Source organism: Ursus arctos, unplaced genomic scaffold (assembly GCF_023065955.2).
Source record: "Ursus arctos isolate Adak ecotype North America unplaced genomic scaffold, UrsArc2.0 scaffold_5, whole genome shotgun sequence".
Taxonomy (NCBI): Eukaryota; Metazoa; Chordata; class Mammalia; order Carnivora; family Ursidae; genus Ursus; species Ursus arctos.
This window is the reverse complement of record NW_026623067.1, coordinates 78,792,376-78,914,271: the sequence shown is the minus strand read 5'-3', so window position 1 is coordinate 78,914,271 and position 121,896 is coordinate 78,792,376. Positions and strand designations below refer to the sequence as shown.

At 35.9% G+C, this 121,896-nt stretch overlaps 1 protein-coding gene across 2 annotated transcripts; it reads left to right on the top strand.

The window, feature by feature from the left end:
* Positions 1-287: 287 nt before the first annotated feature.
* Positions 288-73,047, top strand: CHD1 (chromodomain helicase DNA binding protein 1). Of its 2 annotated transcripts, XM_026498564.4 has the most exons (37): positions 288-393; positions 2,470-2,665; positions 24,978-25,179; positions 26,153-26,260; positions 27,065-27,129; positions 29,077-29,226; positions 29,365-29,636; positions 30,953-31,178; positions 31,771-31,871; positions 32,094-32,272; positions 33,136-33,263; positions 33,716-33,932; positions 34,605-34,694; positions 35,720-35,910; positions 36,667-36,855; positions 38,182-38,344; positions 39,188-39,340; positions 42,023-42,094; positions 42,538-42,687; positions 45,714-45,862; positions 46,674-46,770; positions 46,874-46,969; positions 49,117-49,293; positions 51,821-51,981; positions 53,299-53,340; positions 54,476-54,606; positions 55,526-55,664; positions 55,891-56,041; positions 57,201-57,323; positions 58,149-58,277; positions 58,736-58,999; positions 59,345-59,485; positions 64,276-64,454; positions 66,642-66,738; positions 67,685-67,736; positions 68,240-68,450; positions 70,193-73,047. In XM_026498564.4, the coding sequence occupies exons 2-37, from the start codon at positions 2,613-2,615 to the stop codon at positions 70,536-70,538; spliced, it is 5,394 nt and encodes a 1,797-aa protein (XP_026354349.2). In that variant the 5' UTR covers positions 288-393; positions 2,470-2,612; the 3' UTR covers positions 70,539-73,047. The 2 variants fall into 2 exon arrangements, with proteins under 2 accessions (XP_026354349.2, XP_026354350.2); XM_026498565.4 differs by lacking the exon at positions 58,736-58,999.
* Positions 73,048-121,896: the final 48,849 nt, after the last annotated feature.

The following is a 121,896-nucleotide window of genomic DNA, read 5'->3' as shown; positions in this document are numbered from 1 at the left end:
AGGCGGCTACGACGGAGACGGTTGCGCTCGCTCTCTCGGCGTCATGGCGGCTGCCGGGAGCCGATAAGCGGCGGGAGCGGGAGCGCGCGCGTGGCCGCGGCGACGACGACGGCTCGTTAGTTCTCGCTTCTGCTACCTTCGCCGTTGGTGCTTCAATAATGAATTGATTGTTGGATCCGCTCCGCAGGGGATCGCGCATTGGTGCCGCGGCCCGGGGCTTCCCCTTCCCCTCCGCGTCCTTCCCCTTCCCCCTCCTTCTCACGGACTCCTGCTTACCCCGAGACGCCCGGAGCCCGAGGACTCACTCGGCGGCAGAGACCGCGGGCCCGGCCGCGGGGGAGGCCGCCGATCCGAGTCGGCTCCCTCCGCCCCGCGAAGCCTGCACGCCCGCCGGTAAGAAAGGGGGCGGCGGGCGGGTCAGGATGTGGCGGGGAGGACGAGAGCCGGCCAGGCGGAGGGCGGGGGCGGCGCGGTGCCCGGGCGGCGGCCCAGCGGCCGAGCGCCGGGCGAAGGCCGGGGCGGCTCTGTGAGGGCCGGCAGTGGCTGACGGGCTCGGTGCACAGGGGGCGTGTGAGTGGCGAGCGCAGGCCGGCGCCGAGGAGCGCATCCTTGCGCCGGACGGGCGGGCAGCTGGGCGGTCGAGCCCCGGCCTCCTCGGCTTGGAGCTGGCCGGCCCGCGAGGGGAGAGCGGCGAGGCTCGAGCGGCGAGCACTTGCCGGGTGCTTTGGTCCCGCCGCGACCCGGACTCCCAGCACGTGGGGAGCGGCGGGGAGGGGGAGGGGGAGGGGGCGGCGGCCCGGGCGAGCCCGGGAGGGCGCGGGGCGGGTCTGCGGGAAGTTTGAGGCGGGAAGAGAGACCCTGGGACCGGGATGAAGGCCCAGAGAGGGACGGGGTTGGAGGGGGGTGGTTTGCGTCCGCTTGGGAGGCTGATTGGAGCGAAGCTGCAAAGTACGGATGAGGGAGGAGGAAGGTTTCCAACCTCCTTTCGAGTACCGCTTCGAAAACTTAGCAGGAGAGAAACAACTGTTAAAAGACGGGCGCAGAGAAGGAAGATTCAAAGAGGTTTAGCGACTTAGGGAAGAGTCATTGTTAGGACGCGTGAAAGGAGAGAGCTGCGTTTGCCTGGAGCTTCAGAAGTTAAGGTTGTGAGAAGGATCTCAGAAAGAGGACTTACTCGGAGAAGGAAGATGAGGGGGAAAAGGAAGTTACGGTGCACGGAGAAAGCCATTTTGAGGGGCGAAAGGAGTGAAAAGGAAAGAACGAAAAGAGTTGTGAACTTTCTCGACGAAGAGAGACTTTAGGTAACAGAGGCGGTTTGTTAGAGTTCCTAGAGTCTTAAAGACATAATCGTTTAACAGTAAAGCTCTTTGACTAATGGGAATTAATATTTAACGTTAAGAATAAATGTTGCGTGGAATAGTTACTTTTTGGATGACCATTTCTTGCGGGGCGGCTACTGGACTGTAGTCTCTGGAGAATTAAAATCCTGATCAAGATGCAGAGTTAACTATGATTGGGTTGGCAACAGCGTATTTTCCCCCTCTTTTTTGTGGAGTGGAAATAATCGTAGGAGTAAATTCTCTTTGCTGAGATCGGCGGACAGCTCTGCTCTCAGTCGCCTGTCTCGGTACTTTCTGGCTGGGGAAGGATCTGACGTCTCCTTCCCCCGCTTCTTCCTCTCCCTCCCCTGCCAGAGATCTCCTTTGTTTATTCGTGGATGGCTTGTAGGTGACTCTCCAGTGTTGGGCTGAAATCTTGAAAGGTGGAAATGCTGTGTCTTGGCTCATGATTTCTACCCCAAGCCCATTTCTTAATTAATCCTAGTATATATTCTATTGCCCTTTTTTTTTTTAATGGAACCTTGCAAGTCCAAACTGGATAAATACTATTTAAATTTTATCACTCCACTCTCGGTTTACCTGTGAAAGAACACATTTGTTTTGATCTATACATTTTTCGCTGAAATTATACAATACACTTTTATTCTGTTCTCATGTGAGCATTTTCAAAACTTTCCTTCACTCAGGTATGTGAAGTTCTTGGTAATAGGAATTAGTGCTTGATTAAAGGTAATGTTTTTCCCCCTTCATTTGTTTGACCAAGTATCTAATAAGACTTCATTTTCTGTTCTTGGGATGTATATATGTTACATACTACCACTTTGCTTTAGTTATCTATTTATCTATGATGTGTATATATGTGTATTGATGCACCGTTGCCGTCAGTCTAAAAGTTTTATCACTCCACAAATATTTTAATTTCTTCTGTCAAAAATAAACAGTGGTGCTACATTCTATTAGGTAGTCAGGAACGTAGTTAATAGAAGCCTAAGTATTTTCAGTGAAAGACCCTTACCCCTTCCTTCGCATCTCTAATTTAATTGCCCTAGGTAGATTTGTAAAAGTTCTAAATAGACTTATTCTTTCCTCTATAGGAAATTTTCTTACTTTCTCAATATATTTTTTTTAGGTGAATCAAAAAGGGCCCAGAAAGCCTGTGAATGTTGGAGAAAATTCATCTGTGAATTTTTGATGTTTAAGGAGTTCGTATTTGTATTCATCGTTTAAACTGGGAAGATTTATATTTTATTTTAAAACTTCTTGATATTTACAATGAATGGACACAGTGATGAAGAAAGTGTTAGAAACAGTAGTGGAGAATCAAGGTAAGCATTTTATTATCAAATATTTATTATGAAGAGAACATAAAACTTGCATGACTCTTTAGTTTTCCTAGTAGGGGGCAGAGTTTTCAGATGAGATTCTTCCTCTTAGTTATCCAAACAGTAAAAAGTTTCTGATACATGAAGTTTTATTGATAATACAGTTTTTCTCTTGTTCCACTAAGATACACAAAAGTGAATTTAAATATAGAAAGTTTAGGTGACTTAAATCTCTTTGGAGGTTTATATTGTTTGGGTCAGTTATTGAAACTAGAGCAAGTAAAAAGAGACCTTTAAATTGCTTTGACAGTTAGTGCACTCTCCAAATAAAGGCAATAAGAAGTTCTTTACTCACCTTTTTGCTGACATTTTTGTCTTCTGTACCTTTCTTGTCCAGTAAAGTAGCCACTAGCGACACGTGACTATTTAAACTATTTAAAATTACAAAATATTCAAAATGCAATTACTCAGTCACACTTGATGCATTTCAAGTGCTGAAAGCCACATGTGATTAATGGCTACCATGATGTGTGGTGCAGATAGAAAACATTTCTATCACTACAGAGTTCTTTTGGACAATGCTGATCTGGACATTTGTTAAAATATTGCTGCAACCCTTTTTTCCCCCCGATTTTCTTTTTAAATTTGAGTTTTAATTATATATGAATGAGTTACTTGGGCCATGTCTTTCCAAAGAAAATAGAGTTAATGGGAATAAGCCAAATTAAGTTATTTTAATGTGTAAGAAACCTCTTCATATACAAAGATTCTTTAAATTCTTCTGTAGCCCGCAAATTTCGAGTTACCTGCACTTTGATGGAATCCATGTAGTTATATACATTTATCAGTAGAGATCAGGATTGTGAGCATCAGAGTCAGACTGCCTGATTACTTTTCCCAGTTCCACTTTTTATTAGTTGTGTAAATTAGGGCAAATTACTTCACCTCTGAGGTTTTGACTTTTTACTTTTATAGAATAGCAATTATAGTATTTATCTTCTTTAAAGTTGAAAATAGGTGTTATGTGTAAAGTGCTTAAAATAGTTCCTGATAAAATGAGTGCTCAATATTTGCTTATTATAGTTAGCATCATGTCTTCTGTACCATAGGATACTATATAACTGGAACATTAATTACAGTGGTAGAGAAATGTGATGAGCAAGAAACAGGAAAGTTTTGGCAGTTGGGAGGGATTCAGAAAAAATGTTGGATAGAAAAGGAAGCAGTGTAGTTAGTAAGTGATTTGAAACTTGGTCTATTCTGGTCATGCTCGGTATACTTTAGTTTATCAGCTTTCACAGGCAGACTGGATAACAAGAACATCATAGAGAGAAAGGAGCAATTATGGAAGGCAGCATTATTTACTTGAACAGGTATTGGTCTAAACATTACAAAACCTGAGTTGACACTCTGCATTAACTAGTTCTCTGAATGATCTTCTCAACTTTAAAAAAAGAATTGAACTAAATGATTTTGACATTTCATCCCACCACTTAATTTACAAAGTATAATAAGGTTTCAGACAATCGACTTCAAGAATCACCAGGGTTGAGAGGCTAGATTAGAAGAGTTTTGAATCTCATGTTTGATTCAAGTCTCTACGGGTATATTGACTGTATTAAGTGATTAGAAGAGTCACATTGTCCACATTCGTTTATTTGTTAGTGAGCAATGAAATGGTTAATAGGTAGAACTATCTAGAGGTAACACAGGAACTAAACTACTCACAAAATAGGAAATAAGACTCTTGAGAGTAAATCGTCTAGTTGAGTATTCAGAGAGGTCATGTGCTGTTACATTCTGAGCCCTCACGTGTTCCAACAATGTTTTATATATTTTGCTGCCATATCTAAAGGGGAGTAGTAAGATAGATTTGGTAGTATAAGTGAAAAAAGTTAAACCCTGTGAAATCAAATTTACTTAAAGAAGTCTTTTACAATGCATACTTATTTAAAATAATTGCAAGTCATATTCTCTAATTATTCCGAGTTATTATTTCTACTATACAGGTTTTACGTGCTTCTGAGAAGTGTGATTGTCAAGTTATCTTGTTCTTGCAACTGCCTTGGTGTTTATCAGAAGGAGGGAGACCTGCTTCTCATCTGCTTTCATTTTCTTCCTTACTCCTGTTATGCTGTGCTTTTCCTTTGCTGTACTGTCATTATTACCAACCCTCAGCCACCATTCTCCCCAGTGCCCCTCCCCCCAAAAAAGAGCTTTCATATCAAGGCAGTACAGAGAAGGGAGATTTGTGCTTAGGGACATGAACTTATAGGTAGGGAGGATTTTCTTGCCAAAAAAACACAAAAAAACAAAAACCAAACCATTTCTAGTAACTATGAATATTAATGTAGAGTGAAGAGAGGAGAAATATGCCCTGCTTTTAAAATTGATATGTGTTGTAAATAGTTTTTAAAGTAGAACTTGATTTTTATTGGGTAGAATTTTTAAATGGATTTTTGCTTTAGATTTTCTTTTTTCCTTTGTGGAAATTCCATTATGAAATGAAATAAAATTAAGCAAGAAGTCATTTGACATTTTTGTTGGTATAATTAGCTTTCTACTGAAAAATGTTTTTTGATTCTTTCCATGTGGAAGGCTGTCTATGACCATTGACTGAAAGGAGGAAGAATGTACAGGAAGATGTCTCTTTAGCTATGCTATAACTGACAATTTTGAAACTTATTTACTAAGAAATGTGGGTCAGGATGCACCTGCACATCAGTTCAAACTCAGCACAAAGTTTATTATATAACTGAAGTTAAGCTTTCTAAAGATGCTTTTGGAAGATTTCAAAGTACTGGTTCCCGGCTGTGTGGATTTGAGAAAAAACAAACAAAAAAATCAAGTTTTCCAAATCCTGGTTAGACTTTTTATTGTAAAGCTTTCTTAAATGATGATTTAATCAAGGAATAGGTTTGTGGATGAAGACCGGAAATACATAGTTACATTTTGCAAATTTTTGAATGATTGGCATACGCTTAATGCTCAGAACAATTTCTGTCCTTGCCTGCAGATTAAATTTTTAATAATCTAAAATTATACATGTAAATTTGATAATTTATTTGAATCACTTTAAGTAGTTCTGTATATGATGCTCTTGAAAAACTTTTACAGAGTGAGGGAAATTGTTGGTGACTTGCTACAATGGTCTTAACCATTGATAGTTAATCTGTGGCTGGTAATTGAGCTTTATTAAGCTGATTCTTAGAATTCTTTTGTTTCATTATGGCTTCTCATAGCGTTAACAATGCTTGATTTAACATATTTATATGTGTTTTAAATATATATGTGTATAAATTTTATATTAGAAGAACTCTGTCACACAAATTTCCTTGGCTTACAGAAAATATTTTTGTTAATGTTTTTTATACTTCAAGAATCTTTGGATCTGAACTTTTAAAGTGTTTCATGTAAGCAGTGAGTAGGAAATATGATCAGTGGAAATGTTCTAAATGAAAATCTCCTTTTATAAATTCAGCATCTTTAAAAGGCTTTGACAAGCCCCCTAGTGTGAAGGACCTGTTAAATTTAAGGAACACCAAGTCAAAGTTAATTTGAACACAGGCCACGTTTCTTTACCATGTATTTATTTGTTAGTGTCTTGTTGAAAACTACTGTGGCACACCATTTTTGGAAATGTTGCATTTATGTACACACATACCAGAAAGCTTTGTTGTCACCAAAATCAGTTTTTTGCACTAAGTTTGAATAATTTTTAAAGGCAATACCAGTTAAAATGGTGTTTTCTAAGCTTACTTTGCAGTTATCTCAGAATTTTAAAAAAGTTAATTCATTCTTAAATTTCAAATGTTTGTGCTGAAAAACATTTTAAGAAAGGCAGGAAAACCTGAAACCATAAAGCCAGAATGGCTAGAAATCATTGAGTTAAGGAAACTGGTTTTTAAAATTTTCCCATGATGTCATTATTTGCAGGGAAGTTTGGCTCTTTCACACCATTTTCCGTTAATCACTGTTTTTCAGCTGTATATGTACTTTCTTCATTTATTCCTATTAGTTTTTTTCTTTCCTCAAATATCCTGTACACTGTTCTGGATGATCTGAGATTAAGTACCATTTCTTAACATTTTGAAAATTGAATAAGCTGTTAAGCAGGAGCTTTAGTAATGGGTTACTCTCTCTTCAAATACAATTTACTAAATTAACATTTTCATAGTATTTCCTAGGATTGTGATTAATCTGCATTACTGTAAAGTGTTTAGAGTTTCAACTGCTAAGGATAAGAGAACTATATGATTTGACTTTTAAATACATTACTTTATCTACATAGGCATGAGATAATGTGGAAGCAAATGTTAATATGTAATTGCCCCTGTTTTATACTGCTTAAGTAGTTGCTTATTTAAAATCTTGGTGACTGTTTACATTTGGTACAGTTCTATATTTAAAAATAAGAGTAATTCTTTGTGGGGAAGAGATAAAGAATAAATAGAAAAAACTTTATCTTTTTTACAGAAAATTTAAAAAATGTATAAATAGCAAAGTTAAAGCTCCAGTTGTACTCCTTGGACCAGTAGCGCTGGCATCACCTGGGAGCTTGTTGGAAATGTACCACCTTGGGCCCCACCCCAGTCCACCTGAATGAGAATCTTCATTTTAACAAGATTCTCAAGTGATTTGTGTTCATGTTAAATTGATGTGTGCTGTGTGTGTGGTGTGTGTGTGTGTGTGTGTGTGTGTAGGTAGATACACACACACAGACGTAGCTGTTTGCCTGGAGTCATTCAGCACCTTGCCACTTTTTTTTTTTTGTTATTGATGTTGTTATTTTTTTCCCTGGGAACACCCAAAGAATGGTGTCATGGCCCATGCCAGCAAGAAGTTGAGTACATTTCATTTCTCTTGGAATGATAATAATGTGGCATGCAGTGATTATTGAGGTCTTACTCTGACTGAACCAGGCATGGTACACATAGTGCACAGAGTATTACATGAATTTATCACAGTTCATCCTCATAAAACTCCAGTGATGTATGCAGTATTATGATTCCTGCTCTCCAGAAGGGGAAACCAGATTTATAGCCATTTTTAAAAATCTTTTTTAAAAAACTACTAACTAAATTCCACACTTTACTTGGATTTCATTGGTTTTTCCGTTAATGCCACTTCTGTTCCAGGATTCAATCCAGGGTACCATGTTGCGTTTAGTTGTCAACTCTCTGAAGTATCCTCTGGTCTGTGAGAGTTTCTTTCTTTCCTTGATTTCCTTAAGGCTTAAGGTGCTGGCCAGGTATTCTATAAAATATCCCCCAGTGAGGATTTATCTGATGTTTGTATTAGGATAAACTGGGGTTATCAGTTTTTGGAAAGAATATCACAGAGATGAAGTGCTCTTCTAGTCACATAGATGAAAAGGGTAATATCCACATATTACTGATGATATTAACCTTCATTACTTAGCCAACATAATATTTGCCAGGGTTCTCCACTTTAAGTTACTTCTTTTTTCTTCTCATACTGTATTCTTTGGAAGCAAGTCACTATGTCTAGCCCTCTCTCAGATGGTTAGGGGGAAGGTTGGAATTAAGTTCTATCGCCTGGTGGGAGAGAGTATCTACATATTTTAAGTGGAATTCTTCTGTAAAGAAGTCTTTTCTCCCCCCTTTATTCAGTCATTGATTTACGTAAGCCTGGACTTATGTATATGAATTTTATACTTTGGGTTATAATCCAGTAAGTTATTTATTTTGTCATTCACATTGTTCTAGCCTTGCCTATCGGGTGCTGTCTTTCAAGTTGGCATCTGTATCCTTTTTACATACTCCTCTTTTTGCCCTAGAACCAGCCATTTCTCCAAAGAACCCTGGATCCTTTTATTGGAGAAAAGGATATTAGAAACCAAGGTTTGGGTGCTGGGTATGCTTGTTGTTACCCAGGTATCACTGCTTCCAAGTCTTCTCAGTGGAAAAAGCAGACAGCGCTAGGTAATATATAGATATATACTAAACCATGTATATCTACATATCTCTAGTTCTGGAATTTCTCAGTATGCATATTAAGGTGGACGTGAGTTTGTATTGATGTCTAATTCTGTACTGCAGGATTCATCCTAACCTTCCTTTCTTGCTCCTTTATAACTTTAATTTCCTTCGGAGAGAAAGGCTCCTGCCATCCACCATCCCATCGTGTACTTCAAGGTCAGATACAGGTAAAGCAGTTTTAGAATTTTTAGGCCATACTCCCAGAAGAAACAAATTAATCAACTAGAATACAGTGTTTATGTACAGTATACACTGCCTTACAGCTTCTAGTCAAAACACTGTTTTCTAAAGTTACTAAAGTTAGCTTCTTTCTCCCACCCTCTTCAGTGTAGTTCTCATAAATTTGTAATAAAGTTAGATTCATTTGGCACAGTTTGCGTTCCATTCTGTGTTCTTCAGTCACATGGGTTGATCTTTTGAAGTTGCATATATTACATACTCTGTGAGGTACAGTTTCATGTGTTTGGACAAACGCACAGAATCATTTATCCTCTACTCCATTACTGTGCAGAATGATTCCTTCACTCTAAAAGTTCCCCTCTTTTTCCCAGATCTGCTGAATCAGAATTTTCATTTTAACAAGATTCCCAGCAGATTTATATGCATATTAAATTCATATGCATATAGGAGAAGCTGTTCACCTGGAATCATTCAGTATCTTGCCATGTTAATGAAGAAAGATTATTATGATTTAGGGGTGATAATGCAGTAGCTAGGTTTTAACACACAATCAGGTATGTAAGTATACTGAGAATTCACGGAACTATATAGGTAAACAAATGAGGTGAAAGAAAATGGAATTGGGCAAAGTACTGGAGTAATGTAATGGGCTATATGGAAAGTTTTTATGGAGCTCTTTAATTTTTGTAACCTTAATGGTAAGAAATGATGTAGTTTGGAAAGAAAGGAAGAACAAATAGTATATATTCAGAAGTGGGATGGAGAGGAAGGTTTTTACGGAAGTCATAGTCACCCAATAAAGAAGTCCAAGTTCCCTAATAGAGAATGTGTTGGACATGCTGGCTTTGCAGTTCTTTAGTCTGACGTTTATTCAGTGTTATGCTAAAGTTATTGTATGGTTTAGTCCTAAGTGAAGGAAGGAGAAAAAGGGAAGGATAGCTGAATAAATGCAACATGTGTTAAGAGAATAATACTTATGTAAAAGTACCACTGGTTTAAAGAGGTACTCTAGAAATTTATTGTACCAGAATCAGGTTCTTAGGTGTGAATGACTGAAAAAATTGCTGTTTATAGTTAAGGGTATCTTATCTGTCACTGTGATATGAGGTGACTGCTTAGTCAAAAGTCAACTTTAAGTAAATGTTAAACTACATTTGAGAGTTCTTTGGTGTGGATAGATTGAGATCTAAGTTATCATTGAGAATAAAGTACAGAGACATGGTAAATTCTGGGTAAACAGTACTGGCTTCTGGCATCCAGTGTCTACAGTTTCTCTCAGAGATGAGACATAAGGCACAAAAATAGTGGGGAGCTCTTAATGAAAACCATTCAAGTTAGCTATTTCACATCTCCCATTGCTGCTTTCAGAAGTACAGTTCTCTGTCCCCAGATACTTAATTTAGATGATTGAGCAACTACTTTGTGGTAGATTACATGAGATAATAAAACCGGAGATTATCCTATGAGGCTTATAGTGAAGAAAGAAACCAAATTTAAATATTTGTAGTATCTAGTGGTTATAATAAATACAAAAAGGTAATAGCATGCAGTAGTTCAAAGGTGGGAGTCTGAGAAGTTTGATCATAAGGCAAATGATTAGTTTCTATATCAAGCCCAGTGTCAGAATGAAGTTTGTTGCTTTTTAAAAGAGATGTGTAAAATGTAAGATGTGATCTTAGATTTTCTGCATGTTAAATGTGCTGATAATGTGGCTTTTATGATCATGAGGTATTTTGACAGGCTTAGGCAAAAAGCAGAGTAACTTTTATACTCAGGAAAATGATGTTAGATGGCAGTAAATACTGTGTTGAAGAGCTATTATGTGAAGGAATGGGGCCATTGGACAAGAGTAGAGTTACGGTCTAAATTCCCTGAAAGGAGACTATTCTTTTTGTGCTTGAAGTAGATATTAGTATGATTATTGCCATTTGATGCAGCTACTACAGTATTCCTATTTCCAATTGAGTGAATCTTGCATTAATAAAAGGAGGAAGTTTGATCTGAAAGGAAATTTTATAAGAATTACAGTTGTATATGAGTATGAAAAATGTAAATGATCTCTTTATTCCAGTTTTAGCCTGTATTTTATACCAGAAGATTGACTTAGTGTTCAGTAGCTTATCTCAGTCATAATTATTCTACATTGATGATCCCCCCCCACTTTTTTTTAATCGAATGTCTCACAGTAGATGGAGGTGGTGGTTATGTGCCCCACACTCCCATGGGTATCTGCAGATAGATGAAATAGCAAATTACAAATAACTTTGTTAGAAAGTAAAGCGTATAGTGCTGCGAACTTAGTTGTTTTGCGACAGTAGTCATTAAAATAATAAAAAGTGTACACGTATTCCAAAAATCTTTTTTAAAACAAATCAAATGGATATCTCTTTAACTTGAACTTTTAAATATAGACATTTATTTTATTATTAGTATTAACTTTAAAGTTGTGGATGATGATTTCAAGCATATGTGTAAGTAGTGACAGTAGTAAAATGAACCCGCATGTATACATCATCTAGTTTCACATTTTATCTCATGGCCAATCTAGTTTAATCTCTAAATCCTCCTACTCAGTTATTTTGAAGATTGTTTTGAAATACAATTTTTTTTTTTAAGATTTTTTTTTGTCAGAGTGAGCGAGCATAAGCAGGGGGAGCGGCAGGCAGAGCAGGCATAGGGAGAAGCAGGCTCCCTGCTGAGCAAGAAGCCTGATGCAGGACTCAGTTCCAGGACACTGGAATCATGACCTGGGTCAAAGGCGGATGCTTTATCAACCGAACCACCCAGGAGTCCCTGAAACACAGCTTCTACTAGGCTAGACTTCTGCATGATAGGTAATACTAATAGGGAAAACAAATGTTGTCACTTAAGCTTTGTCTGCTTGTTATAATTACAAATTACAGAATTAGAGGAGCACCACCCAGACAGTTAAACGTCTGACTCTCGATTTCCGCTCTGGTCGTGATCTCAGGGTTGTGAGATTGAGCCCAGTGTTGGGCTTCTCGTTGGGTGCAGAGCCTGCTTAAGATTTTCTCTCTCCCTCTCCCCCCATATTTCTCTTTCTCTCTCTCTCCTTTCCTCCCTCCCTCTCTCCTTCTTTCGCCCCCGCATCTAAAAAAACCAACAAAATTACAGAATTAGAGATTTGTATTGTTATTACTATTACATCAAATTATATATATATTTTATGAAACTAATGTTTAGTGACTTGCAAATGTATATATAGTAGCCTTTATTTCTCATCTGAGTCCCTGAATGTTTACTAGAGAAACTTTTGAGTTTACTGTCTACCTCATATTCAACATGACTAAACCCAAACAATCATCTTTGAAATTAGTCATGCTTAATGTGACCCTTCCTAGCATCTATTTCTAGCAGTTTTTTTCTCATTTATTCAGCCGGAGGTTTTAAGGTGGTAGAAGCATACTGTACTTTGAGTTTATAATAGCATTTTGACTTGGATTGGTAATTAAGAATGCTAAGAGGAACTGTGTGTTGCTATTTGGTGCCTCACATAGCAGTGGCATTAGTTGGTTTTCAGAATGGTACAGATGGATAGATACATCCCAGATTTTCTCATACCTTTGATATTTATTTGATGGCTTATAATAAAGATAAGGTGGATAACAGATTTTAAAATATTTTTTAGAGATTTCATTTATTTGAGAGAGAGAGTGGGGGGGAGCAGCAAGCAGAGGGAGAAGCAGGCTCCTTGGTGAGCAAGGAGCCCACCGTGGGGCTACATCCCAACCTTGGGATCATTACCTGAGCCAAAGGCAGAGGCTTAACCAACCAATCCACCAAGGTGCCCCAACAGATTTTAATGCAATGTAATTTTATAGAATTTAAAAGTAGTCTGATCTTAGTTATCATCTAGCTGAATTCTTCTCATTTTTTAAATGACTATTCTAGGGTAATACATTTTAAAAAGTTGCAGTATGTTAAAGGATTAGGATCAGTTCTTTTTTTACTGAAAGAGAATAGTGTAAACTAGAATAGAAAATACAGTGTGCCTTTAGTAGAGTACTAGTTCATCAAACTTTTATGGCTATGTGTGCATGTGTGTGCATGTGTATATTGCATAGTCCAAAAAGTTTGAAAGCCATTGACTTTGGCCACTAGTTCGTTTTTTTAGTTTTAAGTATTTCCTCAGTTCCTACAAATTTCCATATTGTTTCTCTAGTTCTGTTGAAGTAAATAATGGTCTATAAAAGCAACTGAAATGAAGTCCCTGACTTACTGAATTCTAGAATGTAGTTAGAAGAGAGATACATGGGAGCACCTGGGTGGCTCAGTTGGTTAAGCATCTGCCTTCGGCTCAGGTCATGATCCCAGGGTCCTGGAATCGAGCCCCACATCTGGCTCCCTGCTCAGCAGGGAATCTGCTTCTCCCTCTCCTTCTGCCTGCCACTCCCCCTGCTTGTACTCTCTCTCTCTCTGTCAAATAAAAATCTTTAAAAAAAAGGAGATACATGTATACAAAAAATTATAATATTGTGAAGGCATTACTAATAACATATGAGCAAAATATTGTGAACATGTGGGTTGAAACAGTGATGTGCCTGGAGAAATTGGAGAAGGTTACATAAAGAATATGATAATTTAGAGTAATGTTAGAGTGGAAAGTTTTATCTGTTGGCTTCAGAGAGGAATCATTCTCCAGAGTGAAAAGTATGGGGAATACTACTAATACTGCGCTCTAAAATCACTCCCTCCATAAAGCCTTGCCCCGATTCCATTTTCCTCATCTCTAGTTCTTTATTCAGGAATCAGTCCATCTTTATATTTTTGATTCTCCTAAGTTTTACTTTTTCCCATAGTATTTTGTTTCTTCTAGAAATTCTTGCTCAATATTTGTTGAAGAGATAAGCCAATGAATTCATATTATCCATGTATAGAGCTTATTCTTTCAAAAATGTTTATTGCATAAACATTATAGTATATTAAGAGAACCAGTTAAGGTGTTCTATATATTGGAAACAGGGGTTCAAATAGTTACTTCTTTTTTACTCTCAGATAAGTGAGCTCTACCCCTTGAGGTTATTAAGGTACTGTGGCTAGTGGGACAGCTTTGCTATCCTTAATCTTAATACCTGGCTTCTCTTGCTCTACTAGCTGCCATTTTCAGCCAGCAGGAAGAAGATGGGGAGGGGTAGGATTTAAAGCAAGCCACTTTATTAAGGCTGTGATGTAAAAAAATCCCATATCACTTCTAGCTATATCCCTTTGGCTGGAACCTGTTTACATGGCCACATCTAGCTGAAAGCTGGACATACACCAGTGAAAACTGGACGACAGTTGTGTACTACTAAAGGGCAGATAAAATGGATACTGGGTGAGTGGGGAGGAGCAAGTAGACGATATAAATATATGGTACAAATAGAAAGAAGTGTTATTTTGAAATAAGTCAACTCCTATCATACTGAGTAATTAGTGGCTTTCATTTTTCTGAATTTTTTTCATTTCTTTATATGTATTCATAATTCGTACACTTTTGTTATCATAGTATTGGTATTTGGTTTTGTCACTTACCCTTCTCTGAGCCTCAGTTTGTTTATTATATGAAATTGAAAGGGTCAAATGAGAACCCAGGATCTGGCACATAGCACCAATTAGTAATCATCATGTCTTCCCTTTTTTTATTGAGCAATTTGTATTGAAAGTCTTAGGTTTAACTCACAGGCATTTTATATATTTGCATTTGTATTTCCATTTATGACATTCCAGAGAACAGCTAAAGTAGTCCTTGAAGTAATGATTCTGATCCTGAACTCAGGAAAAAGACATTTTTTAAAAAAATTTCTAATAGCTGTCAGTATTGAATTCCTACAGTATGTCAGACTGTATGCTTTACATCTCTTAATCTTCACAGTAGTCCTTAAGTATGTTTATTGTTCCCATGTGGCAAAAACTTGAGGTTTGTCTAATGGGTGTACATATATAAATGTAATTACAATGAGAAGAAGGAGCTAGAAAGCTAGGAAAAAATAAGTTAGGGTTGATTGATTGAACTTCAGAGCACTCATCAGGTTAGCTCTGAATTTTCTCCTTGTGTGTCTTTCAAAAATTCTTTCAAAATTCCCCCAAAGAAGTCCTTTTGAATTGTATTGACTCTTAAACAGTAATCAGGAGAGGGGACATGGCATGAAGTGAGAATTTAGTGCAATATATTTGTTCCTTAGAATAGTAAATACATTTTTTTTGTGTATTACTGTGTTTGTCAGGCATACAACCTTCTACTAATTTTTCTGTGGAAAATCAGTTTACCTTTTATCAGTGTATCCTATAGCTTTCCTCCCCACCTCCTGAATTGAATCCATCTAAATACTACTACCAGTTTAAAATTTTTTGAAAATGATAAAGTAGGGAAATGGTATATACCAGAAAGAAAATCTTGATGTCTTAGGGACAAAAGAAGAAAATAAATGAATATATTATTTAATGGAATTAAAGTGAGAAATCATTGATGTAAACCTTTGATACAGGCAGTCTCATTTATATATACTGTTTGAATGCACAGTCTTTTTTCTTCTTTACTGCACTTCTTGGTACTTCCACACACACTCCAATAACTCTTTCTTTCTTTCTTCTTTTTTTTTTCTCCCCATTCCAATAACACTTTTTTGGCTTTTTCAGTCTATTCCTGTTCCTTTATCAGGGCCAGTTTCTTCTTTTGCTGATCTGATGGTAAGGAAAGCAGCTGCTCATTGTTACCATTTTCTTAGAAGATCATTCACTATTTTATTCACTCTTCCTTTATGTGCCGTTGCAGACATAGTTTCCAGTTTCTGTGATAAAAACAAAAAATACTTGAACATTTTTTTTCTTGTAATATAGAAGAATCTTTGTTTATTCACTTGAGAATATGTTCTTCTCATCTACCCATTGTAGGTCTTGGTGTTTTCTTTAGTCTGAAGGATTGATTTGAGTGGAGAGTTGAGTGCAGAACAGGGAGGTATTGCTATTCTCTCATATGCGAGGCTGAGCTAACATAGACTCTCCCAAAGTAAAGTACTTCCTACCCACAAACACATGAAAATCTGAAATAAATAATGGGAAAATGGGCAAAAAGTAGGTGCATTGCTGAACTTCAAAGAAAACCTTCATGTGCCAGGAACGAAAGGGACCTCGAAGGCAGTAGTCAGGAGCAGTAAGCTCTGAGCAAACATGGCAGTACAGGGGAGATTTGGAGGGATACAGGGTCTCTGAACAGGAGACTGAGGTTGGAATTGAAATTAAGTATTTGACTAGGGAATTAAGTCTCCTTAAAGTTTGAGACCCTGTAAGGTTTGCCTCCTTTGGAAAGAATCTAGAAGAACTTCCTATATGTGCCTTCAAGGACACTTTTTGTTGTTGTTGTAAAGATAAATTAGAATATAGTGATGAAGATATTTGGAATCTATGAAGAGCTATTAAATTTTATCTAGAGTAAAATGAGAGAAAGGGCCATAAGAGCCAAGCAGATAACATAAATGAATGAAGCTGTCTGGATATAAGATATTTGTTTGGGGGAGGTGACTAGTGAAGATCATGTAGAGGTTTGGTGATTATATACATCATTTTAAGGAACCAGTGCTTCTTGGATATAGACAATTGTGACCATGTGGGGAATGGATCCAGTGTTTAGTGTTCTAGATATTCTGATTCTTCAAAATTATTTTCCCCATAACAATATTAAATTAGGTGACTTTAGAGAAAGAAAAAAACCAAAAGAAGAAGAGTAGAGGCAGAGAAACCAGGAGGAAAGAACAAAGAAATTGTGAAAGACTTAGGCTTATGATATTTTTGAATAAAAAGCAGAGAGGTGGTAGTATTAGCTGTTTATTAATTCACATGTTTTTAGAGTCTGTCAGAGTTCTAGAGAGTAGAGATAGATTTAAGTAATAACAGTCCTATGATACAACTGGCTTATGTTAAGCATGTACTAAGTGCCAGACATCCTGTGAGGTATCTTATGTAATCTGTGTAGATCTAGAAAAACTCCATTGGAGAAACGAAGGATAAATAGAGGAGGAGTACTAGTGAAGAGTACAGAAAAGTTGAAAAAATAGTACCAAGAAATTCTTTGTGTATCTTTTGCCCAGATTCACTAATTTTTAACTTATTGCTTTTATACATGTATATCTATATACATGATACATATGTAATACGTATTTATTTTTCCTGAATTTTTTAAGAGCATATTGCAAAAGTCATGCCCCTTTAGGCATTGATACTTCAGTATATATTTTCTAAGAACAAAGGTACTCTGTTATAGAAGCCATGTATAGTTATTAAATTCAGGAAAATTTACATTGATATAATACTTTAATCTTTAGTCATTATTCCAGTTTGGTCAATAGTCCTAATCATTTTTCAGTACAGGATCCAGTATAAGATCACGTACTCCATTTGGCTGTCATGTTTCTTTAATCTCCTTTAATCTGGAACTTGTTTTTCATGACATTAGCATTTTGAAGATGATATAGGCTAGTTATTTTACAGAATATATTTCTCAGTTTGGGCTTGTGTTATGTTCACTTATGATTAGATCTAGGTTATGCATCACCTACCATATGCATCCCTGACTGGAGTACTGTGTAAGTGGTGATACGTCTTTCTCAAAGGTCTATCTGGAGGCTCATGTTGTCTGCCTGTCCCTATTGATGATGTTAGTTTTGATCATCAGGACAAGGTGATATCTGGTTTTTCAACTAGTTTCACATTTATTTGTTACACTAAAAGGCAATTTCTGAGATGTTACCTTGACACTGTGCACATATCTACTCATCAGACTCTCTCCTTAGATTTAGCATATCTTGATGATTGCAAAATGGTAATTTTCTAACACTACTCTCCTGGTCACATTAATCAGTTGGCATTCAGAGCCCTCCCTTGTCTTCTTGCCTGTCTACCTACCTACCTACTTATCATCAGCACGGACTCAAGGATTCCTGTTTTATTTACTGGGTAATAACCTTTTGATTGGTCTGTTTTGATGCTCAAATCAGATTTGGCCAATGAAAGCTTCTTTAGGTTGGCTCCTGTGTCCTGTTTTGATTTTTTTCCTGTTCCTACCCCCATTTTTTCCTTTCCTTCCTTCCTTCCTTTTCAAGTATTTTGCTTTTTGGCATAGCAAGATGGTTTAGGTAAATCTTTTGTTTCCCTGTCCCTAGAATCTGCCTTTTTTTTTTTTTTTTTTTTTTTTTTAAGATTTTATTTATTTGAGGGAGAGTGAGAGAGGAGGAGCAGAAGGAGAGGGAGAGAAGCATTGCTCTCCACTAAGCAGGGAGCCTGACGTGGAGCTCCATCCTAGGACTCTGGGATCATTCCCTGAGCCAAAGGCAGACGCCCAACCGACTGAGGCACCCCTAGAATCTGCCATTTCTCAAAGGACTCTCAGTTCATATAAGTGGAGAATAGTACTTAGCTGTCAGGATCTGGGTGCTACGTGATTATCAATTTAACACTTCAAAGCGGATATTTTTACATTGGTTGATAAATAACAAATAAAAAAGATACGCTGCCATAAATATAAAAAGCTATGCAAAGGGCCATCTTTTTGTATCACTATGGTATCACAGGAATGGAAGCAAAGCATGTTCATCATTGAGGTACAAGTCGAAACTGAGATGTATCTACAAAATGGAGTATGTGCAGTTGCATAAAGGAAAGGAGAACATACCTACTGCTGTGGAATGGTCTCCAGAATACTATATACATATACATATACATATATATATATATATATATATATATATATATATATATATATACACACACACACACACACATACATATATATATATAATATATCATTTATTTAATAGTGTAAATATGTTAATGATTATTTATGAAAGAGGAGATATAAACATATATTCTTACTCATAATTTGCTTATATTGAAAAAAAGGAAGATAGATTTAAAACTTTAAAAAAGAACTGTAGGGGAGAGAGGACATAGTGTAGAGGAGACAAGGATGGGTAGTGGATTTTGACTGTAACTTCTGTAAACTCAAGTTGGACCCAAGTAAGTAGTAAAGCAGCATTAAATCGAGATGAATAAAAAGTGGTCTCTAAAATGAAAGAAAAAGCAAATGACTGTAAGTAAACCAAATTGGTGGCTATGTAGAAATAAATTATTTCAGTGGACTTCAAAGCAATAATTTGATTCTAGGAGTGAGTATTCCTGAAGGACAAAAAGAACTGTAAAGAAATCTTGACATTTAGTAATGATATTGTTAATAATATAGGTATTATTTTGGAACAGTTATATATAATCTTAAGATAGGCAGAAATTTTGTTAATGTCATTTGGAACCAAAAAACTCTACCGAAGTGATAGAAATATAAAACCAAAGAAGTAAAAACCCTGCAAATTTAAATTGGAAATGCTAGTATAAATTCTTAATGCATTGTCTCTAAAAGTATTTATTCTAGGTTATTCCATTAAAAACAAATTTTTTTTTTTTTAAGATTTTATTTTTTTGTCAGAGAGCTTGTGCGTGTGCACAAGCAGGGGGAGCAGCAGGCAGAGGGAGAAGCAGGCTCCTTGCTCAGCAAGGAGCCTGATGTAGAACTCCATCCCAGGACACTGGGATCATGACCTGAGCTGAAGGCAGATGCTTAACTGACTGAGCCCCCCAGGCACCCTTAAAAACAAAATTTAAAACAGTGACCAATCCCATAGTTACAGGCTCACTTACTACTCAGATTGCAGTTTAAGTTCTGATCTAAACAGAAGCAGGGCTTTTGATGAAATGCCTGAGTTATATTCTGAAACAAGAAATATATGAGATGATCCTCGTTCTTCTTGTCAGACCAGAAAGTGAGGAAGCTGTCAAAGACTACTTGAGTTCTTGTCAAAAGTACTCTAGAACTAATAAAGGGTTTCCTGTTGGCTAAAGATGGGACAATTTGAACATCAACAATGATACAGTGGATTAAAATTCATCAAATAATTCAAATCCATGAGTTCATGAGACATAAAAATTATTAGTCGACTTTGAAAGGATGCTAGCAGTTTAACTTTTCAAAACTGACAAATAAGGAAAAGAAATGAAAGTGGCTTTCATGTATGAACTGTACCTTAAGGTTAACAAATATGAAAATTTGTCATTATGAAAGTATTCTACCTATTAATGAAGAAGTTATATAATGGGTAAACGAAGAAAGATATATCACCATTTTACTGCCTCTAAATAAATAGGTGGTAAAGCCATCATGATCAATGGCTGCTGAAAACATTAGATACAGAGCTTATAGGGAACTGTGTAATGAATAGATAAGGCTGAAAATGCCACAGCTGAAACTCAAAAAAGAGACGACCAAACTTGTTTCTTCTGATAGAAGTCCACAGCAACTCAAAAAATATTCTTGCTAAGAAGAGCTAAATTTTAATCGGAATCTCTTGATCTAAGAGTTTACAAGAACTACAACGGCCAGAAAAATATGTTAATACCACAGGGTTGCAGTAAGCGAAATCTGAAAAAGCAGGAAAAACTAACTAATTTCTTCCACAAAATAAATTGCAAGAGAAAACAGAGGAAGAGGGAACCGTCAAATTAATAAAGGAGACTTAAAGAGTCAGAGAAAAACAAAACAAATACCATATGATTTCACTCACATGTGGAATTTAAGAAAACAAATGAGAAAGGAAAAAAGGCAAACCAAGAAACAGACTTTTAACGTAGAGAACAAACTGATGGTTACCAGAAGTGGGGTGTGTGGGGGATGGGTTAAATAGGTGATAGGGATTAAGGAGTGCGCCTCTTGTGATGAGTACCTGGTGATGTTTGGACGTGTTGAATCACTATATTGTACACCTGAAACTAATATTACACTGTATGTTAAATAACTGGAATTTAAATAAAAACTTAAAAAAAAAGAGACTTAAAAAAAAGTGCTTCAAGTGCAGTATGTGAACCTTATTTGGATTTCTATTCAGTCAGTCGAAGAAACGAAATCATGTGACTAAAGAGATAAACTAAACTAGATATTTAATATTATTTAATGTGTAATTTCATAATAAAATTCAGAAGTAAGTGGTATTTTAAAGATGCTGGTATTGTGGACATTTAAAAATAGTGTTGGTTTCTTTTTATTTGTAATACTTAAGTATTTGTGGATAAAATTTCAAAATGCCTGAAATTGTGTGTGTTTGGGAAGCTGGATTATTTGAAACAAGATTGGTAAGAGTTGATAATTGTGAAGCTGGTTTTTAGATATATGGTAATTCATTATATTGCTCTCTTGTTTATATTTGAAGTTAAATGTAAAAACAAGGCTGAAAAGAGACTTTAATTTGAATTGCTGTTTTATATTTTAAATGTTGTATTCCTATTTAATTTACCTTCAGAAAACAATTTAATTTTATCAAAGTGCCTATAAACTTATGGTGAGTTTTGTTTTGTAAATTGAGAAAGGTGAGGAAAAGAATACAGTGTTTCTATTAATCTACCACTTTATTGTTAATGTGTTAGTGGGATTTAATATAATTATTAAGGGTACCTCTTAAGTAAACTCTTAAGTGGCTTATGTTGTATAGAAGATAATTGGTATTGGTTGTTACATAAATAAATAAAATGTTAGTGGGAGTTCAGCAATGTTTTTTGTAAGCAAATTATATTTGTGAATTTTATACAAGAATTGAGCCCATATATATCTTCGATTTGTTTATGCGTACATCCATCCACGCATCAAACATATTGAGCTCTTCATTTGGTGTTCAACATAAAAAGGACAGCAAGTAAAAATCCCAGCACTCTAGAAACATACAGTAGAATATGAAAGGTAGGATATCACAAACACTAAAGAAAACAATACTGCAGTGTTCATTACATAGTGTACTACTCACAGCCACATACCACAGTAGTGGTATGTACATAATGTTTTGGAAGTGCCGAGGAAGGATACCTTATTTAAGGTTGAATTGAGAATAATGGAGTCAGGAGAGAGTGTTGGAGAAATGCCTCTGAGATGAGGCTCAAGTAGGGATTAAATAGCGTGGGGGGGGTGAGGGGGGAGTACTTGAGCAAAAGCAGGAAGTGGAAAGAGAAACTGGCTCTCAGAATTACAAGTAGTTTTTGCCATTGCTAGAACTAAGGATTTAAGTGGGAAACTGGCTGGAAATAGGCTGGCAAACACAAATTCCTGAAAGCCCTTATAGGTGTTTTACACTTTGTTATAGAAACACTGAAGACTTATAAAAGAAAGTTAGGCCATGCCCAGGTTTTTATTCTGGAAGGAGCAGTTACAGCAGTGGGATGAAATAATTACTTTAATAAGGAGAGGTTTTTCAACATTTTAGCTTAAAATTTTATGTCTGAAATAGATTTTCCCCCCTGAACCTGTGTCTATTTTTCTTAAATTTTTTAAGATTTTCTTTTTTAAAAAATTATGTAAAACTTTTACATGTTTTGAACCTGAGGACTCGTTTCAAGCCTTGTTCCCTCTAATCTTCCCTCTGTCCCTCTCTCTGTAGATAACCATTTTTAACAATTGTTGGTTTATGCTGCCATTCGTTATTGCTATTTTAAAAATATAGGCTAGTATGTATATTTTTTCCCTTATACAAAGGAAGCACAAACATTGTTTTGTATCTTGTTTTTTTGTTTTTTACTTAACTATATTCTGGAGATTGTTCTATGGCAATACGTAAAATATTTCTTACTTAATCTTTGTATATTCTTAATCCTACTAAGAACAACTAAATAAAATAAATACTTTATACTTCCAGTACATAAGGTAAAGACATTCTGTAATAGGTCTGTGTCATTACAGTAACTTAGATTCAGGCTGTTTGCTTTTATCTCCAGCCGGAACTACTCCAACCTAAAGAATATGAAGGGAAAGCTTCCTTTTGTTTAGAATTTTAATTTATTAACAAAGAATTTTGACTAGCCATTTCATCTGGAATGACTAATCAAGACATAATCAAGAACATAGGCCTATGATAGCTCCCCAAATTCATTCGTCCTTATCTGTTTTTTGAGTTCTACTGAGCACCCTCACTTGTGTAAAGTTCCGTGGTTACGAACTCTGGAAATAATAAATGGTATCCTCAAAAAGCTTACAAGCAATTTTCCTTTTCTATCAATTGCACGCTTTTCTCACCCTAATTACTCTATTAGACTTGGTTATATGCAGTGCTCCCCATACACCTAGATCAGTTATCTAAAAAATAGTGCAGAACAACATTTATTGGTTGACATGACTGTCTCTCCGGATACCAGGTTAGAGGTTTTTTAATGGTAAGGATTTTGTATGCTTTCGGTCTTGCCCAGTGCGGAATACATGATACTGTCAGTAAAGTTTATTGAGTAAATGAAAGTGGGTTAAATGAGAAATAAAATTGTATGTGAGGAAAAATACCTTCTCAATATTCATGCTGAAATCTCTCTGGAGGGACCCCAGTAAAATACGGTAGGTAGGGTTCATTTATTTATTACAAGGCACTGTACTGTTTTTATATCTGCGAACCATGTGACCAATGGTTAAAAATTGTGGCAAAAATGATCGTGGGGTGCCTGGGTGGCTCATTTGGTTAAGCATCTGTCTTGATTTTGGCTCAAGTCATGATCTCAGCGTCAAGAGATTGAGCCCCTAGTTGGGCTCCGTGCTCATGGGGAGTCTGGTTAAAGATTCTCTTTCCATTTTCCTTTGCTCCTCCTCTCACTTGGATGCATGCTCTCTTTCTCTCTGTAAAATAAATAAATCTTAAAAAAAAAGTGATCTTGATATCATAGACTTTAAAAGGCAAATTTTTGCTGTTTCTGTGAAAATTTTATTCTACTCGATTCCCAGACTTTAAAAATATACATATGTTTGCATTTTAAGCATTTTAATTTGTATCTAACTTTTGGAATCAAAAGTCTTCTTTCAAACTTTTATGTCTGTGTTTCCATGTGAATACTAAACTCCTTGCTGTAGAAAAGGAGAAATTTTATAAATACTTTTAATATTGCAGTCTATTTCCTTAGAGTAATACCTCCATCTGGTGGTATTTCTGAAAATTACAGCAGAGGACATGAAGCTTGAGTTTACCTTTGTATACCTAAACTACATTACCTGTTGTTTGTGATACAGCTAGGTGAAATTACATCAAAAGCTGAGTCGTATGTGTGTATAAAGAATTTAATGCCCTAGTTTTCAACAGTTCAGATGTAAACACTATGTGAACAAATGGCCTTGGGAATAATAGTAATTCATACAATCACCTGTTTAGGCCAGACAATTTCTAGGCTACTTTGGATTGAAAATTAGTAATGGGAAAAAAGGTGGTTTCTCAGTGAACTGTTAATTGTTTTCATATGTGATATACAGAGGTTAGGAAAGATTGTGAGAATTTATTATTATTTCAGATTTATTACTGGAACCTTGACAAATTCAGTGATACTTTCAAAGAAGCAATTACTGATTTTATCTTTTAGTAAATTGTATTTTATCATAGCTTAGTTTTATTTTTTATTTTTTAAATTTTTTAAAAAAATTTTATTTATTAGAGTGCGAGCACGAGTTGGGGGGGGAGAGGAGCAGAGGGAGAGGGAGAAGCAGGCTCCCCCCCCCCAGCAGGGAGCCCAATGTGGGGCTCAATCCCCAAGATCCCAGGATCATGACCCAAGCTAAAGGTAGACGCTTATCCGACTGAGCCACCCAGGCACTCCTTTTCATAGCTTAATTTTAATAAATTACTTTCCCCCAGGATGGTAGAACACAGATACAGTTTAAAAACAAGTACAAGCTACAATTTTTTTTCTACCTAAAACTGTGAGAATTTTCAGCACATTAATCCTTTTCTTCACACGATTTCTACTTTAGATTTCCTATAGCTAAATAGCCTTCTAAGGGTAGGGACTATGGCTTCAATTTCTTGTTTTCCCAAGTTTCTAGCTCAGGATTCTGTGTTTGATAGATTTTGCTTATTATCTTGGAGGAAGATTGTGATCTGATTGCTAATGTTTTCGCCAAAACTGTACTAAATCTATCAAGTAAGTCATTTATTATAGATTAACATTAATTCTTTTTTCTGTTTGGCTATGAAGTGTTGAAATACAAAATAAACAAGGCTTAATGGTTTGGGGTTTTCTGCTGACTTTTAAGGAAAATTAAATTCCTAGTAAATTTTGTTTGAAATATGTTTATTTTCAAATTGTAGCCAGTCGGATGATGATTCTGGGTCAGCCTCAGGCTCGGGATCTGGTTCAAGTTCTGGAAGCAGTAGTGATGGAAGCAGTAGCCAGTCAGGTAGCAGTGACTCTGAATCTGGATCTGAATCCGGCAGTCAGTCAGAGTCGGAATCAGACACATCCCGAGAAAACAAAGTCCAAGCAAAACCACCGAAAGTTGATGGAGCTGAGGTAATAAAGTATCCTGAAAGATAGATTTCTTGTACTACTTGGGGAGAATTTATAACATTGGTTTATAGCATTCTTAATCTAGCTTTTAGAAAACATTAATTTTAAACATTAAAATTTACTTTCTTAAACTTGTAGTTAAACGTATGTGGACTTGATTGGCTTGGAAGAGAAGCAGTCAAGCAAGTACAAAATAAACACTTTCTAAGGCAGAAACTAAGTTTCATAAATATTCATTGTCTCATAGATAAAAATTAAAGGCTTTGTGAGGTCTTTCTGTTAGAGTATCTGATCTCTGCTTTCAGTATCTTTAAAGGGGATACTTAATTGCTAATAGCAGAAGAATCTAAAACTTTCTTCCTTGAAGATACTTGGTAGAGTAGGGTAAGGGTCATTCTGTTTGAAAAAAGCTACTACAAGATTTACTAAAACCTATCTATAACTCATAATAGAATACAGTAGTGTTAGAGTACCAGTCATGATAAGATCTTTGAGCCAGAATGTACATCAACACACAGCTTCTGTCATGGAGCAAATCTTACTGTCTAATAAATAAATAAAAATAAAAGTCAGTTGAACTGAAACTATACTTAGTGACATAGTTGATGTGCATTCTGACTCAAGCTGTTCATCTTTACCTCACATCAGTTAAAAAACCAGGCATCCACTTTTCAAGTAGCACTGGTGTCACGTATTGTCACTTTGTTTTTTGACAATAATATTCAACACCAAAGAATATATTGATTAATATTGTTTATGAAACTCAGCACACCGTAAAATTTTTATATGCGACTGAAGCTCAAAATTTTATTTTAATTGCCATAATATTGTATTACACATGATGTGAGTACAGAAAAGAGTCTTAACTTATTATTTGGAGGTAGTGATGATGTTGGTACTGCTGTTTACTAAATTAACTAACCTTTTTTCGGTTTTTTCAAAATTTCATCTTTCACTGGCTATATTTCTATTGCAGTTTTGGAAATCGAGCCCTAGTATTCTGGCCGTTCAGAGATCTGCAATGCTCAAGAAGCAGCAGCAGCAGCAGCAGCAGCAAGCTTCATCTAATAGTGGATCAGAGGAGGTGCGTTTTCATTATGGAATCTGTTATTTAAAAAATGGACATGCCCAATCATTTAACTAGGTGTAGGTATTTATGAAGTTATTAGAAACAGTAAGTGTTTTGAAAGGATGAGGAAATAACTGCGTTTAAGTATGTGTATCAAGAGCCTTGAAATATCGTATGATATTATCCAATAATAATACTTTTAGGGATTAGTCCAAAATAAGCAACAGACACGTGTGTGCGTTTGCTCATCACAGCAAAACTACAGATAAACTAAATGTGAATACTATGAAAACATATGTAGACAAACATGTCTATTAAGTCATTTGTATGGAATATGAATAAGTCACAAGATCTTTTTAAAAGAATACGCTGTAGCTTTAAACGGTATAGTTCTTGTGCATACATAAGTACACCAGCATGTTTGTTTGCGCAGAAACATTCAGAAAGAACTATATCAAAAATTGTCTAATGGGGCAGAAAAATATTAAATAAAAATTTGAACATACCAGCAATTACGATTCCTTTTTGAGGCCATGGTAGGCAACAATAATGGTTTCTAGATGGTAGGTTTTAAGGTGTTATACAAAATGCTGACATTGTGATATTAATCTAATTTCAATGGCTATATTACAAATTTGTAATAAAGATATTATTAATTACTTTCTGTACTAATGCTACAAATATAACAACATGGGAACACAGCTTTACAGTTAGCATTATTAGCAAAGTGAATGTTAAAAGTATGACAAGCAAAAATTTGATACCATGGTGAAATCCTAATCACTAATAACATTAACATTGTTTTTCTTTTTTGTGTAGGATTCCTCCAGCAGTGAAGATTCTGATGACTCATCAAATGAGGTCAAAAGGAAAAAGCATAAAGAGTATGTCATTTTGTTCAACCAGTCACTTTCATATCAGGAAGACCTTATTGATGTTGTGTTTCTTTCTGATGAAAAATTGTCAGAAGTATACTTTTATAAATTCTTGGTTCATGCCATCTTATTAGGTTAATTTAAACTATTAATCTTTAATATTTATCTTTCTGTGAGGACTTGAGGTGTTTGTGCCACTTGTTTATCTTTTATAACCCCTCTCTCCTATGTATTTTAAAACTCCAGAGATCTGCTTGGTCATAATATCAGAAAATCTTAATGACTTGGGAATACTATGTAGAAGTGTAGGCACCAGTGGAATTTTGGTATTTATGTTAATAGTTAGCTTACTGTTCATCTGCACATGAAATTTAGTTTGTCTGTAGAACCATTTAGAAACTCACTATAATTTCCTAAACATCTTGACCCAGAAAGCGTTTAAGAGTACTTCAGATTCTCAGTTCATTTATTTAGATGGTTTGGATTTTTTTTCTCATTTTGTCAAAAATATTATTCTATTGTCTTAGGTCTTATTTTTCTACTTGTCTTGGATATTCTGCAGTTTCAGTTTGGTGTGTCTAGTTTTGGATTTGTTATTTATTCCACTTTATTCACTCAATTTATTTATCTTTAATGTGAAGATTTCCCTTTGTTACTAGTTTCTGAAAATTCAGTCATTTTGTCTCTCTGGACATTTTCTTATCCTGTAAATCTCTCTGGTACTACTATTAATGTGTATCAGTCGTATTGGATTCTATCTATTATATATATCTACTGGATCATCCATCTTCATAGATCTTACCGTATCATGTTTTATATCCCTTTATTTCTATGCTACATCCTCGTTAATTTTCTCAGATGTCTTCTAGTTTATGAAGTACATTTTCAACTACTGTTTCTCATCAGCTGTATAAACTCTTCCCCTGAGTTAGTAATTTGTAAGCTTAGCAGAGGTGCAGCCATAGTAATATTTTTAAAATCTAATGATTTGGGATGATGGGTAAGCTTGGTTAGATACAAAAATCATTAAATTTTGTATTATAAAAATATGAATTGGAGACACTTTCATATATTCTACCTATTGCTGCTTCTAATGTGCAAACTCTAAAAAGATATTAAGATAAAAAAAATTGCTCCTCATTTTTTATCATAAACCGGATTTTAGCATATGTGCTTGCTTATGTAACTCTTGACATAGTTATGATTGACACAAGAGATACAGAGGAGTGGAGTAGAAGCAGTAGTTGTGAGAGAGGATATGGTGTGTATGTGTAAGAATTTAATATGTATCTTCCATTTGAAGTTTATATTACAGCAGAATATTAACATGTGCATCCAGTAATTTTTCTCCACATGTATATTAGAATTAAATAGACTGAGTAAACTAAAAATAGCAATAAAGGTAAGGTAATCATTAACTGTTGGTTAAAATGGACTGATTTTTTTTTATATATATTTTTCTATACTGTATTTTAGGCTTCTTAATGAACATGTACTACTTTAAAAATCAGTTTCAGACTGTGTATTTTTAAAAATCACAGTCTCCAGAAAATTAAAATGAAAGGGGTTAGAATCTTTTTTTTTTTTTTTTTTTGAGAGGGCCGGTATAATTATGTAAGATTTTCAAAATTAAACCCTGTGATTCTTTAAATAGCGTACTATGTTTTCATCCACAGTGATAATCAGAATAACGTTTCCTTATTTGCCATTCATTGAGGTATAACTAAATGATTAACAAGACTCTGGAGTTATAGGAGAATCTGTGAAGACTATTTTCCAGCATTTTTTTACTCTGCTCACATTTTAATGTGTTGGTGTGGGTAAAAGCAACAAATTTTTTTTATAGTAACTGAAATGTAGTTTAGTTTGATTTTTTTTTTTTGTACTTTTATCAGAGATAAAATTTGCTATACAATGTAAGGATAAACAAACATGCTTTATATATTCTATATACAGTGAAGATTGGCAAATGTCTGGGTCAGGATCTCCATCTCAATCTGGTTCAGATTCAGAATCTGAAGAAGAAAGAGATAAAAGCAGTTGTGATGAAACAGAATCTGATTATGAGCCAAAAAACAAAGTTAAAAGCAGAAAACCTCAAAATAGGTAAGTATAGCATGTTCTCAATTTGAAGCTGAAAATTGTTGGTTACAGAAGGTATTCTTTTTGTACATAGTGTCTCTCATCTTGTTTTATGTGCTAGTGTTTCTAAAACACCTCTGTCCCCTGGTCTTCGCTACCTAGATCTAAGGCAAAAAATGGGAAGAAAATTCTTGGACAAAAAAAGAGACAGATTGATTCATCTGAGGAGGAAGATGATGAAGAAGATTATGATAATGATAAAAGAAGTTCTCGTCGCCAAGCAACTGTCAATGTTAGCTATAAAGAAGATGAAGAAATGAAAACAGATTCTGATGATCTACTGGAAGTCTGTGGAGAAGATGTTCCTCAACCTGAGGAAGAGGAATTCGAAACAATAGAACGATTTATGGATTGTCGAATTGGGAGAAAAGGAGGTATTTTCTTAAAAAACATATTTATTGTTTGGTTGCTTCAGTAATATTTACTAGTAAATAAAGTATTTCTTGAAGTTATTTCAGTTTTGAAAGTGAAGAGGTGGCTTTTCATCTGTTGTACTTATTTGTTATAAAATGTACTTTGCTTAGCCTGAGTATTTTCTACCCGCGGAATAATCCACTTCACTTCACTTCATTTATTGCAGATAATTAGAAAAAATTTTAAACTACGTTTTTGAACTTTTCTGTTGTCATGCGTAAATAATGGTTGTTATTTAGGTACTTCCAATTTCACAAATAGTTTGGTTAATTTTAAATGTTTTTTCTTTCATCTCAAATCTGTAGGTTATTTTTAGTTATCTTGATATGCATTTTTTTTCAGTTTTATTGAGATAAGACATACAGTGTTGAGTAAATTTTAAAAATTTACATATATTGCAAAATGTGTACCACAATAAGTTTAGTTTATGTTTATCCATCATCTCATATAAAGAAGAAGAAAAAAAGAAATTTTTTTTCCTTATGATAACTTCTAAAATCTACTCTGAGTAGCTTTCGAATATACCATACAGCAGTATTAACTGTGGTCATTATGTTGTACATTACATCCCCAATACTTATCTTACAACTGGACGTTTGTATGCGTCTACATTATTACCCCCCCACACACATCTGCCAGCTGCCTCGGGTAACTACAGATCTGACCTCTTTTCCTATGAGGTTTTTGTTTGTTTTAGATTCCATATGTCAGTGAGATCATACGGTATTTGTCTTTCTCTGTCTCACTTATCTTACTTAGTGTAATACCCTCAGTGTTCATCCACATTGTTGCAAATAGCAGGATTTCCTTCTATTTGTGGCTCAGTAGTATTCCATTCTATATGTGTACCCTATTTTCTTTATCTGTTGATGGGATACTTAGGTTGTTTCCATGTCTTGGCTATTGTAAATAATGCTGCATGGAACCGTGAGGGTACAGATACCTCCAACATAATGATTTTGGAGTTTTTAAAGATGATATTTCATTATTTTATTTCCAGTTATCAGGCAGCCAGTCATTGGTTATTGTAAATTGCTGTATAATCTTAGGTGTGCCACTGTCCTTGTTTTTTCTAATTTTAAAACTGAGGGGATTAAATTAGATAATCCTTCCATTCTAAAATAAGTTTCTTTTATGTATGTGCAATACAGTTTTCCTTGATTGTTTACTTATTTAAAAGCGCATATATTTTTCTATTCATATTTTTGAATTTTTGAGTTGAAGGAAACAATCTTATAACAGAATTACATGGAATGTATTGTGTTTTCTTTTTCAGCTACTGGTGCTACTACAACCATCTATGCAGTTGAAGCAGATGGTGACCCAAATGCAGGATTTGAAAAAAATAAGGAACCAGGCGAGATCCAATATTTAATTAAATGGAAAGGATGGTCCCATATTCACAATACTTGGGAGACAGAAGAAACCCTTAAGCAGCAGAATGTTAGAGGAATGAAAAAATTGGATAATTATAAGAAAAAAGATCAGGAAACAAAAAGATGGTAAATACGTTTTATATTATACTTAATTTTTTAACAGTTCAGAGATGATTACTAAGCTTTTTGTTAATAAGGAATACATAGTCAAGAGTCCAGTAACCTAAGGGGCGCCTGGGTGGCTCTGTTGGTTAAGTGTCTGCCTTCAGCTCAGGGCTGATCCGAGGGTCCTGGGATTGAGTCCCGCATTAGGCTCCCTGCTCAGCGGGGACCCTGCTTCTCCCTCTCCCACTCCTCCTGTTTGTGCTCGTTCTCTCTGTCAAATAAATAAATAAAATCTTTAAAAAAAAATCGAATAACCTAAAATAACTATTTGTAGACTTTAATTGTATTTGAAGGTAAAACTTTTTTGAAATAGCCATATCTAAACGTCTCCTTAATGATAGTCATGTAGAGTGTGTCTCATATATTATAAATTATACATTTTAAAAATTAAAAATTAATGATGCTTCACTTTATTTCTATTTCAGTTTCTTCATTATTCAGCTGACTCACGTGATAAGTTGCAAATGGGAGATTTTGTGCTACAGATAGTATTTGGGGGAATGGTTATTTAGGGGAGATTTTGAAGTCTATTTCTGGATTAATAATCTTTCAGGTTGAAAAATGCTTCTCCAGAAGATGTGGAGTATTATAACTGTCAGCAAGAACTTACGGATGATCTACACAAACAGTATCAAATAGTGGAGCGAATAATTGGTTAGTAATAAATGATTCTCACTGAACTTTTATCTTTCCATGCTTGATCTGAAAAAATTTAAATTTACTGCTTACACATCAAATACAGTAGTTTAGTCTTACTGTAAATAGGGTATTGTAAGCCAGATAACTAATTTTTCTTGTGTAGTTTTTTACCAAAGATTAGTCCTCAGATAAGATTCAACGTGAAAATAAATGAATGATATCTTATTTATCTCACAGCTCATTCCAATCAGAAGTCAGCAGCTGGTTATCCTGATTACTATTGCAAATGGCAGGGCCTTCCATACTCAGAGTGCAGCTGGGAGGATGGAGCTCTAATTTCCAAAAAGTTTCAAGCATGCATAGATGAGTATTTTAGCAGGAATCAATCAAAAACCACTCCTTTTAAAGATTGCAAAGTGAGTATTGTTTGAAATTTTTAATTACTGAAAATAGTATTTACACATCATAAATATTACAAGCCCAAATAGAGAGTTGGATCCTGATTTCAGATACGCTAACAGAGAGAACTGATTGGTTGAAAGGTCTTAGAGGAAAGGATGTTCTGATGATTGCTATGTGGTCTTAGATGTGGTGCTGTCTTTTAGTTTTGGTGAGTGAAACTGTCAGGAAGATGATAAATTGGTGGTGGTAGTTGTGTGAGGAGCGTCTTGGGGAGACCAAATAGGGGAAATTCCTTGGAAAATAGGTATATAAGCTTTCTTTAAAAGGTAGGGGATATTTTCTTTGAGGGTAGGGAAGAAAAGAGGGATGTCCCTGTAAGAAAAGAAGTAGTACCTAGGACTACTTTATCTAATATAAGATCTTTATACTTAGAGACATTGTTAGCAATAGTTTTGAGGGTCTGTCTGTATACTACTAGAATTTGTTTTCTTAAGACAAGATTGAGTTAAACTTGCAATGGTAATTTCGAAATAAAGTTTAGCCATTGTATGGTTTATTTCTAGGTCAGGGCTGCACCATCAGTTAAATGAATGCATTTAACATAGCCCTTGCTATTCGTGAACTGTGTAAGACCCAAGTATTTCAGCAGGAACTTACTTATTTCTATCATTTAGGGCAAAATATTTCACCCCATGTTGTTGTTACAGTAAGAGAAAACAGTCTTCTTTGAATGAATCCTGAGATATATTTTGAGTCATGGAATTTCTGAGCTTGAAAATTTGAGATAAAATTTCAAAGTTTATGGTAAAAGCTGAGATTTGGATCTTTTAAAATTCTCACATTTAATAGCTCTCATTAACATTTATTTTTACTAAAGGTATTAAAACAAAGGCCGAGATTTGTAGCCCTAAAGAAGCAGCCATCCTATATTGGAGGACATGAGAGTTTAGAATTAAGAGATTATCAACTGAATGGTTTAAATTGGCTTGCTCACTCTTGGTGCAAGTGAGTATATTTTGAATTGTCTGTTTAATTTGAGGGCATACGAATTTTACAAATACAGGATTTGGAAAAGATTTCCACCAATGTCAAGGATAAAGACTGTTTGGTATTTATGTGCAGGCTTTTGAATTTCCTTAGTGTAATAAGTAATACTTATTACATACTAAGAGGAAAATCCAGTGGAGTTTGAGTTTAACCTGTTTAATTGCTGCACATCTTCATACTACTGTTAATCTTTAAGCTTCCTTTGGACTAAAATGGTAAACTTCGTCTACTTCTCTTATACTATGACAGAGGCCTTTACATTTATTATTTATAGCTAATAAAAGTGGTATATTGTTTGTATACCTTTCAGATTAATTTTAACTGTTTAAATTTGTACATGGGTTGTGTAAAAAGGTTTCTTTATAAATTTGAATCTATTGCATACATAATTTTTGTTTTTAATTTTGTAGAGGAAATAGTTGCATACTTGCTGATGAAATGGGCCTTGGAAAAACAATACAGACTATCTCATTTCTGAACTACTTGTTTCATGAACATCAATTATATGGACCTTTTCTGTTAGTAGTACCACTCTCCACTCTTACTTCCTGGCAAAGGGAAATTCAGACATGGGCTTCTCAGATGAATGCTGTGGTTTATTTAGGTGACATTAACAGCAGAAATATGGTAAGTTGTTCCTCCGCAAATTTAGAAATCTAGACATACTTGTCTTTGAGGACACGTATTTTATTTGTCTTTTTAGTGTTCGTTTCTAGTGTAAAACTTGCCACAAAGTAAGTGCTCAAAACATGTTTAATTGTAATAAAAAACAGTTTTCAGTTGAGCATTACTTCATGTAGTAACACATTTTTTTGTAATTTCTAATGGAAAGTTTCAAATACACATGAAAGCAGAAAGAAGAGTATAATAAACCTCTGTGTGCCCATCTCCAACTTCACAGTTTTAATGCTTTGCCAGTTTTTTCATCTGTACCTCTATAGAGTACTTTCCTCCCAAATATTGTGAAGCAGACCCGGACAGCATATTTCATCCATAAATGCTATGTTATTAAATAAATTAATCACTTACGTTTTGTTAAATGAGAACTTCCTTTAGTGGAAAGTGTTTATTAAAAACGTATCTACTGTATTTTTTATAGGTTTTGATATGCTGTGGTATTTATATTTTATTTATAAGTAAGATGAGTGTAGCTTGTTGGACTGTGTTAAGAATTAAAATGATTTTTTATATAAACACAGTTTTTTGTGTATTTTGAAGGGATTTGTTTTTTAGATATTCAAATAAAAGTATACTTTTCTTAATGTTTGTCTTAAAATTATTTTTAAAATTTCTTGATAGATAAGAACTCATGAGTGGATGCATCCCCAGACCAAACGGTTAAAATTTAATATACTTTTAACAACTTATGAAATTTTATTGAAGGATAAGGTGTGTATTACCTATGCTTTTCTGTTGGGTGTATATCCATTTTTCCTTTACCATATATTGTGGATAGGGTGAGATGATAAATCATGGGTCAGCAAACTACATCCTGTGGGTCAAATCTGGTTTATTTTTTATGACTTTTGAACTAAGAATGGTTTTTACGTTTTTAGATGGTGTAAAAACAAAGAATATGTGACAGAGACCATTACACATTTGTCTGCAAAAAGCTGAAATATTTACCATCTGGGTCTTTACAGGGAAAGTTTGCCAACTATTGACTTACATAAAACTAGTTTGGCATAGTGTGTTGATTTGTAAGATCGTTAAAGAGGGGGAAAATACCTAAAAGAATTAAGCTACTCTGGGTGAAGCACTATGCTAAATGCTTTATAGATGTTGTTTATTTAGTTCTTTGTAGTTCATATCTCAAGTAATTCCCATCTATTTTATAAGATACTGCTGTTTCTACTTTATTGGAAAGAAAAATCTGGTCTCAAAAGAGGTTAATGAGCTTGTCTCCTAGGTCATGGCAACAATTAAGTAGAATGAGGCATGTCTCTGTTTTAAGTCAGAGACCCACGTTTATATATTAGAGATCCACAGTTCATAAAAATCATACAGTAAATTATTTCTACACTTGGAATAAGATACTTCCAAATTTATATAATATTTTCTCTAAATTGACATTAATAGAGGCTTCTGCTGGCCATAAGCTAAAAATCTTTTGTGAAAATTTTTAAATGATACATTTTAATGATAGTGTTGTTTTCCTTTTTCCTTTTTTTGAATGTGTAAGCTAGTAAAAACTTTCATTTGCTTTTCTCTGTTTTCCAGTGGGTGAATGAGTCATGGAAGGAACTTTGTTTTGCATGTTGCGTTACTTTATGTGAGGGTTTCAATAAATCTTGAAATAATATATAATTTTTATTTGAAAAAAGAAGTTTGGTTTTAATTTTAATTTGCCTTAGTTTAATAATTTGAATTTAATTTTTCTCTTAAAATACTAACTGTATTCTGTTCATTTTAAGGCATTCCTTGGAGGTCTAAATTGGGCGTTTATAGGTGTAGATGAAGCACATCGATTAAAGAATGATGACTCTCTTCTGTATAAAACTTTAATAGACTTTAAGTCCAATCACCGTCTCCTTATTACTGGAACTCCTCTACAAAACTCCCTCAAAGAGCTCTGGTCTTTGCTACATTTCATTATGCCAGAAAAGTAAGATAAATTGGGATATATAGTTTTAATATTAATTTTATATGTTAAGCTTAGCAGGAAAATAATTAGTGTAGGTAATAAGGTCCGTAAGAAGTTTTATTGCCCTAGAACATTAGACCACAGATTTTTAAGAAGGAAAATAAAAAAAGGAAATGGGATGCAACACTTCATATTTCTAGTATTTTAATTTTTCAGTTTTGTAAATAAACAGGTTTGAGTCATGTGTAATAAATTACAACAGTTGATTTTGCCATTCAAAATAAAATTTGCTTGAAAAACTGAATCAGCATCCTTCTTAGTATTTAATAGTAATAACAACAATAATAAGGTGCTGGTAATCCCTTTTTCTAAATGAGGAAAACTAGACTAAGGGTCAGATGACTTGTTCAAGATGACAAACAGTTTTTTTCAGTAGATTCAGAATTTTAAAATTATATTCTTTGAGAAATATTTTAGTGATAATTCTGTATTTGAAAATACTTCAATTTTTTTATTTGAAATACTTTAATTTTATTTAATGTCTTTAGCTTAAAAAGAATCATAATTTTTATAAAACAACTTATGTTTCACCTTTATAAAGGTATTTATATAAATACATAACAGATTTCTTGGGAAGGATAGTTCTTTGAAGTGACTAGTACTTAGCAAATCTTTTTTCCTGAAAGTCTATATTTTGTTTATATATGACTACTTTAAAAAATCTCATGTGCACTATGACTTTTTTCAGTGGTTCTTCTACTTTCTTAAATTTTTTAGGTTTTCTTCTTGGGAAGATTTTGAAGAAGAACATGGAAAAGGCAGAGAATATGGTTATGCAAGCCTCCACAAGGAGCTTGAGCCGTTTCTGTTACGCAGAGTTAAAAAAGATGTGGAAAAATCTCTTCCTGCCAAGGTTGAGCAGATTTTAAGAATGGAAATGAGTGCTTTACAGAAACAGTATTACAAGTAAGCTGTAAACAGACCACATGTTCTGGACATTTAATTCTAAATAACCCCCTGTAACCTTGTCTCATCGAAGTGTCCCCCCACCCTGCAATAGGTTCTTAGAGCAAAAACAATTCTTGAATTTTAGAATAGGTTTATTCTGTGGGCTCTTGAAGCAAAGAGAGATTGAATGCCATGTTCAAGATCATGGGTAACCTAAGACTGATTCATGATTAATTGCGTTTGTCTGTTTTATGCTCTGTTACCATATAGAGGGCTGTTAAGTGTCAATACTTCTTAAGTGTTAGTGATACTAAGGCATTATTTTGTAGTTATGATAATTACATAATTGACAGAGGTAGAGGCCAGAAAAAGAAACTTTAAAACAAAATTTTAGGCCCCCTGTTGAAGAATATTAATCGTACTTTAGGTAAATTTGTATGTAAGATCTATACAGTACTACTTCAAAGAATCAAAAGGTATTATTTGTCCTAATAGCTATTTAAACATTTAATCGCATAAAATGCACTACTACATGCACTTGGATTCTCAGAAACCTATTTCGTGGAAAAGAAATACATTTATTGCATGAATTTTAGGTTTGTGTTGTGGGAAATTTCAAACGTACACAAAAAGAGGATGACATAATAAATTCCCAACACTCGGCTTTGTTTTCAACTCATACCCAGTCTTATTTTATCTCTAGCCATTCCCACTTCCCTCATTGCCTATCATTGTGAGGCAAATCAGAGATAAAATTGTTTCAAGTCCCTTCAAAGACTTAACCTTATAAAAAGGAAGCAAATAAAAGATGGTAGAAGACGAAGTATATTGTAGTGAGTGGAAACTTTATATAGTTATATAAATAGTTTGGAGTGGTAAAATAACCACCCATAATTTTTCTACAATTTGCATATGTATTTAATTGTAAATTAGAGAAGGCAGTGTGGGTAAACCAGGTATATGCTCATGAGGTTTCTAATAGGTCTGTGTTTTGGTTGCCTAATGTAGTTAAATTTGTAGGAAGGTCAATATAGATGATAGTTGACCCATTTTTGAAGTAACTTTGGAGGAAAAAGGATTAATACATTATACTCACTATGTTACATTAAGCCGTTACTGTATATTGCACAGATAACAGCTTATGTGTTGTGTTCTCATTAATTTTATGAATGAAGCTTATTAGTCTTGTGAATGAGGTTTGGCCCATTGTATATCCAGTTGTGAACTTCATAATGATGCAGTTTTTCTTTAGTGCTTGATTGTTTTTTCATGATTTTAGAATTCATCCTGGTAAGTATTCTGCTAAACCTCATTTTTGTGGTTTTTTTTTTTTTCTTTAAACAGATGGATATTAACTAGGAATTACAAAGCCCTCAGCAAAGGTTCCAAGGGCAGTACCTCAGGCTTTTTGAACATTATGATGGAGCTAAAGAAATGTTGTAACCATTGCTACCTCATTAAACCACCAGATAATAATGAATTCTATAATAAACAGGAGGCCTTACAAGTAAGGATTTTAAAATATTGTTACTTTATGGTAAAATAAAATTGTAGAAATGCTTATTGCAGTTATAACTGAAAATGGCACAAGGCTTTAATGTAGTGGTTGGAATTTCTCTTTGGTTATGGTACAATTAAATAATGAGGTTTTTTTAGTCTTTATAAAAAAGCCTTCAAAATTATAATTTATCCAATTAATTATTTTGATTATTTTTCTAAAAATGGATTTGTATGGACTACCAAGATTTATCCAGCAGAAGTCCCTTAGTATATTCTTAATTGACAAAAATTCACATCAGTGAATGTGCTGGATTTGTGATATGGCAGATGGTAGTCATGAGAAAGACATCTTGACCTCAGATTTTGCCATTCCTGTCACTTCTGGAAGATAAACGAGAAGTATGAAGAAGGCACAAATGCCATCAGCCACAGTAGTGCTTTAGAATGCTAGGTTCAGTGATGTATATAAGTTAAAATATGTTTTCTTACTCTTTTGAAACCTTTAGTTGCTTAGTTGCTGCTTCTTTTCAGTGTATTGTTTTTCAAGGATTTTTGGAGAAGTAGTGTAATAACTAGCAAATAAAGTGAAACTGCTCCCCCATCCCCTTACCTCCAAAACATGACGAAAGCCTAGGTGCTGAGTGGCAAGGAAAATCGTAGCTTGCATAGATCAAAGTGATCCTAGAAAGGTCCTAGAACATTTTGAAAACTGGAGTAAACTGTTTCCCAACATTATGAAAACATAACATTTTGATTTTAAATGAAAGAAGATGAAGTGTTAAGTAGAGTATTTGTTTCATTTGATTGATTCTTCTCACATGTTCTAACAGTTGTAATTAATTGTTTCTAGCACTTAATCCGTAGTAGCGGAAAATTGATTCTTCTTGACAAACTGTTAATTCGCCTAAGAGAACGAGGCAATAGAGTTCTTATTTTTTCTCAAATGGTGCGGATGTTAGATATACTTGCAGAATATTTAAAATACCGTCAATTCCCCTTTCAAGTAAGCATTTCATTTTTTTGTTGTTGACTTAAATTTCATCTGATAGTTGAGCGTGTTCTACAAAATTACCTTTGAAATTATTCTGCAAATTAGGGATTTTTATATAAACTGTACTTTTAAGATAATATATCTGTTTTAAAAATTTCTGTTTGTGGGGTGCCTGGTGGCTCAGTCATTTAAGCTTCCTGACTCTTGATTTTGGCTCAGGTCATTTCATGGTCTTGTGATTGAGCCCCACGTCAGGCTCTGCACTGGGTGTGGAGACTGCTTAAGATTGTCCCTCCTACTCTCCTCTCTCTCTTCCTCTCTGGGAAAAAAAAAGAATTCTATTTGTAATTATTCCTTTTTTTTCTTCTTGACCTTATATTTAGCAGCAAAGCAATTTTTCTTTTCTCTAATTTTTATTTTAATTCTGTACTTCTCTTCTGTGCCCAAATCTAAATGGGCAGTTTTATGTATTAGGCTTTAGTTTGAGGAAGGGAAAGAGAGAGCAGTCCTTGTGAGTGTTATCAGGACTGTTACAGATTCTGAAGAATAATGTTCTCATAGTTATTCTAATACATAGTTTGCTGAGTAAAACTGTAGATGACTCTAAGGAAGGTACTAAAGACCAGAACGGTCTTATATTCCATCTATTCAGTATTTGAGATCCATTCACTGTAATTAAAGCTAATGTGAATGTTTAACGTTAAGAGACAGGTGCTAGTCTCAGTACTTTCTAATAATTTATTTAATCCTTATTTAATCCTTTTATGAACACTGCCTAGAACCTAGCGAACACTCATATAACTAGTAAATGATATATATTTAGTGCAGGAAATACAATAGAAGCAGAATTACAATGATGAATCTCAACAGATATAATCCCTGCTCTGTTGGAGCTTACATCGTAATATGGAAGATAGACATTAATCAGGTAATTACAAATAAAAATAACGTTACAACTCTGGTAATGTCTGCTTTGAAGGACAGATTTTTGGTGATACGAACATGATTGAGAAATATGTAGTCATTCAGGCTAGGGGAAAAGTATGGAAAAATCATCATTGTTTGATTTTCTTAACAGCTTTATTGAAATGTAATTTCCTTCCCATGCAATTCGTCCATTTAAAGTGTACAATTATCTGATTAAAATACACAGAGTTGGGCAGCTATCAACACAATCTTAGAATGTTTTTGTCCCCTCAAAAAGAAACTGTACCCTTTAGCTATCACCACATTTCTCCATCCCATCCTCTTTCCCCATCCCAACCCTATGTTGGTTGTTTTTAGACAAACTATTATATGTACATGGTCAAACAAAACAAATAGTGAAGAAGTGCTTGTTATCAGCAATTCTCTGCCCCTAATCCCTTCTCATTCCCAGATTAATTCCCAGATAAAATTATTTTTACCATTCTTTTGGTTTAGGTCATATTTCAATAAACGATATACCTACTGTTTTTTAAAAAATCTTTACTAATTGTAAGTGTTAATGAAAAAGAAACAAATAGCACTATTTAAATTTTTTTTGATTTTGGACATCAGCTAATGTTTAGTAGGCACTCAGTATATGTCTGACACTGAGCTAAGTGTTTTACTGTGTTCTCTCACTGAATGCTCTGAATTTTGTGAAGGAAGTACTACTATTCATTCCCTGAGAAAGAAACTTAACAAGGTGAAAAGTCAAATCACTTGCCCAGGCACCCATGAATACTGAGGTCAGTCAAATTTGGGTTGTTTGACTAGAACCCATGGTGCCCCAAGTCAGTGACTTCCAAACTTAATCAGGGGCTTTTGCTGGACTCCTTCCTCCCTTCCTCCCTTCCTCCCTTCTTCCCTCCCTCCCTCCCTTCCTTCCTTCCTTTCTCTTTTGTCTCCCTGGCTTGCTTGCTTGCTTGCTTCCTTCCTTCCTTCCTTCCTTCTTTCTTTCTTTCTTTCTTTTTAAGTTTTTAAAAAAGATTTTATTTATTTATTTGAGAGAGAGAGCGCACACCACATGAGCAGGGAGGAGGGGCAGTGGGAGGGTGAGAAGCAGACTCCCCACTGAGCTGGGAGCCCTACATGTGGCTCGATCCCAGTACCCTAAGATCATGACCTGAGCCAAAGGCAGACACTTAACCGACTGAGCCACCAGGTGCCCCTGGACCTCTTTCTCAGAGTTTCTGATTCAGTAGATCTGGGATGGGGCTCAAAAATTTGCATTTCTAAGTTCTCAGATGACACTGATGGCTGTTGGTCCAGTAACCACACTGGACTTAACCATCATTTATAAACCTGTGGTCTATAACCTATTAATAGATCTGGGAATCAATTTAATGAGTTGTACCAACTTTTGAAAAAAGGGAATAGATTTTAACATATGAGAGTATATCGTGGTACATTGTGTCATGTACCTTGCTTTGGGTATACAGCTGTGTACTCATTCATGTGTAAAATGTCTTACAAGGAGACCCAGGCAGAATGATAGTCATTGCCATTACTTACTGTTACTATCTTGGGAAATAGTTTTAATTGTTAAGAGCACAGACTTGAGAGACAGAATGCCTGGGCATTGTCTTCTTACCTAATAGGTACCTTATACTCTTATAGTCTTAGCGAAAGGCATACTGCTTTTTCATACTTAATTTCATTGTTGATTTTAATATCTTTTTAAAATATTTGATTCTGTTATATGCAGTATTTTAATGTGTTTTATTCTAGAGATTAGATGGATCAATAAAAGGGGAGCTGAGAAAACAAGCTCTAGATCATTTTAATGCTGAAGGATCAGAGGTATGAATACTTTTAAAATTGTAATTTATTTTATAAATTTTAGTTGTATCTGCTTTTTTTTTTTAAATCTTGTTACCCAGTTTTGCTTTATAAGTGAGGTTTTGAAATCAATATTCTATGTTAAATCTGAAGAACTTTACCTTCTCTTAGCAATACTGTTTCAGATAGGACAGTTAATTTGATTCAAAATAAATTAGCCCACTTTCATTTAGAATTTTTTAAATTTGGTGTATATTATTCCCATGTATATTTGTATTTAGGAGTCTTGTTGATTGGTTTTGCTAGAGGTTTTTGTATTTTATTAGTATTTTTTTATAACTACCTTTTACTTTTATTGGTAAAATACTTTTAAATTCAAAAAATCAATTGTAAAATTCTCTAATGATTATTCACAATCACAGTTAGAAGAATTTAAAATTGAGCCTATTTATAATTCCTTACAGGATTTCTGCTTTTTGCTTTCCACAAGAGCTGGAGGCTTGGGAATTAATTTAGCCTCTGCTGACACTGTTGTTATATTTGATTCTGATTGGAATCCACAAAATGATCTTCAGGCACAGGCTAGAGCTCATCGAATTGGGCAGAAGAAACAGGTATTTTTTTTTTCTTCTATTTTTCTTTTAGATTCTTTTTTTCATGATCATCAGTGTTTGGAAGTGATTTTGGTTTATCTTCCTGGTCAAATCCTTGGAACACAGTCATGTTGCTCTTTAACAGGTAAAGTACTAAAGAACTCAGATTTACCAAAATCACCTGGAAGGTCTGGCAGACTTGAAGTAACTATGCCAAAATCGGATTATGTGCTCTCTTTTAATCATACATTCTGTTAACAGCTGTAGAGTACCAGTGTTTTTCACTCAAAACATAAACTTTAAAATACCTTTATTATTTTAAGTACTGAAAGAGATTTTGCTTAGTATATCGCTTGCTACCTTTTTGTTAACTTGTATTTTATCCATTTACCTATAAGATTCTTTATGCAAAAAAGCCTTTCTCATTTTATAGTTTTTGTACAGCTATCTGATACCGTTGTAATAGGCCTTGAGAAAAACCATCTGTCATCATTCTGATGCCTTGGTCCTTGTATTTTAATTCATTTACTTCTGTCTAGAATAGTGCTTCTCAAACTTCTGCAAAGCAGGAGATACAAACAAGTAGCACAGAAAGACTTAGCACATTTATATTACCTTTTTAAGATTTCATGTTTTCTACTGAAAAATATGTCCATAATTTTAAATTGAAAGAGTATTTTATCCAAATAATTCTCATAAAAGTCTCCTCAGAAATACATTATGCTTCTTTCTGTAATTTTTTATACTCTGAAACAACATTGCATACCCCTAAGTGAAAGCTTGTATTTACAGTAGTGGTTCTTCACATCATCAGACCTAGTGACCCCTTTTTACAACAGCTGTTTTTAGCACCCCCTTTTCCTGGAATTGGATACATGAATTTGAAAATAATTTGAATGCCCTAATAGCAATTTAGGTAAAACAAAACAAAATAAAACTCTATTTATTTATTTATTTTTTAAATAAAACTCTTTTTAAAAAATACATGTTTTAATAGATAGGACTACACTACGATATAAAGAATTTAGAGTTGAGAAAATAAGAGCAGGACTCATTCTGCATAGGAGGCACAAAGGAAGCAAAGATCGGGGTATATTGGTGTGTAAGAGAATAGAAATTAGTATTAAAATTAGATAATAACACTTACTTGCACATTATAAAGGGAGGCAAACTTGAAGTAGGGATAATAACATGCCAAGATAAATTATAGACCGTCAGGAGATGGTGAGGAAGTAAGATAATCTCACAGGTGAGCTGGGCCTAATGTATATGTGAATAGTCAAAATAGCCCTGTTTTATGAATGAGATGGGGAATAGTGGTTAGTGCACTAAACCGATAACTCCCATACTGAAATCCGCAACACATGGCTGGACTCCTATTCCATTTATACTACTTAAATACTACTTATAGGCCACCACATTTTCTAAATAGGGGATAGAAAATAGAGGATACATTAGAAGAACCAGTTAGATAAAATACTATAGAAAGTTGCGTGGTAGACCTCTGGGAAGAATTATCTGAGGAAGATCATAAAATAATTGTAACACAGATTTCTTACTATTATGTTACAATACTTTTAAGAAATAAATTGATATAAATATTACTGTATTTTAAAATATAATTATTTAATAAATTATCACTTAATACATTTAAAATATATAAATATGAATACATATTTTTATTAATGATTATTGAGATATATTCTCTATTATTTCATTATTGGTGTATTATAGTAAGATTCCTATGCTTCCTGTACCTGGCTGTTTTTTGTTTGTTCTTTAAGGTTTTATTTAAATTTTAGTTAACATACAGTGTATTATTAGTTTCAGGTGAGCATTATAGTGCTTCAAGTCTTCCATACAACACTTGGTACTCATCACAACAGGTGCCCTCCTTAATCTCCATCACCTATTTAACCCCCCCCAACTTCCCCAAGGAAACCATCAGTTCTCTGTTGTTAAGAGTCTGTTTCTTGGTTTGCTTCTCTTTTTCCCCATGATCATTTTAGTTTTTTCAAATTCCACATATGTGTGAAATCATGCCCATACCTGAGGTTTTACTAATATTTGGTTCTAAATCTGACACAAGGTATTTCATATCTCATATTAAATATTTACATGACAACAACTACAAAATGAGTATAGATGAGTAATACAGATGCATTTTATTGGTGACACCAGTACTGCACACATTTGGAAATAACTTAGAGATCTAAATAAAAGGATATCCAGTTATATACTGGTTTATGCAGTAGTTATAATGCTGAAAAAAACTAATGTATTATAACTTCATTAGAACTCTTCTTGTTTACCTTAAAATGGAGTTCAAATTTAAACTCAAAATAATTTTAAAAGTTTTTAAAAATCATTTTTAAGACTTGAAAGACTCAGGATACTTTTTCTTTGTGCCTGAATGTCCAGTTTAACGCAGAATGTCTAGTGTCCCAAGTCCCAGTGCTCTTAAGTACTGGTAAGCCCACCTAATGATTTCAAAGACTATAAAAATGCTCCCATAGATTTTCAAAATATCTCTGTATAGTGGTACTATTTGATATAGAACTGCTGACCTTGAGAAATAGGGCAAAATTTCTACACATCAATTTTTGTCTGTTTTGGAAAGCTTTGTCTTGTGGCAGGATTTCATCATTAACCTGGGGAATGGTTCACAGAATTTTGGATTATGTGGAATATGAAACATTAATCAGAATTAATGGAACTGGTGTAAGTTGTCATATATTTACCACTTTTTCCCACTTTTTTCTCAGCTAAAAGGTAATTTAAAAATTACTGTCGTTGCTTTTAAAAAAGAAAAATAAGCAAATAAAAATCTTCTAACCAAAATGTAAGAAAGACACAACCTCAAAATAATCTTTAAACTGAAGAAATTTAGCTTTTATATATATTGGTATATATTTTTTAATTTTTATTTTGACCAGTGAGAATTTCATGTAGGATGAGCTTCCCTCTATGTGCAGTATTTGGGTGTTTCAGATTAGCAAAATCAATCCCTTTTAATACATTTTATGTTTCATCATGTGTATCTACAGGTGAATATTTATCGTCTAGTTACGAAGGGATCAGTTGAAGAGGATATACTTGAAAGGGCCAAAAAGAAGATGGTTTTAGATCACCTTGTGATTCAGAGAATGGACACAACTGGGAAGACAGTACTACATACAGGTTCTGCCCCCTCAAGGTAGTTACTTTATTTATTTATTTTGAAAGATTTTTTTCATTTGGGAGAGAGAGAACATGACCCATGGGTAGGGGGAGAAGAGCAGAGGGAGAGGGAGAAGCTGACTTCTGCTGAGCAGAGAGCCTGATGACATGGGGTTCTATCCCAGAACCCTGAGATCATGACCTTAGCCAAAGGCAGATGCTTAACCAACTGAGCCACCCAGGCGCCCTGGTAGTTACTTTAATATTAAAAAAAAAAAAAAAGTCATTTAGAATCATTCTACACTCATTTTCCTGAAATGTTATATGCTATAAGCAGATCTTTGAGGTATCATATTTAGTATTGTAATTTTTTAATTTTTTAAAGCACTAGAGTAATTTTTAGTCAAAAGCATACATTCAGGGGCGCCTGGGTGGCGCAGTCGTTAATCGTCTGCCTTTGGCTCAGGGCGTGATCCCAGCGTTCTGGGATCGAGCCCCACATCAGGCTCTTCTGGTAGGAGCCTCCTTCTTCCTCTCCCACTCCCCTTGCTTGTGTTCCCTCTCTCGCTGGCTGTCTCTCTATGTCAAATTAATAAAAATAAAATCTTTAAAAAAAAAAAAAGCATACATTCAGTACTGATTTTACCACTCAAGTTTTATAAATCTTGGGAGAAATTCCTTTAACTGACAAGTTTCAAGTTCTTAACAGTGAACTTATAATACTTCACCTAACTCTGTCATATAACTTATATAAAGTTGACTATATCAATAATGTATAAAAGTGCAATGTAAATATTAAATTGTTAACTGTTAGTATTAAGCATTTTTATTTGTTTTTCTTGACCCAGTTCTACTCCTTTCAATAAAGAAGAATTGTCAGCCATTTTAAAGTTTGGCGCTGAGGAACTTTTTAAGGAACCTGAAGGAGAAGAACAAGAGCCCCAGGTAAAAAAACTTGCCTCAAATGTCTTCTTTAAACTTAAAAGTATAAGGTATATTTACTTCAAAATATATGAAAGTATACTTAAGGATTTCTTTCTAATTACAGGAAATGGATATAGATGAAATCTTGAAGAGGGCTGAAACTCATGAAAATGAACCAGGCCCTTTAACTGTAGGAGATGAATTGCTTTCCCAATTCAAGGTAGATTTTTCTTTCTTTTTAATTTTTCCTTCAAATTATCTAAATTGAGAGGGAGTGATTTTTTTTTTTGTCATTTCATGTTAATCTCTTTAAGCACAATGAGCATGATAATTTCTTAACATTTTTGTCTTAAAATTTGTTACGGTGTATGAAAATTTTTCTCCCTTATTATGACAAACCAGTAGCAACTTGTTTTGAAAAGGACCAAATCATTTGTGAATAGGTACATTTAGTGGAATGAGGAGGGCTGTTATTCTAATTAACATCTAAAGAAGCGCTTGGCAAATAGTACATCCTCAAATATTTGGGTAAATGAATGAACATGATCTCTTAGGACATTTCTATGGCAGAAGACTTTTAGCTAATGTTTGTTGGAGCAGTTTTTGACATTAGATTAAGTTAAGCATTATCACACCTAAGAAAACTCAAGTTAATCAGTCCATGTAAGCAATGAGCTCCTGTTAGTACTTATAAATATCCCTGGTTTGGTGAGGGCTAAAAGGTTGCAAGGAGTCCTAAAGCAACGTAACCTCATAGAGTAATTTGTATGCCAGTTGTTTAGTATAAAGAGGTAGGCTCCTCTATAGCCATTTTCCACGAACTGAGGTTTTAAGGAGAGCAGTTCAGTTTGTGTCATTTGTTCATTCAACAAGTATTTATTGAGCACCTGATGTGTGCCATGCACGGGGACACAGCAGTGAATAAAAACATTTATGATTTTCGTGGATCACTCTGGCTGCAATGTGGATATATACTGTAATGGAGCAAGAATTAAAAGCGGGGAGATTAGTTAGTGGACTGTTTCTTTAATCTTGAGGAGAAGTAAAGGTTTCTGGAACCGATACTTATTCTGGGTATGGTCTGATTAACTCTACATTATTATACTATTTGTTTTTAACTTGACTAATTGGAAGTTTGAAAAAATGTCACTGATAAGCTAAGTAAAGTAAATACAGATTACTTTTATACCACTGAGTTAATACTCCTATCTTGCTGGCTTTAGGGCTTTCATCACATTTAAAAAAATAGACACGGGGCACCTGGATGGCTGTCGGTTAAGCATCCAACTCTTGGTTTCCGTTTAGGTCCTGATCTCATGGGTCCTGGGATCGAGCCCCATGTAAGGCCCTGCACTCAGTAGGGAGTCGGCTTGAAGATTCTCTCCCTCTGCCCGCTCCATGCACGCACGCTTGCACTCTCTCAAATAAATAAATCTTTAAAATAAAAAAAACAAAGATACGAGAGAATGAACACTATTTGCAGTGTCATTTCTTTTTTTTTTGAAGATTTTATTTATTTATTTGACAGAGATAGACACAGCCAGTGAGAGAGGGAACACAAGCAGGGGGAGTGGGAGAGGAAGAAGCAGGCTCATAACGGCGGAGCCTGATGTGGGACTCGATCCCAGAACGCTGGGATCATGCCCTGAGCTGAAGGCAGACGCTTAACCGCTGTGCCACCCAGGCGCCCCTGCAGTGTCATTTCTTAACACAGGATAAGCATAGGTTTTTTTTCATTCAGTTTTTTTAAGTTTTAATGTGCCACTGTTGGCAGTTAGCTTTAACGAATCCTTTCTGTATACCAGAGTCTTCATAGTTCCTTAAATGTATTATCTTATTTAATCTTGATAAACGTTAGTGAGCTCTTTCTATCCCTTTTTTTAAAGATAAAGAAACTAGGAACCTAAGTAAGGTTATCTGTGGACCTAGAGTTCTTTATGTCTTGTTAGTAACTCTTTGTACTACTTTTTATGATCATAAAAATAAGAATATTGGTTTGTTCTACAGCACTTTGTAGTTAATGGACTGGTGTGGTATTTTCTGCAGAAGATGATTAGCATGTTACTATAAGTTATTTTGTTCTCCCAGCTAATTTTGTTGAGCAGCAGGACAAAAGAGGGTTATTCTTAGAAGTCTTTTGGTTTATTCTACTTTGACCTAATAATAAATAATAAAGAACTAATAAAGAACTTAAATAGCTTAGCAGTCATTTTTGGTTTCATCCATAGTCATATTCATTATCCTGAGGATGTTTTAAGTTTTATTGTCTTATTATGGTATGTCACTTCCTCTCCCCTAAAGTACAAAATGTAGTTTAAAGATGAGGTTTTCTTTAATGCTTATTCTGTTAAAATTCTGGAATTTAAGGTTGCCAACTTTTCAAATATGGATGAGGATGACATTGAGTTGGAACCAGAAAGAAATTCAAAGAATTGGGAAGAAATAATTCCAGAAGATCAAAGAAGACGATTAGAAGAGGAAGAAAGACAAAAGGAACTTGAAGAAATTTATATGCTCCCAAGAATGAGAAACTGTGCAAAACAGGTGACCTTTTAAAATTTAAAAGATTATGTCTGTTGTTGTGAGGGTATTCATACCTGGACTCATCTGGTTTTGTTTATAAAGCGTACTGGCCCATAGTTTTCTTTTATAGTGTTTTCATCTGATTTAATAATTCTTGCCTCTTAAAATAAGTTGGAAAGTGTTCACCCCTCCTCTGCTTTTGAGAAGAGTTTGTATAGAATTGGTATTCTTCATTAAATGTTTGGCACTGTTTGTCAGGGAAACCATCTAGGCTTGGAGTTTTCTTTGTTAGAATATTTAAGTCTAATTTCCTTTATAAATATAGAACGATTCAGAATATTCCTTTTTTGAGTGAGTTTGATAGTTTGTTTCTTTCAAGGAATTTGTCCATTTATGTCTAAGTTGTTGAATTTTTATAGGCATAAAGTTACTCATAATATCTCCCCAAAAATCATCCATTTATTTTTCTGTTTCAAATTCATTGATTTCTGCTCTTTATTATCTTTTTGGCTTTGCTTTAACTTCCTCCCCTTTTTTTAGTGTCTTAAGATGTATTCTTAAGACAATTTAATCAAGACCTTTCTTTTATAATACTATCAGCGTTTAATGCTACAAGCTTCCCTCTAAGCACTGCCTTTTTTGAATCTTATAAATTTTGATACCTGTCGTGTTTTCATTTTCATTCATTCAGAGTATTTTCTAATTTGCCTTATGACGTACTCTTTGGCCCGTAGGTATTTTTTGTTGGTTTGTTTTTGTTCTTTTTTGTTGTTATGAAATATGTTTAATTTCCAAATACTTGGGAGATATTCTGATTATCTTTGTTATTGATTTCTAGTTTAATTCGGTCATCATCAGCATGCCTTGTATGATGTGAATTTTTAAAAATCTATTGCTGTTTATTTTATGGCCCAAATGAAGAAAATAGGAGATTTTTAAATAATGGTAAGAGGGCCATGCCAGGCTACATCAGATCCTGCAACAAAAGGAAAGAAACTTCAATACTAGTTTTTTTTTGTTTGAATTAGCTTTTGTTTTTTAGAATATTGCATTGCAAGAATATTTGTCTTGATTACTGAGCTTTTTTGGTGCCTCTTAAATTTTGAGTCTGAGGCAAATAAGGGAATTGCTTAGTCGTTGTTCTGCTATCCTTTCCCCAGGGGTAGAGTGTTTTGTTTTCTTTTTCTTTTCCTACAACTATATTGTGTCTTCTCCCATCACTGTGGTGTGGTGCACTGTGGTGCGGTGTGGTGCCCTCAGTGCATTAAGAAAACTGCTCCCTTTCTCCAGGCCATCATCTGGAACGAAAGTTTTTTTCTGATCTTCTGCCCAGTCTTACTCATGAGCACCTGTTCAGAGTTTTGAGGAGTGTCGCAGAGGGGTGCAGGTTCTGTTCTCCATCCCTTCTGTTTCCAGGGACCCTGTACTCTCATAGTCACCCAAACGAAGCCCTTAGCAAATTTTAGCTAACTTTTTTTTGCCTGCTTATTTGTTATTTGGTGTCTACAACTCATGCTTTTCACAGGTGAGCCAGTGTTCAAGTTCCATATTACAAGCTCTGCTGTATTTCCTTATACTTTAGACTATTAGATTGCCTTGTGATTTTGACATGTGTAAGAGAAGTTAGGATTTTGTAGATGAGATTTGTTGGGGTTGGGACATCCTATCAATAGGCAGAAATGGAGCCAAATAATGTGTTTGGTCTGAAAGTGACCATGTATGTAGTTTCTTGTTAGTGTTTATTTCTGCCAACCCCATAATGATTTCCTTTCATAGTACGCGGGAAAGGCAGCATTATATTACTTCTTGTGAAGGGATGAGAGGAGGTTACAATGAGTAAGAACTGAATACTGTCTTTGACTTTCGTTTCAGCATATTAGGGGTTCAGAAAATGCACTTTGACTTTGGAAAAATTCCAGAGACTTATAGAAAATATGTTTTGATATTTCTGTTAAATAATGGGTGTTATAAATAAATATTGTTGCTTTAATTCTCATTTAAAATAATTTACTGTTGAGGTTGTTTAATTCTATGTTTATGCTGTTTGATTAATTGCTTGTTAATAATTTTTCTCATTTTTACAAAAGGACAATTTTGGGGGCACCTAGGTGGCTCAGTTGGTTAAGTGTCCGACTCTTGGTTTCTGCTTAAGTCATGATCTCAGGGATCGTGAAATCCAGCATCAGGCCCTGTGCTCAGCGGAGAATCTGCTGGAGATTCTCTTTCTCCCTCTCCCTCTGCCTCTCCCCTCCTCACAAACGTGCATTCCTTCTCTAAGTAAATCTTTAAAAAAAGACAATTTTGTGTTTTCCTTCTGATTTATAAGAATGTTTTTAAAAATGTTAGGGCCGTTAATAACTCTGTCATTAACCTGCTATGTTTTTCTATGTTTTGTTTGCTTTTTAATATTATTTATGGAAAGTTTTTTGATAGACATTTGAATTTGTTAATTTTCTCAATCTTTTCTTTTGGAATGTTTTCTTTGCACTTAACAGTTAGAAGCCTTCGTTAGTCTAAGGTTGGATAAATTTTTGTTTTCCAATTCCAGATTAGTTTTAATGGAAGTGAAGGGAGGCGCAGTAGAAGTAGGAGATATTCTGGATCTGATAGTGACTCGATCTCAGAAAGGAAAAGGCCAAAGAAACGTGGAAGACCACGGACTATTCCTCGAGAGAATATCAAAGGATTTAGTGACGCAGAAATTCGGCGGTAAGATGACATAAGACTATTTTTCTTCAACTTGATTTTATTAGAAGGTGAAATTAAAATATACAAATCCCATAATTTTCAAAGATTAAAATAAAAGTTTTAGAGGAGGCAAATATATAATAATTGTGTAGGGATTGGATGGTTCTGCTTTTGGGTCTTCATTATAGCTATGAAAAATAAAGTTTGGTATCTAATCTCTGCATGTTATTTATTGTTAGTCTACTTAGACTGCTAAATTTTTTTGGTTTTATTAATGTGGTTCAGAATAGTGGCCCTTTTGAATAATGAATGTATATTTTAGTACATTAGATTTATTTATTAAAATTTCTCCCTACATTAATGACTCCCAAGATTACTATTTTTATGTAGGAATACGTTAGTTCCATATTTTTGTAGTTTTTTAATACTGAGGAGATTTGCTTTTTGAAAGTAACATTGATAAAGCATTTCTGGTATGTCCAAGTAGGAATTGAGGTAAGATAGCCATGTAGGATAAATCATAGTTTTCTTTCAAAATATGTTTGTTTCTTTATACACATTTATATATAAGGGGAATGGGATAACAGCCTACTTTTGTTTATGTAATATTTTTGCTTATGAAATTTGTAAAAAGGTTTGCTCATTGTTATATTTTGAGAGTTTGTTGTTTTTTTCAAGCCATTGTAACTCTTTTCTTTTAAATCATAGACCTGACCGATAAAGTTCTTCCTCATTCTTTCTGCCAGAAAACTAAATATATTGTTAGATTTTATTAAGGGTACTTTTATGACCACCTGATTTGCTGGACTTTCTGTCTTTAGTTGAAGAACATTTCAGCTTCTGCTTTTCCTGGATATTTTCCCTCATCCATCAACCACTTGGATAGCTTTGTTCTTAAGTAAATTTTTATTTTCCATTGTTGGTATTATACCATACATCTGAAATAAAGCTATTATTCAGTGAACTTTATTGGTACTTGGAATGTGAGGAGGTGTAGTATGATTGATTGATAATTCTGGACACACTTCCTGTGGTAGCCTTGAACTTGTCTTGTGAAAATAATAAAGTAATTTCTCAAATAAAATTTAGCTTCTATTGTTTTATTTATATTGGTTTCTAAACATCATCCTGGGTATTAAAATATGTCTTGTCTTACTTGGTATATCTTAATGTTTTAACATTTTTGTCGTTAGCATGGTTTATTCATTTGTGTTAGTAGTAAGAGTGCCTTGAATTGATTTTTGCACTAACAACTGTTTTCTTATCTATATATTTATAAATCTATTTTTTAATAAAGAGTGAAGCCCACATTTAAACCAAATAATTATTTTCTGTTAGGTTTATCAAGAGTTACAAGAAATTTGGTGGCCCTCTGGAAAGGTAAATAACGTTTGTCATTCTCATGGAATTACAGAATGTATGTTACATGCTGGCAGCTTTATATATATATATACTGCTATTGGGTTTAGCTACTTTGTTAAATTTGCTTTAAAAATCATTTACAGAGTCTGTAGAAAGCAAATTTCAAGTAGATTTTTTAAAAAGTTTTCATATTCTTAATTCTTTCTAGACCCTCAAATTTTATCTACAAATGAAGTTTTCTATAAGATACATATGTCTGTAAAATACTCAGCATTTTTACAGTTGTACTTTTCGAAGGCTTTTATCCCATCTTTTTCTTTTTTTTTTTATCCCATCTTTTTCATCACAAACTCATAAATAGCAGATTTATCCTTTAGAGAAGGTGAGTTGCTAGCTTAGTCTTTTGACTTAAAGACCAGTTCTGTTTTCCCTTACTAGGGAAATTTTCTTAAGTTTCCCTAATTATAGTTCTTTTTATATGAACTATTAAAATTCGGATTATCAGGACAGGTGTGTGTGTGTGTGTGTGTGTGTGTGTGTGTGTGTGTGTGTGTTAAGTTAATGGTTAATCTCAGTAATTGTTGGTGATTTGAATATTCTTTGTCCTTTGTTGCGGCAAGCCCAATGTCTGAATATACAGTGGCAAAGACTCAGATTGGCTCAATTCTATTTTTGCTCTCTGAAACTCTCTTAAAGATATTTTCTGTTTTATTTTGAATATTTAGAGTTACTGTACTGTATTTATCGAAAAAAATCCACATGTAACTGGACCTGTCCAGTTCAAACCTGTGTTCAAGAGTCATCTATATTACAATGCTTAACCACTTTAGAATTTAAGATTTGATCGGGTTATGAAAAGCTTTTATAGAATTATTACAAAATCTTCAAGTTGGAATATACCATTTTTTTCTATAAAATTGGTTAACTTTATTATTCTTGAATATATAAATGAATTATTTTCCCTGCCAAATTTTTTAACATTTTTTAAACTCCTTTTTTTTTTATGTATCTTGTGGCAGCTATGTGAACTAGACTTTGTAGGGTATGTAGAGTGACTTTTGTAGAGCTTGAGGTAGAGTGAAACTTACTCTGTCTTAAATGGCACCACTTTATTCTGCATATTTACCTGATAATTGTATTATTTCATTAACAGATTAGATGCAATTGCTCGGGATGCTGAATTAGTTGATAAGTCAGAGACAGACCTCAGACGACTAGGAGAATTGGTGCATAATGGTTGCATTAAAGCTTTAAAAGATAATTCTTCAGGAACAGAACGAACAGGTAATATTAAAGCAAGAGTGATTTAAAGAGAGGTAAATGGAAGTTTCAGATAATGCTTTTATTGAGTTAGGAGGGTATTGTATCATAGCTACCTATTCATCACTCTTAAAAGACAGTTTAAAAAACAAAGCAGGACCATTCCTGGGTAACAGAATTGTTTTCTTGAAAGCAGTAGAGTCTTTCTGTCTGGTATATTCTAGCTAGTTGGTAACATCAGAAGTTACTGTATTTTTAAGTATCGATGGCTGGGAAAAGATAGTTTACTTATGTGATACTGGCTTTGGGCATAGTTACTTTGTTATGCTTATTTTGTAATTTATCTACCTAAATGAAAATATTTAGTAGTTAAGATTTAGTAATAAGGTATACTGAAAAAATTAACGCTAGAACACTCATTTAGAAGGTGACAGGATTGGGGTGCCTGGGTGGCACAGCGGTTAAGCGTCTGCCTTCGGCTCAGAGCGTGATCCCGGCGTTAGGGATCTAGCCCCACATCAGGCTCCTCCGCTATGAGCCTGCTTCTTCCTCTCCCACTCCCCCTGCTTGTGTTCCCTCTCTTGCTGGCTCTCTCTCTCTGTCGAATAAATAGATAAAATCTTTAAAAAAAAAAAAAAAAGGTGACAGGATTAATAGATGTATCTTGTGCAATTAAGAAAACAATTATGGAAATGCTTTCTGTGAAATGCTTTCTGTGAATCCACATCTGCTATATTATAATCTCTATAGTCCGTACTGAAAAACCTTGTAGTGAAATTTAAGGTTCACCAGCAAGTGCTACCCCCCCAATAATATAAACAGGTAATACTTACGAATATAGCTAACCAAGTAATGCTTATTAATACAAGTAATAGCATATCTTGCTTTGTATTTTGTAGAATTGTGTATTTCATTTTTTTTTTATGTCTTGAAAAAAATTAAGGTGGTAGACTTGGAAAAGTGAAAGGTCCAACATTCCGAATATCAGGAGTACAGGTGAATGCCAAGCTTGTCATCTCCCATGAAGAAGAATTAATACCATTGCACAAATCCATTCCTTCAGATCCAGAAGAAAGAAAGCAGTGAGTTGTTTACTTTATCCATTGTAAATTATTTGTTGTTATTCAGTAATTTGGATATGTATGTACGTAATAAAAATGTCTTTTGTGTCATTGGCTAGTGTGAAATGTTTCTAAAAATAAAATAGGGTATGGTATCTTGAAGTTCCAATAACTCAAATATGTTCTTCAAAATTAATTTTTAATATGACAGTTATAAACTTGACAGTGGTTATTAACTTTAATACAGGTATACTATCCCATGCCACACAAAGGCAGCTCATTTTGATATAGACTGGGGCAAAGAAGATGATTCCAATTTGTTAATTGGTATCTACGAATATGGATATGGAAGCTGGGAAATGATTAAAATGGATCCTGACCTCAGTTTAACACACAAGGTATTAAATATTTCTTGCTTCTGTTGACTACTGATGTTGAACTAGATTTTTGCTTTTAAATTATGTTAAAACTCGATTGATAGGAAACCAAGGCTCTAACTAGCTGTATGACCTTGGCTTCTTGGTTTTCATGAAGGGGTTGAATTTAAATGATCTCTGAGATTTTACTGTACCTCTGAAATTATATTTTTATTATTAAGGCGTAAGTGTATTTTTCTTCATATTACTACATTTAAAGTAAAGTTCTCATTCTGTCATATTATTCAAGAGCAAAATATTTTTTTTTAATTATCAAACAATGTTTAGGGGTTTTAGTGATTTGATACTACCACAACTGAAATCATTTCTTTGTCTAGACTGGAAGACACTAGAAGGCATTGCTTTATTATCATTTAAGTTTTTTTATATTTTACTTCTTCACAGTCACTTTTGATATTGGTGTTGTGTCATTCACTACTTATGAAGCCAAACTTGAATAGCTTAATTTCCCACTGTAAAAATATCTTCAGAGTGCATGCTTTGGGTCACCTGAATAGCTGATACATTGTATTTGAGGAATTTTTGTATACTTTGTAGTTAAATATACTGTTACTGAGAAAGGAAAGAAATCTAAGAGTACTGTAATGTTTAATAACACTAGATGCTAAATATATGTGTATATTTGAAAGAAATTTGTAACCTCATACTTTGTATTATTATTTTGAATGGAGGGATTTTTTTTTTCATGTATATATTTAGAACTCATTACCAGGCAAATGAAATCCTTGCTGTGGTGTAGGTATAAAAAATATTATTTGCGGGGTGCCTGGGTGGCACAGCGGTTAAGCGCCTGCCTTCGGCTCAGGGCGTGATCCCGGCGTTACGGGATCGAGCCCCACATCGGGCTCCTCCGCTGTGAGCCTGCTTCTTCCTCTCCCACTCCTCCTGCTTGTGTTCCCTCTCTCACTGGCTGTCTCTATCTCTGTCAAATAAATAAATAAAATCTTTTAAAAAAAAAAAAATATTATTTGCATTCTTGGTTGTTTATTCCTACAAATTTTAACAATTGTAACTTGCCAGTAAATTATATGTATTTCTTTAAATGAATAAGCCTTTTATAGGCAATAAATTTCTCATATTATTTATTAAAGATAACCTGAAAAAATTCATTTCTTTTCAGATTCTTCCAGATGATCCTGATAAAAAACCACAAGCAAAGCAGTTGCAGACACGCGCAGACTACCTCATCAAATTACTTAGTAGAGATCTTGCAAAAAAAGAAGCTCAGAGACTTTCTGGTGCAGTAAGTTAAAATTCAGATGCTTAAAGAGCAATTTACTTTTCAGTAAGATAAATTTAGTTTACTGATAGCCCTAGACATCTGAGGCTAACATGACCTTATAAGTGTGTTTTTCTGTAACTTGGTAACTTTAACTTGCATATGGTGACACTTTGCCTTAAGTTATTTCGCATTCCTGTTAAAACTGGTAAGTCCTATCTTTCAGAAGTGGGATCCTGTTTGTTTGGGTTTTTTTCCTAGTGTTTGCATAGGTACTGGGGGCAACTTGTTTAGAGTGGTGTACTTTTTAAGAAGTCAATCCTCTATTTCTGTTTTATTTGGTGGTATTGGAGAGCTGAAGGTGCAGTGTAAAGATCACTGAGCTTATTTATGAGGGGGGTCCAAAAAAGTAGGAACAATATGGTGAAGAAGAGGTGATTAGAAACTAACAGCCTTTAACCATTTGCATTATAACCACAGTGTCAGTAACTACCTATGTACCAATAAAAATATTTCTAATGCTATCTCTGGTAGGACCAAATTTAGTTTAAGATAATAGTAATTTAGGAAGGTGAAAAACCTTCCTTCTGTTTCTTTCAGCTTCCACTTTTCTCTAATCCTTTTTTAAAAAAATAATTATAGTTAATATCTGTTATTCATAATAGTACTTGATTCATTAAGTTATATCACTTTTGTTGACTTTCTAAGATTGGTGTAGCTTACTTATTACCATTAGACTAAGGGTTGCATAGGAATATGTGTTCTTTTAGCTTTTTAGATTTAGTATTTAAGAAGTTTTTTTTTGGCTGAATCTGTGGAGTTGGTTAGAATAAAAATAATTATTTTTAGGGAGGGTCAAAGAGGAGAAAAGCAAGAGCTAAGAAGAATAAAGCAATGAAGTCTATAAAAGTGAAAGAAGAAATAAAGAGTGACTCCTCGCCCCTGCCTTCAGAGAAGTCTGATGAAGATGATGACAAGGTAAGAATGTGTTTTAGAAAAACAGACTTTTATATTAGAAAGGGACATAGGATGTTTTAGTACACTTGACATTTAAAATTTGAACTAAGACCTGAAATTTTATTTTTCAGTACTGAAATTCCTTTTTTTGTAGTTCATCAAATAGTCTCATGTATGGGACAGAATTCTGCCCATCTAATAGAATATCACTAAGAGGAATAGAGCAAAGGTCCTTCCTTTTCAAACGTTTGCCATTTAAATGAGGTTCTGTTTCCTTTAATTTTATCTTGAATTTTGAATGGGACTGGCTTACTTTAGTTTTTATAGGAAGGTGAACATTGCATGTATCATTATTAATGGGATTCTGGGTTATTTCTTTCTGAATCCACATACATGCAATCCATAGTCGTGCAAAGAAAAGAAATTAGTCTTTGTCAAGATTTGGTTAGTAATACATTGGCCGTACTTGCACTTTTCAGGATGAGATCACTTCTGTGAAACATCCAAATAAAAAAATTAAAACAGAAAGAGACAGTGAAGAAAGACCTGAGCCAGATGTTTTTATAAAGAAGGAATCAGAAGAAAAGAGGGAAGCAAAAGAAAAAGAGAATAAAAGAGAACTTAAAAGGGAGATAAAAGAAAAAGAGGATAAGAAAGATATAAAGGAAAAAGATTTTAAAGAGAAAAGAGAAAACAAAGTAAAAGAAGCTATACAGAAAGAAAAAGACATAAAGGAAGAAAAGGTATGCAAATCATAATGTAACACTTAGAAAGTGACACAATCAGCATATTTACATTTTAGGAAAATAAATTGCCTATCAGTCTGAATAACTGAGTTCTTTAAAAATACATGTGGGTATCTAGAAAAGGAGAAAAATAGGTTTGAATCTTTTTTTTTTTTTAATGCTTTACGTATAGGGTAACATTACAGAGTAGATTTAGTTTTGGTTTCCTAGAAAGATAAAACAGTATGGAATGTGAACAAACCATTGTAGAATAAAGTGAGACATTAATTGTTTTCTGGAAGTGTTCATCGTTTCACCTTTGTTTTTGTTGGATTTTTGTTTTTATTTTCTTTTTTTCTTTAGTTGAGCGAATCCAAGTCTGATAGCAAGGAAAGATCCAAGAAATCTTCAGTGTCAGATGCTCCAGTTCATATAACCGCAAGTGGTGAACCAGTTCCCATATCTGAAGAATCTGAAGAGCTAGATCAGAAGACGTTCAGCATTGTAAGTAGTAGACTTGCTGGTTATTAGTAAGAATTCATACAATATTTTAATTGACAATTTTATCTTTTAGAGCTTTTAATTTAGAAGTGTATTTGAATTGGGTAGTACTGCAGTTCAGGTTGATAAAGGCAATAGATTTAAATTTTGAAAGTTATCTTAAATTTAGAATTAACTTGGAAAAACTTTTTAATAAATTAAAGACTTTAAGGAGAGGCATTTAGGGACTACTTGGAGCAAACATTTTTCCCTTCAGCTTTAGAATTGTAAACTTCTCTGTTCCTGAACCTTTTATCTATGTAACATTGCTTCTTATCTACTGTGAAGGACTAGCTTTTTTTCCAGTCTTTTGTAGACCAGTACAGAAAGTACAATAAAAACAAAGAGTGAAAATATTTCATTAGAAAAGTGTAAATAAGGGGAAAAAATGTAAAATGTAAGCCCCGTTATATTACTAGATTCAGTAGACATAAAATTGCACTGTCAAATTGATATAAGGGTTTCTAAAATTTCTGTACCTTTTCCCCCTTGTGGACTAGTGTGGGTTCATAGGCCACTTTAAGTAACACTGGTCTAAAAAATAATGGTTTTACATGCTGTCATCCTTTTATGTTCATCGAAGTCAGGGAGTATCTATCTTGGCCTTTTTTCAAATGAGTTATTTACTGGATATAATCAGGAACCCAAAATAGTCTCAACTGTGAAATTAATTGTGATACAAATTTTGAGGAAAACTTTATAGTGAAGTTGCAGTGTGGGGAAGCAGTTATGTATAGCAATTGAATGTACTGGCTCTGGAGCCAGAGTGCTGCTGTTAGGAAAGTAAGTATGATGATCAGAAGAGTTGACACATGGAAAGTTTTCAGCTAGTGCTTGCTCTAAAGACTGGTAGTGGTTGCGGTGGATGTTGTTATTGAATATAGACATGCCAGCAGATTGATTTTGATAAAGGACTAAAAAATCCAGATGCTGAGCAAAATCAGGAAGGAGTAGTAATGTTATTAGAGAAAAAAGACTGAATGATATGAGACAGGTACCAGTTATTCTTCAAAAAGAGATATGTCATTATTGGTAGCACCTAAAGGGAAAATTTATAGTCTGATATAAATGTATCTTATTTATATACAGTTACAGTGTGCACAAATACATGTAAATATATATATTCATATAAGAATATTTCCTCTTGGGGGCGCCTAGGTGGCTCAGTTGGTTAAGTTTGGACTCTTGATTTGGCTCAGGTCATGATCTCAGGGTCGTGAGATAGAGCTGCGCGTTGGGCTCTACACTGAGCATGGAGCCTGCTTAAGATTCTTTCCCTCTCCCTCCCCCTCTGCCTCTCCCTTGCACACGTGCACGCACGCTCTCTCTCCAAAAAGATACATAAAATCTTTAAAAAAAATTTCCTCTTTATAATCTCTAGACTCTGAATCTTTTTGCTGTTTGGGTTTGTAATGTTAAGTCAGTTTTATTGCTAGTATTAATCAAATGCTATACTTGAAAGATGGAAACTTTCACTTCTAAAATCATGTTTTTGTTTTACCTCCTACACCATTCTAGATACCCAGGTTACGTTCTTGTCCCATTTTCTTCTACTTCATACCCTAACTAGAGAATGTTGATCTATGAACCCATTTATTCGTTCCTGCTAATTCCATGGCATGCCCTAATAATAGCTTCAAATATTTTTCATGCTCTTTAAGTATAATAGTTCCTGCCGCAGTTTTTTTTTCCTCCTTCTCACTTTTGGCTGTTTACATCCCTCCAATCCCTAAGAATGTTGGGGACAGTCAGAATAAGCTACAGTCTTGTTCCCGTCTTCCATCTTATTTACTTGAACATGTCTCTGGACTTTTCATTTTTATCTTTTCAGGTTTACATGCTGGGATCCCTTAGCATCTTTTTAAAGTTAACCTTTCTCTTTGTGACCTCATTCTTAATCTAGCCTCTCTATCCATTTTCTGTTGAATTTTTTTAAAAAAACCTCTCTATTGAGTGGGAATAGGGAGGTGGTGGTGTGTTTTTGCTTATCTGAAGTGAAGACTGAACTCTCTTGAACTGTTTCCCTTACTCTGCCTGTTCATTACTGAATTAGGTGAAATTGTACCTCTTGCCACCTTTCTTTGCCTACGTTTCCTCCTTAGCCTTCTGACTTGTTCATATACCTGCTGAAATGGAAAACTTCCTATTGTCCCCAATGCATAAGTTTCTTCTCCATTACCTTTCATGATTGATCTTAAAATCGCTTGTATTATGGAGATGAAGAATGGAATAGTTTTAAACATGGACTTTGGACCCAGACTTTCTGAGCTTGCATGATTGGGATTTTATTTGGGAATAGCTCTGATTATTAAATTCAGTGGCCTTTCTTGGTCGTCATTTTCCATCACATCTTTGCCTAATTGGACACCTCTTGATTTTCTTTGTGCCTTACTGATTTGTCTCCTAAATGTCATTTATAATTTAACAGTTAAGAAAGAGTACAACTTTTGAGGTCAAAACTGGGTTTGACTGATGTCATTTCACTATAAGCCTCTGTTTCTTTGATAAAATAAATAGTGTTGCAAAGGTCTACTACCAGAATCAAATGAGGTGCCTTTACCCAACACATAGCTTCTGGTACCTAGTAAGTGCTTTATAAACATTTGTTATCATTGCTCCAATTCCCAACTTCAGGCCTTGGCCTTAGCACAGACTGTAGTCACAAATTCCTCTTTTTTCTTTGCCGCTGTCAGTCAATGAGCAAGTCATACTGGCTTTTCCATACTACTACAAGCTATAGCCATCTCTGCCCTCGAACATTTCAATAGCTTCTAGCTATTTTTCACTGCTCCCACTCTTGTGCTTATACCCTTTCCGTTCCTCAGGGCATACTCCACACAGCAACCATAGTGATAATGACTGTTACAGAGAGGCTAAAGTCACCCCCTCTTATTTTTTTGCTTCAAATCCTTGAGTGGCTTTCCCTCACTCAAGATGAAAGATTCATGATAATAGGCTAAAAGGTATTGTATCTAGCTCATTACTCCCATCATCTCTTGCTACTTCCCTCACTCAGTAGGTTCCAACCACGCTGGCATTTATACTGTTCCTTTGAACATACAAGTTTTAGAACATATGTACTTGTTCTTCCCTCTGTTCAAAATGGCTTATTCCCTCATTTTCTTAAGATATATGCTCAAACATCACTCTTCTCTGAAGTCTTACATGAAGTAGAAATCTCTCTACTTTTTCTCCTTTATTTTTCTTCATCACAGTTGTCACCATCCAACACACTGCATCTTGTTTATTTATTGGCTCTTTTCTCCTACTAGAGTACAGGTTCTGCAAAGGCAAGATCTCTTTTATTTACTGCTCTATTTCCTGGGTCTGGGACGATTCTTAGAGCATGGTATGCACTCAAATTATATACGTTGAATGAATCATTTTCTAGCAGAATATAAACTACCAAAATTGAGCAAGAAGCAGGAAATGTAGAGAACAGATAGTAATGCTAAAAATAAGAAAGGAAAAGATTTTCCCTTTTTAAAAAAAGACATCAGGCCTGGCTGAGTTCTAATTTTAACTAAAAAGCATGTAATTCTAATATTTAAATTATTCCTGACAGAAGATGGATAACTTCCAAGCGATATGGACAAATAGGTCACTACAACAGAATAAAATACTCAGAAACGATTCCACACATATATAGACACTTAATAAGACTGGCCCTTGCACAGCAGTGATATGAGGATCTCTTCTTGAAAGAAATGACGTTGGATCAGCTAAATATATTGTCTGTGGTTGATCCATCCGTAACATTCCTGGAACTAACCCAACTTTGCTACTTGAGGATGTAATTATTGTTCATTTTAAATTTGTTTTGCATTTGTATACATAAATTTATGTATAGTTTGCTTTTTTAGTAATATTCTTATTTTAGTTCTGGTTTAAGGTTATAGCTTTTATTATACATGTTGGACTTTAACTGAATCATATAGTTTTTGATATATCATCCTTTTATTGGCATGTCGGTGATACATAGACCAAGGAAAAGATTGGTCCCTATCAAGCATCCCCAGTTCCCTGACCAGCTAAAATATAAGAGCAAAATTCATTTAGCAGCTTTCTTTTGTCCCAAAGGTTTAGAAGAATAGACAGTTTATACTTAACAGCTATATTGATTTTAATAGCTTTGCCAGCATATTTTATTTTATGAAGATCCTTTTTTTTTTTAAAGATTTTATTTATTTATTTGACAGAGAGACAGCCAGCGAGAAAGGGAACACAAGCAGGGGAAGTGGGAGAGGAAGAAGCAGGCTCCCAGCAGAGCAGGGAGCCTGATGTGGGGCTTGATCTGGAACTCTGGAATCACGCCCTGAGCCAAAGGCAGACGCTTAACGACTGAGCCACCCAGGCGCCCCTGAAGATCCTTATTTTTTTTTTTTACATTTTATTTTATATTAGAGTGAATCTAGGATTAAGTTGTGTTCTGAGATATATTATTTTTTAGCATTCTTTGTTTAAGACTGCTTAGTGATGTGTTACATGGTATAAAATAACCATTTTTACAGAAGGAAATAAAGCCGAAGCTTTTACATACACAAGAATTGAATTTAAATGATAATGGAAAACCTTACTTTCTGAAGAAAATCTGAGAGAAAAAAACCCTGATATTTTAAGAGCTGCGAGGCAAGCTTTAATGCTTATTTTAGCATCAAACAGTGCTGTATTTACTCATACAGATATCGTTGAAGGAAGTGGATCTTTGTTGAATTCTTATTTTTAATGTATGTTCTTATTTTCCCATTTTAAAGTGTAAAGAAAGGATGAGGCCTGTCAAAGCAGCTTTGAAACAACTTGATAGGCCTGAAAAAGGCCTTTCAGAAAGAGAACAACTGGAGCATACTCGACAGTGTTTAATAAAAATTGGAGACCATATCACAGAATGTCTGAAAGAGTATACAAATCCTGAACAAATCAAGCAGTGGAGAAAGTAAGTGATGTACTTCTCAGGAAATGTTAAATTTGTAATTATGTAACCATCTGTTTGTGTCTTATATTTCAATTTATTTTTCTTATTCTGAAGTTTAGGTAACAAAATAATGTTTAAAGAGGTAATCTGAGGGTGATTGTTTTCATTTTTTTCCTTTAACTTTAAAGCTTTTTATTTGTGAATGATTGCTTAATTATACATCATGATAAACCACAGGTGGCACCTTGTCCTTTAAATACGAAATAGTGAAGGGGCGCCTGGGTGGCTCAGTCAGTTAAGCATCTGACTTCAGCTCAGGTCATGATCCCAGAATCCTGGGATTGAGCCTTGCGTTGGGCTCCATGCTCAGTAGGGAGTCTGCTTGTCCCTCTCCCTGTGGCCACTCTACCTGCCTGTGCTTGTGCGTGCTTGCTCTCTCAAATAATATGATAATCTTAAAAAAAGAAGTAGTGAAAACTGTTTCATTAAAATTCAGATTGCATTTTATTTTTAGAAATTTCTATAGTTCGCCAAATTTTTCTTAGTAATAACTTTAGAACTTGCAGTACCAAACAAATTTATTATTACATAAATTTAGCAATTCGTCTTCCAGGTATAAGTATACAACCTTGTAAAAATTAATATTCTCAAGCAGTGTAAAATGCAGACTTTTATTTTCCCCTCTATTTTAGAAGCAACAGCAGCACAGTTGATCTTAAAATTGTAAATCTGAGCTGCTATAATATTATACAAATCACTTAATGACTACCAGATTCAGATCAGTGTTAAGCCAAGCTACTAGACAAGTTAAGAATACTACAGAATGACCACAACCCAGTCATATCAGTTTATTAGTCTGCTGATTTCCTTGCTGTATGCAGTGCAGCTACACATCAAAGCAAAAACTGTAATAATGACATATTTCTGAAGGACTGATGATTACGCTAAAGATTCTATCCTTGTCCCCTTTCTTCTTCAACTCCACCAGGACCCATGTTAGAGGAGACAGAAAGTTGATTATGATCACTAGGCTTTTGAAAACAAATGAAACTGAGCTGTCATGTCTGAAGACACTGAAGCCATGCATGGACAATAATAATAGCCTGAAGTCATGTGCTTATAATGCCACGGAATGATTCCTGGAGTGGCATCAGGACATGCTTGGTCCCCATCTTGGCTAATTATTGGCTTTGTGATCTTGAACAGTTAGGGTATATCTCTGAGCCCACTAGTAATCATCTGCAAAAAAACATCATCTGTACTTGAAACCCTTTATAAACTATATATAAGGCACTGTATATTTTTCAGTTGAATGATAATGATAAGATGTTATTATGAGGAGGGGCGCCGGGGTGGTTCAGTCAGTTAAGCATCTGAGACTGGATTTTGGCTCAGGTTGTGATCTCAGGGTCCTGGGATCGAACCATCTCCCTCTGCTGCTCTGCCTGCTCGCTCTCTCACTTGCATGCTCTTTCTCTCTCTCTGTCTGAAATAAATAAGTAAATCTTACTTCAAGCTCTTTCAACTCATATGATGACCCCCAAACCATAGAACCATAGAACAAGTATACAGTAAAGTTCAATTATATATATATAAGGCTTAAGTGGAAATATAACCACATTCTCTTTCTATATTCAGGATCCAAAGTTAGTTTCTCTGTAAATGGCTCCCATACAGTTGCTCTTTAACACACTTTAGGACCCTTCTTAAACAAGCTTAATCCATATTATCTGATGGTATCTTTAGTCAGACTACTAACATAGCTTGTTTCTTTTATAGTAATATGAATCATAATATGAGTCCCTTCCTGATTTGTAAGTTTACATCTTTTTGGTTTCAGATTAGGATGGATTACTACTTTTCACTCTAAAAGATTATAAAAGGAAGGGATTTGGAAGAGAAGTAAAACTTAATGGTTAGTTTCATTTGGAGTCTTATCCATTATGGGGGCACCTCGTTGGCCCAGTTGTTGGAGTATGCAACTCTTGATCTTAGGGTTGTGAGTTCAGTGTTGGGCGTAGAGATTACTTAAAAAGAAAGAAAGATTGGAGTCTTCACCATATAAAGTTTTTAAAATACTAGAAATAATGTCCTTAGACTTTGTTCCATAGAAGGCTAATAAATATGTGTGTTTCTATGTAGTGGTTAGTGGTTCCATGAAAAAACTAAATATTTTTCACCAGACTAATTTACCTGTTTTTCTTCTAGAAACCTGTGGATTTTTGTATCTAAGTTTACGGAGTTTGATGCAAGAAAATTACATAAATTATATAAACATGCTATTAAAAAACGGCAGGAATCTCAGGTAAGTTAATGCATCATATTTTTTCCTTTAATTTATGTTACTAAAACTGAGACATTATTCTTTATAGAAGAATTCAATTAATAAATGTAGAACGAATGAAGGAAATATAAAATCACTGTTAGAGCATGATAAAAGTTGTAGGTAGGATCTTCTAGAGGAAGCTAAAATTGGCATAAAAATAAGATAATTGGCATAGTCTAAGAGTATCTCTTCCAAGATGTTTAATAACCACCTTAAACATGTGATCAAGGTTAACATCATGAACCCTTAGTACATGCATTAAGAAAGGTACATCACTTTTGTGGAATTCTTAGCAAAAATGCATAACCTTAGTTTGATCATGAGAAAAATATCAGACAAACCCCAACTGAAAGATGTTCTACAAAATAACTGTCCAGTACTCTACAAAAGTGTGAAGGTCATCGAAGACAAGAAAAATACTAAAAAGCTGTCCTAGATTGGAGGAAACTAAGAAAACATGAAAACTCAGTGTTATATGGAATACCCGATTGGATCTGGAGCAGAAAAAATATTTTATTGGAAAAATGTAAAATTTGAATAAAGTTTCTAGTTCAATTCATAGTATTATACCAATGTTAGTAATTACTCAGTTTTGATTATGCTGTGGTGTTATGTAAGATATTAACATTAGGAGAAGCTGGGTAAAAGGCATATGGGAACTCTGGGTACTGTTTTTTTCAGCTTTTCTGTAAGTCTAAAATTCAAAGTCAAATTTTTAAGAAAGTCATGGTGCAAATAGTCTGCTTTAAAAAAAAGGTATCTGGAAGTGATGCATTTATACACTCTAATATATGAGGACTTCTTTCAGCATCAGGATTTTCCTTTTAGGGCATGTTTTTTGTTTTTTGTTTTTTTTTCTTTTTCCTATTTTGTAAGGGTATTTGAAGCCACTTAAAAGATTCTTATGTATGTGCATTTATTTTAGCAAAATAATGACCAGAACAGCAACTTGAATGCTCAAGTGATTAGAAATCCAGGTAAGTGTTACTAATTGTTTTAGCGAATAAATTTAAAAATTGTTTTCCTCTTTCAGGTTTGTTTTATATACTATATACCCACATTTTCATTATCAAATCTGTTATCTTAAACAGTAATCCTTTTTAGCTTATTAACCTTTCCATAAATCAACCTTTTGTCAGTTTATAGAACTTACAGAATAATTGTTAAAGTGAATATATTTTTGAAAAATAATATTTCGAATAATAATGTATTCTATTGGTGCAAGTCTGTAGTCTGAGAAGACATTGGGCCTTAAATTTTTCAGTTGTATTTTTTTCACGTTTCAGAATACAGTAACCCTTTCGTAGGCCTTACTGTACTGCCTTTATAGACCATTTCTAAAGTCTTTGTTGGGCAACTGAATTTGTTTTTCTGGAGTTGAAGTAGGAGTTCTTATAATCTAGCAGCAAAGTTACTTTTGTTTACCATGTATTTTTTTTTTTTACGTCATTAACAAAAGCTGTATTCTTTCATCTAACAGATGTGGAAAGATTAAAAGAGAATACAAATCACGATGATAGCAGCAGGGATAGTTATTCATCTGATAGACACTTATCTCAGTATCATGATCATCATAAAGACCGACATCAGGGAGATTCTTACAAAAAGAGTGACTCTAGGAAAAGACCCTATTCTTCTTTTAGTAATGGTAAAGATCATCGTGACTGGGATCATTACAAGCAAGAAAGCAGGTAAACTGGACAATTAGTTTTGAAATTTTGCTTATTCAGGTTTTTTTTTTTTAATTTACAGTACTTGACCTTATCAGTTAATTCAGTATTCAGGTAATCATAACAAATCTTAAGTGAAATAAAGGTGTTTGTTTATAAATAAAAAAAACCCTGATACATTGTACTTTTTGCTAATACTGAGAACTGAATTTCTATAAAATGTTTTTTTTTTAATTCTAAATTTGAGATCAAAGTGTGTAGTAAGAGATGAAAGTGTAGGGAATTCTATAATAAGTCATAGGATTCATTTTTGTTAGTTTTAGGAGAATATTGACTCAAATATTCTTCAAAATACAGTAATAGAGTAAAATAAAAACTCAATGGAATATGACTGAAATTTGGTGGGCGGAGTTCTCTGTTCAATTCCATTAAAAAAACACATAGGGAAAAAATTAACTGATGTGAAAACACTTTATTGAGTTTAAACTTTTGTCTGTTGTGATTTGAAGCCTTTGAGTAGTAAACAACCTAATATAATAATAACAAAGTACATTTTACTTGGTAAAGGAATATTTTCATCAGTTAATGATAATTATGAAAAGCAAAAGAAAAAACAGAATAAAGATCAGAAATAAATCAGTAGATTTTCTTTGCATTTTAGTTGTGCTCACTGCAATAATTTCTTCTCTGTAATATAAGCACTGTCATTTTATAAATACATCAATTGTAGAATGGCTCTTACAATTAGAAAAGGGCACACAAAACGAAAAGCTGTATTTGAAATAGTAAATTTTAATAATTTCACAAGCTTATAGAACATAATTTATATTATTTATAACAATGACCTTTCCCCAACTAATGAAAATCCCCTTCTGGCAAATTAGTTCACAGACTGCATTTTAGAGGTTTTTATTTTTTTTTCTGCTTAGAGGTTCATAAGGCTCTGGTTTCAAGGGTATTCTAGATTGTTATCTTAATCCCCACTTCCAGATATTAAGATGCATTAGTACAATTGTTGCATAGAACAAAAAGTAGCAACCAATTGAAAAATGGGCATGTGAGCTAAGTGAAATAACTCAGAGAAATACAAATAAAATATTTCACTTGTGTCTGAAATCTTTAAAAAAAAAAAAAAAAAAAACAACGAACAAGGAGAAAAGAAGACTCATAAATACAGAGAACAAACTGATGGTTGCCAGGAGGGAGGGAAATGAGGGGGATAGGTGAAATAGGTAAAGGGGATTAAGAAGTACAGACTTCCAGTTTTAAATAAGTCATGGGGATATAAAGTACAGCTTAGGTATATAGTCAGCATTGTAATAACTTTGTATCGGTGACAGAGATGGTAATTACACTTAAGCATGGTGAGCATTTCATAATGTGTATAATTTCAAAATCTCTGTGTTGTATACCTGAAAACTAATGTGATACTGTATATCAATTATGCTTTAACTAAAAATTAAATTGTATTAAATAGTAAAAAAATAATTAAATAATAAAATGGGCGTGTAAAATTAGATGCTGCCTGAAGTGTTCTGTATGGTTCACTTTTGGTTTTGTGAATTGAATGATTTTTCCAGAGAGGCATGCAGATAGGTCCAATGACTGAAGCTCACTTAGGAAGTTTTTGTAGTGAAACACAGAGCTTATACACATTAAAAGGATGCCTTAAAGTATTTTTGTGTTTTATTTTTTAATAATTGTTTTATTTGGAAGTGTTTAATTTGCATTATTAATTTAATCTCTAATTTATCTTTTATTAGGTATTACAGTGATAGAGAGAAACACAGAAAACTGGATGATCACAGGAGTAGAGATCACAGGTCAAATTTGGAAGGAGGTTTAAAGGATAGATCTCATTCTGATCATCGTTCTCATTCAGATCATCGGTTACATTCAGACCATCGGGCAAGTTCTGAATATACACACCATAAATCGTCCAGGGATTATAGGTATCACTCAGATTGGCAAATGGACCACAGAGCTTCCAGTAGTGGCCCCAGATCACCACTAGATCAGAGATCTCCTTATGGCTCCAGATCTCCATTTGAACACTCAATTGAACACAAAAGTACACCCGAGCATACCTGGAGTAGTCGGAAAACATAACAAAAACTGATACTTCGTCTTTCTGGACTTTTCTTTTAGCCATATATCATAAACCAACACAGTAATTGCCTTACATGACTTGAAAGATATAAACAGATCTTCTATCAGTAGCAGTATTGTTACTTCTTTCCAGGATGCAAGGTCTATTATCCCAACAGAAGAGAAAATATTTTTATATTTAAGGATTATGCTGCACTGTACTACAAATACTGTAGTACTTTTTTTTTTCTTTTTTAAAGAAATGGAAAATGTTTACTATTACAGGGACCTCAACACTGCCCTTCCATATAGGCTGGATAAAACTGTTTTTAAGTCAGTGATTTTAGACTGACCTCCATTTAAATTATGTTTGTATATGAACTTTACTCTGACCTGTGATCATGTTTCAGGAAGGAATGAAAGAGAGTTCTTTTCTTAATAAAGAAAAAACACTCAAGGACTTTGTTCACTTTCCAAAGCTACTTGTTTACATTGTACACTGCGACCACCTTGCCGCTTTTCATCACAAGCTTGAATATTTAAATTCTGTACTTATATCTGTAAAATAGCCAGGAATTTCCTGTTTGTGATCTATTATTATGCCTTTTTACACACACACACACACACACACACACACACACACACACACGCAAATGGCTGTAAATTATTGTAAATGGATTAAATGAGCTTTCCTTACTTCCTTTCCCTTCTCAGGCTTTTTTTGACTGTTCCTTTCCCTACCAACTCAGGCCTTCTTATCATTTAAAAATATCAGTGTAATAACACTTTTTAATGATTTGTCTTGATGGAATCATTGTTTAGAATGTAAAAAATGGGGAAAGGGGCCACCTAATTCCATTAGTCCTCTTTTTATATTGACTATTTTATTAGATACATGTTATTTCTTTTTTTTTTTTCTTTTTTAGTAAATATTGTGTTTGTAGTAACAAAATGCTGAGATAATATGTAAAATCTAAACTGCATGCTCTGGAAACATTTTTTTCAGATGCATTTGGTTTAAAAGGGTAGGTGTATGAACACTTTTCAGAATCCAAAATGGCCAAAAGTTATTGTAAATCCATTTGTTTTCCCTTTTCATGTGGGCAATAATGTCAAATGTGCTATGCAGCCAGGTAACATTTTAGATAAACTTGATTGACTTTTAATATAAACTGTTACAATGCACACTGATTGTATATAAAAACCTTATATATGACAAATTAAATTTAAGAAAAAGGATACGTGGGCTCCTGTAATTTTCTGCTGCATTCTTATTCCCTTAAGCACTTAACTTTTTTTTTTAAGTAGTAACATTTAGCTACCAGGAAAAAGGTATTTTGGTAAGCAGTTAACTTGTTAATGTGTGGCACTACAACTAAATCTATTTTGAAGACTATATGAAGTAAAATTTAGATCATAGAAATCTTTGTTGGACTCTTGTTGGTTTCCTGCAGATTTTATTTTAGAATGCCTTATATTTATTCACAGATTTTTATTTTGTTATATTCAGTGGGAGTTTTTGAATCATGTGGCATACACTCATGAATGTGTGCTGTGCTGTAGCGAATTTGAATCTTAACTTTGACAAATATAAGTATATTGGTATATGGCTATAATATTCTTAAATGTGTCCCTGTTGATTAACTGTGGGAGCAAGCTACAGAAATTTGTCCATAGATGGATGTATTTTTTAAACATTTTCCTGTTATCCATTTAGGTCTAAAATTTTATGTGTACAAAAGAAACTTTCCTTCTCCCCACTCCCCGCCCCTCTTTTTTTTTTTTTTTTTTTGAGTAGTGATACCTCTTTTAGTTACCCTGAAGAATAATAATCTGTTTTTTCCTGGCATATCAGATAACATAGGAAGAATAACTCAATTTTTAAACATTAATTTATAATTAAATATAAAAGTGATAAAACAGTTTAGTGCCGGTACACATTTTTAAGCATTTCCACTTTTTTCCACATTTAGTATAAATGATTATTCCACAAGTTAGCATTTAACAAAAAAAATGTAATACTTAATGAAATTATAATATTAACACAGTAAACAGCACAGTAAACAGATCAGGGTTGGCATTTTTAATTTATCTTTTTGTAGCTGGGATATTTGCCTTATATCCTATTGTACAGATTTCATAGAGGAACAATATCACATTTTGAGGCAGTGGAATAGGCTCTAATTTCTTAACAATGCCACATTTAGTTGAATATTTCAGTCACCTAATTAGTTGAGTTGAATGAAATATCTAAAACTGTATGTAACATTAATTGATGGAAAATATGTTCATTATTTGTAAGAAGTCAGTAATCCTGTAGAAGAGGAATAAGCCATAAACTTATTAAGACACAATGGAGAAGAACATTAGTGCATAGATACAACAGGGAACATTCTCTATAAAATATGCTTAAATTTTGTCTTTTACATGCTCATTCTGTTTAAATTTTCAAGGGTGAGAGATTATGCATAGTACTGTACCAGTTAACCCTCCACTTTAATAATATACAATAAATGATTCTTATTAAAAGCAATGGCCTGTTTGCTTATAAAGAACATATTCTTTGTTTAGGATATGTTAGAAAATAATTTCACACTGGAAAGCTGTGGAAAACTGGAGTGAATGATTTGTTCATTAATTTCAGAGTGAGTGGCTTAATAAAACTTTTTAGTTGCATGAAACCATAGATTACATATATGATAATTTCTGTAATCCATTTTTGTAGTTAAATAATGAAAGCGTTGTATAGATACACTGATTGACACTGATTTCATTTCCATGAGATTTAAAGAATACACACTGGGGTAATTGGCATAATTCCTATCTTCGTTACTCTGTTTCTCACTAAATAATAATGGAGTTTTTATAGTTGTGATTTTTTTTGCAAGGACTGTAGTGATTTGGGGGTTGGGGGTAGGCGGTGGAAAGCAGCTGATTTTTAAATACGGGATTCTTTTGGACTTAACCAGCTTTATTTGAAATTGTAATGTGAACTCATAAATGTGGCTTGTTAAAATTTTAAGTAGTTCGTTACTTAGCAAATAATGCAAAAAGTATTTTTAAATGTTTCTAAATTGATATTTCAGCAAGTTAATATAAACAACTATCAAAACCATTACTTCAGTTCAAGACTCGATTTAAAAATACAAATCTATTACATATATTGTAGCACTTTATGCAAGATTTGTGATGAACATGTTAAGGGCAGACAACTAGGCAATAGTACAACAGTATCCTGAGACAAAATTATATCAAAAAAACTTCTGTGTTAAAATTAAGTCTTCTAAATTTAGACATTTAAAAAAAACAATTGAAATTATATTTTCTCCTGGCAATGACTGTAGTAATTGATTTTATGGATGCTTTATGCTAATTTTTTTTCTTCTTTTTTTGAGAACCTAATAGATTGATTTTATTACAGGAAATTTTTGGATTTTTTTTTTTTTAAGATTTTATTTATTTATTTGACAGAGAGAGACAGCCAGCAAGAGAGGGAACACAAACAGGGGGATTGGGAGAGGAAGAAGCAGGCTCCCAGCAGAGCAGGGAGCCCGATGAGGTGGTCGATCCCAGGACTCTGGGATCACGCCCTGAGTGGAAGGCAGATGCTTAACGACTGAGCCACCCAGGCATCCCTGGATTCTTTATAAAGAAAGACCTAAGGATAGGAAATATTAACTACATTAAAGAATGAAAGATAAGATTATTTGGTAAAGTAGGATTAAAAAATACTTTCCAGGAGTGCCTGGGTGGCACAGCGGTTAAGCGTCTGCCTTTGGCTCAGGGCATGATCCCGGCATTATGGGATCGAGCCCCATGTCAGGCTCCTCCGCTGTGAGCCTGCTTCTTCCTCTCCCACTCCCCCTGCTTGTGTACCCTCTCTCGCTGGCTGTCTCTATCTCTGTCGAATAAATAAATAAAATCTTTAAAAAAAAAATACTTTCCAGATATTTTCCAAATATCTATACAAATTTTTCAATGAGTATTCATGTGCCATATTTTCTATCCTAAAAGGCCATTAGACACTTTGTCCTTTAATAAAAAAAAATAAAAACTTAACCAATCTTTATATGAAACAAGATTGGTAGTTCAAACTCCCAAAAGAATTAAGATGCTTTTAATTCTATGTCCCAATCTACATTTGAGTCTTGATCTAAATATTAAGTTAAAATGGTTTAATTGTCCCCAAACAAAAGCTGAGCTCATAATGCTTCTCTTAAATGAACTGAGATATTGATGGCATTGATGCTGTATATTATCTGGCAGAAATGTGAATTGCATTGTAGTTTTATTATTGTAGACTGCTGTTAGGTTTCCAGTCTGTTGATGAGCTGTGAACTTGACCGGGCAGTCATTGTTTTTTTCCTCTTTTTACCTTTTAAAACTTTGCTTTGTCTCTGGTGTTCTTCAATTTCAGTATGCTGAGTTTAGGTGTGGTTTTGTTTATTAATTAATTTATTTATTTTGGATCTGGTCTTGCCTCTTGGCCAGTTCTTTCTACTTTCTGGAAACCTGTGGTATTACTATCATATTTTTGATTTCTGTCTTCCGTCTGACCAGCTTCACTGTTTCTCTTTTTCTTCCCATTTCTGTGCTGAGTATCTTCAGCTTCACCTACTCCCCTGAACTCATTTCCACTTAGATATCTAATAGGCATCTAATGTTAAAATAAGGAAAACCAGACTCAGCCCTTCTCCACCAATAACATTAAAAAAAAAAAACTGCCAATGTTCCATAGTTTTTGATAAATGAATGGACTTGGAATTCACAACTTTATAATATGTGGTACTTTACCCCTAGCTATTGCTATTCTTTCTGTCTGACTCACACTATTCCATTGTTTAGAATACCCCCAAAGAATACTTCTGGGACTTTGCATTGCTGGTCCCTCTGTCAAGAATGCCTTTATCCCTGATTTGTACAAAGCGTGTTCCCTTTATTCCTGATTTGTACAAAGCGTGTTCCCTCATTTAAATAATTCAAGTCAAGTCTCTAAACTGGTGCCCTGCCTCTATGAATCATTTTTGAATCCCTTTTCTTTTCTTTCTAGCACTCACCATTACTTGACTTTATTTTTTTCATTTGTTATTGACTGCCTCCTCATGAACATATAAGTCTGTTAGGGGAAAGATTTCATCTTATTCTCTGCTGTAACCCCAGCACTAAAACAACACCTCACATATCAGTTGCATTTTTTTTTTCATTATTTTGGTTCTGTCCCAGAAATGCTGTGTCCTGTAAGTGGCCAGCGTTAAGCTTTTTGTCTTTCCATTGTTACCTGATCTGTTACTATATTTGGAAACATTTATATGCTTTATCAGTATCTCTATTACTAGAGTCTTTTTACTATCTTTTGTTTTTTAACTCAACTAATAAAAATCACCTGAAACATAGAGAAACACCTCTAAGTCTCATCTTGAAATTAAAATAGAGAAAGGGGGGCGCCTGGGTGGCACAGCGGTTGGGCGTCTGCCTTCGGCTCAGGGCGTGATCCCGGCATTATGGGATCGAGCCCCACATCAGGCTCCTCTGCTATGAGCCTGCTTCTTCCTCTCCCACTCCCCCTGCTTGTGTTCCCTCTCTCGCTGGTTGTCTCTATCTCTGTCAAATAAATAAATAAAATCTAAAAAAATAAAAAATAAAAAAATAAAATAGAGAAAGGCCTCAAGTAATATGATTTTAGGAATTTTAATACTTATTTTATTGACTTGAATAATACAGAGGTTAATTCCCCTCTTAAAACACTATGCTTATATATAAACGAAAAACTGGTTTTTGTAACTTATGACTGCTTAGGAAAGATGATGCTTTTTGAAGAGATATTCAGAGATGTGGTATGTAATAGGAAAATATAAAACATTTTGATTTGTTCCTTTATCTTTTGATAGGAAATATGTTTTTAGGTGGCATGATAGACTGTCTTTTTCTACTCATGAGGAAAGAATACAACTTGTAAAGAAACCATAATGCAAGAGAAACATGTTGCATTTGCAGTGCCTTTAGGGTGAAATAGCCAAAAAGAGAAAAAAATCCCCTGTGGCTGGTTTTTGATATTTTTTCCCATTAAAAATTTAGATCACGTTTATATAAGGTAAATTCATCCTTTTTAGGTATACATGGTAATAAGCTTTGACATATTATACAGTTTTTCAACCACCAACATATTTAAGATACAAAAACCTTTCCAGCACCCCAAAAAAGTTATCCCATACTAATTTCCCCATACCTGGTCCCTGACAACCACTGATTTATCCCTATAGTTTTACCTTTTCCATAATATTAGTTAAAGGAATCATACAAAACACAGGCTTCAAGCCGACCTTTCACTCAGTATAATGTTTTTGAGATTCATCTGTGTTTTTGCATTCACAATAGCTCCTTACTTTTTATTAAGTGCTGTTCTTCATATTGAATGTTTTACAGTTTGTTTCTCCATTTACCAGGGTTTCCAGTCGTTTGTCCATTATGAATAAAGATGCAATAAACTGTCATGTACAAGTTTCTCAGTAGACATATTCTAAACTTGCGAAATACTTTGGAGTGGGATTTCTAGGTTGTATGGTAAAGTATATGTTTTACTTTATAAAAAACCTGCCAAACTATTTTCCAAAGAAGATATGGCATTTTATGTTCCCACCAGCTATAGAGGAGAGTTCTTGTTACTCTAACCATTTGAACAGTTTGTATTGTAGGGGTTGTTTGTTTTTCATGTAGCCATTCCGGGAGGTGTCTAGTGGTAACGATTAATTTGCATTTCCCTAGTGACTAATGGTATTCGACATCTTTTAATGTGTTTGTCATTCTTATGTCTAATCTTCAAAATATTTTCCAATTTTATAAATAAAATTGTTGATACAATTCACGTATCAGATAAACTGCAAGTATTTTCTCCTAGCCTGTAGCTTGTCTTTTCATTTTCTTAACAGTATCTTTTGAAATGCAGAATTTAAAAATTTTTTATAAAATCCGGTTTTTCCCTTTTTTTTCAATGGTTCCTTCTTTGTGTGTAGAAATCTTTGCCTAACTCAAGATCACAAAGATTTTTCTCATGTTTTCTTTTAATACTTTTAGGAATTGCATTTAAGTCTGTGATCCATCTCAAGTTGATTTTTGTATATAATGTGCAGTGTGAATGAAAGGTGTGTGGGGGGTTGTTTTTAGTTTTTGGTTTTGTTTTTTGGATATGCATATCCAGTTTTTCCAGCATCATTTGTTGAAAAGACTATCTTTTTCCACTGAATTTCTTTTACCTTATTGAAAATCAGTTGTTCATATATGGGTGGGTCTGTTTCTGGGCTTCCTGTTTTGTCTTATTAATTTATATTTATGCCTATGCCAACACACACTGTCTTGATTACTGCACTTTAAATAGTAAATTATGGGTGGCTCAGTCAGTTAAGCGATTGACTCTTGGTTTTGGCTCAGGTCATGATTTCAGGGTTGTGGGAGCAAGCCCCATGTTGGGCTCTGTGCCTAGTGCAGAGTCTGCTTGGGATTATCTCTCTTCCTCTCCCTCTACCCCCCGCCCCCCCGCTTGTGTGCTCTCTCTATCTCAGAAAGAAATACAATCTTTAAATAAGCAATAAATTATGAAATCAGGTGGTGTGAGTTCTAAATTTTGTTCTTCAAAATTATTAGGGCCTTCTAAGTTCCTTTGCTTTTCGACATACATTTTAGAATCATTGTAAATTTCTACCAAAAGCCTCCTAGGATTTTGATCGAGATTATATTGAATCCATAATCAATTTGGAGAATATGACAGTTTAACAAGATTGAGATATCTGACTTAGGAGCACAGTATATATTCCATTATTTATGTCTTTAATTTCTCTCATCATTGTGATTTTTCACTATACAAATCTTGCTAGGTAAATTGTTAGATTTATCCCTTATAAATCTTTCTTTTAATTACAATTTTTTTAAAGATTTTATTTATTTGAGAGAGAGAAAACATGGGAAGGGGCAGAGGGAAAGGGAGAAAAAGAAGGGAATCCCAAGCAGACTCCCAGCTGAGTGCAGAACCTGATGGGGGGCTCAGTCCCACGACCCTGTGATCATGACCTGAGCTGAAATCAAGAGTCCAATGCTCAGTCAACTGAACCACCCTGGTACCCCTTTAATTTCAGTTTTTAAGTATGTATTGATTTTTGAGTTTAAGCTTTTTCCTGTGACCTTGCTATAGTCAATAATTAGTTATAACAGCTTCTTCCAGATTCTTTGAGATTTTCTAGACTATCATATCTTCTGTGGAAAACAGAGTTTTATTTGTATCTTTGCAATCTTTTATGCCTTTTTTTTTTCTTGCCTTAATGTACTTCCTAGGACCTCTTTTATAATTTGGTAAAAATGGGCATCTTAGGAGAATTGCCTTATTCCCAGCTGGGGTAAATTCATTCTTTCACCACTGAGTATGGTAGTAGCCATAGCTTGTCAAGGAAGTTCCCTTCTAATCTTAGCTTTCTGAGTATTAAAATAAAAAATGATATTTTTTTGTATTCTTCAAATAACCACAAGTGCTTATTCTTGGGCATTGTGTACCTGCTGTACAACTTCTTAAATCATGGAATCAGATTGGAGCCTGCCACCCTCATTACCTAGTCTACATTTATTTTCTCATAGTACTTTTTATCAAGAAACCATCAAAAAACAGCTTTGTAATGTAGTGGGATCTAATGATGAGATTGAACTATCTCAAGCTGGTGATTAATATTTTGGACAGATGGACATTATCACTGTGTTTCTTTCAAAAATTTAACATTTCTTGTAGCACCTCTATGTTTCTGCTGCTTTTGCAAACTACAGCACTAGCCTAGCACACAGTCATCCTTTAAAAATTCATTAAACATTAACTGATTTCTAATTTTTTTTTTTTTTGCTTAAGTTTATTTTTAAGTAATCTCTATACCCAACCTGGGATTCAAACTCATGACCCAAAATCAAGAGTCACATGTTCTGACTCAGCCAACCAGGTGCCTCCGATTTATTCTTAATTGCTTTATGCAATCTTTCTTCTTGTCAAATATTCATTTGTTTCAGCTTCCCTTGGAGAATCTTGTCATTTTTTAAAATTCAGTTCACTTTGTTGCCTGGTGACCTCTACCCCCTAATGGGTTCAAGTAAAACTATGATTTTTTTAGATTAACTATTTTTTCCTGTTAGGATAAGAGGAATGTTCTCTTGTAACTATACCCTAAGAAGGGGCACTCAAAATTGGGTTTTTTAAATCAACTTTAATATACATCCTACAGTAAATTGCATGCACCGTACGTGTGCAATTTGGTGAGGTTTGAGAAATGTATACATTAACATAATCATGACACAGAGTATTTCCATCACCCTGAAGTTTTTATTATGCTCTTCCACAATAAAACCACTTATTGATTGGCTTTATGTTACTTTATATTACTACAGCTTAGATATGTCTAACTAGAGTTAGTAAGTAAATTAGTGAAATCACACACTTTTTTGTCTGACTTCTTTTGCTCAATATAGTGTTTTTAAAATTAGTTCGTGTTGTTGCATGTCTCTGTAGTTCATTCCATTTTATTGCTGTATAATACTCCATTGTATGGAGCTACTGCTCACTTAATGGGTTTCCAGCTTTCAGCTAATTTGAATAAAACTTCTCTGACCATTCCTTTACAAGTTGTTTTGTGTATATGTTTTCATTTCTTGGATAAATACCTTAGAAAAGAATTCCTAATATATGATAAACACTGACCTTTTAAAGAAGCTGCTGAACTTGTACAACGTAACTGTACCATTTTACAATATATGAAGGTTGCAATTGTTTTGTATCCTTGCCAGCACTAGCTATGGTGGGCTGTTGTTTCTTTTTTAAAGCTATTATAATAGCAGTTATGTAATGCAGTCATATGGTTTTAATTTGCATGTTATTGATGACTAATGATATTGATCTCTTCATGTGCCTTTGGCTATTTATGTCTTATGCCAGATACCTATTGAATCTTTTGCCCATTTTGTAGTTGGATTATTTGCTTTCTTGTTATTGAGCTGTAAGCATTTTTTCTGTCCTATTTTTAATAGATTATGGTTTTTTGATTATATTTTTTAAAGTTGTTTTAGGTTCACAACAAAATGGAGCAGAAGCTAGAGATTTTGCATGTCTCCTGCCCCCAACATATGCATAGCCTCCCACATTATCAACATCCTCTGTAAACATTTTAAATGTATTTTAAATACTGGTGTTTTATTAGATATATGTATTCTAAATACTCTTTCCAAATCTATGACTTGCCTTTTTTTTCTTAACAGTAATTTTCAAAGAGCAAAAGTTTTAAATTTTAATGAAGTCCATTTTCAAGTTTTTTCCCTTATTAGTATTTCATACTTTTTGTATCCTATCCATTTAAGAAGCTTTTGTCTACCCTAGAGTCAGAAAGATTTTCTTGTATTTTTTTTCTAAAAGAGTTATTTAGGTCATTGTTCATTTCAAGTTAATTTTTCTGTATGATAAGACCTAAGAGTTGGGTCTCATTTTTTCCTCCATGTGGATATCCGGTTTCTCCAACATCATTTCCAGAAAGGAGTAATTTTCCTCACTGAGTTATTTGACTCCTTTATTAAAAAAAAATCAGTTGACTATATGTGTGCATCTATTTCTGAATATTCTACTATCGCTATGCTAAAATAAAATAGTCTTGTTTACTGTATCTTTATAACTCTTGAAGTCAGGTAGTAAGAATGCTTTGACTTTGTACATTTTCCAAATTGTTGGGGCCACTCTAAGTCCCTCATATTTGTTGACCTTAAACAAAAGAGCCAGCTATTGTACCAGCAAAATGGGTTTATTGGGGAATAGCAGAGGAATTGTATTTCAGGACAAGCAAATTATGGTGAACCAGAGGCAAGTCTGGAGAACAGAGGAGAGGGGCTTGCTTTTATAGAAGCAAGGAGGAAGCTGAGACGATGGTTTCACTAAGTTCTCGTTGGCTGGGCTGTTGCTAGATGAGGAGAAATTCTTCCTTCCCACTGCTGGCGTATGTCAAGTAAGTTTGCTGTTGGGAAATGCGAGGTATGCTTCTTACGGTGACTAGCAGTACATGAAATGCTTCAGGGCTTCCGGATTCCATTTTAAATGAGGTTTCTTTTATTTATTTTTGCATTCCCCCCTTTTGATTACGATCTTTCCTCAAAACATTGCTGCTCAAGATTAGATTTTTGATATTTAGTGGTTTTGTCCCTTGGTGCCAGGAAGGACATTTACTGGTTGCCCTGTTCCACATCAGAGGGAAAATGCACATATTGCAAACCGTGGAGGCCACATTTGATTAACAAGGGAATGAGGGAGAACTCTCAGGCATTTCCCATCTGAGGTCTATATCTTACAAGGTTGCAAGCATTGGAGGTCATCTGTAAGTGCTGAGCTGACACCACCCTACTGGGTGCATCACTAATGTAGAGATTTGACAGGCAACAGGTGCAAAATTTAAAAACGATGACATAGAATAATGACCCCAGTTTGTATGTATATAATAGTTCTAAACCAGGAGCCAAACTTGAAGGCAACCAGCTAAAGAGGTACGGTCATGGTTAGAGAAAGGTTAGAACAGATATGAGAGCATCTGTCTCTTAACAGCCTAAACTGATAGGTCTTGGGATCAAAGAGGAATTGCTTACAGGTAAAACCAAGGGGTCCCTGACATCATGAATAGATCGGAGTTTCTGGTAACAGATGAACAGTCAGAGAGGTTTCCTCTTTTTGCAACAGATTGGGTCAAGAAAGGACGGAAGGAAATAAGAAGCAACAGCGAGGAGAAGGTAAACAAGCCTGATTCTGTCATTTTGGGGAAAGCTCTCTCAGCTGTTTGAACTCCTGGAAATCTATTTTTCAGGCCACCAGTTGCTGTGCAGGTCCAGTCAGGGTTTGGTGCTTTCTCTAGAAGCAACCCAGGGATCCAAGAGTTGATTCCTTGGAGTTTTGCTGCATAAGGGTTGGTTAACGGTACCCAAGAGGGGCCTTTCCAACAGAGTTGCACTATGAAGCCTTTCTGTAGATATCTTTTCCAATAGACAAAATCTCTGGGCTGCAAAGTGAGATGTTTAAGGTCTTCATCCCCTCAGGCATGCTGTGTAAAGTTCTCCTAAAGCATGTTTTAACAATTAGGTGTTCACGATATCTATCAAAAGGAGTAGACCAGAGACTTAGAAGGATTAATGCCAGTGCTGTTGGCCAGGGTATTTGAAGGGTCTCTGCAAATTTTGCTAATTGGGTCTTATTTATACTGTTTTCATGTTTGAGGATTGAGGGTCGTAAGCACAGTGAACATGTTGTAAAACTGGCCAACCAAACAGCACAGATCTGTCAAAACACTTGTCCAGTGAAGGGAGTTCCCCCATCACTATGAAGTTCCGGGGAGGGGCGGGGGGAGGGGGTTCAGGTCGGGATGATCATTTCTAGTAGATCAAGATCTTTTCTTGTTCTGAAATGAGGCGCCCCAAATATCAAACCTCCATTCAAGAATTTACAGTGCTTGGGAACAGTGAACAGGTGTTCTTGAGTCGTGTCTCGGCAGGAGGGCTAGGCAAGCAAAGCAGGCACTCTTTGCAGCCTTATTCATATATCCCTTCCGCCGCTGATTCACAAAGATTATCACTTTTTCAGTATACCAGTGATTCAATGCATGGATAGTAATCAGTAGTGGGAAATTTGGAGTCTCTGGCAGGACTGGATTATTATTTGGCCTAAGCCAGAGTTTTCTTTTTTTAACCAAACTAACAATTATTAGAATACCAATATTGTTTTTCCTTTTCTAGGAAATTCCTGGGCATCTCTAGTCTCTAGATTATCACTGGAAGGAACATCTCCGTGGATCATGACAGAAATTTGGTTGTTGGTTCCTTTGAGAGCAGTGCACTTGGTGGCATTCCCAAGTCATGAGCTACTGCAAAGGCATCGCTATTGTCATATAGGAACACGTGGCTTTGCTGTCGGCTAAAATGCAAGCCCGCGTAAGACAGTTCAGACTGTGGTAACCAAGGGCAAAGGTACCTTGATGACTTCCAAAGGAGCATATATTTTACCATTTTGATCCTTTTAAATAAGAACTGTTGGTACAAAAAAGTCAGTGTTAACCAAAGGTGTTCCCTGTGAGTTGCCAGGCAGGGGCAAGGGGTGACCTGTCGGAGACAAACAGTCCTGAGGAGCTCCATCCACAGAAGAGGGAAGGAGGGGGGCAGGGTTAAGATTAGTTATGTGAGGAGTGAGTAGGTGTAGTGAGAGTTCAGGAGGGAGAGGAAAATAGGAAATTAATCATTGGGATGTCCAAGGGCAGTGGATTTTTTAAGCTTTCCTTTATGGTCTTATTTTATTTTTAAAGATTTTATTTATTCGTCAGAGAGAGAGAGAGAGAGCACAAACAGGGAGAGCTGCAGACAGAGGGAGAAGCAGACTCTCCACTGAGCAGGGAGCCCAATGTGGGACTCCATCCCAGGACCCTGGGATCATCACCTGACCTGAAGGCAAACAGTTAACTGACTGAGCCACCTAGGCGTTCCTCCTTTAGGGTTTTAAAGGCTCAATCATCCTGATCTTCTCAAATACGGGGTCAGGTTTGTTGTTTTTTTTTAATATAGTAGACTGCTAGCCAAGAAAACCTTATAAATGGCACTTGATTTAGGTTTGAGCAAGTTCAAGATGCCTATTTGGATCGAAATGTAGCCCTTGTTCTGAAATTAGGTGCCCCAAATAGCAAAGTTTAGTTTGAGGAAACTGCAATTTTTCCTTGAAGACTTTGTGTCCCTTTAAGGCAAAGGTTTAAGAGGTGGATGCTGTCTTCCATGCGAAGAGGCTGAGAGGGAAGCGGAGGAAGCAAATCCTCTGCATAGTGTCATAAAGCAGAGCGTCCAGGTAACTCTGTATTCTCTAAAACTGCTTTTAAATTTTGGGAGAAGTCGGAAGGACTTTTGGTAAATCCTTGGGGTGTTAGAGTCTAGTAGTAATGTTCTCCTTCCTAAATAAAAGTATTGAGATATGGGCATGTCCTATCCCCAGGGCAGAAGTAAGGAGGCCCTGAACCTTTTAATCTTGTTATGGGCTTGATGCCCTGCAGCCTATGCAATAGGTCCCATAGTTAGTATCCTTACTATTAGGTCCGTGTTGTCAGAGATGGAACAAATAAAGATATTGAAGGGTTATTTGATTCATCTGGTTGCCTATTTTGTTTGCTATCAAATTCTAGAATTACCTCCCACTTTCGGGAGGAAGACATTTTAGTGTGTTATTTCTCTAAGAAATCTTGGCCCAATAACAGGATAGGGGTGAAAGAAGTAAGGAGAAAAGTGTGAGTATCTCTTAGAGGGTGTAAATGAAAGGGAATAGGTTTAGAAACAGGAATGCACTGATGTTTACTAGAAACCCCTGCTATTTGAACCATTTGAACTTGTCGAGGAAGGGACTGTTTAATAACAGTGGGGTTGAGCTCTAACAGTGTATCTCCAGTGTCAGTAAACATGATTCATTTCCAACCTGGAGAAAGATGGAGAAATGCTGTAGTTCCTCCGAGCCTTGTAATTAGGAAAAGGTTGGTTGGAGGGCTGAAGGCTCCCGGAGAGCTCAGATTGGTAACAATCTTTCTTCCAGTGTCCTAGCTTTTGCAATAATGACAAAGACCAGACTTAAGTTTGGCTTCGTTTAGGGGCCTCCATTTATTGGAGTTGAAAATTAAGGATTTTAGTGGATTTCCTTTTAGTTGAACTGCCTAGGGTGAGGGTGAGCTGATGTACTAATCCAACCAAAGTTAGAGTGGACATGGTTTCCCATTCTGTCCTGGTCCTTTTAACTAGAAAGAAAAGATCTCAGTTCAGCCTATCAATGAACACAGAGTTGAAGAGTACCCGAGTGCATTCAGCAGCGGTAGAAGGCCAGAATTTTCCTTAGAAACAATTTGGAGTCAACTGTAATAGTTGTGCACAGGCTCACTGGGTTTGAGTGCAAGCCTGAATCTTATTCCAGTCAATAGGTTTCAGGAAAGCCCTAACGATTGCCAGGTGAAGTCGCTTAGTGATTGCAAACCTGACAATATAACAAGGCCAGGGTGTTCGTCTCACATTTGCGGTTCTAGAGATTTTTCAGAATTGTCCTGCTTAGCTGTTTTCCTCCAGTGTTGTGCTTGGCCTTTGAACTAGCCGGAGAAATCTGAGAAACCAGGTTCGTAAGTCCAAACAACTACGTTAAGTTCCTCAGCAATTTTTAAAAAAATAAGATTATTTATTTGAGAGAGAGAGAACGCGCACAGCAGGCAGAGCGGCAGAGGGAGAGGGAGAAGCAGACTGCCTGCTGAGCAGGGAGCCCGATGTGGGCTCCATCCCAGGACCCCGGGATCACGACCTGAGCCGATGCTTAACTGAGTAAGCTACCCAGGCGCCCCTCCTCAGAAAATTTGTGGGAACCCTTGCTTACTTTGGGAAAATCTTTAGTCCAGGGGATATGTGAAATTAAGGAATTAACATTAGGATCTTCATAGGGTCTAATTTTAAAGGGGCAGGTTCTAATGGGATCTGAGGAGGAGGATAGGGAGAGGTTCTGAGAAAAAGAGAAGTTCTGCGAGAGAGCTGGAATGAAGAGGTGAAGGGTACCAGGGAGGTGCGCAGAGTGGAAGAGCAATGGTGTGGGGGTGGGGGAGATGAAGAGGCCTCTGATGGCTTCTCTTTTTCAGTAGTTTATTTGCCTGGGTCAGTCCTCCTTTCTTTCCTTCCTTCCCTCCCCTACCTTCCTTCTTTCCTTTTCTTTCATCACTACACTTTTTTTTTTTTTTAAATTGAAGTATAGTCGACATACAATTATATTGCCTTCAAGAGTGTAATATATTGATTTGACAATTCTATACATTACTCATCGCTCACCACCCTAAGGGTAGTTATTGTCTGTCTCCATGCAGTGTTACTATAATTTTGTTGACTATATTCTCTGTACTGAATTTTTCGTCGCTATGACTTTATTTTTTTTTATTATTTTTTTGACTTATTTTATAACTGGAAGTTTATACCTCTTAATCCCCTTCACCTATTTTGCCCATTACCCCACCACCCTCCTCTCTGGGAAGCACCAGTTTTTTCTGTGTATTTATGAGTCTGTTACTTTTTGTTCATTCATTTGTGTCATTTTTTAGATTCCAGATATAAGTGAAATCATATGGTATTGGTCTTTCTCTGACTTATTTCAGTTAGCATAATAGCCTCTAACTCCATCCATGTTGTCACAAAAAAAGATTTCATTTTTTATGGGGCATTTTATGGGGCATTCATTTTTTATAGTCCATTGTGTGTGTGTATATATCACATCTTCTTTATTCAACCCTTGATGGACACTTCAATTGCTTCCATATCTTGGCTATCATATATGATGCTACAAATAACATAGGAATGCATCTATCTCTTCAAAATAGTGTTTTCATTTTCCTTCGGTAAATATCTAGTAGTGGAATTAGTAGGTCATATAGTATTTCTATTTTTAATTTTTTGAGGAACCTTGTACTCTTTTCCATTGTGGCAGCACCAGTTTATATTCCCACCAACACTGCAAGAGGATTCCTCTTCTCCGCAGCCTTGCCAACACTTGTTTTTAATCATCTTTTTTGACACTGCTATTCTGATTAGTGTGAAGTGGTGTCTCATGGTTTTGATTTGCATTTCCCTGGTGATTAGTGATGCTTAGGATGTTTTCATGGGTCTGTCGGCCAACTGAACGTCATCTTTGGAAAAATGTCTATTAAGGTCCTCTGCCTATTTTTTCATTGGTTTATCTGTTGTTTTGCTGTTGAGTTGTATGAATTCATCCTATATTTTGGATATTAATCCCCTACCAGATACATCACTTGCAAATACCCTCTCCATTCAGTAGGTTGCCCTTTAGTTTTGTTGATGGTTTCCTAACTGATAAAAAGCTTTTTTGTTTGATATAGTCCCAATTCCTTTTTGTTGTTTCCTTTGCCTGGGGAGACAGATCCGGAAAATTGTTCCAAAAGCCAGTGTCTAAGAGTTTACTGCCTATGTTTTAAGGTCTTACATTTAGGTTTTTAATATATTTTAAGTTTGTATTTGTGTATGGTACAAGAAAGTGGTCCAGTAAAATTTCTTTATATGTAGCTGTACAGTTTTCCCAACACCATTTATTGAAGAAACTGTCTTTCGCCAGTGTATATTCTTGCCTTCTTTGTCATAGCATAATTGACCATGTAAGTGGATTTCCTTCTGGGCACTCTGTTCCATTGATCTGTGTGTCTATTTCTGTGTCTGTACCATACTCTTCTGGTTACTATAGTTTTATAGTATAATTTGGAATCTGGGATTGTGACACTTCCAGCTTTTTCATCTTTGTCAATATTGTTTGGCTATACATAGTCTTTTGTAATTTCATACAAATTTTAGGATTATTTTTGTTCTGCGGAAGATACTATTGTTATTTTGATAGGGATTGCATTGGATCTGTTGATTGCTTTGGACATTGTAACGATATTCTTCTAATGCATGAACATGATCTATCTTTCCATTTACTTTTATCTTCGTCAATTACTCTCTTCACTGTCTTCCAGCTTTCAGAGTACAGGTCTTTTATCTGCTGGATTGAATTTCTTCCTAGGTATTTATTCTTTTCATAGTTGGCTATGGTTTCTTAATTTCTCTTTCTGATAGCTCATTATTAGTGTACAGAAAAGCAAGTAATTACTATGTATTAGTTTTGTATCTCACAAATTTACTGAATTCAGTTTTCAGTTCTGATAGCTTTGGGATGGAGTACTTAGCGTTTTCTCTATGTAGTTGTCATGTCATCTGCAAATAGTGACAGTTTTACTTCTTTTCTACTGGTTTGGATGCCTTTTATTTCTTGTCTAATTGCTGCTAGGGCTTTCAGTGCTGTGGTGAATAAAAATGATGAGAGTGGCCACCCTTGTCTTGTTCGTGATCTTAGAGGTATATGTTCTGTGGGTTGTGACAGATGCATGCCATATATCACCATTATAATGTCACACACGATAGTTTCACTAACCTAAAAAGTCTCTAGGCTCTGTCTTTTCATCCCTCCTTTCCCCCAACTCCTGGTAACAAACTCCTTTTACTGTCTGCATAGTTTTGCTGTTTCTAGAGTGTCATAGAGCTGGAATCATATAATACATAGCATTTTCTGATTGGCTTCTTTCATTTTGTAATGTGCAACTTAATTTTTTCCTATCTTTTCATGGCTTGATAGCTAATTTCTTTTTAGTGCTGAAGAATAATCCACTGTCTAGATATAATAGTTCACTTATCCTTTCACATACTGAAGGACATCTTGGTTGCTTCAAAATTTGGGCAATTATGAATGAAGCTTTCATATTAAACATTCATATGCAGGTTTATGTGCAGGTTTTTGTATGGACCTAAGTTTTCAACTCCTTGGGTAAATATCAAAGAGATCCTATAGTCAGAGCATGTTTAGTTTTGTAAGAAACTGTCACATTGTCTTTCAAAGAGACTCTACCGCTGTGCGTTCTCACCAGCAGTGTATGAGAGTTTCTGTTGTTCTCCACCCTCTCCAGCATTGGGGTGGGGTCAGTGTTTTGGATTTTGGCCATTCTATAGGTGTGGAGGGGTTTCTCATTGTTACTTTAATTAGCAACTATGTACCTAATAATGTAGGATGTTGAGCGTCTTTTCACAGTTATTTTTAAATTTTTCATTTTTACTTGCACATCTGGATTAACAATGAGTTTGAGCGTCTTTTCCTATATTTCATATTCCTTTGAGTTTCTTCTGTGAATTGCCTGTTCATAAAGTTGGCCCATTTTCCTATTGCTTTTCTTATTTTACTGTTGATTTCTTATTGGTTATTACCATTCCTTTGGGATGCTGGGAAATTAGTCCCTTGTTGGTTTAAAATATTTTAAGTATCTCCTCCCAAGTTATTATCTATTATTAACTTTTACATGGTATCTTTAATTGAACAAAAATTCTTTACTTTTTAAAAGATTTTATTTATTTATTTGAGAAACTGAGCGAGCAAGAGAGAGAGAGTGAAAGAGAGAACACACGAGCCAGGGGAAGGGGCAGGGGGAGAGGGAGAAGCAGACTCCCCGCTGAGCAGGAAGCCAGCCATGGGGCTAGATCCTGGGACTTCAGGATCCTGACCTGAGCGGAAGAAAGATACTTAACCTACTGAGCCACCCAGGCTCCCCTGAAAAAAAATTCTTAATGATAATCAAATCCATTGTCTTTTCCCTGCCTTATGGTTTGCGCTTTTGAACTTTGACGATGTCCTTTATCTGTACATTAGTCACAAAATGCTCTTCTACCATTATCTTCTTTTCACTTTTTATGGTTTTAGATCTTACTTTTAAGTTTTTAATTAATTTGGAAACTTCGTTCAAGGTTTTAGGTAAGGATATAGTTTTATTTTTCTCTGTATTGTGAACTAGTTTCCATACTATATGATAATAGTCCTTCCTGTTCCCGTTGATTCATGGTATGTAACTTTTGACCTATTTCAAGTTATTGTGTATACATAATGGAATTTTGTGCTATTTTGTTTCAGTTGTCTGACCACTTTATTACTGCATTACAAGAGTGTTACTACATGGTAAGGGAAACCTACCGTCTTTGCTGTTCTTAAAAGTATATGTCTTCTTAGGCAAATGTATTTTTTTCTTTGCACATTATTTATATGGGCCTTAAGGTTTCTAATTAATGTGTATGAATTAAAAATATACAAGGAAAAATGTATGATACATTTAATGCAAAATTTCTCTGGTTGGATTTGTTTTTTTGGTCTATGCAAATCATTATAAAATAGTTAATGACTCCATTATAATGATATGCTTACAGTATATATATGTCAGTGTCAGAATTAGTGGAAATATGTTCATATTTTAAATTGTCCTATACTTCTTAAATATTTTGGACTTAAATATATGGATACATTTAGAAGTTTTGATTTGTATTGAATAAGAGTCAGAAATTAAAATTTACTTCATTTATTTCACTTAGTATGATAAAGAAAATAGAGGCACAAAGAAGTAAACTGACCCACCCAAGTGAATACATGTTAATTTCTGCCGAAGTCAATAGTAAATACGTATTTCTTACCTTGGCCTTTATTATTTAGTTCTGAACATATCTATGGTATATTTGCTCTTTAGTCTTTCATTCAGTTATAACATAGGAAAACATGTTTGGCAAAGGAAGTTTTTCAGGTGTTAAGCATTTTTTTTTCATATCGTTTTGTTTCTAGATGACTCTCATTATGGGGTTAAGTTTTCTGGTTTGAGACAACAGTACTTTTGATAAATTTAAGCAAAATTGAGAATAGAGGTTGCCAGTTTGGTAGAAGTCTCTTTACATTATAGCAAGAAATATGTGTCTTTTTTTAAAATTTTTATTTATTTTTATTTTTCAGCAGTGTTTATTAAGTGATACCATTGAAAACCAACAAAGGTTAATAATGACCAGTGGTGCCTGGGTGACTCAGTCAGTCAAGTGTCCGCCTTCGGCTCAGGTCATGATCCCAGGGTCCTGGGATTGAGCCCCAAGTCGGGCTCCCTGCTCAGCGGGGAGTCTGCTTCTCCCTCTGCCCCTCCCCCTGCTTGTGCTCTCTCTCTCTCTCTCTCAAATACATAGATAAAATCTTAAAAAAAAAAAAAGATTAATGATGACCATAGATATTCCATAGCATTGCAAATGAACTCATGGATTTTCTGGACTCCAAAAAACCCCCATTTTTTAAAGAGAATCTCATGAGGGTGTTCATTTGAGGTTTTAAAATAACATGATGTTCTTCTTTAGATGTAGATTAACCAAGGGTCTACTGAGTCTTGCCGTAGGAAATCCTCGGCTCCAGAGCGAAACATTTCATGGTAAATATTTGTGACCACATAAAATAAAATCTCGCTTTAGATGAACTGTAACTCTATATTCCCCTCCATCTCAAATGAGTCTTGTCCTTTAGCTCATGGATAGTAGGTCTGCCTTGGAGTTCCTCTTTGGGATGAGATGTGGCGGATGAAACACCTACGACCTGTCTTTCCTACAAGTCCCCAAAGCACTGCTGGGAAATAAGCATGCTTTTCTGGATCTGTTGAGTGAAGAGGCAAGCATGATATTCCTTTTCTCAAGAATCTTGCACTTCCCGTGTTAATAATAGTAATTCCCAACTTTTTTATAGTACTGTGTAGTTTTTTCTTATTTTAATGTTTTTTTATTATATTATGTTAATCACCATACAGTACATCCCTGGTTTCCGATGTAAAGTTCGATGATTCATTACTTGCGTATAACACCCAGTGCACCATGCAATACATGCCCTCCTTACTACCCATCACCAGTCTATCCCATTCCCCCACTCCCTTCCCCTCTGAAGCCCTCAGTTTGTTTCTCAGAGTCCATAGTCTCTCATGCTTCAAGGGCGGTTAATCAGAAGGGGGAATGAAGCATGAGAAACATGTGTGTTTAAAAGCAACTCTTTTCAGAATTTACCTTCTCACTATCTGCATACTCACCAAGTTCGGGGTATGGGCCAGGGGACACATTTTTTTCAGTTTGTTTTGTGAGCTCTCCTCCACACTTTATATCTGTCTTCCCTTCCATTCCGTCTGACATGTGCACATCAAACTCCAGCATCACGTGCAAGGTCAGCTGCCTTTCAGAGACTCCTTAAGCATCTCCCACAATCAGTGTTTAAATCCTTGCACCAAATCCCCATACTCTGTCATTCTTCTTCTCTGATTACACCCTGACTGATACAAGTAGGATTAAAATGTCCTCCTCGACTGCATGCATTAAATTAGCACATGTACCTTAAACAAAATTAAAGATTTTGATTTTTTTCCCTTTCAGTGTGCGTCTAGACCAATGACTTTTCTTCTTGAATTATTGAGTGCATTTGACACTGCTGATTCTCACTTGCCTTGATTTTAAAACCCTGACTGTATTTTAGGTATTAATTTGCACTTTGGGCAGGAAGTAAAGTAACAGAAAATCTTACTCAACTGTTTTAAACACTGAGGGGAAGTTGCCTCCCATAGTCCCGGAGTACTTTGTCTCAAGGGTAATCATCAACAATTGAGTGATGTAATCAAGAACCCAGATTACTTCCTCTTTTACTCTGCCTTCCTCGAGGTGGTGTCCGTCATCACCGCACTGTTGCTTTCGCTGTTCTAAGAGAAACGTCATGTAGCAGAAGGGAGGCTTCTCTTCCTGTGTTTTCTAGTATCGGCAAAGGTATCTTTCTCAGTCTCCGCGCTGGGTTTCCCCTCCTAATTCGTCAGCCTGCGCTGTATGCACGTCTGTGCAAGTGCCGACACCAGCCTGTGGCAAAACGCAAGGAGGACAAGTGATTGGTGTAGCTCAGTTAGGATTTATCCGGGAGCCGGCAGTAGCTCCCCCTTCCCCCAGTGAAGTGAGGCAAACGGGAATCATCTTAGACTTGGACAACAAGAATGAAAGACGAAAATTGTCCCTGACCGGCAAGCAGTCTGACGGTTCCACAGCAGGGGTCTATCTCCCTCACGGCAGACCTCCTTCTCTGTTCCAAATCCTTCAAAATGTACCAAACTCTACGTGTTCTCTTTACCTGTTTGCCCTCAGCAATCCCATGGACTCTGGCCCCTTTAAGTACATTGTCTCAGTGGATGGTTTCTACCTTGTTGTCAAGTCCACCGTGACCTCTCCCAAACTCTACAGTGTTGTTTTTAGCACCTTGAATTCGGCTTATTTTTATCAACCCGTGTTCCTTCCTCAAACCATCTCCCCTCACCTCAGATTCTGCATCGCTCATTTTCTGTTTAGCAGAATTTGAGTTAATTATATTGGTTTTACTCGAAGTATAAATGATTTGAAAATTAGACACACAAGCAAAAAACACCACCTCCTCTATATTTCTTCAGTAATTTTAGCATTTGGTTGAATACTTAGGATGGAATTCAAGATCGTCTTTTGCTATTTCAGAAAGAAGGGGGCAAGAGTAAAGGTTTACTGGTGACTATCTGCTGTCCTAAAAGAGGTTGGATTTTTTCCCACTCTTGTCCTTGGGCTTCCCACCTCTTTCCCCCTTCAAATGAACTTTGCTTAAGTATAGGATATTTTTTTAAACCATCACCTCTCTCCCTCCAAGAATGCAGAGGGCTGTAAAGAATCTATTTTATTTCTAGCCTTTGAAGCTATAAAATGTCAACATTTAGTAGGCAGTTCTTTAAAGAACATATTGAAATTTTACTTAGGTAACTAGTAATATTTGAATCGATGATATTATATTGAATAGTAATAGATATCAATACATTGGCAAATTTCTACTTGAGCACACACAATGGGCTATAAATATAAGTTTGAGATTCTCTGGTAGTCGTATGTATGAAACAGCTGGGGCCACTCTGCTCATCTCCAATGACAGAAACTGCTATGGTCAAGTGTGCTCTTTGTGACTGAATTAGTCAGGGTTTTCCAGAGCATCAATGTGTCACTCTCTATATATCCATACCTACCTACTTTCCTACCTAACTTATCTGTATTTACACAGAGAAGGGGAGGATACAGAAGGGGATGGGAGAAAGGGAGAGATTAATTTTAAGGTCCTGGGTCACATGATTGTGGCCACTGGCGATTCCAAAATCCTTATGACTAGTCAAAAGGCTGGAAAGTTAGGGCTTCTATGTTGCAGACTTGAGACAAAATTTTTTCTTCTTTGAGAAACCTGTCTTTGCTCTCAAGGCTTGTAACTGATTGAATGAGGCTCACTCAAATTTGGGGGGAGAGAGTTACTCTGCCTTGGTCAAAGTCTACTCATTTAAATATGAATCACATCTAAAAATACCTTCACAACAACATCTATACTAGTGTCCGATCAAACAACTGGGCACCATAGCCTTGGCAAGTTGATGTAAAAATTAACAATCACAGTGACCCTGCCACTCCTTGGCCGTAGCTAATTGAGAAAAGATGTACACTTCAACCTTGGACTCAACAGGTTTCTCTCATGGAAATTTATTGTGAGAGACTTAGGGACTCTTATGCATCTTCGCTGATCCCTTGACCTAGAAAGGTATATATCGGAAATCTTCAAAGGAACGTCAGAATGAAGCAGACGTGGGGAGAGCAGGAATAAGAGAGGAATAGTGAATTATCTACAGCGCTTGCCCTGAGATTTTGTGAGCTAATAGACATTTCTTTTTTAAATGAATCTGTCTATTTAAGTTACTTTGAGTGAGTTCATATTCTTGACCGTCAAGTCATCCCCGAGGTACCATTTACACATACCATATTTCCCCCCCTCATTTGAGTGGTCAACCGTCAGAAGCTGCTAAGGAATCTGTTAAGAACAGAGAACGTTTTATTGGAATTGGTATCAGAATTAAATTTCTGATCTTGGCAAGTTCCAGTCAGAGGGAAGGACATTATCCCACATGGAGTCGATTGAAGAAAGAATGCGAGGTGAGGAAATAAAAACTGTGACTATAGACAACTCTTTCAAGCTGTTTAATGAGGAAGGGCAACAGAGAAATCATTATCTAAGGGTTATGTGGAGTACAAAGACAATTTTTATTTAGGGGGTGGAGGTGGTTTGGTTGAGAGAGAAGCAAATACTCAAGGATATTTCTCATTAGAAAAGAAGAGAACATGCAAATGTGTGCTCACCATAAACCAGGTTCCACCACCCGAGGAAGGGAGAAGAGCAAGCAAGTTTAATATAGATGGAAAAGGGTGAAATGGTTTTCTCAGAGATTAGGAAAGAAAACAGCTGGGAAGATCGATGTGATGGCATTGCTGTGACTGGGTAAATGAGAATGGCTACGCTACCCCTGAGTGGCCCCCGGGACCGTATTCCGCCTCCTCGGTGTGGGCAGACGTGCTAATCAGTCTCGTGCGTAAAAGAGCAGTCATTACGGTTGGCTGCTATTATTGAGCACCTTACCTGCGCGTTTACAGTTGTACATGGCATCTGTGAGGTTGTAGAAATTGACCAGGAGAGTTCTATTAATTCTACTGGGATCACAGCTACTGATGGGTGCGGTGAAAATTCAGATACTGTTGTTTGAAATCTCATTATCCCCTGCTCTGTCTACTATGCCACACTTTCTCCATACCGGACATCCTAGCTGCTGACAGCAGCAGGGCATGGGGTCCCTTGGGGCAGAGGCAGGAAGAAGGCGGGGAGGAGGGAGGAAGCTGGTGGGGGCTTGATTGAAGGTAAATCTCCACAGGTGCCCTGAGAACAATCTAAAACTATAGGCTGATGCTGCAGCTAGCTGATGGAGTATCTGTGTTGTGTCTCTGGACTCTTCTGTAAGGTCTGGATGTCTGTGGAAAGTGGAGATCTTGTTGTTTGGTCAATACCAAATCACAATTATTGGAGGCAAGTAAGCTGATTTTTTTTTTAATTCATTGAGTTGTCCTATCCTAACTTTCAAAATCCTTTTAATGTAACCACATTTCATAAGACGAGTGGGAATATGTGAGATGTAGTCATCTCTAAAAGTTGCTATTTATTCAATCCAACAAGAAGGAAATTCAATTCCTGTGTTTCCAAAACACCTCAGGTCAAATGGTGTGTTCCACCGTTGTAACCACCAGAGGGCGGTGTGAACCCACCCATTAAACTGTGCAGGTGTTCTGCAAAATTCTTGCTCTCAGACTTGTAAAAAATAATTTCAAGAATTATGAATCCCTTCGGATAATTGATAACTAAATTTAAGATATTTAAAATTAAATTTATTTAAATTGGTATCTAAAAATGTTCAAGATAAGGACATAATTTTTATATAATAAAAGATCATTTCCAGTATATTTTAAATATTGACATTTTAAAATAAAATGTTTATCGCTTTTTTCATACAGCCAGAGAAATCTAAATACATGACAATTTGCTAACCATCACCATCCATTTAAAAGTTAGATGGTGGGGAGCAAAAGAGGGCGGACCCAAGGAACTTGTGCTTTCTATGGGTGGTACTCCTCTACTCCTGCCCTGCCTGCCCTCATCCTTGTATTTATTTATTTTTTAAATATTTTATTTATTTATTTATTTGAGAGAGAGAGAGAGAGAATAAACATGAGCAGGGGCAGAGAGAGAGGGAGAAGCAGATGCCCCGCGGAGTGGGGGAACCTGACGCAAGTCTCTATCTCAGGACCCTGAGATCAGGAACAGAGCCAAAGGCTGATGGTTAGCAGACTGAGCCACCCAGGTGCCCCTCATCCTTGTATTTAACTAATTTAAAAAAGCACCTTTGTAATCCCTAAAAAGATTATAAGGAAAACTTTCTTTAGCAATTAGAAAATTTGAATTCTTTCTACTTCTATATAAATTCGGCTTCCATCACAACATATATATTTGTAGGGTTTTCTAGATTGACTTTGCAAACTTTTCGTGGAACAAATATAAATTGGAAGAGTTTTTTGAAAATTTCAAGTGAGCATAATTATTACAGTTACTACTAACATATAATTGTGACAGCATAAATGTAAGTGTTGATAATTATTAAACCTAAACAGTAAAGCTGTGCTCAAAATGTGGTTATTGAGGAGAGGGATGAGGATATATTTATTTTGGAATGATACAGGATTCAGCATCAATTTTATTTCTTCTACTCTGACAGACAATCACATAAATATGTAGATAGAAATGGAAGGTGTTTTGTTGAGACGGTAACAAAATTCCTTAAACTCCTCCCCTGTGATGGATCATCAGAAATGCTTTCATGGTCTAGTAGTTGACGACTGGTTTAGATACTCCTATATTGCGGTAAGAAAGAATTGAAAACTACTTGATTTGTAAAGTGAGTGTTACCCATTCATTAGTCCTGCACTTGCTTACGCAGTGTTTTGACTTATTCCATGGCCAGATGCTCCAGAGAGTTTTCAAATCATGGCATTGTCCCATGGGGAGACTAGGGATGAGTGAGGGACAGGCATTTCCTTTATAAACTGGGAGAAAGGTGATTATGTAGAGAGAGTGCGCAACGAAAACCAGCGCCATCTTCAGCCCCAAGGACGTCTTCAGGTAGAACTATTTTAGGAAATACTGCACATGAAATAAGAGAATCTGGGAATCCTGTGCACTGTGGAAAGTCTTCATGTAAGCCAGTTGGAAGATCCTTGTCCTAACCACCTTAAAACGAAATACAGGGCTTTTCTTAGCTCTGGACCTTTGCAATCAATTGAGTTAAGAACGTGTGATGAACACTGAGAAGTATGCAAGCCCCAAATTTCATTTCTATCTAAATAAACATACTGTTTAAGGCTCAAGGAAGACCTTTCTTTCTCCAAATCAATGTATTTATTAATTCATACCTTCCTTTAATTCTTGCTTATTTTACACTAGATATGATTTTGTATTCTGCATTTCAACTGTTGGAAATATACTTCTTAATTTTTATCGAAATTAAAAGTCCACATACTATAAAGACATAGACACCTCCACAGATCTATTATGAAAAAGAGGAGTCCTCTGTCTGACCCATTCACCCCTCACATTGGTTACCCGCCTTTTTTTTTTTTTTTTTAACTCTCCTGCCTGATCCTATGGCTGTAATCAACATCTATGTAAATACAATGTGTGTACAGCTACTTCTCAATCTTTCAGTTTCAGGCATTAAGTATGACTTACGTTCAATTTTACCTCCATCTAAATCCCACATAGAGTTCCCATGCGATCTTTCCTGTACAGATACAACGTGAACAGAAACAGTGTTCCATTTTCTTAGTATGATGCTGGAGGGAACACTGATGTGTTCATCAAGGGTATTGGCTTGTAACTTTCTATTCGGTATCTTTTTCTGGTTTTGGTGTCAAGGCAATGCCGGTTTCATAGAACGAGTTTGGGGACTTTTCTTTCTCTTCTTTTTTTTTTTTTTTTTTTTTTTTTTTTGAAGAATAGGTATTAACTCATCTTTAAATGTTTGGTAGAATTCACCTTAGAATCCATTTGGTCATTGACTTTTGTTGGGCGTTTTTTGATTACTGATTCTATCCATTACTAGTAATCAATTTAACAGATTTTGCATTTCTTTTTGACTTAGTGTTGGAATATTGCATGTTTCTAGTAATTTATCATTTCTTCTAAGCTGTCCCATTTGTTGGCGTGAGATTGTTTTGTAGTATTCTTGTATGATCTTTTGTATTTCTGAGGTGTGTTTGCAACTTCTCTTTCCTTTCTTATTTAATTATTTGGGCCCTTTCTCTTTTTTTCTTGATGAGTCTAGCTGAAGGTTTATCAGCTTTGTTTATCCTCTCAAAGAACCATATTCATTTCATTGATCTTTTCTATTATTGTTTTTAATCTCTATTTTATTTATTTTTGCTGTGATCTTTATTATTTCACTCCTTCTACTAAACTGTTCTTTTTCTATTTCCTTTAGGTGCAAGGTTAAGACTGTTTGAGATTTTTCTTGTTTCTTGAGTTGGGCCTCTATTGCTATAAACTTGCCTCTTATAACTACTTTTGCTAAGTCCCATAGATTTTGGAGAGTTGTGTTTCCATTGTCATTGGCCTCAGGTGGTTTTCTTATTTCCTCTTTGATTTCTTCATTGACCCATTGGTTGTTTAGTTAGTGGTGTGTTGTTTAGCCTCCACATGTTTGTGTTTTTTCAGTTTTCGTAGATTTCTAGTTTCATACCATTGTGGTTGAAAAGGTGCTTAATCAGATTTCAGTCTTATTAAATATTTATTGAGACTTATTTTGTGGCCTCACATGTGGTCTTTCCTGAGAATGCCCTCCGCACACCTGAAAGAATGTGAAATCATCTGTTTTTGGATGAATGTTCTATATATGTCTATCAAGTTCATCTGTCATATATGACCAATGTTCTCTTACTGACGTTCTGTCTGGATGATCTATCCACTGATGTAAGTGGGATATTAAGGTCCTCTACTCTTGTATTACTGTCCACTTTTCTCTTTATGTCTGTCAGTACTTGCTTTATACATTTAGTTGCCCCTGTGTTAGGTGCATAGATAATCACAAGTGGTAAATCCTCTTGTTGGATTATTATATACGTCCTCTGTTTTTTGTTACAGTCTTTATTTTAGAGTTTATTCTGCCTGACAGAAGCATTGGTATCCCAGCTTTGTTTTTTATTATATTTGAATGGGATAACGTTTCCATCCTTCACTTTCAGTTTTCGTGTGTCTTTAGATCTAAAGTGAATCTCTTGTAGAAACACATATGTGGGTCTGGTTTTTTTAAGTCCATTCAGCCACCCTATGTATTTTGATTGGAGCAATTGGTCCACTCACATTTAAAGTAATTATTGATAGATGTGTACTTATTGACATCTTGTTGATTGTTTTCTTGTTTTTTTTTTAGTTCTTCTGTTTTTTTGTTCTTTTCTTGTTCTCTTCCCTTGTGATTTGGTGAGTTTCTTTAGTGTTATGCTTGAATTCCTTTCTTTTTTAAAAAGATTTTATTTATTTGAGAGAGAGAGAGAGAGAGCACATGAACACAAGTAGGCGGAGTGGCAGGGAGAGGGAGGGGCAGACTCCCCGCTGAGCAGAAAGTCTGGGGTGGGGCTTGATCCCAGGACGCTGGGATCATGACCTGGGCCAAAGACAGAGGCTTAACCGACTGAGCCACCCAGGTGCCCCTTGGATTCCTTTCTCTTTATTTTTGTGTATCTACAATAGGTATTTAGTTTGCGGTTAGCATCAGATTCGTATAGAAAGTCCTATGTATGGAGCAGCCTATTTTAATTTGGTCACTTAAGTTCAAGTGCATTCTTAAAGTATTACATTTTTACTCTCCCTCACCATATTTTGTTTTCTTTTACTTTTTTTACATTTTATGTTTTTGATGTCATATTGTGCATCTTACTGTGTATCCCTTGACTAATTATTATAGATCTAGATGATTTTATTACTTTATTGTTTTAAACTCCGTAGTAGTTATATAAGTGGTTGATCCATATCCTTTTCTGTATGTTTATCTTTACCAATGAGATTTTTTTCCTTGCATAAATTTCTTCTTTCTAGTTAGGACCTTCTCTTTTTTCGTTTTAAGAAGTCTCTCAAACATTTCTTGTAAGGCCAGTTTGGTGTTGATGAAGTCCTTTAGCTTTTGCTTGTCTGAGAAGCTCCTTATCTCTCCTTGAATTCTGTGTGATAATCTTGCCAGGTAGAGTATTCTTGGCGGTAATTTTTTCTTTTCAGTACTTTTTATATATTGCACTCCTTCTAGTCTATGAATTTTCTGCTGAAAACTCAGCTAATATTCTTCTGTATGTTCCTTTGTGTGTAAGCAGTTTTTCTCTGGGTGCTTTTAAGCTTCTCTCTTTAACTGTTGATTCTTTGATATAATGTGTTTTAATGTGGGTTTCTTTGGGTTCATCTTATTTGGGATTCTTAGTGCTTTCTGGATTCAGATGTCTACTTCTTTTTTTCTTATTTTAAGATTTTATTTTTAAGCAATCTCTACATCTAATGTGAGGCTTGAACTTAGAATCCTGAGATCAAGAGTTGCATGTTCCACTGACTGACCTAACCAGGCACCCCTGGATGTGTTTCTCTCACCAGATTAGGGAAATTTTCATCCAGTATTTCTTCATACAGTTTGTCTCACCTTTTTCTTCTCTTCTTCTGAAACCCCTATTATGTGAATGTTAGTACACTTGATGCTCTTCCAGAGCTCCCTTAAGCTATCCTCTTTTTTTTTTTTTTTCATACTTTTCTTTTTGCTGTTTTGATGGGTGATTTCCATCACACTGTCTTTCAGATCACTGATTGGTCCTTCTGCATCATCTAATCTGCTATTGATTTCCTCTAGTGTATTTTTCACTTCAGTTTTTATATTCTTCAACTCTTGATTGGTTCTTTTTGTCATTCCTATCACTGTTCTCACTGTGTTCATTAATTCTTTTGTTAAGGTCAGTGAGTATCTTTATGACCATTACTTTGAACTCTTTATGTGATAGGTAGCTTATCTCTGTTTTAATTCTTTTTCTGAAGTTTTTTTTTCTTGTTCTTTTATTTGGAACATATCCCTCTGTCTCCTCATTTTGTCTAACTTTCTGTTTCTATGTGTTTGGTAGATCAATTATGTCTCTCCATCTTAAAGGAGTGGCTTTGTGCAGAGAGACAAAGGGGTTCGGTAACCCCTGTGGGGTTCAGTAACATGAACCCTTCTTGTAACCTGAACCATCTGCCCCAGGACCCCCTGTGTGGGCTGGATGCACCTTCTTGTTGTGGCTGGATTGTGATGGGTGCAGACTCACTCTTATGCAGGACTGTCCCCTGGAGCGGCTTTATGTGAGGTTTGGCTTGTGACAGCCATGGGATACTAAAAACTGGGGCCAGACCCTGGCTTCACTATCTGAGAGACCTGGCTGTGACTCTTATGGGGCCACTTGGGTGTGGTGTTAACAGTTGGTATAGCTGGGTACAGGCCTGGCTGTGACTGCCAAAGCATACTGGTGGGCAAGACAGGCTTCCAGTGGGGCTTGCTACGAGGTCTGGTTGCAACTCGTGTAGGTGCTTTAATGTGGTGGGCTGGACCCCAGGGACAGGGATGTTTAGGAAGCGTTCTGCTGCTGGCTGAGGCCACCTGCTTGGAGTGATAGGATGATAAGCCACTTTAAAAGGGCTCTGGTGATGGCCATGGGTGCCTGTCAGGTGTGGCAGGGTGGTAAGCTCTTCAGGAGGGGCTCTGGGCCATATGGGTGGGATGGGCCAAGGAGTCCACAGAGAATTCTGGGGCAAGTGAATAGGTGGAGAGTGTCCAAAACATCTCCACAAGAATGCTAGTGCTTTCATCCTTAGAAAACTTTTCAAAGGATCCCCATAATACATCAAGTTTCTACATATACTTGGGTCAACTTCTGGCCTTTATTCTGTTCACTAGCTTATCTATCTCATTCTGAGGCAGTATCACATTGTTTTATTGTTATGGTGTTATGTAAGTTATTGATACTTGGTAAGACATGTTGTTTGAGCATGTTTTTCTTGAAAATAATTCTTTCTTTCCAATATAACATAGGACATTGACATTTTTTGGTCTTAAAGTCTTCACAGCTGTAAAATGTAGCAGGAGTATAAATGCCAGTATGAAGTTTGGTCATTTATCTGCACTCAGAAAAAAATTTAAGCCACTATGTATTGGTTAGCATAATTTTGCATAGTTTTACAAAACTGTGACGAAGTTTACAAGAACAGTCATGATGCATGAAACCCTTTAGGGCTATATGCCACTGTAGACAAGTGTTTTAACAGAAAATGCACTGGGACTGGTGGCAATGGATCAATTTTCCAATAAAGTTCATTTATCTTCTATTCATCACTGTATTTAATCAAACTTTTCTTTATTGGCTGCTTGTGCAAAATCATTACATGTCTAGATTCTCTTACTCTATCTTGTTCAGAATCACTTTCCATATTCATACTGGTGTTTTACCTATTTATATTTCTACCTTTATTATGACTCACAGTATTTACATTACCATTTTCGTCACTCCTTTTAATCTTTAATGAACTACTTCATGCTATAGATATATTTTCTTTGAATTAGGATGGTAATGATGAAAAAGTCAGATTTAATAGATTTAAAAGACAATTCTCAATTGACTTGAAAACACCACAAGCAGACAATATTCTAATGTAGTTGAATGTTATGCAAGATTTTGTCATCAGTATAGTCCAAATAGCACATGTACAACTCTAAAAGCTTAGAAATTGTTAAAACATAACGAGATTTTAGCAAAAATTAAAATTCACCTTAAATTTCAAATTTGTGAAATATAAGCAAACAATTGTAAACATTAAAAAATGTTTTAATTATCAAACAGACTGAGGATCCTTCATGGACTGAGGACCCATCCAGGGTCTGAGGAAAACACTTTGAAACGCACGGTCCTAAAGCATTTGCTTAAGAGATTGAAAGCTCCGTACTGTGTGTCAGAAAAGTAGACCTCAAACAATCCAAAGACATGTAAGCTGACAAAAGCCTTGTACTAACAGCCTCCTATGTAGCCAGATCTAGATTCTGACCAGTATTACCTTAAATTTCACTTTGTTACCCAGGAAGTCCCCTGTGATGTATCATCATACTATCCATATGCTTTCTGTGAAGAATAGCCATGTATCAAAGGATAGTCATTTTTGTGATCTGAAAAGTTTCTGTAGACGCAGTAATTGTATCTTTTGGCTTTTAGGATAATCATGCTCCTGTTTTAAAAATTTTCTTAAGTAAGGAAAGGCTTCAAAAAACCCTACACAGTTCTCATGACCCTCACACTCAGATCCCACTCTCAAAAGCAACCACTTTAAACTATAAGATTTTGTCCTGGCAATTTCTGCTATGTTTCTATGTATTTATTGCTTTCTCATAATTAATCAATTTTAAGCATTTTCTATTTTTCTAGCAGATGATAATTTTTGCCTTATTATTTCCTTCATCCACCTCTTTTTTTTCCAACATGGTGCAATCACAAGTTTTAGTTAAATTCATGTAATGTTTCCATTAGTGTGCTCAAATATTTCTCTTAAGTGGACCAGTAGTGTACAGTGACATTTTTTGTATGACTTTGCCCAACTTCCCCACCAGCCATGGTTTCATGCTTTCCTTTGTTTGTCATTCTGCAATCCTCTTTGTCTTTTCCAAATTATTTTTTAGTTCAGTTTTTCTGCACCTGCTAAGAGTTGGTGTTCACATCCAGGTTTGATACTCTAAATAAAACCAAACCAAACAAAATAAACCTTTTCTCTCCTACTGTTCATAACTTAGTTTTTCTGTTCTGCCTTCTTGGAGAGTTCCTAGACTTATTTTTCCAATTCTCCTAGTAGTATTTTTTTTTTTTTAAAGATTTTATTTATTTATTTAACACAGATAGAGACAGCCAGCGAGAGAGGGAACACAAGCAGGGGGAGTGGGAGAGGAAGAAGCAGACTCATAGCGGAGGAGCCTGATGTGGGGCTCGATCCCATAACGCCGGGATCACGCCCTGAGCCGAAGGCAGACGCTTAACCGCTGTGCCACCCAGGCGCCCCTCCTAGTAGTATTTTTAATTCTGCTCTCAGATTTTTAGTTTTCCAGAGTCCCTCATTTGTTCTCAGGATTTAAAAAAATGGAGCCCAGTTCTTTGGCTGTGGTTGTGAAAATACTTTCCCTGCATTTTGCTCCCCACCCCCCAGCACCCTTTAAGCTCAGGGTAGGGTGGGGAGGGGGTGGTTAGGATAGAGGTGGGAGGTTGGTCTCATTCATGAAGGGTTGTCCCTTGACTTGTTGGTGACTCTAGGTCCCCCATTCATGTTTAGGCATGGAGAGTCAGAGGCTCATTGAAAACTCCATGTGCATGGTGGGTCCTGCTGACCCAGTGGACAAGCTTCACTGTAGGTTGGCAGGGAGTTCAGTTGTCACTCTTTATTGGTCTCCTCCAGGAGTAGTTATCTATAGGTTGTTTCTCTGGGCCAGTTTTTGACTGGAGACATGGGTTCTTACTGCTTCATGTGTAATGACCCTCTGTTCAGTTGCCAGAATCACCCAGGCTTTTCTTGGTACCTTGTTCCTCCCATTCCCGAGGCTTTCAGAAATGCTTCAGGGCAAATTGACTTGCTTCCTTCACCTGCACGGGGTGTTTCTTTATCTGGTAAATGCATGACCATTCCACTCTTCAATTCTGATTGAAACATGGTTTAGGAAATGTGAATTTATTTTCGTATCATCAAAAATTGACTTTCTCTTTGTTTTGTACTCATTCCTGGGGTATTTTCAAGTGAATAAGGAGTCAAAAGGTATCTTCTTTGCCATTTTGTTCTCGTAGTGGGATTAGTCTTACGTGAGCCAACAATGCCTCTGCTGAACTGTCCAGAGTTAAACTCAAGGGCATAATATCAACCCAGGAGGAGAAGTGCTTTGGGAGTAAAAGACTCATTCAGATTTCTCTGCTAATTAACCTGGATGTCCCATGATTTTTAATAATTCAAGGGTGTATTCGCAGTACGCTGCACTAAAAACCTCAAGAAGAATCCCTAAAATATGCAAGGAAATTCTGTTCCTGGGTTCTCAGGACTTTTGAAGACTTGGAATACTTATTCTCAGGCATGAACAGCTCTATTAAGCAATAGGATGAGTGACCGAGGCCATTCACCAGGGCGTGTATAGGCACCATAGATTTCTTTTCTTTTTTCTTTTTCTTTTTCTTTTTTTAAGATTTTATTTATTTGAGAGAGAGAGCAAGAGAGAGCACACGAGAGGGGAATGGTCAGAGGGAGAAGCAGACTCCCTGGTCAATTGGGAGCCCCATGCAGGACTCAATCTCGGGACTCCAGGATCATGACTTGAGCTGAAGGCAGGCACTTAACTGAGCCGCGCAGGGGCCCAAGCACCATAGATTCCTAATAAAGAAGTGGGAAGCACATCCCTCAGAAGGCCAGAAGGAAGTATGCTCTGAAGCATTGAATCATGGATTTCCCACCCCAGGGTCTTTGATTAGATCAGAGCGTATTTTAAGGGCCTCAGGAATCCAATAAGCACTTTAAAATCATTTGAATTTAAGCGTTGTATATATATCTCTGGTATATTTGAATTTGCTGAAAAATGAACATACATATCTATAAGTGTATTTTCCAGTTAACTTTATTCATTATTTGTTTATGGATTGCTATATATTTTCTTGTTTTCCAAAAATATTTTATATAGATTAAAAGATCTGTATGATAACTAATCTTGCAGTGCCTCAGTTTTTAATCATCTGTAAGTGGATCTATTAGTACTTACTGCATACCGTAATTAGAAATAATTGAGTTAATATTTGTAAAGTGCTTAGAACAGTATCTAGCATGTGGTAAATTCCATGCAAGTTTTTAAAAATAAAACAACATAGCAAAAAGAGATAAAATAAGCAAGGAGGACGAGGCACATAGAAAACCAAGGGTTTGGAACAAAACGCAGTACGCACAAACATGCCCACGAAATCCCTCACATTATGAAGAAGTGGAGGGGCACCTGGCTGGCTCAGTCTGAGGAGTGTGTCACTCTTGATCTCGGGGTTGTGAATTCAAGCCCCGTGTTGGGTGTAGAGATTGCTTAAATAAAGAAAGAAATATTAAAAAAAATAAGTGGAATCACTAGTTTCAGCTTGAGCTTTGCGGTACCAAGACAAAATAGGAAAGGTAATCATTACATGATTCACAGAGCCCATAACTTAATATAAGGAACAGTACTATCTCTTGTTTTTAAGAACAGAGAGAAGTACATCCCCAGGACCTAATATCTATTGTTTCCACTGAGTTTCTCACAGTTACTGAAGCAACAGGTTTTACTGGGCTGAGTCTCAGTATCCTTTGCTGTCACATCATGAACAGTCCGTGGAGAGCAGCTGGGGCAGCTGCAGACCCGCAGAAGGGAGAACGCTGTGGGTCAGCTCAGTGACCTAATATCTTTAGGGCCTGGCTTAGTCTAGGATTAACTTGGAGAATATCCGTAGGATGATAGCTGATCTTCCAGACTCAGTTATCTAAAATTAAAAACAAAAGGCAGGGGGTGGGAGTGGAGCTCGGCACATGATAAACACTCAAAATCCATTTAATAGATGAATGATTGAAATCCTTTATTTCAGCTATTTTTTTGGAGAACATTACATAATGGGCAGTACACATTTTGCCTGCTTACTTGGTGAATTCAAAATATAATTTAACCTCTTCTCCATGACTCCGTTCCACTGTCATGAACATCCCCGATGGCCTGGGGGGTGGGGGGAGGTTGAGAGGCGAAGCCTGTCGACACCGGCACTCCACACTCTACTCTCAACGATGGGGCTCTTACTCTGATGGATGTTTTGAAGTTTTCCCTTCTGCATCCAAAGCAGTTGTTGGGTTTATTTTTGGTTATTGCCACCGTGTCTGCTTCTCTTAGCCTTCTCTTTTCCCCCTGTTATATCTGTTTTTTTTTCCTTTTGATGGGGAATAAGAGGCTGGCTGATTAGCATGTAGGAATTGTATCTAAAATAGAACTGAGGGGCGCCTGGGTGGCACAGTTGTTAAGCGTCTACCTTCGGCTCAGGGCATGATCCCAGTGTTATGGGATCGAGCCCCACATCAGGCTCCTCCGCTATGAGCCTGCTTCTTCCTCTCCCACTCCCCCTGCTTGTGTTCCCTCTCTCGCTGGCTGTCTCTATCTCTGTCAAATAAGTAAAATAAAATCTTAAAAAAAAAAAAAGTTAAAAAAAATAATAAAATAAAATAGAACTGAGCCCTGAGTGATGGCCAGGGAAATTTTCCTGTGGGTAAAAGGCATAAGATCTTGTGCACATATGCTGTTAAATTCCTTTTGTGGCTCACCTGATCTTTTATCTTCCTATTTACTCATGGTTGTGTTCTGGAGAGCCGAGTTTTCCTGATAACCAATCCTCAGACAAATGTAATGTTAATCTACACAGGATACAGTATTATGCTGGGTAAGGTGTCAGAGGGAGAGCTTTCTTGTAAAATATTTCATGAGAAGGAGATTGCAGAAGTATTTCTGGGAAAGTCCTCTCGTTAGACATACATAATCAATTAGTTTAAGCAAGAGCTCCAGGTAATTGGGGACTAGATAAACCAGACTATAGCACTGAGTCATCCAATGTAGAAGACAGAGGTGTTGAAGGCTCAGGGCTTAGGGATTGAATGTTCTGGATACCCATCTGTACCCATCTGAAACATTGCTTGCCTGTCCTTGGAGCAAGAGTTTGGGGTTAGTCATTGTCTCTCTTTATCATTTTCATATCCTATGGGTAGAGTAAGAAGAACACTCCTTGATTCTCTGAATTTTGGGTATATTACATCTAATTTTCATTTAGTGATTTCATTGTTTACCCTGATCATTTTTAGTTACTTAGAGACTTTTGGGGAATGGCACAACAAAATGTGTAGACAATAGAACACAATATGACCTTAAGAAATTCATATTTAGCATCATGAACAAGAATAACTGAGATCAGCTTAGTTTTATAAGTGCATCAGTATAGTTCAATAAACTCGAGAAGTGGAGTAAGATTCTCAAGAGAATAAGGGATATATGGTCTGTAACGAAGAAGTAAATCCTTGAGATTTTTTTTTTTTTTCTGGCCAAAGAAGTGTTACCTAACATGTTACTGGCACAGTCAGAAAAGAATCCATTAAGAATACATTAAAATCTTATAAAATTTAGACCACACGTCCCACCTACTTGGATATATTATTTTTCCCATTTTAATCATTTGCTAGCAATTACGCTTGTTGATGCTCCTGCCAACTTGATAAATGAAATGGAGTTTTGGGAACACTGACTTATTTATTCCTCAGAAAACAAACCCTTTATCTTTGTTTCTGAAATTTCTTCCCACGCTTCTGCCATCTTGGTCCCTATCAAGTTCTACCCAAGACCTAAATACATCTTTCCTGTAAAAAATGGGCTTCATAATGGGTGATCATAGCATTGTTAATGGGCTTGTTCAATTTACTTTAAGGTCGCGTTAGCACCACATTATCCCAACTATAAATAAATTGCTTAAATTGAGGTCAAAGGTAGCCCAAGGAAGTAACCTTCCTCAGTGGGCCACCTGAGCCCACTCCCAGCATTCATTGACCTGCGTACCCAACACATGTTAATGATCGATTCAAAGTGCCTGCAGTGAACCAGTCTGCTACTTTCTTCCTAACGTCATCGTTCAGAGAGCTTGGGAGTGCTCAGGACTGTCTATACTGATAAATGGCAGCAAGGCTTACACTGGGGATGGGAGCTAGGAAAGAAGACTGAATCTTTGCTCATAGAGAACAGGAGGTGAAAGGACTTCTTTCTATTGCACCAAAAGGTGAGGCAGGAGGAAGTTCTTCTCAGGAAAAACTTTAATCTTCTAATATGCTTTTCTCTCTTCTGGATGTGGAGGAATCCATATATTTACCATTTGGGATTTTCTAAGTCCTCACTTAAGTAAGTTGTCTTTATAAGAAGACTAAAATATATAGAGAAATTTTTAAGCATCAGGAGAATATTTTGGGGTTTTCCAAGTCTACCTAATGACCCTATTAAAAAATGAAGAGTTGATAACAGTTTCACCGAAGTTAATTTTTGTTAATTAATGTAAAAATGGTTCACATTTCTTTTTTTTATTATGTTAGTCACCATACAGTACATCCCTGGTTTTTGATGTAAAGTTCCATGATTCATTAGTTGCGTATAACACCCAGTGCACCATGCAATACGTGCCCTCCTTACTACCCATCACCAGCCTATCCCATTCCCCCATCCCCCTCCCCTCCGAGGCCCTCAGTTTGGTTCACATTTCTATTTTAAACAGGGCCCTATAGAAAAATGTTGAGATTTTTATAGTAATCTCATCTCTATTGATGAACAACAAGAGATGCTTGAAACTGTGTCTAAATTAACACAGGTTAAAAGGCAGTCCACTAAACTCTGTGTTTTGTGCAACTTATTTTGGTAGCCATTTGGGGGGAAAAAGGCCAAAAAAATAACAATAATAAGGGACACATCAACTGTTGTTAAGACTCATCATGAAGAAGAAATACTGTTTTTCTGCACTTTGACATGGTTGTAAATTCCAAGACATGATTATGTAGTCTGAAACATTTAACAGTCTCATAGAGATGATTTCAGTAGATTAATTTCAGTTTGAATTGATGAAGAGCTGAAAAGCTAGGACACTCTAAGTATGTAGATATATAATCGGTGTGCTTGTGTTCAGATTTATAATCTTGCCCTGCGTATTGAAGACTTGTGTCTGTCCTACGTGGGGTGTGGGTGTGTGTAATATACATGTTAGACATGAACTAGTACTAGTACTTATCTTACTATTGGAAGGGAGTGTAGATAGGATAAATTTGTTTGCTAGATAGATGATAATTTACTGCATTTAAATTTTTAATAGTAAGTTGAAATAATTTGAAATAAAATATTGGTCAAAATAATGCTTTTATATCTGTGTTAGATGGAGTTTTCCAAAGATATCTAAAGATAACTCTAATTCTACATTATCTTTTGCATACAATTTGTTTTTTAAAGATTTTATTTATGTGACAGAGAGGCAGCGAGAGAGGGAACACAAGCAGGGGGAGTGGGAGAGGGAGAAGCAGGCTTCCTGCTGAGCAGGGAGCCGAACGCGGGGCTCGATCCCATAACGCGGGGATCATGACCTGAGCCCAAGGCAGACACTTAATGACTGAGCCACCCAGGCCCCCCTTTTGCATACGATTTTGATACTCCCTCATCAAGAGATGCTTTATTTCTCCATTTCCTTATATTTGGATAAGCCCTGTAATGGCTCCGACTTATGGAATGTAGTGGAAGTAAGTGACACTGTGCTAGTTTCTGGTATAGACGTTTACTCCATTTGATTTATCTTCCCTGGGCATTAGGAAACTGCTTTTGTACTCTGCTCACTTTTTTTTTTCTTAAAGATTTTATTTATTTATTTGACAGAGCGAGAGAGCGTAAGCAGGGGGAGCAAGCAGGGGAAGAGGGAGAAGTAGGCTCCCTGATGCAGGGCTTGATCCCAGGGCTCTGGGATCATGATCTGAGCCAAAGGCAGATGCTTAACCATCTGAGCCCCCAAGCACCTCTGCTCTGCTCCCCTCACTCTTAATCTCCCTTTTGGAGCTGCCATGCTATGTATGTAAGCCCAAGGCAATGTCCATGGAAAAGCCATGTGCAGGTACTTTAGTTCACAGCGCCAGCTGATCCCCCAGTGAACAGTCATCGTCGACTGTCAGCCATTTGAGTGTGCCGTCTTGGGTGTCCAGCCCAAGTGAGCATTTATTTTTTCTTTTCTTTTTTTTTTTTTTTTTTTAAGATTTTATTTATTTGACAGAGATAGAGACAGCCAACGAGAGAGGGAACACAAGCAGGGGGAGTGGGAGAGGAAGAAGCAGGCTCATAGCAGAGGAGCCTGATGTGGGGCTCGATCCCGTAACACCGGGATCACGCCCTGAGCCGAAGGCAGACGCCCAACCACTGTGCCACCCAGGCGCCCCTATTTTTTATTTTCTTAAAAAAGATTTTATTTATTTATTTGACAGGAGTGGGGGAATGGAAGCAGGGGGAGTGGTAGGGAGAGTGAAAGGGAGAAGCATGCTCTCTGCTGAGCAGAGAGCCCGACGTGGAGCTCAAGCTCGGGACCCTGGGATTATGAGCTGAGCTGAAGGCAGACGCTTAACTGGCTGAGCCCCCCAGGTGCCCTCCAAATGACCATTTAGATTACTGTATTCCCAGGTGACCCCTAACCCGCTACGTGAGAGAGGCCAAAGAAGAACAACCCCGCTGAGCCCAGCCAATCCACAGAACCATGAGAGAAAGTACTTTACGTTATTGAAACTGTGGGTAGACAGTTTAGTTATGAAATGTTGCTATATGAAAATTGTGTTGGCCCGTTTAAAAACAATTCCTTTTTAAGGTTGAGCACTGAGCGTGGAACAAAATACTCATTGCTAGACTTAAAGTTTCCTCTAGGTAAGGAAATAAGACTATTCAGCTTTAAAATCTCTAGCATTCAAAGTGTTTTGTCGTTAGTGGGTACTCAAGAAATGTTTAACGGAGTAACTCTTCCCTTTAATATTATACTCCATCCAATTCTCCTCATTAAGAGCCCTCCTCAATTGCAGTGAGTTATTTTATAAAGTGAATTTATAGTCCTATCCCATGGTTGCCAAAGAATGTGGTTCTGATGAGTTGACAAGTTTCAGCAAGTTTTTGTGAGGTGATTAGTAATGTTGATATTTACATAAGATTTTATTTTTTGTAAAGATTTTATTAGAATGAGTGGGGGAGGAACAGAGGGAGAGGGACAAACAGACTCCCTGCTGAGCATGGAGCCCAGTGCAGGGCTCTATCCCAGGACTCTGAGATCGTGACCTGAGCAGAAAGGAGACGTGTCTCTTAACCGACTGAGACACCCAGGCACCCCTTTATATAAGATTTCTTTGATGTTATACACATGCATGTGTTTATGTCAGTATTTACACAGAAAACAGCCTAAATATTTTAAAATTTTGATCCTGTTGATTCAAACAGGGATGATAAAGTTCATTTTTATAGTAACTGAACAAAGTATTTAAGTAAGATTATAGAAATGTGATTTACCTTCTTATGACAACATCCTCGAATAACGTAGACGCATTGTTAGCAAACAAAAAGATAATTTGTAGTATTCATTCATAAAAGAATGATTTTAATAGGCTATTTATCTAGGTTTTCTTAGCCTTTTCTTTCAAGTAGGTGCTATAATGTAATGTCAATCATACAGCAACAGTAAAACATGACTGGACTGGAGCGCGGTTTCACATGGGGCACCTGGGCGCTAATGTAAGCTTCACCCCTCACTGCTTGGTGATCACGCTCTAATTAGTCATTTTCTCTGCTCATTTTCCTCAGACCCGGACATAGTAGGTGATTAACAAATCCCTTGGCTTGCCTCTGTTGGGTGTAGGATCAGTCCAGTTCTAGTATTAACTTTGTCTCTTTCACACAGCCTCCATCTTGGTATTCCTAATAGGCAAGTGTCAGAAAAAGTGATTGCCATGAGCTTGGAGTCTTTATGATGACAACGGTCACCTCCGTCAGCTTATTCTTCACTCCTTCCTTCTAGATTTCTTCTACTTTCAGTTCGAGTTCTACTCTTGTGGCATCACTAAGTTGAATTTTAGTTTGTCTTCCTCCCTCCCTTTTTTCCTTCCTCCCTTCCTTTCCTTCCTTCCTCCCTCTCAGAGCCTGAATAAAGTGGGCACCAATGCCCTAGAACTTTAAAGTGCTAAAACTTCCTGGAGTCCGTGGTGAACTGAGGGAGAGGCTCATTGCCCATTTTGTGTTGTCTGTCTGTTCGAAGCTGGGCCAAAGATTGCTCCTAGGGATGTAAAAACTGCAGGTAGTTGGAACTACAACTTGGAGAGGTGGTCACGTTCCACTAAGAGTTTCTGTGAAGTCGAGGGGCGCCCGGGTGGCTCAGTCGTTAAGGGTCTGCCTTTGGCTCAGGGCGTGATTCCAGAGTCCTGGGATCGAGCCCCACATCAGGCTGCTCCCCTGGGAGCCTGCGTCTTCCTCTCCCACTCCCCCTGCTTGTGTTCCCTCTCTCGTTGGCTGTCTCTCTCTCTGTCAAATAAATAAAATCTTAAAAAAAAAAAGTTTCTGTGAAATTGAGAAAGGAGCTTGCAGAGTGAGAGAGGAAAAAGTACTTGTAGAATCAAAAGCAGAAATGAGACCCTAACAGCTTTGCAGGCAGTTTCCAGGCTTGTAGGCCTGACTCCACCCCTGCCCTTGGGGCTCCCTAAGATACCTCTGAAACCTTAGAATAAATCCCTCTCCTCTCCCTTTGTGCTTGAGGTAGCTCAAATTAAATTTTGTTGAGGAAATCATAGAGCCTTGATCAGTTATTACCCCTTCCCGTGCCTGAGGCGATGTATAATAAATTTAAAAAACAAATATATAAAAGGAGGATGTAATGTTTAATTCCATATGTCAACTCGAGTGGACTAGAGGAGGTCCAGAGAGTTGTACAACATTATTTCTGGATGTGTCTGTGTGAGTGTGTCTGGAAGAGACTAGCATCGGATTCAGTCGTGTGAGCAGAGAGACCCACCCTCACAATGTGGGTAGGTATCATTTAATTCACTGGGGGTCTGAATAAAACAAAAAGATGGAGGAAGGGGGAATTCTCGCTCTCTTCACGTGCTGGGACATCCATCTTCTCTTGCCCTTGGATATTGGAGCTGATGGTTCTTAGACCTTCAGAATCTGGGACTTACACCAGCTGTCCCCCGGTTCTCAGAACTTTGGACTCAGACTAAATTCTATCACTGGCTTTCCCAGTATTGTAGCACGCAGATGGCAGATGGCAGGACCTTTCAACCTCCATAACTGCATGAGCCAATTTCTATAACAAATTCCCTGCCCCCCTCCCCCCACGCCAGACATTTGAACAACACAGGGCCTGCGGTTCCCAACTCCCAATATAGTGAAAAATCCTCGTATAACTTTGCACCAAAAGTTAACTGCTAATAGCCTACTGCTGACTGAAAGTTACTGATAACATAAGCAGTCGATGAACACATATTTTGTATATCATATGTATTATATAGTGTATTTTTAAAAAAGATTTTATTATTAGCGTGTGAGAGAGAGCGAGACCATGAGCAGTGGGGAGGGGCAGAGGGAGAAGTAGACTCCCTGCTGAGCAGGGAGCCCTACGCAGGGGCTCGATCTCAGGACCCTGAGATTGTGACCTGAGCCAAAGGCAGATGCTTAACCCACTGAGCCACCCAGGTGCCCCCGTATACTATATTCTTAAGTGAGAGAAAACATTGTTAAGAAAATCCTAGATGGACCCGTGTAGTTTAAACCTGTGTGTTTAAGGGTCAGCTGTGTGTGTGTGTGTGTGTGTGTGTGTGTGTGTGTGTGTGATGTACGCACACATACATGGTCATATATACAGGACACCTACATCTATCTGTAACTATGTATGACATGTGCTATATATAAATATTCCGTTGGTTCTATTTCAGGAAGAACCCTGACTGATACAGAGGGTATCTGCTTACTCCACACCATTGCTTTTCTTCATAAATACCTCTGGCATTCCCTGCATTTTTGTATTTCCATTCTGTGTCTTTTTTTTTTTTTAGCAGTATACAATGTTTTTAGCCATCCCTCCTACAGTGCTTACCTTTTTGTCACTCTCTCCTCCCAGCGCTATTATTTTTGCCGTCCTTTCCAACATCTTTTCATTAACCTTTGTCCACGTTGCTTTCTTATTCAGTCCGTGTGCAGTTTCTCACAACTCCTCTCCTCTCACTTGCTACATTTGAAAACAATTTCGAGTTCAGGGAGCGGAAGGACTTGCTCAGTGCCCATGGCGAGCCTCTTCCCTTCTGCCATTCTTTACTATAAGCCATTCTGAAAAGTTAAGAATGCTGCAACTGGCCTAGCCTGCACAACTGGAAGGATCTACCGACAAGAGCTAAGGTCAGGATGCGGGCATTGCAGGCCCTGTCTCCAGACCCTCTCCGTGCAACCGCAACCCCGTCGATGAAAACATTTCAGAGTGTCCTTTCCTGAAGTTGGAGATTCCACTGGGACTCTTATGCACTGAGGTGTAGAATACAGGACCAGAAATCGGTAGCAGTAATTTCACTGGTAGCAGCTTTTCTTCAGAGTTCTTCCTGTCCCTCCAGGTCCTTCCAGGCCACTCTTTAATCCCTGAAGTTCTGTCCAGGGCAAATGGTTGCTCGCAAGTCAGGATCACTCTCTTAGTGGGGGCCTTGAGATTTCTGCAGCAGCACGGTGAGGAGGCAAGCCAGAGTCACCTGGTGTGCCCAACCTTTGCACTTCGTCTCACTCCTTCTAGGAGACACGGTACCGAGTTCATCTCCTTTGTGGGATTGTGGGATGTGCACAGGGGCATAAATGCAAATTGAGTTCTAGGAATGGCTCAAGGGTTTGCCGGTTCCCAAATACGAACACACAACCCTCCATCTCAGGTACATTTTTGAGTAATCTCTTGATTGCTAGGTCTGTGCTAGTGATGTGCTAAGAACTTCAGATGTGGTAACACATTTAACTCTTACAATGAATGTTTGAGGTGCAGAGTTCTAACAGGGTCTCCATTTTAGAGGCGAGGCTATGGTTTGGCATTACCTACGGCTGTGTAGCTAGTAGGGTTGGTGGATTTGAACTCCAAACCATGGGATTCCACAGCCTGTGGTCTTGACCACTAGGCTATGGTGCCAGATCTAACTCTACTCTTATGCGGTGTGCATAAAATAAATATTTCCACACAAATGGACCTTTAATAACGGTCCTGTGGCCTACAGTGTAATCAGTATCCACTCCATATTTGTCATTCTGGTTTGGGAGCTCCTCCCCTACTGTTGCCACCCTTCCTCCCAGCTCCCCAAATACGTTCACCTCGTTCCCGACCTCTAAATGTCAACCACATTTCCAATGTAACAGAACACTGACAATCTTTATTTTTGTGCCATCCCAGGTTATTTTACTACTCTTTCTTTTTCCTTCCCAAGAAGGAAGATGAACATTCATGTGGTGACTCTCCCTCAGAATTCATCCCTTGTACTTAGTGAGCAAATATTAACCCTCTGCAGTGCTCACTGCACCAGGGACCAACAATGTATTGACGGCAATGCTATTTGGCAGCTCAAAAGAAAGTCTTGCTAGAAATATATTTTTTGTCCCCTTTAGTGATTACCACCTTGCTGTTTCCCATGTGAAGTCTTTGAAAACCCTTTGTGTCATCAAGTAGCACTATTTCCCTTGTCAGTGCCAAATTATTTTATTTTTATTGGTGTATAATTGACATATAATATTCTATTAGTTTCAGATATACATGATAGTGAGATATACATGATTGTTTAATATGGAGTGAGTACTTTGTATATTTTGGATATTAATTCTTTATCACGAGTATGACTTGCAAATACCTTCTTCCATTTAGTGAGTTACCTTTTTGTTTTGTTCATGGTCCCTTCACTGTGCAAGAGCCTTTGAATCTGGTGTACTTCCATTCATTTATTTTAGCTTTGGCTGCCCTTGCCTGAGGATACTTGTCCAAAAAAATACCACTAAGACTGGTCTTCTAGGAGTACTATGGTTTCAGGTCTTACATTCAAGTCTTTAATCTACTTCGAAATGATGTTTCTATATGCCTTAAGATAGTGGTTCCATTTCATTGTTTTGCGTGTAGCTGTCCAGTTTTCCCAAGACTGTTTGTTGGAGAGATTCTTTTTCCCCAATTGTATATTTTTGCTTCCCTTGTCATAGATACATTGACCATAGAAGCATAGGTTTATTTCTGGGCTCTCTATTTTGTTCCGTTGATCTGTGTGTCTGTTTTCATTCCAGGACCACACTGTCTTGATCACTATAGCTTTGTACTATAGTTTGAAATCAGGGATTGTGATGCCTCCAGCTTTGTTCTTCCTCAAGATTGCTTTGGCTACTTGGGGTATTTTGTGGTTCCATACAGATTTTAAGATTATTTGTTCTAGTTCTGTGAAAAATACCATTGATATTTTGCATTCAATTGCATTGAATCTGTAGACTGTTTTGATAGGATGAACATTTAGCAATATTCTTCCAATCCATGAGTACAGAATATCTTTGTATTTATTGTGTCATCCTTCAACTTCTTTCATCAATATCCTACAGTTTTTAGAATGTAGGTCTTTCACCTTCATGGTTAAATTTGGTCCTAGGTATTTTATTTTTTGATACAATTGCAAATGAGATTCTTTTCTTTTTTTTCTTTTTCTTCTTTCTCTTTCTTTTTTTCTCTTTTTCCGTCCTTCCGTCCTGTCTTCTTTTTCTTTTTTTTTCCTTTTCTTTTCCTTTTTTTTTCTTTTTCTTTCTTTTTGTGGATGGATTGTTCATCTTTATTTATTTTTTGTATCTCCATATGTCATTTTGTTTAAGTACAATTAACAATATTAGTTTCATTGTACAACATGATTCAACAAGTCTATACATTAGTGCTTACCATAAGTGTGTCATCATCTATCACTATACAAAGTTATTAAATTATTACTGGCTTTATTTTCTATTCTGTACTTTTCATCTCTGATATACTTACTTTATAACTGGAAGTTTGTACCTTTTAAGCCCCTGTATCTATTTCACCCATCCTGCCATCCATATCCCCTCTGACAACCCGTTTTTTTTTCTCTGTATTTAAGGGTCTGGTGTTTTTTTTTTCTTTATCCCTATTGTTGTGAATATGAAGATGTCCTTCTTTTTTATGGCTGAGTAATATTCCTGTGTGTGTGCGTGTGTGCTGCAACTTCTTTGTTCATCTATGGATGAACACTTGGGCTGCTTCCATATCGTGGCTATTGTAAATAATGTTATAATAAACTTAGTGGTGTACGTATATTTTCGAAATAGTGCTGGTATGTTAGGTAAATATCCAGTAGTGGAATTACTGGATCATATGGTATTTCCATTTTTAATTATTTTTGGGGAAACTCCATACTGTTTGCCATATTGGCTGCACCAACTTGTATTCTCACCAATGGCGTATGAGGGTTCCTTTTTCTTCACTACCTTGCCAATACTTATTTCTTGTCTTTTTGAGTTTAGCCATTCTGACAGGTATAAGGTGATATCCCATTGTGATTTTGATTTGCTTTTCTTTGATGGTTAGTGGTGTCGAACATCTTTTCATATGCCTGTTGGCCATCTGGGTGTCTTTAGAAAAGTGTCCATTCAGATCCTCTGCCTGTTTTTTCTCCCCAGAGCCCACTGTAGCTTAATCCCGCAGCAGCCACTTGTAAGACACATTGGTCCCCAGGTGTGTTATGGAAACATCATGGCGGTATCAGCAAACTGCCAGAGTGGATTTCCCGATGGTCACACATTTAGTTAGCCAAACAAATGGCCTTGTTTCCAGCAGGTAACAGATGTTATTAGGTGTAGGATTTGCTATTTTTTAATTGGATCATTCTGTGTGTCAAGCTGTATAAGTTTTTTATGTATTTTGGATTTTAATCCCTTATCGAATATATCATTTGCAAATATCTTCCCCTATTCTGTAGGTTCCCTTTTCATTTTGTTGATCATTTCCATTGGTGTGCAAAAGCTTTTCATTTTGGTGTAGTCCCAATAGGTTATTTTTGCTTTTGTTTCCTTTACCTGAGGAGGCGTATCTAGAAAAATGTTAGGGCCAATGTCCAAGAAATTACTTTGTATATTTTCTTCTAGGAGTTTTATAGTTTCTAGTCTCACATTTAGGTGTTTAACCCATTTTGAGTTTATTTTTGTGTTTGGTGTCAGAAAGTGGTCCAGTTTCATCCTTCTGCACATAGCTGTCCAGTTTTCCCAACACCATTTGTTGAAGAGCCTGTCTTTCTTCCATTGTATATTCCTACCTCCTTTGCCATACATTAATTGACCATGTAAGTGTGGATTTCTTTCTGGGCTTGGTATTCTGTTCCATTGATCTATGTGTCTATTTACGTGACGGTGGTTTTTTTTTTCTTTAGTTTTGATTACTGTAGCTTTGCAGTATATCTTGAAATCAGGGATTGTGAGACCTCCAGCTTTGTTTATCTTCCTCAAGATTGCTTTGGTTATTCAGCGTCTTTTGTGGTTCCATACAAATTTCAGGATTATGTGTTCTAATTCTTTGAAAAATGCTGTCAGTATGTAATAGTGATCGCATTGAATCTATAGATCGCTTTGGATAGGACGAACATTTGACAGTAGTCTTTCTATCCATGAGCGTGGAATGTCTTTTATATGTGTGTCATCTTCAATTTCTTTCATTGTTATTTTATAGTTTTCAGATTACAGGTCTTTCACCTCCTTGGTTAAATATATTCCTATGTGCTTTATTCTTTTTTGGTGTAATTGTAAATGGGATTGTTTTCTTAATTTGTTTTTCTGATAGCTTATTATTAGTGTATGGAAATGCAACCAATTTCTGTTTGTCCATTTGTTTTGTCCTGTGACTTTACTGAATTCGTTTATCCCAGTAGTTGTTTGTTGTTTGTTTGTTCGGTGGAGTCTTTAGTGTTTCCTGTATATATGATCGTGTCATCTGTGAATAGGGGTACTTTTTCTTTTTCCTTGGCAATTGGGATGCCTTTTCTTTTTCCCTCCCCTCCCCTCCCCTCTTCTCCCCTCCCCTCTTCTCTTTTCCCTCTTCCCTTCCCTTCTCTTCCTTTTCCTTCCTTCCTTCCTTCCTTCCTTCCTTCCTTCCTTCCTTCCTTCCTTCCTTCCTTCCTAATTGCCATGGCTAGAACTTCCTGTACTATGTTGAATAAAGGTGGAAAGAGTATCCTTGACTTGCTTCTGATGTTAGAGAAAAAGCTTTCAGCTTTTCGTTATTTAATATGATGTTAGCTGTGTGCTTGTCATAAATGGACTTTAATATGTTGAGGTACATTAATTTTATACCCACTTGTTGAGAGTTTTATCACAGATGAATGTTGAACTTTCAAATGTTTTTTCTGCCTCTATTAAGATGATCATAGAACTTCTACCCTTTCTGTTATTGTCGAGTATCATGTTGATTGATTTGCAGATGTTGAACCATCCTTGCATCCCTGAGATAAATCCCACTTGATCATGGTGTATGATTCTTTTAATGTATTGTTGAATTTGGTAATATTTTGTTAAGGATTTTTACATCTGTGTTCATCAGGGATATTGGTACATAGTTTTCTATTTTGTGGTGTCTTTGCCTTGTTTTGGTATCAGAATAATGCTGGCCTTGTAAAAGGCTTTAGAAGCATTTCTTCCCACTCATTTTTTTTTTTTTTTGAATAATTTGAGAAGGATAGATACTAACACTTACCTAAGTATTTTGTAGAATTCACGTGTGAAGCTGTCTGGTCCTAAAATGTTATTTGTTAGGAGTTTTAAAAGTAGTGACTTAATTCCATTTCTTGTATGGGTCTATTCTATTCAGGTTTTCTTTTTTTTTTTTTTTTTGTGATTCTTTTTTGGAAGGTTGTGTGCTCGTAGAAATTAATTTTTTTCTAGATTTTCCAGTTTGTTGACATGTAATTAATAATTGTAGTAATCTCTCACAAACCTTTGTATCCGTTGTAAGTCCTTCCTTCCTTTTTTCTTCTCTCCTCTCCTCTCCCCACCCCTCACCCCTTCCCCTCTTTGCTTTGCTTTGCTTTTCTTAAGTTTATCTGGGTCCTGTCTTTTTTTTCTTGATGAGTCTGGCTAGAGATTTATCAATTTTGTTTATCTTCTCAATGAACGAGCTTTTCATTTCCTATTATTTTTTTAAATCTTTATTTCTATTCTGATCTTTATGATTTCCTTCCTTTTACTGTGAGCTTTACCCTTCTTTTCCTAGTTCCTTTGGGTATAATGTTAGATAACTTGAGATTTTTCCTGATTCCTGGGGTAAGCCCGTATTGCTATGAACTTAGAACTGCTTTTACTGCATTACATAGATTTTGGTAAGTTGTATTTCCATTTTCATTAATCTCGAGGTATGTTTTGATTTCCTCTTTCTTCACTGACACATTAGTTGTTCAGTTACATACTGTTCAGTCTACATGTGTTTGTGAGTGTTTTGTTTTGATCTTGTAATTAATTTCTGCTTTCCTAATGTTGTGGTCAGAAAAGATGCTTTCGGTCTTCTTGAATGTATATTCCTGTTTTGTGGCCTACCATGTAATCTGTACTGGAGGGTGTTCCATGTGCACTTGAAAAATATGTCTATTTTGCAGTTTGGGATGAAATGTTCTATATGTATCTATTAAGTCCATCTGGTCTAATGAGTCATTTAAGGTCAATGTTTGCTTACTAATTTTCTGTCTGGGTGATTTATCAATTAATGTAAGTGGGGTTATTAAAGTCCCCTACTATTACTGTATTACTGTCAATTTTCCATTTATGTCTGTCGGCTTCACATGTTAGGTGCTCGTGTTATATTAGTGATTAAGATGATCACGTGTTTTTTTTAACATGTCATTTAT

Coding starts and splice junctions, on each gene's coding strand:
- CHD1 (XM_026498564.4), top strand. CDS start 2,613: ATGAATGGACACAGTGATGAAGAAAGTGTTAGAAACAGTAGTGGAGAA. Junction 33,264..33,715: donor CTTGCTCACTCTTGGTGCAA/GTGAGTATATTT, acceptor TTAATTTTGTAG/AGGAAATAGTTGCATACTTG. Junction 66,739..67,684: donor AAAAACGGCAGGAATCTCAG/GTAAGTTAATGC, acceptor CATTTATTTTAG/CAAAATAATGACCAGAACAG.